Raw genomic sequence first — 107224 nt, 5'->3', positions numbered from 1 at the left:
GAGCATATCATTCATCTAGGCAAGTAGTAAATAAAAAAAAGTTAGAAAAAAGTGCCAAATATATGTAGCAGAGAGGAGGTGGGGTGGATAGGAGTAAACTTTTTGATTTTGGAGTAAAGATCTACTTTACGTAAAAGATGAGCAAATTCAAGCCCAACTCCAGCTAACACTCTTCCTTGTCCGATGCCTGATATTGCGGTGCATTTCAGGCCTGTGTGCTGCGTTGCAGTGTGAATGGGACACATAGGGGGAAAAAATCCTGTGTGTCCCTGTGGTGACCATGTGTTAAAACATCTGTCGCCGCACATTGTGTATATTGGCCCTTAGAGAGTGTAAACTAGTCCTAAGAGACATCATTGATGTCTAGTTCAATTAGACTGCCTCCATTGCAGGGGATAACTGATGTCACAAATCTGATTGATATTAAGTAGTCATCATTCTGTGTCTCTGGCGTGGAGGATGATGCAACAACAACTGAAGGTCTTTCATATAGGATGTGCTTGAAAATGCATGCGTTTTGGATCCATGTATCCATGTGTGTTCAAACGCATTACATTCAAATAACATGAATAACTAAATGCTGGCCAACACACCAAAAGTTCAGCCTGTAGGGATTTTTCACACTGTACCTGAACATGTGCTAATATTGATGGCCTGCACAGAAAACAGTGGATTTTGTCATGTCAGTGCTATTTGCCTAAGCTTGAAAGTGCAATAGAATTCATGACCATTTATCTGATGTCAATGAGCCCAAATGTAAAATATTGAGGACCACTACTATTAAGAAAAAAAATTAATGAGCTGGGTTGTACATTTTCTATCACAGCATGGTTTTCCAGTCCAGAGATAAGCCACCACCTTGATTTATTACTAGGGCTGTTACCGATCAAAATTTTTGTGTTCGATTAATCGATTTTTTTTTTTTAATCGATTAATCGACTAATTTCGATTAATTATAACGCACATACAGATCCAACTACTTTTAGCTGATCTCCTTGCAGGCTGATTCCCAGTGCAGCTACCAACCCATGGAAAAATGGTTAGCAGGATACAAAAAACACACAAAGGCAGCGCTCGATGGGAATAGCATTAAAACTTTTATAGTCTTCAAGTAGGTAACAAAATAAATATTGCACTGGAGATAAAAATTGATGTAGCTACATAAACTGTAAAAATGGTGCGAGTAATACCAAACAGTAGCAAAAGCAGTCATAAAAACATGTAGCCAAGTATGATACTGGTATAAAAATGTGTACAACGATGCCACTGCTGAATCCAGATGAGGAGAGGTTAACATCAGTCCGTCAGCATGTAGATGTCCCGTGAAGGGAACTATCACAACTCCCAGTGGATGGCTGTAGAATCCCAGGTTGATAGAGGGAAGTGATAGAGGGAAGTGTAACAGCCCTTTTGTGTGGCAGATAGTAAGGTCCCACCGGCATGCAGATATGAGGGCACAGCAAAGGAGCCCTTCAGATGGACACGGCAAGCCCCGCCGGATGTCACCGGATCTCCGACGGAACTTCGTGAAGGCCTGGAAGTTGGCAGAGAGGTGAGTACCAATCAAAAGAATTTTGATCGATCAAAAAAATTAAAGATTAATCGATGAATTAATAGTTAATTTCCACAGCCCTATTTATTACTAAACACACTTATAAGACATAGATTGCATTCATGTGTATCTGGTGTAAAAATATATCCTCTGCTAGATTGTTCTGCATAAACACCTGCTGTCTGTTATCTACGAGTATCTTAGACAGGGCTTCAAAATCCTACAGGCTGAAGGAATCCTCAAGGAAGGACCTCTAGTGGCATACAGAATTAAGTAAAAAAAAAAAAATGCCAGTTAAAATTGGTAGCTATCATTATGTTAAATATTTGAAAAATAGAGCCCTGTTTATGTATAAAGCAGCACAGAGCCTTTCTTTTTCCATTTCTAATTCCTTCACAAATTAAAAAAAAAAATAGACCATTCCTCATTTCAGGATGATGGGTGATCTGATGTACAGAACGGTGCTAGAGTACAACATTTAGAAATGGAGTTTTTTGTGTATAAGCTGCTAAAGTGGAAGTCTAGAAGGAAACAAATCTGTGCCTAAGATGCCATCATGCAAACTTCAGAATAGCAAAGCATATAATGGAAGAATGGCACAAATACAATAAAAAAAGCAAAAATGTGTTTTTACTGAAAATACACTATAGTTCCTACTTAATCCCTGACAGGCATTGCATCACTGCCAAAGAGCTTCAGAAATAAGTTATGCAGTGGGTATGTTGAGCTATGATTTGAGCTTGTAGAGCAAATGGTAGTTCTCTGTTCCAGTAACATTTTCATCCTTTTTCTATATTCAGTGTTTTCAGCCAAGAGAATTTGGGCAATGACAGCCTGCTGCAATCAGTGGCCAAAACATTAGCTGCTATTGATAAAATTGCAAATGGACAGGTATGTTTCAAATACATTGTGCTCTTTTTATTACACTTTTATTAAGTTGTGCATGTTTAAATGATTTAATGTAGAACTACAGCCTTCAAATAGTTTGTGCTGCAGCAGGTAACTGCCTATATGTGCATCTGTAGAGCTTTATATTAGTCTTCGTGCAAAATCCCACAGATACCTGACTGTGAAGTCCATCTAATGCAGCTTCCTATGATAGTGGGACAATGATGCCACTAAATTCAGAGCAGAATTGTTAATGGCTATCCCTGCTGATTCAGCAACTACATCATATGGCCCCACTTAGTCCCAAACTGTCCGAACTGCATTTGTTGCTAAAAACCCCCCACTGTAAGCTGCAGTGTCTGGTAGGGGTGCATGTGGGTCACATGAGAGAGAATTTGGCTCAGTCAGGGCAGGTAAAGCGTTTTTGTTTACTTTACTTTGAAGTTTCTACATCACCTAGGAACTGAATTTAGGACTTGTGAAGTCGTATTTTCAATCTGGAGTGTTATGTACATATAATCCCATAGTTACCAACTGTCCTGTTACCTGTGTCCCAGGATCAGGCCCCTGTCATTGTAGTGTTCAGACTCCTCTGCGCTCTTTACAAAATGATTCCTTCCATCTTTCCATTCCAACCATCTATGGCCAGCTTAAGAAATATAAAAAAAAAATGTTTTGGGTATGTTGTGTGAATGGGAACCTATAACAAATATAGTGGTGATTTCCCAAATTTGACTCCAAAAATGGAAGTACACTTTAATGCTACAGAGATGATGGGTTGTTCTCTGCTTCCCTCTTGCTGTACATACAGCTGCACAATGGCACATGGCTCATATCATTCTAGACAAGTGTAACTCTTAATACTCTAAACCAGGACTTTTGTTCTGCCGCAACGTGACGGAACAGTGTTCTGCCAACTTCAGCAGACCTGTCCGCTCCATCATGTTGCTGAACGCAGAAGGTGAAGAGGACGTTTTTGCACTGCTTCCTTGCTTCACCTGCTTTTGTGTCCTATTGCCGGGCACTCAAGGTGGTACAGTGGTAAGAGCTAGGTAGGGGGGGATCAGCAGGTTGTTTAAAGGTGGAAGGGGGTGAAGAGGTGAAAGTTGGAGGGTTGAAGAGATGAGAGCTGTGGATTGGGGATAATCCTGTAGATGGGGGTGCAGAAGTGAATGTGGAAGGGGGGTAGAGACAAGCTGTAGTTGTGGACTGGGGGTGTAAGCTGTGGATTGGGGGGGGGGGTGCAGAGTTGAGTTGCTGACAGGAGGTACACAGGTGAGTTGTTGGGGGTGCTAAGGTGAACTGTGGACAGGGGTTTAGAATTGAGCTCGGGGCAGTGGTACAGGGGTAAGCTGCGGACTGGTGGGGGATAAAGGAGAGGTGAGCTTGTGTGGAGGGGGGCGCTTGAGGTCAGAAGTGGTGAGCTGTAGATGGAGGGCGTAGGTGAACTGTGGACAAGGGTTGCAGAGGTGAGGTGTGAATGGGGAGCACAGAGGTAAGCAAAAGGTGGTTACATTGGGGGGGAGATATGCAAGTACTGTCCCTTGTACTTTTTTTTTTCTGTGCCATTTATGATACACACACCTCAACGCTGCAAAGTACTCTTTCCTGAGTCCTGTGTGTTATACGCTCCTAACTAAACCCTTCTTTCATTATTATCCTTATAAACTTTTTCAAAAATCATAATTATTATGTATGCATAAACCCATATCTTTCCTACCACTACCTTTTTCCCCCCATTTCTGCCATTCCCACTCTTTGGCTTCTTCTGTACTACCTTTCTCCTTTCATTACACTGTAGTTACAAAGCTCAGTCAATTTGTGATAAAAATTGGACTGCACATTAGACTGTTGCTATCAAGAACTGCAGTGACTTTTAAATATACTTTCTCTTCCGTTCATGGACGGACATTGACCTTGGGGTTATATACCTTTCCTTTCAGGAGAGACTAGGCAGAAAAAACAGCACTTTAAGTGTTAAAAACACTACTCTCAGTACAGCACCTCCCAGAGGGCGTGTCCCCCGGGTACATCCTATTCTCTGGAACATCCAGCCTCAGTTTTTTTCTGCCTAGCTATAGGAGAAGACATGGCCCTTCTGGAGCCCATGTGCTCTGAAGATTTTTTGCGATTTTTCGCCTTTATTTGATTTTTTTTCCTGCATTTTTGGATCCTGGGATCTACTATCAACTGCCGACTGGGTGACAGGCTGGATCTTGATCTTGATCTTTGTAGTCCCCCCATGTTTGGCCATCGAGCGTGTGCCGGCCTTTAGCTAGGCCGTCCACGACATGCCCCGTTGCTCCAGGGGCGGCCGGTGAGCTACATGGTACAGGGCACACATATGACCGGTCTCTATGGCCGTGTCACAGTGTGCCGGGCCGACAGCCATGCCGTATCTACCTGCGGACGTTGGGTCTGTCTGGAATGCCTCCAGCCGGTGGTCGCAGGATGGGTAAGTAGTATCCCCTTGCCTCGGCAGGGTGATTCGGCTGGTGCATTCCTGGGGAGGTCGACTGAGGGTCCGCCCTGCTTTCCTCTCTCCCTTCCTCTCCCTTGGTCCCCGTTCTGGGTGGCAGCTGTGAGGTGGGGGGTCCACCTGGGGAATCTGTTTGTAGTCCCCAAGAAGGATGGGGTCCATCCAATCCTGGACCTCAAGGCCCTCAATTGCTTTGTCAAAGTGCAAAAATTCAGGATGGAGTCAATTCGCTCAGTAATAGCAGCGCTCCATCAGGGGGATTTCCTAGCATCCTTGGATATCAAGGACGCGTACCTGCATATCCCAATATGCGCAAAACACCAGTGGTTTCTGCGCTTTGCGGTCGGGGAGGACCACTTTCAATTTGTGGCCCTCCCGTTCGGCCTGGCCCCAGCACCGCGGGTTTTCACCAAGGTGCTCGCCCCGATTCTGGCCCTGCTGCGGCAGTGCGGGATCGCTATCGTGGGATACCTGGACGACCTTCTTCTGAGAGCTTCCTCAAGCTCAGAGTTAGAAGAGGACATGTCTATCATCTGTCAGACCCTCCGAGAATTCGGTTGGCTGCTGAATATCCAGAAGTCAGTGCTGGTACCGTCTCAGAGGCTGGAATATCTGGGGTTGGTTCTGGATTCCTCAGAGGCGAGAGTTTTTCTCCCAACGGAAAATTTAGCATGAGAGTGCTGGGTCTGATGGTGGCCTCTTTCGAGGCAGTTCCGTATGCCCAATTTCACACCCGAGTGTTGCAGAAAGAGATTCTGTCATATTGGAACAAGCTTCCTTTGTCTCTGGATTACCAGATTCGGGTGAGTCGACTGGTCAAGTCCTCCCTAGTGTGGTGGCTGACATCTCCGGTACTTTGGACCAGAAAATCGTTTCTACCGTGTCATTGGACAGTGATCAAAACGAATGCCAGCCTCTCCGGCTGGGGGTTGTCTGGGGTGTCCAGTCAGCCCAGGGCCGACTGGTCAGAATCCACTCCGACAACGCCACGGCCATGGCGTACGTCAATCATCGGGGGGCACACGAAGCTCGGCTGCAGCGACGGAAGTCGCGCACATCCTCCGGTGGGCCGAAAGTTACGTTCCGGCTCTGTCAGCGGTGTACATTCCGGGTGTGCTTAAAGCGGTAGTTCACCCTGACCCACATGATGTTACCATCGAGACAGGCATTGTAGCGCGAGCTACAGTATGCCTGTCCCGATTTTTTTAACCCCGTACTCACCTCGTAGTCGTCCATCGTAGATTTCGGCTCCCGCGGGGAATGGGCGTGCCTATGGAGAGGGAAGATGATTGACGGCCGGCCCTGGCACGTCACTCTCCCCGAAGACAGCCGGAGTAGGTCTCGGCTCTTCACGGCGCGTGCGCACAGGCTATGCGCACGCGTCGTGAAGACCAAGCCTATTTCGGCTATTTCCGGAGAAGCGTGACGCGCCAGAGCCGGCCGTCAATCATCCTCCGTCTCCAGAGGCACGCCCATTCCCCGGTATCTTCGATGGACGACTACAAGGTGAGTATGGGGGGAAAAAATTCGGGACAGGCATACTGTAGCTCGCGCTACAGTGCCTGATTTAAAGGTAAAAGAAAAAAAAATTTTTTTTTTCCTGTCGATAGGGTGAACCCCCGCTTTAACTGGCAAGCCGACTACCTAAGTCGCCAAAAGCTAGACCAAGGAGAATGGTCACTACACCCGGAGGTGTTTCAGAGTCTGTGCCAAAAATGAGGCACTCCAGACTTGGACCTTCTAGCGTCCCGTCTCAATCGGAAGGTGTCACGGTTCGTGACCAGGTCGAGGGACCCGTGGGCGGACGCATTGGTGGCGCCATGGGGTCACTATCGCCTAATATACGCCTTCCCTCCTCTGAAGCTTCTTCCTTGCCTGCTGCGCAGAGTGGAAGCCGAGGGGATACCAACAATTCCGATCGCTCCAGATTGGCCGCGCTGTCCCTGGTACGCGGACCTGGTGCGTCTGGTGGCAGACGTCCCTTGGCGTCTACCCCTGAGAGAAGATCTTCTGTCGCAGGGTCCTATCTTTCACCCTGCTTTACAGTCCCTGGCTTTAACGGTGTGGCTGTTGAGAGCCAGGTGTTGAAGGATCGAGGTCTTTCGGGCTTGGTGATCTCTACCATGCTACGAGCACGGAAGTCCACTTCACAAAAGATTTACCATCGTACGTGGAAGGCCTACATCTCTATGTGTGAGGAGATGAAATGGCACCCCCATACATACAGTTGTATTCAAAATTATTCAACCCCCACTGAAATTGATTGTTTTGCCCAGTTTGACATTGATTTTGATCATCCTGTCATCCTGCTTACAATTAAATCAAAGAGGCACGTGTAGGTCAGACAAATATAACATAACATTTATAATGAAATAACCACAAATGTCTTTTCTGTGCTCACATCATTATCAGTTTTATTCAACCCCCAAGTGACATTCAATCTTGGTACTTAGTACAACATCCTTTTACAGTTATAACAGCTTTTAAAAGTGAAGCATAGCTTGACACAAGTGTCTTGCAGCGATCTACGGGTATCTTCGCCCATTCGTCATGGGCAAAAGCCTCCAGTTCAGTCACATTCTTAGGCTTGCTCACTGCAACTGCTTTCTTTAAGTCCCACCAGAGGTTCTCAATCGGATTTAAGTCTGGTGACTGCGATGGCCACTCCAAAATGTTCCAGCCTTTAATCTGCAACCATGCTCTAGTGGACTTGGAGGTATGCTTGGGATCATTGTCCTGTTGAAAGGTCCAACGTCTCCCAAGCCTCAGGTTTGTGACGGACTGCATCACATTGTTATCCACTATCTCCTGGTACTGAAGAGAATTCATGGTACCCTGCACACGCTGAAGCTTCCCTGTACCTGCAGAAGCAAAACAGCCCCAAAGCATGATTGACCCCCCGCCATGCTTCACAGTAGGCAAGGTGTTCTTTTCATCATAGGCCTTGTTCTTCCTCCTCCAAACATAGCGTTGATCCATGGGCCCAAACACTTCTAATTTTGTTTCATCAGTCCACAGAACACAATCCCAAAACTTCTGTGGTTTGTCCACATGATTTTTGCATACTGCGTCGACTCTTCTTATTCTTTGGAGACAGCAAGGGGGTGCACCTGGGAGTTCTGGGATGGAGGCCTTCATTACGCAGTGTGCGCCGTATTGTCTGAGCAGAAACTTCAGTACCCACATCTGACAAATCTTTTGTCAGTTCCTCAGCAGTCACAAGGGGACTTTTCTCCACTCTACGCTTCAGGTAGCGCTCAGCAGTCGAAGTCAGCATCTTCTTTCTGCCACGACAAGGTAGCGTTTCAACAGTGCCCTTTGGCTTGAATTTGCGAATGATGCTTCCTATGGTATGTTTAACATCTTTGCAATCTTCTTATAGCCATTGCCCTTCCTGTGAAGAGTAATCACCTCTTCTCTTGTCTTCCCGGACCATTCTCTTTACTTCACCATGTTTGTAACCACACCAGTAAATGTCTAGAAGGAGCTGAGTATCACAGTCATTTTAAAGCTGCCTGATTGGTGCTTATTAGGCTTTATTGCTGCTCCCTGACATCCACAGGTGTTTTCAATACCTGATTGAAAACACTTCAATGAACATCTGTTCTTCAGAGTGGCAGTCTTTAAGGGGTTGAATAATTGTGTAAATGAAGAATTCACAAAATAAACATTTACTACTGTATTACAAAACCAATTGATGTCATTTTAGTTGCATATGGTTCTTTAAGAAGTCCTTGTAGGATTTCATTCTGAATACAATTACAAATGTACACTAAATTCCCTAAAACCCTTTACAGCATTGGGGGGTTGAATAATTTTGAACACAACTGTACAAGATGTCCCGGATTCTGCTGTTCTTACAGCGTGGAGTGGATCAGGCTCTCGCCTTGAGTACGGTTAAGAGTCAGATTTCGGCTCTAGCTGTCTACTTTCAGCGACCCTTGGCGGCGCACTCCTTGGTGCGTACCTTGGTGCAGGGGGTCCAGCATGTGGCCCCTCCTGTGCGTCCTCCACTGCCTCCATGGGACTTGAATTTAGTTCTTTCTGTGCTTCAAGAAGCTCCGTTTGAAGACATTCGGAAGATTCCCTTGTTGACTCTGTCCCAGAAGGTGGTTTTTCTGGTAGAAATGACCTCGGTCAGACGAGTATCTGAACTGGCGGCCTTGTCCTGCAAGGCCCCTTACCTGGTCATCCACAAGGATAAGGTGGTGCTGCGGCCGCAGCCATCATTCCTTCCAAAGGTTGTTTCGGCTTTTCACATTAATGAGGACATCGTTTTGCCATCCTTATGTCCTTGGCCGAAAAACCCGAAGGAGGCCACTTTGCATTCCTTGGACGTGGTTCGGGCCCTACGGGTGTACTTGTCTGCTACGGCTTCGTTTCGGAGGTCGGACTCACTGTTCGTGTCGGTGACTGGTCCTAAGAAAGGTCTGGCGATCTCATCGGCCACCATTTCTAGGTGGATCAGACAGGTCGTACTCCAGGCCTATGCCCTAAAGGGGCGGGCGCCTCCCTTTTAGGTTACGGCGCATTCGACCAGGGCGATTGGTGCCTCTTGGGCTTTCCGCCATCAAGCGTCTGTCTTACAGGTATGTAAGGCGGCGAACTGGTCGTCAATCCACACCTTCTCAAAATTTTACAAGGTGGATGTGAGTGCATCTTCGGGTTGCCTCCTTTGGCCGCAAGGTTTTACAGGCGGCAGTTTAAGGTTGAAGTTCCTCCGTTGAGGAACTCTGGTTTGTTTGGGGCGAAACCTGAATTTTTACACTGCTTGGGGACGTCCCTAAGGTCAATGCTGCTGTGTCCGTCCATGAACGGAAGAGAAAATAGGATTTTTGTACTCACCGTAAAATCATTTCTCTGAGTTCATGGACGGACACAGTGGTGCAGTGAGTAGCACTTTCACCTAGCAGCAAAAGGTTCGCTGGTTCGAATCCCAACCACGACACCATCTGCCTGGAGTTTGCATGTTCTCCCTGTGTCTGCGTGGGTTTCCTCCGGGTACTCCGGTTTCCTCCCACACTCCAAAGACATGCTGGTAGGTAAATTGGATCTCATCCAAATTGGCCCAGTATATATGTATATATGTGTGTATGACTGTGTGTCCCTAGCGTGTCATGATCCTACGGGGTAAAAATGACCGCACCAACCAAGCAGATTCTGGCTGGAAAAAGCGCCCAGAGGCGATTCAGTTTGCATGCGTTGCGCTATACAAGTCATTCATTCATTCATTCATTCATTCACACAGCACCCACCCCTCCTTTGTTTGTACTGCTTGTCTACGAACTGAGGCTGGATGTTCCAGAGAGTGGGATGTACTGGGGGGACACGCCCCCTGGGAGGTGCTGTACTGAGAGAAGTGTTTTTAACACTTAAAGTGCTGTTTTTTCTGCCTAGTCTCTCCTGAAAGGAAAGGTATATAACCCTAAGGTCAATGCTGCTGTGTTTGTTCATGAACTCAGAGAAATGGATTTTACCGTGAGTACAAAAATCCTTTTTTCTCACACATGATAGTAAAATCATCTTCTGAATCTGAAGAACTAAGAGAGATTTAAAGTCCACCAGTTTATATAAAATGTATGCCAATGTGCTTATTTGTTCGCTTTTTTTTTTTTTTTTTGCTAGACAAAGAACTGTATTGCATTATCCTCAAACTCATCTCTCTCAACTCAAGTTGCATTGCAGCATGTTTCAAATTTGAGCTTCGAACGGTAGGTTATTTTGAATGTCTTCAAAAAAAGTTGCAATTACTTACCAGATTGGTGTGTGTGTGTGTATACATGTGCTGCCTTGCCATGCTTCATGTTGCTTGAAGAAGTATGGTTTAAGCAAGTTGCTTTTCTGTTACCAGAGAATTTCTGGTAAGTTTTTTAGAAGCAGATTATAATGGTGAGCTTCTTGCTATTGCTATGCCATTATCTTGAAATGTGCAGAATCTTTATGAATTTGGTGAGTAGTTTACATTGACGTCAAAAAGCATATAAAGATTCTCATAAATGCAGAGTTTTTTTGAACCACCAAACTTGACTCAAGTTTAGTCCTGTTTTAAAAAAGACAGCATGGGCTCCAAAAGGAAAACGACTAGGTAATCTGTACCATACCAAATGTATATCAATATAGCAAAAAATATGGCTAATAAAAGCAAGCAGCGCTCTCCAGAGTGTAATGCCGACTCTCTGCCCCCCCCCTTTTTTTTCCTGACAGCTCAAACATGCTTTATACATTCTACACTTTAAATGGCTGTAGAGGATAAAAGGTTGCAGATAAACGGGTAAAACGTATGTAAGAAGATTTTTTTTTTCATCTGTGTGTGTGTAAGGGTTTACAACCACTTTAACCTAAAACGCTACAAAGTCTCCGAGGCTGAGGTAAAAAAAAAAGATGTTAGACCTTGGGTTTATAAAAAAAAATCCCATAGTGCCTGGTACAGTTATATTGTCCTCATCCCAAAGCCATTGATTCTGTAATAAATTTAGGAAAATTAAGTCTTCAGATTTGATGCCCTTGGTAAATAAGTCAGAGGTATTAAACCTAAAACCAAAAATGTAACATATTGCAGCTTATCATTGGATGTGGTGGCTGCACTTGTTTTTTGTTTTTTTAGGCTTTTTTCCCCTCTTCACCTGGTGATCTGGCCAGTAACACACTTGCTGTATTAGTGTCTACACTCTGGATGAAGGGGGAAGGGCTACAACGTTGGACAGCAGCATTGTTAATCTTGGGGGAGGGGAGTGTTAAATGCACTTGCAGAATTAGATGCACTAACAAATTGATGCAAGCTCCAGTGAACACTTCATTGCCATTCATCTGTTCAACTACCCTAGTGGCCACTTTCAAGGCTGCCTGAAGCTACCCATGCACCTGGTTGCGGTAACAATTTACATGCTTGTGTTGAGGTTCGGCACCCAGCCTTCTTTGTAGTTATTGTCTGCAGTTTGCTAGGAGAGGAGTGCATGGTGAACTTCAGCAATAAACACGATGCTGAACTCCATGGGCTGCAAACAAGAAAATGTACCTTTTTATATGAATATGAGGTAATGAGGGATAGGTTCATATGCCTCCATCCCTAATTTATTGAGAGAAAGGGGTGAATTGTGGGACTTTAAGAGCCCTTTCACACCGAGCCGTCCCTAGCGTCGGCGGTAAAACGCCGCCATTTTTAGCAGCATTTTATCTTTTGGATTTGCAGCGCTTTTAACCCCCGCTAGCGGCCAAAAAAGGGTTAAAACCGCCGCAAAGCGATGCTACAGCGGCGCTGCTCATTGATTTCAATGGGCAGGAGTGCATTAGGAGCGGTGAGTTCACCGCTCCTAATGTGCTCCAAATAAGCTGCTGGCAGGACTTTTTCTGACGCCCTGCCAGCGCACGGCTCCAGTGTGAAAGGGGTCTAATTGAAACACGCTACTTAAGCCTAAAATGCAATCATGTTTATTGATTCCTGGTGAACAATCATATAAGAATACATTTTATATAATCAATGACAGTAAATGACAGCTTGATATATATATATATATATATATATATATTCCAGCATAAATTAGAAATTTGTAAAATGATAATAAAGATAGTCATAAGTTGCCCATTGACATAATAGACAAACGCATCTTCAAACATTTATTTGCAGTGATGTAGCATGTAACAGTATCTATACGCGTTTCATGGGTATTCCCAATCATCAGGAGCAATTAAAAGTATATGTATTTATAATAAAAAATGGGAGTAAATGCAAAGTACTCTAATGGTTGGGACAGAGGGGGATAGACGGAAGAGGGGGAACAAACGATTCCCAAACACTCTTATCTATAGGTAGATTTAATATACAAATGGTGGTGTAGACAGCTGAAGTTCCCATGGGAATACCATCCCCGGAGCTGAGGCAGCATAATCCACGGCCGCATTGCGGCCCAAACAACAGTGTAGAGAAAGTCTACATGAGTGTGAAACCCAATGAGCAGTGGTAATATTGGTGAATATTGTATAAAATTCCCAGATGGTTTCTGTGGAAAAACTGTGTATAAATGAATAAGACTGCAAAATTGGCAGAGAGAGACACAATAGCCCAGGGGGCATAGAATGATGTGAGAGCCTAATGCAGGGTGAAAACACTTGCATGGTAGAAACCCTCTACTTCACCAGAGCTAGTATTAAAGAGAGAAACCACGGAAACTCCCAAAAACAAAGTAGTATCAGAATGGTCATGACTATGGCACAAGACTGATCAGACTGTTGTGTGAAGATGGCAACCTCTGTGTAGCTCCAGCTCATGTAATGTTTATTTAGGAACCCATCCATAGGAAGAGTTATTGCTGTGTGTATACACAGTGGTTTACAGAGAGTGTTTTCACTATTGGCAGGCAACTTTGCAGCCTTTGAATCATACTTCATTAATGCAATTGCACAGGCAAAACTTTACCAGTCATAATACAAAGGAGAAAACTATAAATTAAATAGAGGGAAAAATGCACACCTATTTTCAGCAAGGTCTAACAAATGGACCTGTGCAGGGTATGGGTTTCAGAAGCATTGTATAAGCTGGCTACTTGCCTGTCTTCAGACAGATATGATAATCATTTCATGTGCACATACTGATAGATTAAAGACCAGGGAATATTTTTTCTCAAGTCTTACAAAGTTCTTAACTAGTTTATATTTATTTCTTATAAACAGGGTGCTATGTGTTTGTATTGGAGACATGGATCCTAAACTCGATGCAACAAATGATGGGTAAGTTGGCAAGTTTTAAATGCATATTGAGCTGCCCTTCGTTTTGTTCTTGTCAGAGCATTCTGCACACTACTTTTCATTTTTGTACAAGTCTCTTTGAGAAAATATAAAGTAGTCTTAAAAATACTTTGCAGGAAAACCCTTATGCTCATAATATCTGAAGACAAACCAACTGAAAGGGCCCATTCAGACTATAAGTGCTTTCTAAAATGGAATGAGGTAAGTAAACTCTAAGCTGACGATGCACACCCCCGTAACACAGGCTGTACCCAGACACACCGTGATGTTTATCTCTGAAGCACCTTTATTATACCCAATTGTCAAAGAACCTGAAGATACTTTTTTTTGTTTTACAAACATTTTGAATTTTGGTAGAATACACAGAAGATGGTAGCATGGATCACAGGCACACAATTGCATCGAACACGTTAAGCAGCATGAAGAGATGCAAAGCGTAAAATACATAACCGAAACAAGATGAAGTTCTAGCTCCAAAAGTGGAGGATAGAATGCAATAAGATAAAAAAAAATCTGCCTCTACAACTCCTTTATTTCGGTCCTTCTTCTTTTATATAGATAAAGATTAGTGTTTAGTGGATGGATTGGCTTTGTGGGCCCCAGTGGCCTGCTCCCATTCTGATTCTGGCTGCTGTTTGCTCTGGTTCCTCTGTAGTCTCTGCAGATATTTGTATTAAGCGGCCTCGTTCAACAGACGTATAAGCTTCCTATACCAGGGTTGGCGAGTCAACCAACATTCTGCTGGAAATAGTCTATGGTAATAGGACACAATTTTTCTAATAGGTCCTGATGGGACAATAAGGAATCATTTAAAGTCCAAGTGGATGACATGTGCTTTTGTGCTAAAAAACAGAAAAAGATTATAACGGGGTCATGATCCGACCATAATACAGAAAGGATAGATGTCTTGAGAAGTTCTGGTAGGATGGCATGTTGGAACCACATGTGATAATTCAGGTATAGAGATTCTGAGAGGATGAATCGTACATATAGGGGGTTATTTACAAAAAGGAAAATCCACTTTGCACTACAAGTGCAAAGCGAACTTTAAAATTGCACTGAAAGTGCACTTGGAGGTGCAGTCGCTACAAATCTGAGGGGAAGATCTGAAATTAGGGAGGCTCTGCTGATTTTATCATCCAATCATTTGTAAGCTAAAATGCATTTTTTTTTTTTTGCATGTCCCCCTCGGATCTACAGCGACTGCACTTCCAGTGCAATTTCAAGTAAATAAGCCACATGGTGTCTTGAGAGTGGATTTTTCCATGCATTGAGGCCAGTTTGCTGTAGCTACTTTTTAGTAATTTTGCCAGTCTTAATCACATTTGTCATTATTAATAGTGATAAATCGGATAACTCCTTCTTTTTTTTTTTTTTTTTTTTTTTTATAAGAAGTTTTTAATGAATATGTTCCCAATTAAATTATGCCATAACAGTGGGCTCTCAGCATCCAATTCCCAAAATTAGGAAAATATTTTTTCTTCTCATTTGAACTCTTAGGCTGTGTTTACATAGATGTGAATTGGATGCGTTTCAAAACCGTATCCAATTTGCCTGACGTGAATGTAAGCTGGTTCACACATCTGGGGTACATGCTGTGCGGTTTCAAAAGGGGTCCTGTGTGTTTTTTGGGTCTGGTTCAGGTGTGAATTCAGGTAAAAATTTGCACCTGAATGGGTGAACAAACGCACGAGACCCTGGACTGCAAAACTAGCTTTAGGCTGGATTCACACCTATGCATTTGGTGGCTGGATTCACACCTATAACTCCTTTTTAAACAATAAATACACATATATCACTGTGACGGTAAAACATTACAGCTAATAATAAGCACAGTGGCCTAAGAGGTAAAGCCTGGGTCCAACCCAAACTTTATCCTATTTGGATAGAGTGGAGTTTAGAAGATGTCTGTTTTTTATGGCAGTCTGTGTCCTCTGGAAGATTCTCTTCACTTTCTGTCTCGCCGACAGGGTGTCGCAAGAACAGAAGGCGATGATAAACTTCTTCACTGAGGACAGATCCATTAACAATTTTTTTAAGAAGCTTATAAATACTGGCTTGGCATCAACTACATAACCTTCCCTACTCTGTCCAGAACTAAACAAAAGGAGAACTGCCTTGGAGGTAAAGCCTCTGAAGTATTCTGTAAGGTACTTCTGGCTGATATTTGTAAAACTAGCACAGCTGGAAATAAAGCAGTGCATGCTTTTAGAACCTACAACTCCCATATCTTTTGTATAGTTTGCTAAGTAGATAATTGAATTGGGTTATTTTTAATTGCAGAAATTTCATGTGCTAGTGTTAAGGTGGAGTTCCACCCATAAATATAACATTACATCAGTAGTTTTAAAAAAAATGTCATTAGTCCTTTAAGAATAAAACATTTTTTTTTAGATGCCTTCAAAGTGTTGTTGCTAGGCAGAATAGTTAATCTTCCCACTTCCTGCACCTAGGTGCTTAAGCTTCCTAACCTACACCACACAGACTCCTGGGAATGTAGTGGGTGTAACTTTGCAGGAGTCTGTGCACTCCCCAGTCTCGAAGAATCATGTGACTTGGACAGTACAGGTGCTGAAACCTATTACACTGCTTGTGCAGCACTGAGCATGTGCGAGATCTGCAAGGCTGAAATCCAGGAAGTCATACAGTCTGGCTTCATGATGCCCACACTTAAGATGGCCCCAGTCAATTTCTATTTTATAAAGTGTCTAAATGCTGTAACAACCTAACAAAACGGACCTTAGTTTACAGACTAACTTTACTAGAATACATTAAGCTTGTGTATTACAGGGGTATTTATATTTAAAAAGTGAAATTGTGGCAGAAACTCTGCTTTAAGGTCCCCTAAATCTGTGACATTGTGCCATTTCTTCACAGAGCCTTGGCGAAGGCAGCAGCTTCTTCTATGCAGTTTTCCGATTCATCCTTCCAGTGGCTTACAGCTATCAGCCGGATCTTATTATCATATCTGTAGAGAATAACAGAAGCATTGGTACAAAGGATATCCTTCTGCTCACTAGTCTGCTACAGGGTTTATCTGAAGGAGCCGTTCTTTCTATTGTTCCGGTAAGCCTATAGGGCCCATGACCAGTTGAATAGAAGTTTTGGAAAAACTGTGGTAACTGGTCACATATTTAACCTGAAAAACGGAACACCCTATTATTGATGAAAAATTAGTGTTCTATACTGTGTTTTTAATTAAAAATGTTGTTATTTTTAGGAATCTGAACTGGAGCTGACGGTGGCCTTGTGTAATGTTCTGTCAGGCTGCCACTCTGGAATGGACTTTGGTCCCTACAAACCTCCTACTGAAGAATGTGTGCAGGACCTTAAAGATGAGGCAGTTGTCATGGAGAAAAAATGGAAATTACTACAGTGTTTTGGTGGGTTACTGTCCCTTATAGAAGAGTCACTGTACAATGTGTCATGAAACTTTTGAAAACAACATTGTAGTTAAGCCGTTTCTTATATTTCTTGATTTAAATGGCATTTCAGGTATCTCAATCTTTTTAAAAATTGTACATATATATGTAAGAACTATATTTACAAGATATTCTAAATAGCTTCAAAATTAAGAATTGTTTAAAACCCAACTATGCCATAGTAGGATGGCAAAATGTTTTTAATATTTAAAGTAAACTTTTTTTTTTTTTTTATAATATTGTTTCAAAATTTGCAGCTCTCTGTTTTTCTAAGCTCTAACAGATTTGGTGTTTTTTTTTTTTTTTTTTTTACTAACCCATTCATTTGTCAAAAAAAACAATGAGAATTGGAAGCCTAAGTGGTAAAAAATCAGTGATAGTATTTTGGTCTCTTACCGCTGTGAAATAGGTAGCCAGTGCATTGGATATAAATGGGTTCACATCATATATTCCTTAAAAGACAAAATACATGGATCAAAATTTGTCCGGGACCAGCCAAATTTTGATCCATGTATGGGGATAGTGGTTGGACAGAAGTTGATTTACTGATCGTATTCTGTACAACTGGCATGTTGGATAAATTCCACTTGACCAGTGCCGTAGGCTATGGCTGGCAGTGCTGATCATTGTATTCTAACAGCAGGATAGTCACTCCGTTGTCAGAACACAATAGCTCAGTGAAAGGGATTCCCCCATTCACCTCAAATATGTGGATGGGGGAATTGGGGTTCATTTTTTTTTTTTTTTCTAAATAGGTTCCTTTAAGCTAGTGCATTGTTGGTTCACTTACATTGTCCTTCGATTTCCCTTCTAAATGTTTTTTTTCTTTTATCTGAATTTCTCACTTCCTGTTTCTCCTCAGTAAGCTTGCCCCCATAATCCGAGCCGTTCTGGCTGGGGGTTAGTCAGCCAGAACAGCTTACTGAGGAGGAACATGAAGTGAGAAATTCAGACAAAGAAAAAAACATTTAGAATGGAAATCGAAGGAAAAGGTAAGTAAACCAACAATGCATTAGCTTAAAAGAACCCATTTAGACAATAAAAAACAAACCTTTACAACCCCTTTAAGTGGTCGAAGATGGACGGCAATACGGCCAGTTTAGCAGGGACCCGCTGAATTTTGATCAAACTATGGCCAGTCCTGTTTGAGAGCAGTGGATCTACCAATTAATTGCTGGAAAACTTTAGTTTGCCTGCAGCGCTGATAGCAGAGGTGTCAGCTGGACTCCAATGACACAGCGGCAAGGACTCCCACATCCACCTAAAATGTGTGGATGGGGAAATCGGCTCAGTAGGCTGAACAAAAAAAACTGAGCCATTTACAGGTGCATCTCAAAAAATTAAAATATCATCAACAACTTAATTTTATTTCAGTAATTCAATTCAAAAAGTGAAACTCTTATATTATATAGATTCATTACACACAAGGTGATATATGTTAAGCATTTCTTGCTTAATTCGGTATCTACGAAAATTAGAATGTGGTGAAAAAGTACAATATTGTAGACTTATTTGGCTAATTAACTCAAAACACCTGTAAAGGTTTCCTGAGCCTTTAAATTTTCTCTCAGTCTGGTTCAAAAGCTGACTTGACAGTTGTCCAGAAGACAGTCATTGATGCCCTCCTTAAGAGGATTGTGAAGCAAAGGCCATTCAAGAATGTGGGGGAGATTCACAAGGATTGAACCACGGCTTGTATCAGTGCTTCAAGAGCCACCACACACACGTATCCAGGACATGGGCTACAACTGTCACATTCCTTGTTTCAAGCCACTCCTAAACCAGACACAACATCCGAAGCCTCTTACCTGGGCTAAGGAGAAAAAGGACTGGGCTGTTGCTCAGTGGTCCAGAGTCCTCTTTTCGAATTAACGTACATTTTGCATTTAATTTGGAAATCGAGGTCCCAGATTCTAGAGCAATAATGTAGAGGCACAGAATCCGAGTTGCATTAGGGCCAGTGTGAAATTTCCAGTCAGTGATGATTTGGGGAGCCATGTCATCTGCTGGTGTTGGTCTCCTGTGGTTTATCAATTTCAAAGTCAGCACAGCCCTCTACCAGAAAATTCTAGAGCACTTCATGCTTCCATCTTCTGGCCAGCTTTTTGGAGATGGTGATTTCATTTTAAAGCCGGACTTGGCATTTGCCCACGCTGCCAAAAGTACCAATACCTGGTTTAATGATCATGGTATCACTGTGCTTGATTGGTCAGCAAACTCACCTGACCTAAACTTCATAGAGGATGTGTGAGGTATTGTCAAGAGGAAGATGAGAGACACCAGACCCAACAATGCAGATGAGCTGAAGGACGCTATCAAAGCAACCTGGGCTTCCATATAATGTCAGTAGTGCCAAAGGCTAATCACCTCCATGCCAAGCCGCATTGATGCACTAATTCATGCAAAAGGAGCCCCAAGTATTGAGTGCATACTATACTGTACATCAGTGGTTCTCAACCTTTTACTGCCTTGACCCCTTGATAAAATTTCCCAAGTTGTGGGGACCCCTAACAGTAAAATTATTTTTGCGTGGGTTGTCGGCACCCAAGGCAAGACACGTCATTTGTGCTCCTAACCCATGGAAATTTAGCACTCCCTGAGTCCCCTCCACTCATACAGTATTAAAACCTCATATGGTACATTTTAGGATGTACCACTGTTTCTCTTTGTTCTCCTCTTTTTCCCTTTTATCTCTCTCTATCCTAATTTCTTTCTTTTTTTTTTTTTTTCCCATCCCTCTCTCTAGCTGTCTTCTTTTGTTTTTTCTCTTATTCTTTCTCTCCCTTTTTCTTTCTTCCTCCCCCGCTTTTCCTCTCCCTTCCATGTATTTTTTATTTTAATTCCTTCTCTTATTTCTTGGTGGAGGGGGAATGGGATGAGTGGCAGTGCTGGGGGGAGTTCTGATCAGCCAACTTAGGTGCTCTTGATCAAGGTCATCTGCTGATCTGAGAACTGTAGTGGGGACTTTTAATGGCAACTATAATCATAGGTAGTGTTACCCAGTGTGTCTCCGACTTTGTGGTGTTTTGTAGCAGTGACACCTATGCTGAAATCAGGAGATAGGGTCTCCTCCAGCCCCTCACAATCCTCACCAGTCAGCAGACCTCTAGTCTCTGCCCCCCAACCCATTTCATGAACTGAATGGGCAGCTGCGAAGAGGCTGAGTGCTCCAGGAACAGCCCAGCTGGGTGGCCACCGGCTCCAGAGACAGCCCTGCTAAGCAGCCGCAAGAAGGCTGGAAGAGTGGTGCGGGCTTCAGGAACAGCCTAGGATTTGGTGACCCCTGGCAAATCATCATTTGACCCCCAAGGGGGTCCCGACCCCCAGGTTGAGAACCACTGCTGTACATGGACATACTTTTCAGTAATCCAACATTTCTGTATTAAAAATCCTTCCGTTTTTTGTTTTTATTGATCTGATGTAATATTCAAATTTTCTGAGATACTGAATTTGGGGTTTTTACTAGCTGTAAGCCATAATCATTAAAATAAAAACATGCTTGAAATGTATCACTTTGTGTGTAATGAATCTATATAATATAGGAGTTTCACTTTTTGAATTGAATTACTGAAATTAACTTTTTGATGATATTAAAACATTTTGAGATGCACCTGTATATGTATGGCCAGCTGTATTTTTATTTTTTAAGACTATTGCTCATCGGTAGTGGTGTTGTGGGGATGCTGTGCTTCATGCATAATACCGGCCTTGTAAACACATACATTTAGCAGCAGGTGCTGATGGATGTATACTGATTTCTTTGTTATTTCTGATACAGAAAGCCTAAAATTGAGTTACAGGCAAATCTTATCAAATCTGCTATAAAGGTGATCTGGTAGAGTAAACCTATGATGTGCCGTGAGCATATCTTGTGATACACCCAGTATACCAGTATGTAGTGACTTTTTATAAGGGTGTCCTTCAGTAGAACATTGAGCACCTCATGCATTAAACTTTGTTGGATGAGTTCAGTAAATGAAGAGAAGGGAGAGTATTTTAGTGCAGCATTTTACTTGGCATTTTGTGCGACTAACATTTTCTTGACTGGAATAAGCCTAAACTCATATGAATAATTTAGGGATAATCAGATCATCTCAGCGATGGTAAGCTGGTTTACAGCTAATGTTCATGCCAACAAACCTTTATTTTATATATTTTCTTTAGATGCTTGTTAGCTGGGCATAAAATAAGTGATCTGCTTTCAAAAATCGAATAGCTTGTGTATCTGAAAATTTAGAAGCGTAAAACAAATCCGACTTTTTATGTCTTAATTCTTGTGACTTGTATAAGTTTTTTTTTTACAGTTTTGAATTATTGCTGTTCCTTTACAGGTATACCCAGGGTAAGGATAGGTGGTAATAATTAAAAATATTTTTTTTGGAACGTTATTTGTTTGTTTCTGCTTCATCCATACAACTCCAACTATTCTTATTGCTATCTTTCTTATTTCGTTTAGCAAAATAGAAGATTCGTATTGAACATCGAAGCATGAAAAGGACATATGATGGTTATCAACAATGTTTCACAAGAAGCAGTTCTAGAGAATCTTTTCATTGCTTTGGACAGGGCAGGTTATTGTAAAAACTTTTTTTTTTCCGTTGCAGAATGCCTTTTTTATATAGAAAAAACTTTGTAACAACAGCTATAAAAAAAATAAACCGGTGTGTTACTATGCCTATTATGTTGTTGTTTTGTTTTTTAAAGGTAGACATTTTTCACAGAACCAATGTTTTCTATTCATTTTTTTTCCTGTTCAAACGTTTTTTTTATTCAAGTTTTTTTAAAGTTTACATACAATAATCAGGAAGAATGGGACACACATTTAGGAGTATTGACTGTAATCAAGAATCCGAGGCTTCAATTTCTACGCCAAATGACCATACAAGGTGTCCAATGCACAATGATAGGAAAGCGTCAGAAAGAGAGAAGCAAGTAGGTGGGGAAGGTAGGAGAAGAAGGGAAGCAGGGGGCAATGTTGTAATGGGAAGACCATTAGTGGCAACAAATATTAGGAGCATGACTTTATGGTTCTAGCAGGCAGAAACGTATTTATCCATGATTGCCAATTTTTTGTAAAAATTATCATGCAGGGTTGCAAGAGTCTTGCCAAGGATCTTGGCACATGTAACTGAAGCTTCAGTAAGGCTAAAGTCTAGTACACACTAGTAGTTTTTGTTTCGTTCAACCCAGCAGGGCTGAATGAAAAAACTGACTGCCCAGGAGGAGCCGCTGTACGAACTATGTTTTTTCCGACAGGGGGGGGTAGGCCTGTGCCGTCTGACAAACTTTTTTGGTTTCCGGCTTCTGTGGGACCGACTGCAGTACACATGGGCCGAATGTCAGCCGGTTTCTATTGAACTGCCCAGTGCCGCCCCACATTTGTCCCATGTGTACTAGGCTTAAGGGTGGAGGTTTTCCAGGCTGCGGCCACTGTCTGTTTGGCTGGGCTTCCATTGTCATTTGGAAAACATGAAGTGAGCAGAAGTTCTGTCTGGGGGATCTGTATTTAATACAGCAATACTGGAATCTGGAACAACGGATTTGCCCAGCACTTTAGATTAGGAGATTAAAGACTTCAGGCCAAAACTCACGAACTATGGAGCAAGTCCATTAGACATGTAGGTGCTCTCCCAAATACTTGCAGGCCCAAAAGCACTTGGCTCGATAGTGCAGTACATATTTATAAATGTGAGCTGGTACCGGAAGGAGAGGACTTTGTATGAGGCTTAAAGTGCGGCCACATTCACCAAGCAGGACTTGGTGACCAGCCATATCTTGGTCCAATCTTTCGGTTTGACAGCGATACCAAGTTCAGACTCCCATTTACTAACAAAAGATGAGGGGCCTTGGGAATAGCTTAGAAAGAATTGTGAGATACAGGGTGGAAATCTGTCCTGGAGTGTGGAGGTCTTTTTCACAAAGAAGCTCAAATAAGGTAAGAACGGGAGGGGGAGCTAGAGAGAAAGACGTGTTTAATTTGAAAGTAGCGAAAAAGTTCTGATGGTAGTAATTGAAAGCTCTGGCATAGCATTGTAAAAGGGAGAATCCCATCAGGGCCTGCTAAGCATAGGGCAGTGAGGTGTTGAAATGCCCAGGGTAGACATACACTGAAACTGAGCTTGTGCACTAGCTGCTAACACAGTAAAATCCCTAACTGCAGTGGGGACATGGACAGGAGGGGGAGACAGAGAACAGAATAATCAACCAGGTTTTTTGCAGAATACAGAAAATGAATCTCATAGTGACCAAATGAGTTTAAGCAGCATATAATACAGCATTTATTGATAGTTTTAATGATATTTTAACTAGATGACCTGAACCTTACAGAAATGTTTAGGCACAACAAGTGACCGAACCCAATTTAAGTCAGGGTGGGAAATCCTGTTTTTACAAAGTGAGTTTTTAGAGTCCTTCATCTGCACTTCCACAAACCAAGGGATCTGTTTATGCATCTTCTTGACTGCATTTAGTCCATGCAATTACTGACTGTCCTTGTATTGTACTTGTAGATTGTAAATCAGATTTTTGCAATGATATCCAATGTTCTATTACTTGCACTTAGCTTATCATTGTTCTATGTGCTGGTATTTTAAAACTTACATAGGGATTTTTCTCTGCAAGTTCAAAATTGATTCCGGTGTTTCCTTGTGTACTAGGGCTTTATTGAAAGCATCTGAAAATCCTATTCCCTTCCGAAAGCAAATGCACAATATATGAACTGTTAATGTAAACCACTAGGGATCTCCTGTTCTTTTTTTTCTATTTGCTGCCTGCACTGCTTTGACTGCTTCTACCTCTGCTCTCTGAGCTGAATAATGGCTTGGCAATTGTGTTTTATGGCATGCTATTGCTCAGGATAGCAGCAAAGGAAGTACTTAATTGCAAAAAAAAAAAAAACACATCAACAAACACTGATTTTTCAAGTCTCTGTCTCGTTACACTCTTTAAAGGGTCACTAAAGGAAACTTTTCTTTTTAGCTAAATAGCTTCCTTTACCTTACTGCAGTCCTGGTTTCATGTCCTCATTGTTCGTTTTTGCTTTGATGTTGCTGTAATTCCTCTCTGTTCTGGATACTTCCTGGTTGTCTGTTTCCTGATCACCACAGTACTGGGAGATTTCTCACTGTGGTGACTAATGAAGGAGGTGTGTCTAAAACTTCTCAGCACCAATCCAGTTTCGTTTTGCAAAACCTTCACTGCCCTCTATTGGCTCTTTGTCTCTGTACATCAGAGAACCAGGAAACAACAGCAAAAACGAAACTAAACTGTAGGTACATTATATGATTGTTTTTTATCTATTTGTAATCATTTTTAAAAGGAATCAGTTAACTATTATGTCTCTATACCCTGTAAACAGTCATTTCAGCAAAAAAAATATTTTCCTTTAGTGACCCTTTAAGGCTTCATGCACATGGCCATACAGCATGCAGAGCCCCTGCTGCAGCATACACCCACCATTTAAGAGGCAGCTGTACGCAGTTGTGTGCCATGGGTTGCATAAACCACTGACATGCATTTGTGTTCTGTATACAGATAATGTGCATTCGGAGCATACATCAGTGCGCATGTTGGTACCTCGCAAACCTTGGCGCATGACTGCATACAGCCACCTCTTCTTTTTTTTTTTTCTTTGAATGCAGCGGGTCCTGCGAATGTCGGCACGCAAGCTCTGTACACTGTACAGCCACGTACATGAAGCCATTAACAGAGGAAATACATATTTACCACTGGTACCCAACTAAATCTGTTGACAATGCCAACCATTTGAAATTTTTCTCAAAGAGAAATTTTTAAATGGCGTGGGAAGTTTGAAAAGTTATGTTGGTAAATCCCAAAATATGTACAATTGCCCTCAATGCATAGTGAACATCCACTAAGTGTCAGCCTGGAGAAATAGCCCAGTATTGTCTAGCTTCCGCCTTGCAAATGAAACAACACTGTAGGACTGTGGTTTATAAATGCATGTTCTTATGAAGAAAAATGGTTTTAGATTCTCCTCTTTTGCCGGAGCAGGCGTTGTTTGAAATACTTTTTTTTCAGTTTTAAAAGCCTTTTGCTGAGCATTCCCCATGGACAAAATCCATTTTCTTCATTGATTTTCAAAAGATCGTACAAGAGGTTGGCGTTTTCAGGAAGAGATTTAACCTCTCTGGAATTACTTACCAACCCCAGGAATTGTCATTGTCTGATTTTTTTACTTTTTTACTCTAAATCCTCAATGTATTCATTAAGAATCTCAGTTTCGGGCAATTAGTAAAGTCAGCAATTCCTTGTGCAGTCTTTCACTAATTACTCTCTCAGGCATAGCCTGAGTAATAACTCTCAGTATAGGCGGTTTGACATTTATGATCAAAGCTTTTAAAAAATAAATCACTTTACATTTGAAAACTGTTTTGTTCAATTTGTTCATAGTAAATATTGATTTGTATATCTCAAGATTATACTATGTATGAATGTGTGTTAGGGACCTTAGCTTGTAAGCTCTTTGAGGGCAGGGACTGATGGAACTGTACAATATACTGTATATGAAGCGCTGCATAAATTGACAGCATTACGGTATCTAAGAAGCTGTAATAAATAACAAAATACATTTGCTATATTTTTTTTATACATACTAGGGTTGTCCTGATACCACTTTTTTAGGACCGAGTACAAGTACCGATACTATTTTTAAGTACTCGCCGATACCAATTACTAATACTTTTTTTTAATGTCATGTGACAGTGGCACATGTGTCAGTATTTTTTTTTTTTTTACAATCTTTTGTTTTTTTCTGATGCTTTCTTTTTTTTAGGGGGGGGGGTGTGTTTTTTATTTTTACAATTAATTTTTTTATTTATATTTATTGCATTTTTTTTTAAGCACTGTGGGGGGCTTGGGTGAGATGTCAGGGGTCTTAACAGAGAAAGGGATACAGATTCCCCAGTCCCTTTCTCTGCAGCCTCAGCTAAAATGAATGGACAGGAGAGGCTCCTCTCCATTCATAAACTGAAGCATCGTAAACACAGGTTACGATGCTCAGTTATGTGAATGGACAGAGTCAGTGATCACTGATTCTGTTCATTCACAACAGGTAGGAGGCGGGTTTAGTGGCTCCTACCTCCGCTCTCCATCCTGACGAGGACAGAGGGAGTGGAGGAGGACATGGAGGGGAAACGGAGCAGAGGGGGACACGCAGCATGGAGGGGGAGAGAGCAGCATCACAGCAGGAAAACAGAGGGGGACACGAAGCGCTGACAGCAGAATCACTCGGGGGGGGGGGGGAGCGAGCATCACAGAAGGGCACACGGGACACAGAGCATGGAGGACAGCAGGAGCACGGAGGGGGACACGGTCGGAGCGCAGACAGCAGCATCACTTGGGGGCATTATGGAAGGAGACACAGGAAACGGCATGGCGGACGACTCGGAGGGGGGGAGCAGCATACACCCGCCCTCGTAGCTCACAAACTCCGCCCGCTGACCAAGTATCGGGTCAGGCATCGGGAGCATTTGTGCGAGTACAAGTATTCGCGCAAATGCTCTGTATCGATGCCTATACTAGTATCGGTATCGGGACAACCCTAATATATACTATACCCCAAAGAAGCATCAAAAAACATGGTAAGACAAAGATTTGCTCTTACTAACTATGGAAGTAATACATTCCTTTAGGCAGGGCCGATCCTCCCTATAGGCTCACTATGCAAGCCGCTTAGGGCCCTGAAAAGCTGCGAAGGGCCCCCCAAATTACTAGAGGCCCTGCCTGGTGAGAAGTCATTTTCGCCCCCCTCACCCCGCTTCTCAACTTGCTGGCTGCATGGGAGAAGAGGTAAGAAGTCAGCACCCCTTGCTTCTCAATTTAATGTAAGATGTAATTTCCGACAGTCCGACAGCAGAACGGCCCCTCCCCCCGCTTCTCAACTTTCTTCAATGTGACATGTCACTGTCGTCAGCGCCCCCCCGCTTCTCATTTTTAATGTGCCATGTCATTTTGCTTAGGGCCCCAGGGAGGTCAGGATCGGCACTGGCTTTAGGACTGTTTCACACCAGATGTAGTACAGTGTGTTTTTTTTATCAATTTTTTTATTAATCAAAAATGCATGATGAGTAGGTTATGAGTTTCAATGGCATAGTTCACCCCAGTGTACTCAGTTCCAGTGCAGAAATAGAAAGTAGAATATGCAGAATTTTTTTCTGTACAGAAATGTACTAGAACGCAGCAAAATGCATAACAAACACACCAGAACCCACATAAACGCATCGTAACCACATGTCTCTATTTAAGATGAAGAAGAAAAAGGGGGAAAATGCATCGGAACTCAATAAAACGTGTAAAAAATGCACATGAAGAAATGCTTCTGCACTGCTTATCTGGTGGGAACCAGCCCTTACATAACACAGATATATTCCTTTACAGCCAGTTCGGTCACTCTATCTACTGTCCTCTCCTTGTCATTAGTCGGGTCTGGGGTGCTTGGGATCGGAGTGGCAGCTAGCGGTAATATATAGCGCTATACAACACACGAGCTCCGCCCATCCTGCTTCCCTCAGTCTTAAGCCCCACCCCACCGAGTTCGATCACATGACCGTGGTCAGCTGGTTCGGGGCGTCCTATGCGGCTTTGTTGTGAGGATGCCGGAAGTGTATGGCGGTTGTAGATGAAGGGACACCGGGGATAGGATGGTGTTGGAGGATGGAGAGCGGGAACCGTCCTAGGCGTGTGTCGTGCAGCCGTCACCCTCTCCCCATACAGAGGTATCTACACACTGACGGCTCATTACTGCAGCGTGTTATATTAGATCTCTATACAACATGCCAACAGCGGGATGTCCTCCTTCCAGCCTGGATCTTGAGGGAAGGTCTCCCTACAATCGAGAAATAAACATGTGATTTAGCTCTTGCAAAACATATCTGCTCATATTTACATAAAAATGTATATTTATTATTATTTTGTATTGCTGTGATTGCCTTGGGATGCAGTGCACAGGTTCTGTGTCTGAGACACTATTGGTTCCTGAGCTGGAGGGAGTGTCATCGCCACACTTGTGTCCCACTGAGGACTGTGACAGATGGGACTTGTAGTTCTTTCATTCACACATGTATACACAGAGCTGTGCAGGATGTGTCGGGGAGAAGAACCCTGCCATCCCTCATGGGTGGGGCAAGTTTTGTCGGTGATGGGATAAGGGGACACTGGTTCGGTGTCTGTGCTCCAGCAATCGGCATTGGAAACTGATGGCTAAGGATGAGCTCTGGCATGTTCGCATAGAACACGTGCAGAGCCCGCCAGGAAGTGTGCACGGCGCTGTGCTAATCACAGCCAGGGAGACATTTCACGATCCCTGCAGCCGAGCATCGGGACAATGTCTCCCTGCCTGTGATTAGCACAGCGCCGTGCACACTTCCTGCCGGGCTCTGCACGTGTTCTATGCGAACACGCCAGAGCTCATCCTTACTGACGGCTATTACTAGCAACTAAGGATGAGCTCCAGCGTGTTTGCATAGTACACGTGCAGAGCCCGCCAGGAAGTCTGCACTACACTGCGCTAATCACAGGTAGGGAGACATTTCCCGATCTCTGCTGCTGAGCATCTGGACAATGTCTCCCTGGCTGTGATTAGCGCAGCGCCATGCAGACTTCCTGGCGGGCTCTGCACGTGTACTATGCGAACATGCTGGAGCTCATCCTTACTAGCAACACCATACACCCCCCCCAATCTACATTATTATACAGGATTTATATAGCAGTTTGCACAGAACTTTGCAATGTAGAGGGGGACAGTACAACTTCAATACAGGAGGGCTGTGCTTGTGGAGCTTACAATCTAAAGAAAGTGGGAGGTGATAGAAAAGGTAATAGCTGAGGGGGGGGGGGGGGTCTGATGGAGGTGTTCAGGTAGAGTTTCTAGGTGGAGGTAGGGTAGGCTTCCCTGAATAAGTGAGTTTTCAGGGATCGCCTAAAGGCAGGCCGGGTAGGGACTGGGCAGGGAGTTCAGAGGATGGGAGAGGCTCTGGAGAAGTCCTGGAGGCGAGCATGGAAGGCAATAATAAAGGAGCTAGAGAGCAGATCTAAATCTTGTGATAACAAAGCCTGACTGGGAAACACTTCCACTGTCACCTGATGCTGTCAATGATGTAGATCTCATGAAGGGGGCTGAGTGACACCTAGATTTCACCCAAAAAAAAAGTATAAGGGGGAAAAAAAAACATATGGCCGGTTTGAGACAGGAAGGGTAAAGGTCCACTAACCAGTTTTACATTTAGGTTGTTATAACTTGCTGCATACTATTGTTATGACTTCTTGCCAACCTGGAAGACCCTGTCAGATATGGGAGATGACTTTTGTTTAATTTTTTTCAAGTGCTTGGGTGTTCATTTCATTGGCCAGAATAATAATAATAATTTATTCTGGCCATTGAAAAATATGCTTAAGGGTCGGTTCACACCACAAGCAGTCCAGTGCTCCTTTTTTTTTCCATCAGAAACGTATGGTTTCCAATGGCATAGTTCACACCAGTACAGTCAGATCCATTGCGTTCCAGTTTCAGAAAAAAAGTTGCACTGGAAATGCACTGGAATGCACAGAAATGCACATATCCCTATTAAAGGTGGAGAAAAAATGCACCAGAAACATAAGCGCACATGCAGAAATGCACCTGGGCTGCTTTTCTATGGTGTGAACAGGCCCTTAAATGCCTAGTGTTAATGCACATTTAGACATGTTTAGATACTTGTAAAAGTGTGTCATGCGTTTAGGCGTGTTTACAGGCATCAAGTGCATGTAGAACCTGGGTTCCAAGGGTGATGATGGTACATTAGAAAAAATAAATAAAAATCCTATGCTTTTACATTTGTTAGAACTTTGGCATCCTGTGGGTACCAGTATGTGCAGCCTCCCTGTTCAGCTAACCCAGGGTATGTCCTCTGTATACTGTATAATAATTTATGGAGTAATTCAAGGCTAAAGAAATGCCTAATTTGTAAGGCTGCAGATCTTGCTTAAAGCAGAGTTCCACCCAAAAGTGGAACTTCCGTTTTAAGTACCCCTTACGTATTGTAATTTTTTTTTTGGGGGGGGGGAGTGGGGGCTTCGGTAGGAGTGGGACTTCCTGTCCCACTTCCACCCAGGGGCCGCCTAGGTGGTGAATACTCTCGCCTTAGGCGGCTCCTCCCTTTAGGCGATGACAGGTCCCAGGAGATCGCCTGTCCACTCATAGAGCACAGCGCGACTCGCGCATACGCAGTGAGTGCCCGGCCGTGACGGCTTTCGGCTTACACTATAAATGTAGCCGCTGGCCGAAGAGGGGGGGGGGGATAGAGGAGCAGCGCTCCGGGCGGCTGCGTCGCTGGACCGTGGAGCAGCAGGTAAGTGTCTATTTATTACACTATTAGTAGCTGCTGACTTTTAATAAACAGTACAAGGCTGGAACTCTGCTTTAAAGTGTTTGTAAAGGAATTTTTTTTTTTAACTTAATAGCTTCCTTTACCTTAATGCAGTGCTGTTTTCATGTCCTCATTGTTCGTTTTTGCTCCCGAGTTGCTGTAATTCTTCTCTGATCTCCACACTTCCTGGCTGTCTGTTTCTTGATAACCACAGTGCTGGGAGCTTTCTCTCTGTGGTCACTAACTTCAAGGAGGTGTGATTACTGTGGCCCAGATTCAGAAACAAGATACGACGGCGTATCTCTGAGTGCGGGCCGTCGTATCTATGTGCCTGATTCAGAGAATCAGTTACGCATAGATATCCCTAAGATCCGACTGGTGTAAGTGTCTTACACCGTCGTATCTTAAGCTGCATAATCACGCTGGCCGCTAGGTGGCGCTTCCGTATAGTTACACGAGGATTATGCAAATTAGGTATTTACGCCGATTCAGAAACGTACGTCGTTTACGTTGGGCTTTTTTCGGCGTATAGTTACCCCTTGCTATATGAGGCGTAGCTAATGTTAAGTATGGCCATCGTTCCCACGCCGAGTTTTGAAAATTTTACGTTGTTTGCGTAAGTTGTTCGCGAATAGGGCTGGACGTCATTTAGGTTCACGTCGAATCCAATACGTCCTTGCGGCGTACTTTGGAGCAATGCACACTGGGATATTTTACGGACGGCGCATGCGCCGTTCAAAAAAAAACGTCAAAAACGCGTGGTCAAGTAAAATTTTAATAAAACACGCCCCCAACATCCCCATTTGAATTAGGCGGACTTACGCCGCCACACATACGTTACTCCACTGTAACTAAGGGGCGCAAGTTCTTTCTGAATACAGAACTTGCGCCCAAAGTTACAGCGGCGTAACGTATTGGAGATACGTTACGCCGGAAGAAAGATGTGCTCATCTTTCTGAATCCGGGCCTGTGTGTCTAAAACCCCACAGCACCAATCAGTTTCGTTTTCCAAACCATCACTGCCCTGTATTGGCTCTGTGGCTCTGTACAGCATAGGCAGGAAACAACATGCAAAAACGAAACTGGAAACTACAGGTACATTATATGATTGATTTTTATCTATTTTAAATCAGTTTTAAAAGGAATCAGTTAACTATTATGTCTCTGTACCCTGTAAATAGTCATTTCAGCAAAAACATTTTTTTTATTTACAACTCCTTTAAGAAAGGTTGTAATACAAAACCTGTGATCTTGAGATTGATACTAATCTTACAGAAAACTTTTCTTATGTATTTTTGCATGTAGGTTGGCATAACCTCAAACGCCACTTGAGAATCCCGGATAATAGTCCCACAGTGACCCGTCAGGATGAGCAGCATCACTCAGCTCTTTGGTGATTTGTGTGAGGTCCACATGGCCGGATTCCCATGGAATATTGGACTAGGTGGCAAAAAGAGAAGCAAGAAAGAGACCAAACAATATCTCAAGAGGCTGGCATATGACACACTATTCATCCACTTGTTTCAAGAAGAAGCTCGGAAGTTGCAGCAAAGTTCCAAAAAGCTCCCAGTAAAAAATAAAATGCTGATGCTGTCCTTTAATTTGCGTGTTGGTGACATGAGCGCTGAAGCGGACCGACTAGAGGAGCTCCTGGAAACAATAGAAAGGTCCAGTGGGGAACAGTTGACAAGTTTGTGTTCTGTCCTTGAACTCTTGGTGGATCTTTCAGGCACTGGGCCACCACAAATCCTTCCACCAAAAAGAGACATCTTTAGAAACAACAAATATGTTGGCAGGAAGCCGCAATACAAGGGATATGACTATTATGACGTTAGTGTATTTGAAGAGGACATCGGAAACTTTCTGGCATACCAAGAATTTGATCTAAGCAGCACTGTGTACAGTACACTTCAGCTCATGGAAGCGGCTCCAGGCACTGGCCTTCCAGCCACAGGCCTCTTCTCTCAGAATACCTCCACAAGCGATAAGTTTGAAAAAGAGACTCGTGTGTCACTCTTTGGTGCCCTCGTCCATACCCGAACCAATGATATGGATATTAAACTAGATCTGCCACCTGTGCCAGATAGTGCTGACCTGTCTGGGCTTGCCATAAAGGTAAGTGCGCAGTTTGCTGTGTACCAATGTTCCCTTGAATCATTCATACTGTCATCTTCAGAAATTAGAAGGCAAAACCCTACAAAGTAAGGGTGGAATAAATTCTATCTCTTAAAAGTACAATTATAGGCAAAGCTTTTTTTTTTTTCCCCCCATTTTTGGAAAAAACCCAGTCAGATTTTTTTCCGCCATCTATGTCCCATTGCGGAGATTTCCCTTCACTTCCTGTCCCCTAGCCAAACAAGAAGTGAGAGGAAATTCCTTGGGGACCCCCAGGTCCCCAGAACTAGTGTCCCCATGGGAAGATTTCTCCTCTGTTACTTTTCTGGGGACAACACAAAATGTTACATTCACTTTCAATGATAATAGTAAACGGGACAATAGAATCTCCCTAAAAGCGACATAGCAATAAAAACTGACAAGGGTTCTATTCCTTTCCAACGCTAAGGCTTCATTTCCATGGACGTTTTTACAGCCACTTTTTTTAGCCTTTTTTACAGCTTAAAAACTTTTGTCCATGTTTTTATTTTAAATTGTTTTTTTTTGAGCTGAAGCATTTTTGCGCGTTTTTTAACGTCTGGCGTTTTTACAGCTCTACTCTGGAGCTTCAGAACGCACTGGTCCTGTTTTTTTTTTTTGCAGCTTAAAACGGCTCAGCCATCTACAGCTCAAAAACGTCATGGTGGGCATGAGGCCATAGACTAACATGGAGAGCTGTTTTTAAAGCGGAGGTTCACCGGTAAAATGCTGTTTTTACCCTTAGATGGATGCTCATTTAGTCTAGGGGAATCGGCTAGTTGTTTTAAAATCCGAGCATTACTTACCTTTTTAGAGAGCGATCTTCTCCGCCACTTCCGGGTATGGGCTGCGGGACTGGGCGTTCCTTCTTGATTGACAGTCTTCCGAAAGGCTTCCGACGGTCGCATCCATCGCGTCACGATTTTCCGAAAGTAGCCGAACGTCAGTGCGCAGGCGCCGTATAGAGCCGCACCGACGTTCGGCTACTCGTGACGCGATGGATGCGACCGTCGGAAGCCTTTCGGAAGACTGTCAATCAAGAAGGAATGCCCAGTCCCGAAGACCCATACCCGGAAGTGGCGGAGAAGATCGCCCTCTACAACGGTAAGTAATGCTCGGATTTTAAAACAACTAGCCGATTCCCCTAGACAAAATGAGCATCCATCTAAGGGTAAAAATACATTTATGGGTGAACTCCCGCTTTAAGCTGCAAAAAAAGCTCAGAAAAGTGGCTGTAAAAACGTCCATGGAAATGAAGCCAAAAACTAAAATAAAAGTTTTGCTTTTAGTTATACTTTAAAGGCCCATACACACAATCAGACTTTTTGACAACAACGGTCCGACGGATGTGTTTTATCCAACAATTCGACCCGTGTGTACGCTCCATCGGACAATTGTTTTTCCATTTTTCAACGGACAAATGTTCACTGTGCATGCTCTCAAACTTTCCGGCAACAAATGTCCGATGGAGGATAATCAGATGGTGTGTACACAAGTCCATCGGACTAAAGGCCAAAGTACAAACACACATTGCTCAGAACCAATGCTAAAGATCAGACAACAATAGCAGAAGTTGCCCAAAGGGTGGCGGTAAAGAGCTGAAAAAAACAGGTGATTTGGTGAACGTTGGCTGAAAAAGTTCTGCCGTGTGTATACTAAGTTCACGGCCAACGCTCCTTCGGACTAAAATCCAAGGAAAAGTCAGATGGAAGTCCGATCGTGTGTTATGAGGCTTTAGAGAACTTCACCTCACAGTGAACTTTTCGTGCGCAGCACGTGTAGATTGAATGAAGCCCTCTGCAGTTGTTTTGTTTTAACTAAACCTGATATTTAGATTATAGATGCCTTTACCCACATGTGTTCCTCAGGGATTTCAGCATTGACATATACACTATACTGCCAAAAGTATTGGGACACCTGCCTTTACACACACACAAACTTTAATGGCATCCCAGTCTTAGTCCGCAGGGTTCAATATTGAATTGGTCCATCGTTTGCAGCTATAACAGTTTCAACTCTTCTGGGAAGGCTGTTCACAAGGTTTAGGAATGTTTGTCCATTCTTCCAGAAGCGAATTTGTGAGGTCAGGCTCTGATTTTGACGAGAAGGCCTGGCTTGCAGTCTCTGACCTAATTCATCACAAAGGTGTTCTAACAGGTTGAGTTCAGGACTCTGTGCAGGCCAGTTAAGTTCCTTCACCCCAAACTTGCCCCTCCATGTCTTTATGGACCTTGCTTTGTGCACTGACCCAAATCATTTGGTGGAGGGATTATGGTGTTGGGTTGTTTTTCAGGGGTTGGGCTTGGCCCCTTAGTTCCAGTGAAGGGAACCTTTAAGGCATCAGTATACCAAGACATTTTGGACAACTTCATGGTCCCAACTTTGTGGGGACACTTTTTGGGATGGCCCCTTCTTGTACTAATATGACTTCACACCAGTGCACAAAGCAAGGTCCATAAAGACATGGATGAGCGAGTTTGGGGTGGAGGAACCTGGCCTGCTCAGACCCCTGACCTCAACCCAATAAAACACCCTTGGGATGAATTAGAGGGGAGACTTCGAGCCAGGCATTCTCGTCCACAACAGTGCCTGACCTCACAAATGCGCTTGGCTTATCTTGATGCTTTTTCTGGATGAGCGACCACCATATGGGTGCATGAAGGTCAACATAACCAGGCAAGAAGCACTTTGAGAAGCATAGGTTAACAGTACCAGCTGCTTTATTTATTTTTTATTTTCCCTCATGACAAGGCTTCCTTTTAAGTCATTTGTTAAGTGTTGCTAAACCCACAACGGTACAATCAGTCTGTATATGCTTGGTGGCACTCTGCACATGCTCAGTTTGGTGTGTATTGCTAGAGAGTTTATTTCTTCTTGGGAGAGTGCATGTGATCAGCACATGGCCAATCAGCACTGTCCAGAGATTCATGGGTCCTGTAGCTTCATAGAACAGTCAGGGGACCCCCCCCCCCCCCAACATGTGTAACTCTATAGTCACATGGGCTGCTCATATGTGATGGGAAGGAATTTCATTTAGTGTCTTTTGAGTGTCCTATAAACTTGCTTGAGTTTACTGTTTTCTGCTTTTCAGGTTCCACAAAGCATTGATCAGTCAGAAGATGAGGGTTTCCAGTCTGCATCAAACATGACTCCCGATTCTCAGTCAGAGCCCAGTGTAACGCCTGACATTGATTTGTGGGAGGCCGTCCTCACATACAATCCCAGTAAACGTCGTTGTTGGGAAAGAATAGGCTTGTAAGTTTTAATCCAGAGCAACATTTGTATTGTATTAAACATGACTGAAGGGTATAATTTGGTGTAGTAACTTCCCAAACAAAGGGCTTAGCTTTTCACTTCATTTTTCTGCGTAATTCGCATACGTAAGTTACTTGCTGGGTCCATAGATGGGCTGGATTAGGCAATTTTAGACTTGGGCCCATGCCACACTTGTGATCATTTTGCTGGTGACAAGCCACAAGCAAAATGATCTCTAAAAAGTTGTTGACTGAAGTGCAAGCAATGGCACTCGCCAGAGAATTAGCAATGGCTTGCTTACCTAGCCAGTGAAGAAGCAAGAACCTGAAAGCAGGTGAATATTTCTCTGCTTTATGCTGCTTTAAGATCTTGTTGCTGGCAAATTGTTGACAGCAGCAGGATACGCTAGTGTGATGGGCTCTGTTCTTTTGACAGTGCATATTTGGTGGAGCTGCCTTGTACAGCTGTTTATTGTCCACTCAAGAAATTTAAGACGTGAAATGGAAAATCAGGTGTATAATTGTATTTGTAGAGGTATGTGGTTATTGCACCACTAAATATATCTTAACCTAAAGATTTGGCTTGGATTTTAGATATCTAGATTTGTAATACATTGGGTGATTCTTGATCATGGCCATAACTTTATACAGTTGTGTTACAAATAATAGCGGTGTGTTTAAAAAATTGAGTAAAGTTCAAAATCCTTCTAATGGCTTTTATTTCCATGCACGCAAATGCATTGGGAACGCTGCAAAGTCTAGTCCAAATCAAATCGTAGAAAAATGTTTAAAAAAAATTATAAACTGAAAAATGCTTGAAGATTCGGCTTTAGTGCCGGCTCACACAGGGGCGTCTTGACCGCCTGACAAGTCGCGCTCCGTTCTGTACTATGGAACCGTTCTAATATGAGCGAGTCAAGTCGCTTCGACTTAGAAAAAGGTTCCTGGACGACTTCAGGGCGGCTTGCATTGACTTCAATACAGAAGTCATTTTTCAAGTCACCTCTGAAGTCGTGTGCAGATCGCCTTGCCAAGTCGCGCGGCAAGTCATGCTGCCTCGGTGTGAATCACTGAACTAATATTTAGTGGTATACGTACTATTTCTGAGAACTGCTTCACATCTGTGTTGCATGGAGTTGACCAACTTCTGGCACCTGTGAACAGTGATTTAAGGTCTGGGGACTGGCCACTTCATAATGTTAATCTTGTTGGTCTGGAACCAAGATGCTGCTCGCTTACTGGTGTGTTTGAGGTTGTTGTCTGGTTGAAACACCTATTTCCAGGGCATTTCTTCTTCAGCATAAGGCCACATGACCTATTTAAGTATTTTGATGTATTCAAACTGATTCCTGGTAATGGATAAATTGGCTCAAGGCCATAGTATGAGAAAACATCCCCATATCGTGATGATTGGGCCACCATGCTTCACTGTCTTCACAGTGTACTGTGGCTTGAATTCAGTGTTTGTGGCGGACCCTAGACCCAAAAAGAACAATCTTGCTTTCATCAGTCCACAAAATGTTGCGCCATTTCTCTTTAGGCCAGTCGGTGTGTTCTTTGACAAATTGTAACCTCTTCAGCACATCGTTTTTTTTCTTTCAACAATGTGACTTTGTGGGGACTTCTTGCTCATAGCTTGGCTTCAGATAGGCATCTTCTAATTGTTACAGCACTGACAAGTAACTTTACACCTTCTTTCGCCCTGGAGCAGTTCAATGGCTGATCCATTGCCATTTTGGCTTCGATCCATTCGAATGGTTGTTATTCTTCCACATCTTTCTGGTTTTGGCTGACATTTTAAAGCATTTGAGATCACTTCAGCTGAGCAGCCTATCAGTTTCTGCACTTCGTATATGTTTTCCCCTCTTCAATCCATTTTATTTATTTTTTTAATCAAAGTACGCTGTTCTTCTGAACAATGTCTGGAACAACCCATTTTAGGCCAGGTTCACACTGCTCCGACGTGGGAGTCGGGTGACTTCTGCTCCGACGTGGGAGTCGGGTGACTTCTGCTCCGACGTGGGGGTCGGGTGACTTCTGCTCCGACGTGGGGGTCGGGTGACTTCTGCTCCGACGTGGGGGTCGGGTGACTTCTGCTCCGACGTGGGGGTCGGGTGACTTCTGCTCCGACGTGGGGGTCGGGTGACTTCTGCTCCGACGTGGGGGTCGGGTGACTTCTGCTCCGACGTGGGGGTCGGGTGACTTCTGCTCCGACGTGGGGGTCGGGTGACTTCTGCTCCGACGTGGGGGTCGGGTGACTTCTGCTCCGACGTGGGGGTCGGGTGACTTCTGCTCCGACGTGGGGGTCGGGTGACTTCTGCTCCGACGTGGGGGTCGGGTGACTTCTGCTCCGACGTGGGGGTCGGGTGACTTCTGCTCCGACGTGGGGGTCGGGTGACTTCTGCTCCGACGTGGGGGTCGGGTGACTTCTGCTCCGACGTGGGGGTCGGGTGACTTCTGCTCCGACGTGGGGGTCGGGTGACTTCTGCTCCGACGTGGGGGTCGGGTGACTTCTGCTCCGACGTGGGGGTCGGGTGACTTCTGCTCCGACGTGGGGGTCGGGTGACTTCTGCTCCGACGTGGGGGTCGGGTGACTTCTGCTCCGACGTGGGGGTCGGGTGACTTCTGCTCCGACGTGGGGGTCGGGTGACTTCTGCTCCGACGTGGGGGTCGGGTGACTTCTGCTCCGACGTGGGGGTCGGGTGACTTCTGCTCCGACGTGGGGGTCGGGTGACTTCTGCTCCGACGTGGGGGTCGGGTGACTTCTGCTCCGACGTGGGGAATCGGGTGACTTCTGCTCCGACGTGGGGGTCGGGTGACTTCTGCTCCGACGTGGGGAATCGGGTGACTTCTGCTCCGACGTGGGAGTCGGGTGACTTCTGCTCCGACGTGGGAGTCGGGTGACTTCTGCTCCGACGTGGGGGTCGGGTGACTTCTGCTCCGACGTGGGGGTCGGGTGACTTCTGCTCCGACGTGGGGAATCGGGTGACTTCTGCTCCGACGTGGGAGTCGGGTGACTTCTGCTCCGACGTGGGAGTCGGGTGACTTCTGCTCCGACTTTTCCCTCCGACTTCATGTCCAACTTCCATACAACTTTAATGAATGCGATCTGGCTTTGATCCGACAATAGCATGCCCTTTGAGTCTGGTATGGATCTTGAGGGGAAGCCCCACCCCAAAATTAAATAATTAAATCTATACCTGACCCTTATCCGAGCACGCAGATTGACATGTCAGGAAAGTGGGGTGAGACGAGCACCCCACCCCAAAGCACCTTGCTCCCAGGGGTATTGGTTGTGGGGGTCTGTAGGCAGGGGGCTTATCAGAATCTGGAAGCCCCTTTTAACAAGGGGGGCCCCCATGTGAATGATTAGGGGTTTATTGTAGGACAGGCAGGTCCGAGTGGGCCTATTGTGTGAAAGGGGCCTTATGAGAATCATAGGCAAGTTTATTTTCAAACTTTTCTTTATTTTTATGTTAATGAATATTTCCAATAACACAGAAGATAAACATGAAAAAGACCGGGTCATAATGGCACAGACAAATATCAGAACAGTGGTCAGCTTAACACCACAGTAAGCCATCCAATAGGACACGTATATGGAAGCGCTTGCCAGTTCAGATGGAACCAATCATGTTGTCCAATAAGGGCTCAAACTACCAAGTTTTTCATAGAATGCAATATCCTCTTTATCCTGAAAAAGGCAAAACGGAACAAAAAGGGGCCCCAAGTACGATGGTGAAAAATAGGGCTAGGCAAGTTTTTTTTTTTTGGTGTGTTTACTGAAGTAGTGGTAATATGACCTTTTAACCACTTGCTTACTGGTCACTTTTCAAATTCAAAAATAAAAATAAAAACCAGGCCAATTTTTCAGCTTTCAGTGCTGTCTGTTGCATTTTGAATGACAATTGCGTGGTCATGCAACATTGTACCCATATGAAGTTTTTATTTATTTTTTTGAGATAGAGCTCTCGTTTGGTAGTATTTAGTCACGACTGTTTTTTTATTTTTATTTTTTGCTAAACAGATGAAAGAAAACTTTGGAAAAAAACTAACAAAAACTTTTGCTGAGTTTCTGTTCTAAAATGTTGCATATAGTAATTTTTCTCCTGCACTGATAATCAATGTCCTGATTAATTGTATGGATGTCAGTGAAAGGGAATTTGAAAAGACATGCAGCCATTAACTAAAATTAGAAGAGAAGCGGTTAAACCTTAAACTGCTTATAGGGTTCTTTACTGTTAGGCCCCTTTCACATTGAGGAGTTTTTCAGGCGGTACAGCGCTAAAAATAGCGCTGCTATCGCGCCTGAAAAACTCCTTCACTGCAGACTCAATGTGAAAGCCTGAGGGCTTTCACACTGAGGCGATGCGCTGGCGGGAGACAAAAAAATCTCCTGTCAGCAGCATCTTTGGAGCGGTGAGAGGAGCGGCATGTATACCGCTCCTTCACCGCTCCTTCCCATTGAAAACAATGGGAAACCGCGGCAATACCGCCCGCAATGCGCCTCTATAGAGGCGCATTGCGGGCGGTATTAACTCTTTATCGGCCGCTAGCGGGGGTTAATACCGCACCGCTAGCGGCTGATACCCGCGGCAATTCCGGCGGTATAGCGCCGCTATTTTTTTTTTTTTTGTAAATCTGTTTATTGAATTTTAAAACATTCAACAGAACAAAGAAAACAACAGACATTGGTCATGACAAAAATTGGCTAAGGTACATACCGAAATATGATTTGAGGCAATCTGGTTACATAAAATAAGGTGGGGAGCTCAAGTCATCACAATGGTATCAGCGGGCCACTGTTCACGGGTAGAAGGACAACTCCGGGCAAAAAAAAAAAGGGGGGGGACAAAAAGCCCCTGCAGCTCAGAGACACGCGATACATTACAGTCGTAGGATCCTATACAACATCAGGGAACAAGGAATTAAGTGGAGTTTGGGTCTGCGGCTGTGGAAGGATCCGCCAGCCATTTGGACCAAACCTTATCATATTTTTGAGGGCAACCCCTATTAGCATAGCAATCTTTGTAAAGAGGCAGGCTGTTGTTGACCAATTGCTTCCACAGGGAGAGAGGAGGAGGGGTAGGTTTACGCCAGCTAAGGGCTATGGCCTTGCGGGCATAAAAGAGGAGCAACCCGACCAGAGTGCGACCTGCCACAGTGGGAATCAGTTGTTCTATGAGACCTAGTATACACACTGCCATGGAGGGTTGAAGCGATATAGTGGTGATCTCCGTAATGACCTGTAATATCTCCTTCCAGTAATCAACAATGGCTGGGCAGGTCCAAAAAATGTGGGTAAAGTCACCTGGTACTGTACCACAACGCCAACACCCCGGGGGGGAGGCGGGGTTCATTTTGTGCAACCTGTGCGGGGTAAAGTATGCGCGGTGAGCCATCTTGAACTGTATTAGTCGGTCTCTCAGGGAGACCAGGGATCTGAAAGGGAAGTCCCATATGTCGTCCCAATCGTCATTGTCAAATTCAGGAATGTCGTGTAGCCATTTGTTTCTGAGTTTTTCCAGAGTAGGGAGGGAGGTCATTATTAAGTGAGAGTATAGTCGCGAGGTCGGTTTGTCTGCACACCCTGACCTGAGGAGGGTCTCTAATGAGGACTGGACGATCTGAGGAGGAGAACTGGAGAATTGACGACCGAAGGCATGGGAGAGCTGTAAATATCTAAAAAAATAACTCCGCGGGATGTTGAAGTCCGAAATCAGTTTGGGGAGTGGGGCCAGAGACTGACTGGAGACCACCTGGGCCACTGTTTTTACACCAAATTTGGTCCAAGCATGGGGTTCAGGCAATTTGTAAATGTGCTCAATGGTGGGGTTCAACCATAAGGGGGGCAGCTGGAGAGAGTGCATGTTTAGGGTATCCTTCAATCCTAAGTCCCGCCCCCCAAGCACGAATCGTGGTGCGCATGGAGGGGGTCAATGAGTATGGGGCCTTGGGACCGCGAAAAAGCAATAGCGCCGCTATTTTTAGCGGCGTTATACCGCCACCGCAGCTCCCGCCCCAGTCTGAAAGGGGCCTAAGAGCGGTAAGCAGTGGTATCAGCAGGGAGCATCGATAATTAAAAAAAACCTCTTAGATAAGTACCTCAACGACCATAACATACAGGGGATAAAATGTACTATTAACATAAAAGCTCACACACAGGTTGGACTGGATGGACTTGTGTCTTTTTTTTTTTTTTGTCTCTGGGACCCATGAATGCCAATGGTATTTCATATGATTATTTGTAGATTTTTGGGGTGTATGTTACAGGTTAGCTTTGATGTAAACACATTACCAACACATTTCTTTTTTACCTTTTAGTCCTCCAGGTAAGAGAGAAGATCCCTATCTCACTGAGGCAGGCCGAGAAGCATTTGATAAGATGTATAAAATATATGAGGGAGGTTTGCAGATGCTCAGCAACACAGCTATACAGTCAGTACCTTATGTGATGCTTAAAGAGCCTGAGCTGGTCAAGGATGTTCTCAATGTTCTTATTGGTGTTGTGTCCTCTACATTCTCCTTCAACCAGGTAAATCGTACGCGTGAATGTTTCCTCGAGTAGCTGTAATGCAAATGTTGTCAATCTTCACTGAACAAGTGTCATAAAGTGCAGATTTCCAGGTTGCTTTCTTACAACCCAAAATGAACCGATGACATTTTTTTTACATGTATTATTTATATATACTTAATGGTTTGTTACTTTTATGTAAATGTTAAGCATTTTAAGGTCTGCTGATTATATTAGGTGATTTATGAAGATCTTAGTGCCCAACACGCAGCCCACCAACCCTCTTGTGTGCCGCCTGCTGATTGTTGGGCACCAGGTAAATACAACTGGCACAGCTCCTGATGCGTTGACGCACTTAAATTGTAAACAAAGGATCTAGTATGCAGACAGCCACTCTTTACCTGTATACCGTCACCTGAAATTTCAGCCACATCCAAGTGATAGGAGGGTACATGTGTGATGAGCAGCAGTGGCTGCAGCTCAGTTCACATCTGTGGAGGGAAGGGGGAGTTGGCCTCCTCTACAGCCCTTGTCTCATGGGCTGTCAGTAGGTGATCTGCCTGTGTAGAGTGTCAGTCCTGCGCCACTGGAAATTGAGTGCTGATGAACATGTTAAAAGAAGTTGGGATTACAGGGGTTGTGCGTTTATTTACAATTTTTATTTTATTTTTCCAAACAAGCTTTATTTAGATAAAATGAAGCGATAGAAAGGTCTGTTTAGTTACAATAACAGTAATCTACCCATGTAAAAAAAAAATCAAAGGGGAAGTTTATTTACAATTTTAATGTAAGTTAAATTTGATGGTTTTAACTGAAGCTCTGTGCCCCTTCACAGCTCTGAAGGCAGCCAATTCATCTTGAATGGGTTGGCAGAGTACTTAAAGGGGTTGTAAAGGTACAATTCCTCCCCCCCCCCCTAATTAGCTTCCTTTCCCTTAGTGCAGTCCTCCTTCACTTACCTCATCCTTCCATTTTGCTTTTAAATGTCCTTATTTCTTCTGAGAAATCCTCACTTCCTGTTCTTCTGTCTGTAACTCCACACAGTAATGCAAGGCTTTCTCTCTGGTGTGGAGTGTCGTGTTCGCCCCCTCCCTTGGACTACAAGAGAGTCAGGATGCCCACTAACACACAGCTCCTTTCTCTATCTGCAATGTAGAGAGCGTCCTGACTCTCCTGTAGTCCAAGGGAGGGGGCGAGCACGACACTCCACACCAGGGAGAAAGCCTTGCATTACTGTGTGGAGTTACAGACGGAAGAACAGGAAGTGAGGATTTCTCAGAAGAAATAAGGACATTTAAAAGCAAAATGGAAGGATGAGGTAAGTGAAGGAGGACTGCACTATCGTAAAGAAAACTATTTAAGATTTTTTTTTTTTTTACCTTTTATAACCCCTTTAACAAAGTAAACATGCCTTTTTTATTTATTATAGGGACTTGTATAGCGCCATCAATTTACGCAGCACTTGTATGTTTTGTACATTCACATCAGTCCTTGCCCTCAAGGAGCTTACAATCTAAGGCCATACATTCTCATACTGGGGCCAATTAACCTACCAGCACATTTTTGGAGTGTGGGAGGAACCGGAGTTCCCGGAGGAAACCCGAGTTCCCGGAGTAAACCCATATAGGCACAGGTAGAACATGCAAACTCTTTGCAGGTAGTGCCGTAGTTCAGATTCAAACCAACAAACCTAGTTATCCTAGGTGGAAGTGCTAACCACTTAGCCACTTTACTTATGCAACACACCACAATGCATGAGCAGCATGCGTCAGTGTCCAGTAGAGGATCCAACTGATCAGCGAGGGATCTGACTGCTGAGCAGGTGGAAGACGGGTCTGTGTCCGCTCTGCTATGTAGTGCGGACAGGGACACAGCCCTCTGTTCTCTATTGGGCAGACAGATGGATACGGATTACATGTCTATTTCCATTTGATTGTCATCCTATCCAATCCACCCAACGGATGGTGAACGTATCCCCATAAGTCTGTTTTTATCGGACAGGAAGGGATGACAGTGGGTGACGGCGGAAACATGTCTGCTGACATCCGCCACCCCTTAGAGAAAAATGGGTGGTCCGATCGTGTCTGCCTTAAAAAGGGATAGGTGGACCCGATCGGTTTGCAGGTGTGAAAGAGGCCGAACATATGAAGTTGGATAACCGCGCACTTCACTGAAAACACCAATGCTTTATTGAAGATTCAGGATAAAAACATCACAGCACAGGAGCACAAAGCATTTTTCACACACAGCGGCACTTGGTCATAACAAAGAACAGCTTACAAGATTAAGGCTTAAAGCGGATGTCCGCTGAAAAAAAAAAATATTAAAAGTCAGCAGCTACAAATACTGCAGCTGCTGACTTTGCATATCGACACACTTACTTGTCCTGGAGTCCAGCGCCGTCCACAGCAGAGGACGAGCGATCGCTCGTCACTATGCTGCCCCCCGCCATCCTCGGTGAGGGAACCAGGAAGTGAAGCGCTCCGGCTTCACTGCCCGGTTCCCTACGGCGCAAGTTGCGCTGCGCCTGCTGATTGGCTCCCGTTGTGCTCTGGGAGCCGAGTGTTCCCAGAGCACAACGGGGGGGGGGGAGAGGTCGGGAGGTGACGTCCTGCCCGCAGTCTTCCCACAGACTGTGGCCGGAAGTCGGTGCAAATACCTGTCTTTAGACAGGTATCTGCACCCCCCCCTCCCCCCTGAAAGGTGTCAAATGTGACACCGGAGGGGGGAGGGTTCCTATCAGCGGGAGTTTCACTTTAGGGTGGAGCTCCGCTTTTAAATATGTATGTATACACCAGGATACCAAGGATACCAATGCATTGTCCGGTACTGTAACAGTGTGTTGGGATGCCCTTCAGTACTGATGCCACTTCAGTGCATGCATGGATTACTATGTATTTGTTAAGGTGCTGTGCCGCATGTTAATGCAATTTTTTTTTTTTAACTAATCTATTGTGTGGCTGTCTAGACATGTCTAAACATTTTGTTACTTGCAGGAACAAGAAAATGATCAAGAAAAATGTATATTTTTATGTTTAATTCTGATTCCGTTTAATATTTCCCATTTTTTTGCAGCCCACTCAAACCTTTGTAGTTAAGCAGGGTATCTATGTATCTGGAACGTCCCCTGAAAACATAGCTAATCTGTTGGCACAAGTGGCTGAATATGGGACTTACTATACCAGGCTAAGTCAGTTCTCATTGCAGTCTGCCCTGGACACCTCACAAAGCAAAGGCCTTGTATTTCAGGTACTGTGAATGTTCTAATATTTTATGTCAAGTAGCAAATGAGATGTTTTGCCCATTAGGGGGACACAAGAGACACTGGAAGCTTAGGCTCCACCCCCTATGTGTGAAGAACCTTTTATATAGTAGTAGTATTTACTTTAATAAAGAGCATATGTTCTGTATGTTGGATGCTATTATCCTTTATAGCAAGATACCATCCGGAAGAAAAAAATCTAATTGATTTTTCCCATTGTTGGCAATTTTTTGTCTGCCAAACAATGTGTAACGGTAGGAAGAAATCTGGTCACGCCATCTCTTTCTTCATGTTTGCAAAAAAATACCCTGGTGCCCAAACTGTGGCCTCAGGCCCCCCTCAGACAGCAATATGTGTTTTTACCTTATGAAAAAAGGTGATGGTGTCTGTGCTGTGTAACAGAGACGGGGGGGGGGGGGGGGGCAAAGGAGATAGATAATGTGACTATAATACACTCTATATGCATAAAAAAGTGTCTACCAAATATTTCAGATCTCTGCCTGGATCGATAAGTGAAAAAAATATCTCAGAAAAACATAAATTACAATAAAGTGAGTGCCACACTATACACAAATAAATAATGCATAAATATATAGACTTAATATAATAAATATAAGAGTCAAGCAAAGTCAGCATAGAATACGTGCAAAAAAATATATATTATATATAATAATATAATAAATATATATAGGAAAGTCTCTGAGTGGTGGACCCAAAAAAACAAGTGTTGAGAAATGCTTCAGTGTGCAAAGGACAACTCTTGTGACTTCTTAGCAGTTTTATCTCACAGCAGTAGCTTTAAGGACCTGATAATTCTCAAGGGATACACATCCGATAATATAATCAGCCAGGTGCTAGGAAACCCAAACCATCTAATTTAACTCTTACACCAGCTAGACTAAATGCCCAGCAGATATAGAGAGATTCTCTGAATGGTGAATCCAGGAAACCAGCACACGTGTTGGGGGGTAAAAAACTCCAAAAGTGCACACACCTCCAGTGATGCCAAGCAGCTTACCTCAAAGCTGCTTTAATGACCGCTTATAGCACCTCATGTAACACCGCAGATACTGCGATGAGCTCATATGCGGTCAGGGGAATCACTCTCAGATGATACCATGTGGAAAGAAAAGGGATGTATATAGTTTTCAACCTGACTAACTATGTATAGTGTAACTCTGTTACCCCAAAGTGGACTCAGATGGTAGACACACTACTGCACTCACATGGAACAATGAAAAGCGGGCTTGTCCCCACGAGCGCCTTATGTTCCTCTTGGATCTCTTCTACTCCCAGTGTACAGCAAAGCGTACTCGAAGGGTGGCAGTATGGTCAAGGAAAAAAGGAAAGGATGCACATTGCATAATCCCATAAAAAATGGTGCACATTTATTGGTAAAGAAGAGAGGAGTTTGTGGGACTTTAAATAAGTGAGCACCATGTCAAAAGGAATAATACCATAAAAATTAAGTTACAGTACATTATTTATTTTTTACAATCTTAAATACATGTCAAATATTTTGTATCAAATAGGTAGGTAGTCACAAGGCTTACTCTAGATATGCTGCTACATAGCATGCAATACAGAAATAAAAAACACAGACATGGCAGATATACATAATAAAATAGATAAATTAGAGAATATATGAAATGTGAACAGGTGATTGTTGGCATCTAGGGGCACTCTACGCGTTTCCTGGCATTGCAGCCATTCATCAGGAGTGTTTTTTAAGGTGGTCTACTGAAAATAAAAATAAAGAATAAATGATAATACCTTCTAAATGGAAAAGGACAGGATGGAAACAGTTGGGAAACTTACTATACCACCGCAAGACCTGGTCTGGTATCTGCCAAGGAAAAAAGGGGGGTCCGGGCACAATGTCTCCCCCGTGGTTGAGATGGGGAACCCCCCGAGGACGAGGAACAGCGCCTGGAGTATAACACGGTGGCCACAGCTTGATCCAAATTAATATGTGTGCACAATAATTATTGGTAAAGAACTTGCAAGCTGCCTGCCGTCAGAGTGCTGGGTCTAGTGCTACAATCCTGACGCGTATCGTCTCGTCACGATCCCCTGATGAAGTCATGTGACGTCGCCTAACTAGCTTGAGTCTGAATCCTCAAGTTGTATAACCTTATAGCCATCAAAGATGGAGTCGCTGTTGTTTAGTCATATTACTACACTCTGCAAGTTTCTTTGTTCCTCTGCCTATGTGGAGGGGGGTTTGTGCCTTTCCTCTAGTCAGCTCACACACTGTGTATTCCCTGACTCTCCTCCCACTGCTGAAACGGGATGAAAAATTTCTAACACGATGTGCACGTTCTAAAGAGTCTAGAAAGCCGAGGACTACAGATAAACACGTACAACTTATGTAGGGAGATTTTTTTCATCTTTTTGTATCATCTGAGGATGTTCACTTCACTGGCTATATGTGAGAGTTTATTTCCACTTTAATATATGGACCCAGATCTAAACTATACATTTATTCTCTTACTGGATGGTACTACAATCTGAGGAACGTTTATGAATTTCAAGCCGGTATTCTAAGCTAAATCGTATTATTTGTGTTTTAGGCTTTTAAAAGTGGCCTCAGGAAATACTTGCAATACTATCGTGCATGTGTTCTGTCGACTCCAAATACACTATCTCTCCTCACTATCAGCTTCCTCTTCAGAAAACTTGGGCGTCAATTAAGGTATTTACATAGGCTTTTTGCTTGCGAATGTGCCATAATCTTTTTGTGAATGCATTGTATGTTAACAAATGTATATTTTCCACATTTAGATATTTAGCAGAACTTTGCTGTGTTGGGACACTGGGAATGGGTGGCAACAGGGGGAACAACTGTTCATTTCCTACAGTAAGTATAACAGTCATTTCACTATTGTTCACGCTGTTGAGAAAAAAACTTTCTGCTTAAATTTATTCTTTTCCATCCTTTAAAAAATAAAATAAAAAATTATACATATTTTTAGCTGCTTTAACAGCTAAATACTTTATGAACAAGCTATCGCCAACAGCATTTAACACCGTTTTATTAAGCCCATTATTGTTGTCTGCTTTTCCTTCCTACTTTTGCTACCTTTTTGCTTCTTTGTGTCGTGTTCTTTATTGATTGCTCAATTTGTGTCGATCGGAAATGAACTAAGTGGGGAGTACAAATCCACCTCCACCACTTAAAATTTGGGTGCTGAAACCACTGTCGCTGACAGCTGTAAGTTCAGAAATAATTTGTGGGGCATAGCAACATGAGCTTGAGTACAAAGTAAGAATTCCAGCAGCCATGTTGAAACAGACTAAAGATGATATAGATTTGAAAGAAGGGAGGGAAAAAAGACCACTTTGTAGATTAACAACTGGAGGTAACATTTCAACCTTCCTACTTCATTGTTGGGAGAAGTATGCGGAAAGTACATCTTTTTTTTATTTTTATGTCACATCCTAGGACAAAGGGTATTTTCAAATTCATTTAAGATAGGTTGTGATGCCACCTTCAGGAGATTGAACATTGGCAAAAAAAAATCCCCTCCCATATAGACAAGGTTTTAGTTTTTTGCTAGTGTCTTAGGTGATGGTCATTCGTGTGTAGTGTCTGCATGAAAACAGCTAGTTTCTCAATGGTGCTATGTGGGATTAGGAATCTAGCTCTTCCAGATCCATTGATTTGGGATTTACTATGCCCAGAGAAATGGTACCCAGACCCCTACTTAAACATGTGGGGATGTTTTTTATATCATTGACTGTTGGCACTAGATTCTGCATGATGGGACCCTGTACAATGACATATTGCCTTAAGGATCAGCAGGGTGCTCCACAGGTCCAGGGCAATGATCCTCGGCCGGGGAGTGGAGTCCATGAAAGCCCTTGTTGCATGGCCCGCCATAATGGGTGAAGATTGGACACCCTTTGGGGGGATCCCTGCGGCAGGAAAGGGTGAGTGCCTTGGCAAAAGCCCTGCTTGGCACCTTCTTCTGAGATCTGTACTTTTGCCTCCTGCTCTCCTTTTACCCCCTTCTCTGTGTGGGACAGGCACGTTGTTGGGCTTTTTATTCATTTTCATATGTTGTCAGTGTGCTTTGTACCATAACAGGGCTTCCCAGGCAGCCTGAGCAGTCTGGGTGGACAGAGCATTTTAGTTCCAGGTGGTGGGTGAGTGGATGCTTGCTCACAGACGCTGCCATGATGGATCTGAAATGACTGGTGCTCTTTAAATGTAAGGACTCATTCGTGCTGGTAGTCAGAATCTTTAATATTTGCAAACAAAATAAGTTTTACTATTTTAGAATAATAACCTGTCAGGTTAGTAAAACAGCGATATCGGAAACCGTGACAATCATACAGTTTGTAGTGTACATAGATTTGCAAAACAATGGAATAAAGGAATATTCCTGAACTTTGTTTTATCTCATGGTTACTGTGACATTGTGTGAATGTATCAATGCAGTGCATGTTATCTCGGCTTTCAGAGATTGGATTTATTAAATGAGTTTACCAAAAATCTAAATATTGCCGAATATACAGTCTCATGCTACATAACTAAGCTCCATCTCATGCTGAATAGACTAAACTATTAATGTATCTTAAATATATCTTTATATAGATTTTTACTCCAAAAGCATTTTATTATTATTAAATTTGATTTAACTCAAAATAATCTGATTTTTATTTATAAATCATTGATTATTTTTTTTTATCCACCCTGGTAACAAGGGATAAATTCCCACCTGCCACTGTTAGTTTACAATGCTAGCTTTCCGGAAATCTGTTTTGGCTTAGACCACCTTGGTAGCAAATGAAGGCGTTCCTCTTCACCTCCCCTCTTATTAATTAATGGAGGAAGAACCAGTGGAGGATGAGAATTTTCCAGTAGATTGGGATGTAGAAGATTCCTCACCGGTGCTTTGGGACATCCCTGTCATGATGGATATGTAGATTACCTGTGTCCTGGGATGTACATATGTAGAGAAAATACATTTTTAATTTACCTGTAAATTTATTTTCTTGGAGTACATCACAGGACACAGGGATCTCACTCTTCCTTTGTTAATGGCTTGCTACAAAACGGAGGCCTTGTCTAGGTGGGAGTGGTTATGTCTAGGAGGGGATTTCTGGTTTGTTTTGTGTGCCAGTGTCTGACCAAGTTGCAGCATAACCTATTGAAGATACCCTGTGTCCTGAGATGTACTCAGATAATGTTTTTTTTTTTTTTATGAATCGGTCATAGACTTGCATTGTGCGCAAGTACAGTAAAACCCTACCATGTGCTTTGCAAAGCAATATTGGCTGCCCCCATGCTGTATATACCGTATTTATCGCGGTATAACGCGCTCCCTCATATACCGCGCACCCCTAAAGTTGCCCCGAATCCTGTGGAAAAAACGTTTTTTTGTACTTACAGTTTTGGTGTCTTGCGCGGAGGCCTCGTCGGGTCCGGCGTCCGTCTGCGGCTTCGGGTGTCCTCTTCGTCGGGTCCGGCGTCCTTCTGCGGCTTCGGGTGTCCTCTTCGTCGGGTCTGGCGTGCGGCTTCGGGTGTCCTCTTTGTCGGGTCCGGCGTCCTTCTGCGGCGTCCTCCCCGCTCGTTTCCCGCGCCGAGTTTGAATACTGCGCCGACATATACCGAGCGCAGTACACTCGTGTATCGTCGGGCAGGCTCGGCAACTCTCGCGCTGACGTCCTGTACGCTCAGGACGTCAGCGTGAGAGGCGCCGAGACTGCCCGAAGATACACGAGTGTACTGCGCTCGGTATATGCCGGCGCAGTATTCAAACTCGTTGCGGGAAAGCGGGTATCGGCGTATACCGCGCACCCACGATTTTGCCATGATTTTCAGGGCAAAATAGTGCGCGGTATACGCCGATAAATACGGTAGTTACAAATTATTCATACAAACATTTTGGGAATCTCAAAATACAGATTAACCTGATTTAAATCAAAATGATCCTTCTTGCATTTAGAACTTTACATTGCCCTTAAATCATTTTTTTTCACCTTTTTGAAATGTCGTTTTTTTTTTTTACCTATTTATTTTTCCAAGAATAAAATGAAATGCTGCTAATCAACTAAATGATGCTGGTTATTCTCATTCAAACTTTTTTTTTATTTCCGAAACCTTTAAATCGTATATGCTTCCCACATTGTGTTTTTGTTTTGTTTTAGGGCGTAAAGTTGCTATCATATTTGTACAAAGAATCTCTTGACAACAGCAGTAATGAAAACTATCCAATCTTGTTATCCCTGCTAAAGTCCAGTTGTGAGCCCTACACTAGGTAATGTTCCATGAAAATGACTGAGCATAAAGAAGAAGAGTCCAGCTAAATCATTATGTATAGTACTTTTTTCTTTTCTTTTTTTTTTGTAAAATAGATTTGATTATTTTTTATAGGTTTATTTATGACTGGGTCTACAGTGGTGAATTAAAGGATATTTGTAAAGAATTCATGATCCAGGTCAATGAAGACTTCCAGGGATTTCGAGGTACTTTATTAAGCCTAAGAATTTGCTTGTAATATTCACTCCTGTCATCCTCATTTAAACATATTTGCTTTGTTTGTGTTAGATCAGCGTTACTGGATCCATGGATATATTTTGATATCCAAAGATGTAGAAGATTGTGTGCCAGTCTTTTTAAAGCACCTAGCTAATGAAATATACATGTGTGGAAAAACCATAAACTTATTGAAGTTATGCTGCCCTAAGGTATGCGAAAAATGTATTAAATCTAATGTACAATTTATTATTCTGTGGTTATGTCATTTAGGACCTGTGTGTTTGTGTCAGATTTTTTTTCTTGATATAGGCTTATATTAGCAAACTGGTGGGTGTGTGTGTATGTGTGTATACACCGCATGATCCTTGATTTTTATAATGCACATAGTTGCACCAACTGCATGGCATGACATTTTAAGTAATTTTTGTTCTGAGGTCCTAGAATGTGCTTATTCCAAACTATAATGGCTTGGCTACAAAATTGTACTGTTAACTGAAACAGAACTTTGTATCATAAACATCTTTTTTCCCTAAGGATGCATTCACACCTGAGCATTTCGTTTTCAGGCAGAAAGTTGCACGTTTTTACTGCGACTTTTATTGTTTTTTTTGGCACGATTTTGTACAGGTCAAAAGGTCACCAATTTTAAAAGCGCCTGTGATCTGCCCAAAAAAAAGCTTATTTAATTTTTTTGAGCTTCAGGCGTTTTTCGGGCGTTTTACGAACGTCTTTCAGAACAGCACCTGAGAGAGTGTGACTCCCCCCACCAGACAACAGGAAGGAGCTCTGATTTAACAGTTAAAAAGAAATGCCCCTCGTGCAAAGCAAAATTACCAGAAGGTTGGAAGAAGCCACTAGAACATGGCGGTTAGCACTCTTAAAGTGCAGGCAGCCTTAGGAGTATTTCTGGAAAGGCCCATTTCCTTGGAACCCTTGGTCGCAAGATTTTTTAGGGCTCTAGCTCGATTCAGACCAACCCTTACAAAACATTTTCCAAAGTTGGATCCATCAGTGGTTCAACAAGCTTTCACAAAAAAAATGCCATAAATCTATTTCCTTTGGACTCTTTATTCCTTTTTTGTGGGCAACAAGAAAGGTCGGCAAGCATCTAAGGCAGGGATAAGCAATTAGCGGACCTCCAGCTGTTGCAGAACTACAAATCCCATGAGGCATAGCAAGACTCTGACAGCAACAAGCATGACACCCAAAGGCAGAGGCATGATGGGACTTGTAGTTTTGGAACAGCTGGAGGTCCGCTATTTGCAAATCCCTGATCTAAGGGATCGACCAATTTGCAATAGTGTGAACCCGGCCTTAGGAGAGAGAGAGAGCGCTATGCATGTTGTCATAAGCCTAGGCTTTTTACCAGAAAAGAAACCGTGCGCTGTATAAGGTACTTATTTAGAATCCAAAGTTAAAACAAGGGTAGAAGATTTAATAGATGGAAAGTTGAAAAAATTACTGATGGTCCGCTTTAAGAACACATACATTAACTTCTGCTGTCATAATATGCGGCATACGCGGATGACATCCTGTTCTACTTAACATGCCCAAGAACAACGTTACCAAATTTACTAAAACTAATGAAACAATATGGAGAGTTGTCCAATTATAAAATGAACCCAACCAAATCTGAAACTCTCTCTATTAATATAACTAAGAAAGATCAAAATACTTATCAAAAGGAGTTTCCATTTGTATGGGGGGAAAAAGGAAATAAAATATCTAGGGGTAAAAATAGCTATCTCAAAAGATGGGATATATAAAGAAAATTTTGCACCTTTACTGGAGGAAATTAAAACAGAAGTGAGCAGACTTTCCACTGGACAGGTATCCTGGGGGGGAGAATGAATATTTTTAAGATGGTAATTCTACCAAAAATCATGTATAAGATACAGATGTTACCGATTGCTTTACCGCAGAGGTATTTTAAGACCCTACAAACGATCTTATTAAAATTTGTTTGGCAGGGTAAAAAAGCGCGTATCAGCTGGGCAACTTTAAAAAAAAATAAGTCACAAGGGGGATGGGGAGCACCGGATATTAGAAGCTATTATGAAGCAGTAATACTCACTAGAGTGATAGATTGGATTAGGGACACCAAGCAAAAAAGATGGGTAAGCATGGAATACGAGTTGAGCAAGGCCAGTTTAGGGAGTATTATTTGGATTCCTGAAAAATATAGGGAGTTAGATAAACAATCACATAACATTACACGGCACGCTATCAAAGTCTGAGTCCATAAGAGGGAAAAATGGGACTTTAACTCACCACTTATACCACTAAAGGATTCAAGATACTTTGCACCTGGGTTAGAGAAACATTTTGGGAAATGGATCAAGAAAAAAAATGCTCAGTTGAGGGATGTCATGACGCAGGAAAAATTAGGTACCTACGAAGAATTAAAGGAGAGAGGGGAGATAATAGACATAAACCAATGGCGGTATGGCCAGTTAAAACACTTTTTTGAATCTCTCCCACAGCCACACAGATCGATGGAAAATCTTCGCCCCCTAGAGAGAATTAGTCAGGAGGATCGCGGGAAAGGAGAAATTTCTAAAATATACAAATGCTTAATAGAAGTGGGACACATGGACATCCCACCATATATCAAAAAATGGGAGGAAGAACTGGGATATTCCCTGAGTCTTCCTGAAATAAAACAAATATGGAGAAGAGTGTTCACCTCGTCAGTTAACAGTAAGATAATCGAATTAAATTACAAATGTCTGACGCGATGGTATATTACTCCAGACAAGGCCCACAAAATCAAGAAGGAGGCCTCAGAATTGTGCTGGCGAGGATGTAGACAGACCGGAGACATGTCGCATATTTGGTGGCAATGTCCTAAAATTAAGTGGTTCTGGAAAAGGATTAGACAGCTTATTACTAAAGTAACAGATATAGAGATACCAGATGACCCATGGGGCTGTTTACACCAAATGATTAGAATTTCAACGAAACAATATAAAAAAAGTCTTTTACCCCATCTACTGACAGCTGCCAAAAGCTTAATAGCCAGTCATTGGCAAGACAAGGAAAGTCCCACCATTAAAGAATGGTTTAACAAAATAAACTACATTCAAAACCTAGAGCTCCTAAGGTTTAGCGATACAGATGGTTTGGAGGAATACGCTAAGACATGGTCGAAATGGTCGGAGTTCAAACACTCTATGGTATTTGCAGAGTTGATGGGTGCATAGGGCACGGGATAGGACGATGTAAGAAGTTCTATCTGTTCATGGCGGGATACAACTTATGTATGCAACAAGAAGATTGATTATAAGATATAGAAAAGTAAAAGGAGGTACTGGGGGTGGGGAGGGGGGCGAGGAGGGAATGGGGGGGGGAAATAATTTGTTTATAAAAAAAAAAAAAAAAAATGTAACAGATAAACAACGAATAATATTGCTCCTTAAAAATCTGGGGAAAAAAAAAAAAAAAAAGAGTAAGATTCCACACATGATGCGAAACCAGAAGGAGACTTGTTGGGCAAATGAAAGGCGGGAAAGGCTCGCTACCTTCCTCCAGAAAATGGTTAAGTCTGAAGTGTAAAAAAATAAATAAATAATAATATGGGGATTTGTGGCCCTGTCATCTTTAGACTGCCAGTAATAGAAGCCAGAACCAACGTGTATTTAAAGATCTTGTGACTGTATAACTTCTTGTATATAGTGTCTAACGTGAAGTATTTATTTTGCAGCATTACATTTGCTGGTCTGACATTCCTGTACCTCGAATATCTGTTACCTTTTCTTTGGAAGAACTAAAGGAAATGAAAAAAGATTGTGCCATCTATGTGGCCCGAATGGAGAGAATTGCTCGACACAGCAGCATCAGAAAAGGGGAAGAGGTAACACTAAATTCTCCAAGTTTATATATTTGCAGGAAGTGCACTCTGGTGTGTAAAGGTTTCTAGATGGAAGTTGGGCAAATCAGCTTTAAAAGTATGGAATATATGGATTAATTAGGGTAGGAAATGAAATAATTGGGGAAAAAATGGTTTCATGTTAAAGAAGGAATAGTACCGTATTTATCGGCGTATATCGCGCACTATTTCCCCTTAAAATAAGGGGAAAATCGTGGGTGCGCGATATACGCCGATAGACGCTTCCCACGCTCAGTTTGAAATCCTGCGCCGACATATACCGAGTGCAGTACACTCGGGTAGGCTCGGCTTCGCTCGTGCTCACGCATAAACGTCACAGAGCGTGAGCCAAGCCGAGCCTAGCCGAATGTACCCGAGTGTACTGCACTCGGTATATGTCGGTGGAGGCGTTCGAACTGAGCGCGGGAAGCGGGGACTCGACTTGAGGCGCACGCTGGAGAAGCCAGGAGGACACCATCGAGGCCGCAGACGGACGCCGGACCGGACAATGGACGCTGGGAAGACACCAAAACTGTAAGTAATAAAATCATATAACATTTTTTTTTACAGGAATTTTGGGGCCAACTTTAGGGGTGCGCGGTATACGCGGGAGCGTGTTTTACCGCGATAAATACGGTATTTTGTTTTGGTCTTTTTTCCCCGTCATATTGGATTTTAAGTTGCAGTGGATATATTATTATTTTCCTCTGATGTAATTTATGAAATGTAATATAGTTGAAGAGGAAGATGTAAAGTTCATATATGATGTTTGTATTGTTATTGGATTTTGTCTGATCCCTCTACCTTTGTCTCTGTATGTCTTTCTTATTTAAAAATAAAAACGGAGAATTTAAAAAAAAAAAAGTTGGGCAAATTTGGTTATGTACATTACACTTGACTCTATTTCCTAGATCCCGCATATGTAAACTTTGGGAGCTGGCTCAGTTCTGCTGCAGAGAACCAGTTGTTTCCAAAATCCCTGTAGATTTTCTTTGTCAACAGCTGATTCTGGCAGGCTGCAGTGGAGTAGACTAGTAGTGGAAGTTGTGGCAGATACAAAGATCTTTTCTATAAAACTTGGTATTAGGGAACAGAGATAATGATAAGTAACATACATGCACTTCACTTTCATCTGGAGGCCTATATTGCCCAAAGTTATTATTTAAAGACGTAAAAAAAATCCCTAAATCCCTACTTTTGTCACTCTAGGGAGCCAGGAAAAAGCAGTAGTAGGCGACCACCATATTCTATCAATATTAGAGTTGGTAAATTTATTTATGTGTTATATTGTAGATGGGGGGGATATCAGATAAACCTTTTCTAAAGCATGTGCAGTTTTGTGGACTTGTTGACACTTACCTTGCCTAATATTTATTGGTATTCTCCTGCGTTTAGTGGCCAAGGAGGGTAGTAGGGCTTTGCTAGAATGTTGGTGGCTAAATGTAAAGCCCACTTCTGTTCTACAGGTGTGTATGTTACTGTAGCACAGACAATACATGATCATTTTCCCCGAAACCGAACATGTTCTAAACAGTCCTGGTCGTTAAAATAAGTCTATAGCCCTAAGTACTGTAATTTGAATGATATGATACAAAGTAGTTTACTAAACACATGTTTTACAGGGATTGCTCCTTACAGAACTCTACAAAGGGCAATGGACATGTCGCCAGTATTTCTAGGGTTTCCTGCAGCTGATCATTTCCCTATTACTGACTAGAATGTCTTGTACTGCACTCTGTGTCGACGGCCGTCTTCTTAGAGGAGCAGGGCTTTACTTCATCATTTTAGGGTGCTGCCCTCTAGTAATATGATGACTTGTGAGGTAATAATCATGAAGCGACAGCTGTAGAGGTGAAGAAACGCTGATCAACAGAATATATCAAGGCAAAAATCGGGGAGATACTGCAGGTCTTCAGGTGTAGCTATCTGTCCTCCAGCAAGGAGAGTAGACATCGGCAGTTGTCACCCCAAATGTTGTAAGAGTAGCAGACAGAGATAGCAACATCTTAGAACTGATGATGTGTGTGTATATGTGTGTGTAATTATATTACACATATATATATACACACACACACAGTGAGTACACCCCTCCACATTTTTGTAAGTATTTTATTATATCTGTTCATGTGACAACACTGAAGAAATGACACTTTGCTACAATGTAAAGTAGTGAGTGTACAGCTTGTATAACAGTGTACATTTGCTGTCCCCTCAAAATAAATCTACACACAGCCATTAATGTCTAAACCGCTGACAACAAAATTGAGTACACCCCTAACTGAAAATCTCCAAATTTGGGCCCAAAGTGTCAATATTTTGTGTGGCCACCATTATTTTCCAGCACTGCCTTAACCCCTTTGGGCGTGGAGTTCCCCAGAACTTCACAGGTTGCCACTCGAGTCCTCTTCCACTCCTCCATGACGACATCACGGAACTGGTGGATGTTAGAGACCTTGCGCTCCTCCACCTTCTGTTTGAGGATGCTCCACAGATGCTCAATAGGGTTTAGGTCTGGAGACCTGCTTGGCCAGTCCATCACCTTTTACCCTCAGCTTCTTTAGCAGTGGTTGTCTTGGAAGTGTGTTTGGGGTCGTTATATTGGAATACTGCTGTGGCCCAGTCTCTGAAGGTAGGGGATCATGCTCTGCTTCAGTATGTCACAGTACTTAGCATTCATGGCTCACTCAATGAACTGTAGCTCCCCAGTGCCGGCAGCACTCATCCAGCCCCAGACCATGACACTCCCACCATCATGCTTGACTGTAGGATAGACACAATTGTCTGTACTCGTCACCTGGTTGCCGGCACACACGATTGGCACCATCTGAACCAAATAAGTTTATTTTGGTCTCATCAGACCACAGGACATGGTTCCAGTAATCCATGTCCTTAGTCTGATTGTCTTCAGCAAGCTGTTTGCAGGCTTTCTTGTGCATCATTTTTAGAAGAGGCTTCCTTCTGGGATGACAGCCATGCAGACCAATTTGATAAGGTGTGTGGCGTATGGTCTGAGTACTGGCAGGCTGATCCCTAACCCCTTTAACCTCTGCAGCAATGCAGGCAGCACTCATACATCCCAAAGACAACCGGTGGATATGACGCTGAGCACGTGCACTTAACTTCTTTGGTCGACCATGGCGAGGCCTGTTCTGAATGGAATCTGTCTTGGTAAACCGCTGTATGGTTTTGGCCACAGTGCTGCAGCTCAGTTTCAGGGTCTTGGCAATCTTCATATAACCTAGGCCAGGGGTGTCCAAACTTTTTTCAAAGAGGGCCAGATTTGATGAAGAAAAAATGCGTGAGGGCCGACCATTTTGCCTGACATATTCTGAACCATTAAAATTCGGTCTAAGTATGTTCGTCCGAGCACTAATACATTGCCCAACAAGAATTATCTTCCCTTTGTGCTGTGTGTGAGTAAAAAGGTGAGCTCTGTGTGTTATTTGGATACACCGTATTTATTGGCGTATAACACGCACCTTCACTTTAAGAGAGAAGTTTTAGGATTTTTTTTTTTAAATAAAGGTCTGTGAAGCAGATGCCCACTCCATCACAGTTACCCACTCCATCACAGTTACCCACTCCATCACAGTTACCCACTCCATCACAGTTACCCACTCCATCACAGTTACCCACTCCATCAGTTACCCACTCCATCACAGTTACCCACTCCATCACAGTTACCCACTCCATCACAGTTACCCACTCCATCACAGTTACCCACTCCATCACAGTTACCCACTCCATCACAGTTACCCACTCCATCACAGTTACCCACTCCATCACAGTTACCCACTCCATCACAGTTACCCACTCCATCACAGTTACCCACTCCATCACAGTTACCCACTCCATCACAGATTTCCCCCCCCCCCCCATCACAGATTTCCCCCCCCCCCCGTCACAGATTTCCCCCCCCCCCGTCACAGATTTCCCCCCCCCCCCGTCACAGATTCCCCCCCCCCCCATCACAGATTTCCCCCCCCCCCCCATCACAGATTTCCCCCCCCCCCCCATCACAGATTACCCCCCCCCCCATCACAGATTTCCCCCCCCCCATCAAAGATTCCCCCCCCCCCCCCCCATTACAGACTCCCTACATCACAGTCCTCCCTTGATATTCAAGTCAGACTATCCCTTTCATCAACGCAGCATTCCACCCGGTCACTGCGCTGAAGGTGCGGCAGGGCTATTTTGGAGACTCAGGATCTGATGTTAACCTTTCCATCACAGACTCCTCAGTGGCATTGTTGTGGGTTCCTTATTGGATTGTTAATTATACCACAACTATTGTGCTTTTACAATTATTTTTTACAATTATTATAATCATTGTGTGCACTTTATAATATATTATATTTTATTATATGTAATACCAATGTTATTTTATCAAACTATAAAGTTTTTAATGCCTTTTTCCATTGAGTGCTGCTTTTTTGTTATTGCACCATTTAGTGATGCCTGATATATATCTTTTGTGGCGTGGCCCCGGTGCTGGGAGATCGTTGGGGGCCACAAAAGATATATATGTCCATGTTGAACTTGTAGTAACCAGTATGAGAGGGTGAGAGTGAGAACACCAAATTGAATACACATGCTCCCCATTCACACCTGAGACCTTGTAACACTAATGAGTCACATGACACAGAGGAGGGAAAATGGCTAAATGGGCCCAAAAGGGGTGTACTCCCTTTTGTTGCCAGCGGTTTAGACATTGATGGCTGTGTGTTGAGTTATTTTGAGGGGACAGCAAATTAACACTGTTATACAAGCTGTACACTCACTACTTTACATTGTAGCAGTGTCATTTATTCAGTGCTGTCACATGAAAAGATATTATAAAATATTTACAAAAATGTGAGATATATATATATTATTCAAAGCAGGTGCGGTAAACAACACAATGTTTCAAGATGTGAAAAGCAATCAGACCATCCCACCAGTCACATATAGAAAATCAAAACGGGGATTGCTGCACCTAAAATGTATTAAGAGTCCAAAAAGACAATAGTTGTGTTATTTTCCAAATAGCAACAGTTTCAGGCAAAGTGCCCTTCATCATTCGGATGATGTTCTAGCCTGAAGAAGGGCATTTTGTACTTTGCCTGAAACTGTTGCTATTTGCAACATAACATATAACTATTGTCTTTTTTGGACTCTTAATAAATTTTTGGTGCAGCAATCCCTGTTTGGATTTTTCTATATGTGACCGGTGGGATGGTCTGATTGCTTTGCACTTCATCTTGAACCATTGTGGTGTTTATCGCACCTGATTTGAACTTGCATTCGATGTTATACCTATCTGCACAGAGCAGTCCCTTACCTTTGATCACCCCCCACCAGTCTATCCGCTGCTGCAAGTCCTAAACTAGGGGGGGGGCACTCATGCGGGCTCTTTCCTGAGCTGGGCTGTGTGCGACCATAGCCATACAGTATGGCTCGATCACGCTGACATCACTGCTGAGATTCCTCTTCTGGATCCTGAGAGAACTCTGCTGCTGGACAGCCATGCAGGCAGGACCAAAGAACAGCTTTAAAGTGGATGTAAACTATGACATATATCCATTGAAGTGAACAGCCTCAGATGATTCACAGAGAACAAATCTCCCAACATAAGTTTTACTTGTATATCTGCTGTCTTCAGCTTTATATACTGTTTAGAAAGTGCACGTACTGTTAGAATTCTCTCTTCATGATTCACCTCTGGGCGTGGATTCTTGCCAAACACTGTGAGACAGCTGATTCGAGGAAAGGTACACACCCCCTCTCCACATAGGCAGAGACTTGCAGAGCTGTGCTATGAATAGACCAGCTCTCTGCTAATCTATTTATAGCACCCACCCTGACACAAAATTCAGGTTGGTTTTATCACAAGTTGACAGAGAACTTGTCAGAAGTTATGCTGATAACAGAGGAACGGCGCAGGAAAAAGCCACAGGACTTAGGGCTTTGAAGAGAGATAAGAAAACACTGCAGGTATATGTGCCCAGCTCAAATTTCTTAAATCGTGTTTACATCCACAAGTAAAATATAGGATTATAGTTGAATTCTGAACCATTATTTATCCTTGTTGGTCTTTATTTTAGGAACTACAAGCGGTAATTGCAAAGCAGGACCTTTTGATTCAGGCGCGAGAAACAACAGAGAAACTCCTGGAAGGTTTTAAAGGTTAGATAATGTCGTTGTCACGTTTGTTAATCCAGCTTTTCTAGGGTGTTTTTTTAATACATTTCTTTTCTTGGTATAGATAGGCTATCGACTGCGAAAATATCTTTAGACACACGAAAGAGAGAACTATTTTTGAAGCTGAAAGAACAGTTTGAGAAAGATCAAGAGGTACTTGTGTTATGACTTTTCACCGTATTATATGTCCCTAAACTATGTTGAAATCAAAACTGCTGTCAAGTGGTTTCCTAAAGAGCTTTAGCGTGGAATTTCTCTATGAAGGGCTTTAAAAATGTGTTTTGTCATAAAGGTTAGATCACATTTTATCTGGACATCTGGTTTAATAATCAAGGTAGAAGTCATTTGTAACAGTAATGTCTGTGGAAATGACATTCTGAAAAGAGGATTACTAAATTTGAGTATTCTAGTCATTTCATGCGTTGCTTCAGTCAATTTAGGTGTCAGCTTCCAGCTCCTGCTGTCGGAAAAAACCCAAAATGTGTAACATTTTTGTAAAAAGACATTTCAAAATGGGCTGGTGAAAGGAAAACTGTGATTCCAAATCGCACTGCAATAGTGGCAAAATGCACCATGTGTGTTTGAGTGCCATTGATTTTTAATGGCACCCAAACATGGTGCGGTTTTGTTGCGTGGCAGTCCGCATTGTTGCCGAAAAGAAGCCCCAACTCCTTTTTTGGGAGACAAGCTAGAAGTACCAAGGTTTTGCTATACTAGTTATAATAGGAAATTATGAAGGCGATATTGGGGGGGCATCTTTATGCAATATGACTAATCTAAAAAAAAATAAAGACCACTTTATTTACAGGAATGAGATAAATGCCTTCTAACATCTGCGCAGGTCTGATCATTCTCAGCATCAGGAAGTGGTTTAGGTTGCTGCCAGTAAAGGTTTTTTTTTTTTACTTCGATGACCTTTATAGTTTTTACTTTTTTGTTCCATAAAGCTATGACAATCCCATGTTATAGGAGCAATTTAAGCAAAAAAATATATCATTTCAATAGTTTAGTATTCAAATGAATTAACCAGTTTTCTATATGTGTGCTTTCAAGTGACAGTGAATGCACAGTGGCTCTACTTCCAAAAGTTAAAGGGGTTGTAAAGGTTTGTTTTTTATTTTCTAAATAGGTTCCTTTAAGCTAGTGCATTGTTGGTTCACTTACCTTTTCCTTCCATTTCCCGTCGAAATTTTTTTTTCTTCTTTGTTTTCTTTGTCTGAATTTCTCACTTCCTGTCCCTCCTCAGTAAGGTGTTCAGTAAGCTGTTCTAAATGACTTTCCACTGCTCGGATGATAGGGGCAAGTTTACTGAGGAGAAACAGGAAGTGAGAAATTCAAACAAAGAAAAAAAACATTTAGAAGGGAAATCGAAGGAAAAAGTAAGTGAACCAACAATGCACTAGCTTAAAGGAACCAATTTAGAAAATAAAAGACAAACCTTTACAACCCCTTTTAATAATTTACTAGAGACAACTCCTGGTTACTTGAATGCAAATTAAGCAGGGGTGTGCAAAATGCATAATCTAAAGGTGGCATTAAAAAGAGAAGGGTTGGGACTTTACTGTAAATGTGGTGCGCAGCCACCAGTGGGTATTGCATGTATTTCTCTGGTAAATTTTCAGTGTTAATAATATTTGTATATTCATGGATGGAAATCTGTGATGGGGGGGGGGGGGGGGATAATAAGGTATAGAAAATAATAATGTCGGAAGCAAATTAATAGAAAAAAAGCATCAACACAATAAATTTACATAATAAAACGTTATCCCAAATAAATTTGTAAACCTGGAGTAGGACTAGACCATAATGTCATAATGTACTGAGCATATATGTCAATAGGCAAAGAATACAAAGTTACATAAATAAAATAAATTGTAGAAACGCATGATGATGTAAAGGTTTGCATCAACAAGCGCAATGAGTTTCGTGGTTTAGTCTCCACTACCTCAGGATCAGGTGAATGCGTCTCTATAAGAAATATATAATAAAACAACAATATAGTCTGGTCATAAATAACAATAAAAGAAAAAAAAAAATTGAAAAAAGGAAAGAAATGGGGAAAACCACCATATAAATGGAATGTCCTACCGTACTGCTGCTCAGTCGGCACAATGATCCACATGTAATACTATCGGCTGGGGGCAGAATGGGGTTGTCTGTACTGGGAGCTGAGGAAGTACAACCCATGGATTAAAGCAACACAAGCGAGAGCCTTGAAGTAAAGGTAAGTATCCACTGTGCACCATGTCTCTAGCGATCCCATATGGGTTCTGTAAAGAGTGTGTTGTGCTCTGATTTGACATATTGCATGTGGTCTGTAAACTTATATCATATATTACAATAGCTAGTAGCGTCTAAAAATAGAGTCCAATACAAAGAGTAAAACAAATACTGTGCAAAGCGTGAGCGTAATTGTGTCCCTCTATAAGTGAAACAGAAAATGACAGATATGGCGGAGGATAAGACAAATTAACCCTGGAGATGAAGGGTGAGTAGGCCTATCCCAGAAGGCGGGGGGGCAAGCTACCTGGAAGTGATGTCTTTGCATAATCAGAACAACCATGCTTTGGGGCAATGGGGGGCTACTGAATGATGCCCACACTTCAAAACCATTTAAACAGGAACATTAAAACATTGCATAAAGCATTCGGATTTGCACTCTTTATTGATTTGCAGCAATATAACAGCTTCTTAAATCCTTTTTGCACACAGCGTCGGCTGGCTGTCAAAAAAGAGGAGGCTGATGATGATTTCAGCTACATGAGGGAGTGGCGTGATCGTGAGCAGAGGCTAAAAGCATTAGAACAGGAACTAGAGAACAAAGCTAGGTAAATTTTAGTTTTATTAATTTTACTGTTTTTGTACATAAGATATATTGTATTTTTTTTTTCTTCAAAGTTTTTGTTGAAATCATGCTTAGAATGCTGATTTTGCCCTTTTAACATGATCACTACACATATGGTTTACATTCAGACATGCATTTAGAACAACATTTACTGTACAGCTGGTCACATGAACTGCATTTCTTCTTATCTGTATCCCTCATGAAGTAATGGGCTGTTTTGAAGCTTATCCTAGGGTTGGTAGGATTGGTAAATGAGGACTTGAAGCTAACGGGTTGGCAAGAGAACCTATTGTTTCATAGCCTTAAAATATTAAACTTTTAGTAACCATTAAAGTATGAGATCACCTTTGTAAAAAAAAAAAAAAAAACAATTATAAATGCACATATTTTTTTTTTATCTGCAAAAAGCTGTGCATTTTTATTTTTTATAAGGAGCCTGCAGGTCTCGGGTGCAATCTCAGGCTCCTGCAGACTGTTAGTGTAGCTGTCTGCATGTAGCTCATATGGGCAGGCAGTTACTGAATGGCAGGAAGCAAATGGAAGTGGAATGGAAGTGCTCATCAGTGCCCTGATTGTTCAATGAGAACTATAAGCTGACAGCTGCAATGGCTGATGATAGTTGTAGTTCCCCCATTCACAGAACTCTGTGAATGAATGAATGACGCATCTGGGTGGGCAGAATCCTGCACCACCGCATTTTTTTTTTTAATTGTGACAGTGGGTGCGGGAAAAAGATCCCTGGTCTGCTGTCACAACAGAACTCGGGGAGGGATGGCCATTGTGCGCTGATGGATGTGGGGGGTGCTGCATCAGTAACTTGTTACATGTTACACCCTGAATACGGCTGAAACCTGTAATATGTTATAGAAAGGTGGACTTATCATTTAATACAAGTAGAAAAGGAGGTATACAAGTATTTGTTGGCTTACTCAGTAGGTTTTATATGTTGGCCCCCTCTTTTAAACAAACCTAATAAAAAAAACTAAGACCCCTTTCAGATGTGCGGACCGTATGTCCGCATTTTCATCCATCCGTTGCGGATAAAAACGGGACATACATTGGTCCCTATGTGATTGCGGGTGTCAGCGGATGACCATCCGCTGATACCGTAATCAACCGCCTCCGCAAAATCGGAACGGAAGAAAATCCTATTTTTCTTCCGTCTGGCGGATCAGATCGGGTGAACACGGACATACGGTCCGTGTTCATCCGATCCCCCCCATAGGGGAGAGCGGAGAAAAGACAGGGCGGTCCCTGCACAGTGTGCGGGGACCGCCCTGTCAGCCGACGGCTCAGCTGGGATTTTACGGAGGATTCCCGCTGAGCTTGACGGACACACGGAGGCGGATCATTACTGATCTGCCCCCGTGTGAAAGGGCCCTAAGGGGGTTTGAAAAGTAAAATTTGGCTCTCTTTTTGACAGTTAATTTTAAGATTGTAGTGTAAAACATATAGTGGTCCCTTTTGCCATTGTGATATTTGTCACTGGATAAAAACCATTAAGATTATACATGGCTGGAAAATATGTAAAGAAAAGTAGTAGGAAAATGTTTTTTTCATTTCATGTTTCCAGCTCACTTGAATGATTTATTGTTGCTTGTGTTTGTCCTTCCCTCCCCTTCCCTAGAGAGGAACTTATAGAACATTATAGCAAACTTTCTGAGGAAGCCACTCGAAAAGAGCAGAAAGCGCTGTGGAAGATCCAGCGTCATAAGCTGGAAACGGCTCGCCTGAAGTTCTTCTGGGATGATGAAAAGCACATACAGGTTCATAATTAATTGTCCTGTCATCTGCAGGAAGGTATGTTACTTCTAGCTTGCGTTTTAATGGTTGTGTTTGTTTGTTTTTCTCCCCCAAGGAGTTGCTAAAGCAGAATCCAGTAAACGAGTCTACAGAAAACATAGGTACTTCACCACTTCCACAGGTACGGTATAATGGTGTTTCTCTAGTATGTGTACCAGTATTCAACCAAATGTGTGAGGTTTGTAGTTTTTTTGTATTTTGTTCTTTTTGTTTTTTAAGCCTTAATTTCAATTGTGCAATCATGTTTTTATATAACGCATGCAGGATTTACTTGGGATTGACATTGTTAGTTGCAGCATCTTGAGGTAGACCAATTACAGTTGATCACGAGATGTACGTGAAGTGACCATGAAGCACAATGCTAAAACTGATATTTTATCTGTTACTGCAAAATGGTAAATTGTCTTTAAATACAACAGAAAGGAGCAATTTGTACACAGATGTCAGATCACATCCAACTTTATTAAAGCTGGACACAGCAAACTACAGCCCTGCCTAGGACTGCCCCTCTGTAATGTCCCATCCAATATGGGCTTTGATCGCAGAGATCAAGCCTGTACTGAGCGAAACGTTGAGTGCTGTAGCACTTAAAGTTCAACTCCAGGCACAAAAAAAACTCCTGCACTGCAGTGATTAAATGCTTGCTAATGTTGCAGAAGAGACTGTATTGATTCCCTAATCCAGCGATCTCTTCCTCACCAAAACTCAGGTTTGTGGGTGGGACCTTGACATCGTCGCTTTCAGTGTGGGGTGAATAATCATTTATTTGATGTGATGGAGACCGGAACTGCAATGGCATTTTTTAGTTGTGCCTGGAGTTGGGCTTTAATTGTAAGTGCATCTACACTTATGGCTATCCGCATTGCCACTGCTGAATCTCACTCAGTGCTTGGCCATATCCAGCCCTGCTTATGTCTCTGTTGCTAAAACCCTCTCACTCGCGAGCTGCAGTGTCTGGGAGCAATAACATGTGAGGGAAAATAAAGGAGAGTTTGTATCAGCCAGGGACAGTAAAAAATGTTTTTGGAAAAACCAACAATAAAAATTGTTTATTAAGTTTTTGTTTTACCTATTTTCTCAGAGAATAGGTGCAGGAACTACTCCCTTCTGAGTCACCCCTTGACTCCACCCCTACTCACCTCAGAGCACTGTTCCTTGGTTCCACCCCTTACCCACCTCACCCCTTTTAGAGAATACAGACCCAAGTACGGTATCACTTTGTGGTGCTAAGTATTTTTTATGGAATTTGTTAGTAATAACAAGAAAGGCATCAGAATAGATCTAAGAACAGTGGACACCCCAGCGACAATAGACTCCTAACAGCCAGCATCAATAAACCCTCCTGCAGCCAGCAACATTAGACCCTTCCCATAACAGTAGATCCCTCCCAGGAATGATTGACTCCCTGAAACATAAGACCCACCCCAGCAACAATAGATCCCTCCCCAGAAACAATAGACCCCCCTGCAAATATATATCCCCTCCAGCAACAATAGATTCCCCAGTAGCCAGCATCAATAGACCCTCCAGCAGCCAGCAAAAAAGACCCCTCCCTTAACAGTACATCACTACCAGCAATAACTAAAACCCCCAGCAACATAAGACCTTATTGGCAACAATAGATTCCCCACGAGCAACAGAAGAACTCCCTAGCAACAACAGACCCCCTTCCTTCACAAAAATAGACCCTCTTCAGCAATAATAGATTCCCCAACAGCCAGCATCAATAGTTCCTCTAGCACACCCCGGCACCTCTTGCCAATGCATACATTCAGATCTAGAGGTGCCGGAACTGCGTTCCCCTGCGTTCTTGCTGAAAAAAAACCCTGGTTTTACATTATGGGGTTTGTGCATCACATAGTAACTGGATTTGGTACTTGCTTAGACTGTCATACATGAGCCCTTGGTTATACTTGAATAAACACTCATATATATGGTACCATTTTTGTGGCCATAGGTTTGCATTCAAGTATTTTTGAACCATAGATTTTTTTTGTTCAAGAATATTACATTACTGCTTTTGTAAACCTTTATGTAAAAGTATGTCATTTATATCACTCCTAGATTTAATCCCCACACCTATCACATTGCGAAAGGAAAGGAATAACCATCCCGTAACAAATAATTGGTAGCAATCCTTTGGATATAATATAATTTTTTTTTAAATTACATTTTTTTTTTTTTTTTAGATTTCACCTACATCTTTAAATGACAATAGCAATGAGGAAGAAACAAGAGAAGAAGTCATTCATGTACGTGCTCCATCACCTCTTGAAGAAAAGAAAGAGTTGCCTTTAATTGTGGCTGAGAAAGAAGACACAGATTCTTGTCATCCAAGCTTGTGTACTCCTAGTGTGGACTTTGCTGATTTTCTTCCTGGGATAGCTGCTGAGAAACAAGACACTGAACTGACTAGTGATCTCTTCCAAGTGGATGGTGCATTAATAGACATAGGCTCAGAGCTTGCAAAGGCTAAAGAAACACAAATTGTCCCTCCTGTAAGTGATTATGACTTCAACACAGTGCTGAAACCAATCCCGTTTTCACAAGTTTCTCAAGGACATATACAAATTGGAGAATATGTATCTGATGAACAGCCCAGAACGCCACATTGCAACATTTATGGTCATGCATCAGATGCCAACATTAAAGTTGGAGAATATGTTCCTGATACATTGGTGTCCCTTCCACAGCCCAGTCAGCATGGTCATTCTTCTGATTCTCACATTAATATTGGGGACTTCATGTCTGATGTCCAACCTTTAAAACCTCACTGGAACCTCTATGGCCATGTCTCTGAGGGGCACATAAAAGTAGGAGAGTATGCTTCTGACGTAGACCCTTCTAGACCCAGACAGAATATTCATGGGCATTCCTCGGAGGCGAATATCAAGGTCGGTGAAAATGTATCAGACGTGAAACCTTCAAGACCCCGTTGGAATGTCCATGGACATGCTTCTGATGCCAATATCAAAATTGGAGAGCATATTTCTGAAGTTGTTCCCTCACGACCTAGGTGGAACATTCATGGACATGCTTCACAATCCCATATACAGATCGGAAGTCATGTCTCCGACGTAGAGCCATTAAAACCACGCTGGAGTTCTTTTGGACATGCCACACAGTCCAGCATTAAAATTGGAGAATGGTCTCCCTCAGGAGAGGACACTGTGACTCCTGAACCTAAATCAGAATTTGGCCATGTATCTGACTCAACAGTCCAGAATTTTATTTACGGTGAAAGAAAAGACTTTGAAAGGCCTTCTGAAACTCCAGAAACGGAGGACTTGCCTTCAGAACAAACCTGTTCATCAGAGCCTTTAACTGTATTATCACCCTCAGGTATAAAAGAGGATGAAAGTGAAGGAGGTCTTCAACCAGGTATTAATTTCTTTGTACACAAACCGGGGGTGGTATTTGGTGGATTTTTCCACCCTTGCTCTTATGATTAATACTTTTGGCTTTAAGTGGAAAGTGGTAAACATAACCCAATCTGCCAATGCCAGTTGTTTCATTTTTAAGCAGAGATTCATGAAAGAAATTCAACAGAGGACCCTCCACCTCCCAGTGTTAGTAGTAATAAGGGGGCCCCCTTATTAAAGGGGGCTCCCATATTCCGATAAGCCCCCCTGCTCCAAAGCACTCCCCCCCCCCATGTTGAGGGCATGCGACCTGGTACGGCTCAGGAGAGGGGGGGTGCTCGCTCGTCCCCATCCCCTTTCCTGACCGGCCAGGCTGGTGCTCGGATAAGGGTCTGGTATGGATTTTGGGGGGGACCCCACGCCGTTTTTTTTTTCAGCATGGGGGGGTTCCCCTTAAAATCTATACCAGATTAAAGGGCCCGGTATGCTCATGAAGGGGGAACCCATGCCATTTTTTTTTCTCAAAAAATTGGCGTGGAGTACAACCTAATTATTGGGGGATCAAAGTCGCTTCCCTGCTCATTGAAGTCGTACTTCAAGTTGTAGGGGAAAGTCGGATCCACAGTCGTATGACTGTCGTGTCAAAATTGTGGCAAATTTGCCGTAAAATCGCGTGACTTTGAAGTCGCACAAGTGTGAAAGGGGCCTTAGTGTTAAAAGTGGACATCTGATTATAATCATGTGTGTTTTTTGTTTTGTTTCAGTAACTGAAGAAAGCAGACCAGGGTCAGCAGGATCATCTGCAAATATCGAGGTACATTCCTCAAGTTGCTTTATGTAAAAAAGCAATCTAGCATTTTAAATGATAAAATGTGCTTAAGCTAATAAAAAGGAAAATGGAGGTAAATGTGATCGATGTTAAAGGTACTGATTGATGGTAATCTCCAGAAAGAACACCTTAAATTGGCAAAAGCAGGGCTTGACAAATTTGCTTTGAGACTAGGAGCCAGCTAAAAAAAAGTTAAGGGCCATTTTTTTTTTTTTCAACTAACAAAGCTTTATGTTTAGTGACAAAACCCCTTCTCTTATGTAGCCCCGATGTGTATCTTTACCGATGCACAACACAGGTTTACACACATGTATGCCTCTCAGCTTTTCCTATTAACCTTCTTTGGATTCCTAAGAACTTAGTACATTTAAAATAATAAGTGAGGTACAGCACATGCTGGGACTTGTATTCCCCCAGTGTACACACACCCTTGAGGTATCCCTGTACCAATGGCAGCACACAGGTGTGTATTGCCCTGTCATAGATGATACGACACCCCTCCATGCCAGTATCCAGACCCATGCCCAACCGTCTGCCACCCACTTCAGCCCTGTCACCAGGGCCCCTCAGGCCTGCTCTATTCCCCTGCTTCGCTTTACCACTGACACCCAGATGGAAGCGAGCGCCGGGCCCAGTCACCTCAGCCAATTACCGCCTGGCTACTCCAATCATGAGGGCTGCTCAACCAATGGTTAACAAAGTGGGTGGGAGCTGGCAGCAGGCTCAGTGCCAGGCTTGGAGCATGTGAGGTAGTGTCGGTCCAGGCTGTGCAATCCCAGTGAATGGGCTGACAAAAGCCCAAGCACCAGGACACACTTTCTAGTCACAATGGCGCCTGGGATTTGACGAGCCCTGATGTAAAGTATGTAGCTATTTTCTCATATGCTTTTTGGATATACTGTTTGGAAAATGTGGGCCTGTAACATGAAATGAAGCATGCCTTGGACAATAACTGCCTTTTTCTGGGTTTAGGACAACATAGCCTAATGTTTTCATTAGACATGACATACAAATCCATCCAATATATATGAGGTGTGACAATTGAATTCCCAGAATGGACTGTTTAAAAAAAAAAAAGGTTTGCTTACCTATACACTAGCAGCTGTTGCCACCTTTTTAAAGTAGTGCTCTTGTGAAGCAATGCATTTTTCTAGACGACTTTTTCACTGCCGGAAGCATTCCTGGCATTTGTTTTCCAGAACACTGCGCAATATCTTTTCTGTGGCGTGCTCGATGCCCGGAATGTCAGAAAACCTTTTTAAAGCGGAGCTCCACCCAAAAGGGGAAGCTCCGCTTCTTTGGCCCCCCCCCCTCCGGTGCCAAATTTGGCACCTTTTTTGGGGGGGTGGGAACCTTGTTTTGACAGGTACCCGTCTCCGCTTCTGGGAGACCTGAAAGTTTGCCCCTTCTCCTCCTTGCCTTGCTGTCGGGCCATTCACAAAGCGCAGTGCAGTAGGGAATCGGTTTCCCTTACAGGTAATGGTGGCGGCGGCAGCACCCGAGAGCTGATGGAAACATTTTCTGGGGTGCCGTCATCGCTTGATTCCAAGACGGGTAAGTGTCCTAATATCAAAAGTCAGCAGCTACGGTATTTGTAGTTGCTGACTTTTCATTTTTTCGTGGGGGGGGGGGGGGGGCTGGACCTTACTTTTAAGTCATTTTTACAATTTTGGAAACGGGGGAATAAGGTGGTTGGTCAAGTTTTTGGAATGGATTTTCTGGGCCTGGAACTTGCGGATACTTAATGCATCACGTGCAGGAGTTTTGACTTGGTGGAGAATCCACTTTTCAGGTCCGAGTTCCACTCTTTTCCTCCAAGCAGAGTCCCATAACCTTTTCAGAGTTTCCAAGTAACAATGTTGGTTGACCGTTGTACCATGTTCTATGAACTGTTAGTGAACTATCCCCTTGTGATCAAAAAAAGAACACCAGCATGGTTTTGAACTGGTAATACATTTTTTGTTTTCTACAACATGCTCTGCTGTTTTTGTTTCTGGATCATACTGGAAACACTGTTTCATCGCCAGTAATAACCCTAACAAACATCTCTGCATTCTTCAAAAGATCGGATTGAAATTTGAAGACTTTTTTTTCCGATCTTCTGTCAAAATTCGAGGCACCATCTTTGCAAAAATATTTCTCATTCCCAAACCCTCGGTTAGGATCTGGGGATGTACGAGCATACAAGGGTTTGCATTCCTTCTTTGCGTTTTTGGCTGCCCACCACTTGCAGCACCATGGACATCTTCTCACCCTTCCTTTAACCACCAATGCTATGCCAAAACACTTCTTCAATTCTTCTTGGAATGTTCACCATGAGCCTTTTGTAACAGAGCTAAAGTTTCGCTCAGACTTTTACCAATTTTCACGCAAAATTGGATGTTAATCCACTGTTACAGATTGCTGTCACTCATTTTCCACCAATAACGCAAAGCACACGCATGTTATTTCTTTTACTACTCTCTAAAGATGGAGTCAACTGGTCTGCGAGCCAGACTAGTGCAAGTTAGAACATATCAGAAGAGTGCGAATGGCTGGGTGACCATAGTGCGATGCTGCGGAAATTCAGTTGTTACACCTTGTAGTTCTCTCTCATCTACTTCTTTTGATTAAAAGTTAGCATCAAATGCTGTAAAAAGATCTGTACCGTTTATGCTAGTTATACTACTGGTATGCTGATTACCTGTTTGGAGTTCTCATTTAAGAAGTATTCCTGAAAGTAAGGTGATTGAAATGGATATAGTGTAATTTTGAAAAAACAGGAAAGAAAACTGTTCATAATAACCATTTGTAATGTAGGTCTTTTTTGTAATCTTTGGTGGAAGAAAAGCGGCTGCAATCCTATTTAAATTGCAATGGGAAATGTGTTTTTCTTTTTTCTGTTCTATTACTATCGGCTACTTTATACAGAAATGTTTGTGTGTCTGACAGAATGAAGAATCTGGCAACAACAAAGTAAGTGCAGATGTGCAAGTTCCTGAGGCCGAAGAAGTGAATGTCGAGGATGAAACCTGGCAAAAAGAACAAGATTATATCCAGTCACTGACACATAAATATTGCCTCGAGCAATATCAGGACAGCTATGCAATGATGTGTAAGTATTACTATTGGAGACAAAAAAATCGAAGCGGTAGTAAACTCATAGCAAAAAATAAATCCAGTCCCTGCAAGATAATGTCATAATGTGCTAGTGTGCATCACACACAAGCACGTTATAAAAGACTTGCCTTAAAAACTAAGCCTTCCACACTGTCGCCGCTTACAGGGCTTCCATCTTTACCTGGTCTTCCTGCCAGGCTCCGGCCATTTGAATGGGCACGTTGCGAAGGCATCGCTCACATGTGTGCAAGAGTCACAACTGCAGCACAGTTTTCTTAATGGACAGCATCCCATTCATTGAGAGCTCGGTGCACATGTGCCAGTGACATCACCAACTGCAGAAATAGTGATGATCTTCTAAATGGTGCATGTTTAGGAGAGATTCCATGTACCCACATGTGTGTAAGGTGTAGGCAAGACTCATTATGAGCTTACCCGTAGGTGCAAGTCAACAAGCAGTGTTTACTACCGCGTTAATGTATGTAATATTGCATATTAATCTTTGTAAAGTTGTAAGATGTATATATCAGTCTTCTATCCTGTTTGTTTGTGCAGCAGAGCCTCCAGTTCTCCAAATGCTTAGTCATGTGATCACCGGAGAGTTCTCCCTCCCTTTGGACTCCGACGTGCATTCAGCCACCGATGAGACTGCTGTAACGCTTATTGAGCTCCTCTCCCTACCAGTGCTGATGAAGTATTCTGTTACTGCACCCATTGTAGCCCAGTAAGTTTGGTAAACAAAATCACTTCCAAGATTTCTTGCTATTGAAAAGGGAGAGGTTTAGGGCTTGGCTGAGTTTCTGAAATGTAGCTTTGTAAGCATATATATATATTGAGTGTTGGAGACGGCCTCTATTGTCCTGCTGAAAAATCCTTGCTAACAGATAGGAATGAAAAGCTGCTTTTTTTTTTTTTTTGTTTTTTTGGTACTGTAATTGCAAAAAGAGTGCATGTAGCCCCTCAATCAGCAGATATCACCAGGTATAATTTGTATATCTCAACAAGCACAGCATTGGTCCTAATAGTTTTCATACTCTGTGATAGCACATATTTTATTTACATTTTTTTATTATTTAAGTCATAAACTACCAAAGGAAACATTTTTAATTACATGGGGTTAGATTCCCTGGAGTTTGTAGCCCTAACTCTGTCTCTAACACTAGATAGGCTGATAAGCGTGAAAAGTTTCACATGAACGCAGGGAAGCGGTCAGCGTCCTCACAGCGGGAGAATTCGATTTTTGGCGATAGTCCAACCATAAAGGACCTGTTTACACTTTTGCTCTGCGGTAATGCGCAGTAGCACACATTAGATTCATTGTGGTGCTATTCGTTTTGAATGGCACTCTAAGGCAACAATGACAGCCCAATAATTTCAGTGCAGTGCATGTTAATGCACAGCATAACCACTGATAACCCAACACACGAATGTAAATGGGGCCTAACCGTGTCCTAGAAAAAAAAAATTAGTGCTACTTCACAACAGTTCTGGCCATCTCTATGATCCTGGGAGGCCGAAAGCGACATCATGACATCACTTCTGGCTTCCCCCTAGAAAGCAGAGATCAATGTGTTTTTTTTTTTTGTTTTTTTTTTTATCTCCTGCTTTCCAGGGTAGAGGAGATACATGGAGTCTAATTTACCCCAGATGTCTCCATAAAAAGGACCTGTCATGCCTTATTCCTATCGCAAGGGATGTTTACATTTCTTGTAATGAGAATAAAAGAGATAAAAAAAAATTAGAGACAGTGTAAAACTAAAAAAAAATACTAAAATTATTAATAAAACTTTTTTTATTAAGCGCCCCATCCCCTCATGCTTGCATGCAGAAACAAATGCATACATAGGTTGCACCCGCATATGTAAACAACATTCGTACCACATGTGGGAGATATCGCCACAGACTTTATAGCGAGAGCGATGATTCTAGCACTAAGGCCCCTTTCACATTGAGGAGTTTTTCAGGTTGTTTAGCGCTAAAAATAGCGCCTAAATACCGCCTGAAAAACTCCTTCCCTGCAGTCTCAATGTGAAAGCTTGAGGGGACCGCTCCAGAGGTCCTGCCAGCTGCATCTTTGGAGCGGTGAGAGGAGCGGTGTGTTTACTGCTCCCTTCACCGCTCCTTCCCATTGAAAGCAATGGGTACCGCCCGCGATGCACCTCTGCAAAATGTTTACAGGTTACCCGTTTAGAGTTAAACGTTGCCTATGGAGATTTGTGCGAGTGTGCGCAATTCAAAAGAATGGCATGTTGGATATCTATTTACTCAGCGTAACATCATCTTTGATATTTTACCAAACAATGGGTTATATGTTGTGTTTTTGCATTAAAATTCACTAAAGTGTGTTTTTTCCCAAAAAATTGCATTTGAAAAATTGCTGTGCCAATACGGTCTAAAAAAAAAAAAAAAAAAATGTAAACGACTGCCATTGTATTCTATAGGGTCTCTACTTAAAGAAATATATATAATATATATATTTCTTTAAGTAGAGACCCTATAGAATACAATGGCAGTCGTTTACATTTTTTTTTTTTTTTTTTTTTTTTTTTTAGACGGTATTGGCACAGCAATTTGGGTTTTCTGAGTATTTTGTAGCAAAAAAAAATTATGATTTTTACATGTAGGAGAGAAGCGACCATTAATGTTCCAGCTTTGACGTATTGTGTGCAGGTTAAACGTTTTGGTTATTGGGGGCGGATTTTCCCTTTTTTCTTTCTTTTTTGTGTGTGTGTTTTATAATGAACTTGAGATATCCGTGCTGCCGTTATTGGCCTGACAATCTAAACCATGAACATTTGCAATAGCCGTTTATAAGGGGGAGAAAATCAATGCAATGCAACCTTGCGTGTTGTTACAAATATATTCATTTTTATCATCTTTTTTTTTTGTAGTGTTTCCCTTGTGAACAAAGCTGTGGTGGATTATTACTTTGTGGAGCTAAAAATGGAAAAACATGTTGTAGCAATCAGACACTTTCTGCTTATGGAAGATGGGGAATTTGCCCAGTCACTTAGTGACCAGCTTTTTGAAAGGGTGAAGTATTTTTAAGCGCTCAGCTTTTTGTAGCATCTGGACACACATAATGGAATGCATGTCATGATCAACAATGCCAATTATACTTGCTATTATATTAATCATATAATGTGTTCTACTTGTTTACAGCTTATCTCAGGACAGACATCCAGTGAGCTGTTCACCCCACTAGTCCTGAATTCTATACTGAACAAAGCACTGCAGTACAGTCTACATGGAGACTCTCAGCTCGCCTCCAACCTTTCCTTTGCACTCAAATATATCCCTGAAATGTTCACTACCGCAGCCCCAGATATTTTAAGCTGTCTGGAGTTGAGATACAAGGTGCGTTTTGCTAATCTTAGGAAGTTTCTTCCAATTTTCTTTTTTGCATCATTATGGCACAAATTGTATAAATGGGAAGTTCACTTTTGGTAAATTTTGTTCAGTTTCTATTTTTTGACTTGATTTTTAATGGAAAAATCATTCTACCAATTAGGTTAACATTTACAACCCTATGACAGCTTATGGTAGAGATTCATGTCAAAGGCTGGGTTCACACCTAATACCGATGTGGCTCACAGCAGGGGTCCGGTGCCTCCCTGGTCTCAGTTTCAGGGGTGAATCAGGGCTGAATTTTTGCCTGAATTCTGAAATAAAACAAAGCCAAAGACACACAGGACTCCTGTGAAATTTGCTTTGCAGCCGCCCAAGAGATGTGTTAACCGGCTCCATTGACAGCCGGTCATTGGAATTGGATGTGGGGAAACCCGATAAAAGGGTAGAACCTCTTTTTGGCTTTTATTGCTCTGTGGTCCAGCTGAAGAGATATCCCCTCCAATCCTGTTGACATGACTGGTAAAGCAGGAACAAAGATTGTCTCTGGACAGCCGCACTCTGAACAAATTGTAGCCTTTTATTAAAAGGAGGACAGCACTACAAGTCACAGCAAAATAAAATAAAACCTGACTGTTGACGCGTTTTGCACTGAAACTAGTGCTATGTCAGCTATGACTAGGCACTAGTTTCAGTGCGAAACGCATCAGCTTTCAGGTTTTATTTTATTTTGCTGTGACTTGTAGTGCTGTCCTTCTGTTAATAAAAGGCTACAATTTGTTCAGAGTGCGGCTGTCCAGAGACAATCTTTGTTCCTGATTTGCTAAGTGCATTGCCTGCACCTAAGTCGTCTGCAACGGAGGATATTCATCTGGGTTCCCACCTGGAGCGGCTATTCCCTTTCCCCTTGACATGACTGGTAACCTGTGCGAATGACCACTTGAAAAATGAGGGAACATTTCTTCAAATAGACAAAAACATACTTGGGGCACACCCTAAAATGCGTTTTAAATTCAAGATGGTGCTTCTATAAGACCAACAAACAGTACAAAACAGATTATAGCGCACACATTCAAGAATGACATTTATCCTTCAAGGCTAGTTTAAAACACCTGAACATATTCCAAAAAATACGGGGGTTTGGTCACACTATATGGTCATATAGTGCGAAGCCCACTTACTGCCACAAAGTACCCCATTATCAGTGGGTACTACCCTAGTGATAGAATGAAGGACCCTGCATCTCAACCATGGGAGCCAAACTCCTCTATGTGGGAGAACTGAAGGGATTCCTCCTATGCACTGGCAGCCACTAATAAGAGGTAATGAGGAGGGGGAAGGGTGCTCCAGCCCAAAAAAACCTGGTCAGGGTCTACAACCATATACGAAAAAGAAAAAGCAGGGATCCGATGCCTCCCTGTTCTCAGTTTCAGTTTCAAGGATGAATCGGGCCTGAATTCAGACCTAAAACAAAGCTGAAGACGCACAGGACTCCTGTGAAATTTGCTTTGCAGCCGCCCCAGAGATGTGTGAACCGGCTCCATTGAGAGCCAATTACAATCCCTGGTCATGCAAATTGGATGCGGGGAAACCGGATAAAAAGGGTAGAACCTCTATTTGGCTTTTATTGCTCTGTGGTCCAGCTGAGGAGATATCCTGTTGACATGACTGGTATGTAAAGCAATGGTGGTAACATGACTGGTAACCTGTGCAAATTACCACTTGGAAAATAAGGGGAAATTTCCCCAAATGGGACACAGAGTAGTAAAAGCCTGACAGAGGCTCTAAACAGAGTAGCTGGAGTTCAACTTTATCTTTGTCCCCAAAGTTGAGAAAAATAAAAAGTGAATAGGTAAGAGCCGTAACCAGGTTACGGCTCTTATGTGGAACTCGGATGTGGTATAACTAACTTAAAATGTTGTATGTTACGCTCACAGTAGTAAAATATTGATATAATGGATAAAGGATACATACCCAACAACTATTAATGGCCCACGGGATTGTAACAAGAAACATCTCAAGAAAACATATATGAGCAAATGTACTATTTACAAAAGTGTTTTGCATTTTAAACATGTTGTCATTTATATATACCAACAATAGAAGTGCATTTTCAAATACATAGCATTGGAACAATTAATTGGTAACCTTGCATTGAATATGGATAGTCTATACTAGTATCCACCGCCAGCTTGAAGAAGCTGTGCTGACATCTCAACGCGTTTCGTGAGGTAGGAAACTCTCTTCCTCAGGAAAAGCACAGATGTATATGGAGATAAAAAACGTACATAAATATTACAAAAAAGGGGGGGGGGAGGAAAAGAGGAAGAGAAAAACGCGTGTCTGACCTCACATTCCTGACTTGGTTATTGGAAAGATTGTAGTAAAATTCCAAGTAGCAAACAGGGGGGTGCTCAGGCTACGATGTCCTCACGACAGCAAGTAATCCGCAAATTCCAATAGAAGAAGCCGGAACTCCAAATCCTTAGTAAATAGTTTATTAGGTACAAATAAAAGGGAACAAAAGGGTACAAGGGGCCAACGTTTTGGCACAACCGCCTTGTTATATTTATGTATGGTGTTTTATCTCCAGATATTTCTACGCTTCTCCTGAGGAAGCGAGTTTTCTATCTCGCAAAACGCATTGAGAATGTTCGCACAGATTCTTTAAGCTGACGGTGGATACTAGTATAGACCATCTATATTCAATGCAAGGTTTCCAATTTATATGTTCCAATTCTATGTATTTGAAAATGCACTTCTATTAGTATATATGTATGACAACCTGTATGTAAAACACGTCTGTAAACAATACATTTTCTTTTATTTATTTATTTTTTCTTGAGGTGTTTCTCCTTAAAGTCCCGTGGGCTATTAAAGAGGAACTGCAGTCTGCTCACTTAATTTGTAATAAAAACATCTTTGCCATTCTGGAACCTTCCCTACAACCACTTTGCATATTATTTTATATATACTGTGATTCTGTACTTGCCAAATATGCTGCAGAAATCTCCCTCCACTGAGTCTGGCTGCATCCATTTCAACTGTGGGCAGCTGAAGCTGCTGCCTGTTCACTTTCTGGATTTACACAGAGGCACACCTCCAGCTCTTCAGCTTTCATTGGCCCTCTTATGACTCATCCCCTCTCCCTTCCTGGCAAACTCTCACAAGAGTGAAAGAGAGCGCCGTGCATGATGTCATAAGCCTAGGCTAATGACCAGACAAGAAACAGGAAGTGGGCTGTATAAGGTGTTTACTGGCAGCAAAAACATTTTTGCTATCCAAAGTTAACACAACAAGGGCAGAAGATTTAATAGGTGGAAAGATGAAAAAATGACTGAAGGTCCACTTGAATAGTTGTGGTGTGTGTGTGTACTAATTGGAACTGAGACACTCCTTTTTCTTACCCATCTCATAAGAGCTTCTCTCTTGCATACTCACTTGTGAAAGAGGGACAAAGGGTTATGAAAGATGTACTGCAATTTATGGAATCTGGTTATTGTCAAGTGGGTTCATGAAGGGAATGCATTTTATTTAGCAGCATCATCCTATCGTTTGATTTCCCCCTTCACCAAAGGGCTATATTAAAGTGGTTCTAAATGCACCAGTTTTTTTTTTTTTTTTACCCCAATGTATTCTCTACTTTAAAGTAAAAAAGCTCTCTAATATCGGCTCCTCCCCCCTCAAACACATACCTGACTCCTCTTTTCGATCCAGTACCGTGCTAGTCTGCAGCACGGTCTTTTCTGCCTCTTCCTGCTGCTGTCATCCTGTAATGAGTAGGCGTGGCCGAGCCAAACTGTGCTTGTCTATGGACGTACATAGCCCCCCTTGAAAATGCCTGCACACGTGCCCCCATAGCAAACAGCATGCTATGGGGGCACTCGGAGAAGGAGTGGACAGCGCTGGCGGAGACCCCAGAAAATTGAGCAGGTAAGTATAAAATGTTTATTATTTTACGGAAAAAAATATGCCTTTACAACCAATTTAAAAAAAGAAAACAATTCTGCATCATATCTCCTTGGCTTGGTTTCCTCCAGGGAATGCTTTGATGACTGAAATAGAAAAGTGTGCTCATTGAAATATTTGTTCAGCTATTAGTGATCTATAAATGCATGTCACAAGCTCATGGGATTAATACTTCCAAAGAGCACAGTAAAAACAACCTCCCGGACTGTTTTATAGCTGACACTGTGGATAAGGTACTCCCAGCCCTTGTCCTCTACTGTTGGTGCTGGATGTGGCACAGATAGCTGATGTTTCACACTGAACTGGTTAATTAAAATTTTCCTTAATTTTCCTAAACACTGATGTATTGTATGCGACTCTCCCTGTAAGATCTTCTTTTTTTTGTCATGCATTGTTTGTTTATATCCGTGTTTTTTATGTGCACCAGTCTCTTGTGGTCATGTGTATATACAGTACATCTCTATTAGTATGATGGTATTGGTAATTTGATGCTTTTATGAGTGTCTGTGCATGTTTTCCTATTTATTTGCATGAAGATCAATCAATTCTATACAAACCACTGCTCTTTATTATAAGATCAGTATATTAGCCAGATTCAGAGAGAGTTAGGCCGGCGTATCAGTAGATACCCAGACCTAACTCGGAATCTGCGCCGTCCTAAGTTTAAGTGTATGCTCAAACTGAGATACACTTAAACCTAGCTAAGATACGACGTTTGCGTAAGTCGTCCGTGAATAGGGCTGGACGTAATTTACGTTCACGTCGAAACCAATACGTCCTTGCGGCGTACTTTGGAGCAATGTACACGGACGGCGCATGCGCCGTTCGTAAAAAACGTCAATCACGTCAGGTCACCCCCCATTAACATAAAACACGCCCCCTCATCCTCATTTGAATTAGGCGCCGGCCACATTTACGCTACGCCGCCGTAAGTTAGGAGGCAAGTACTTTGTGAATACAGTACTTGCCTCTCTGACTTAAGGCGGTGTAGCGTAAGTACGCTATGCCGCCTTAAAGATGCGCGCCCCTACATGAATCTAGCTATATATGTAGAAATCATACTGATTGTTACTTTTTTGTCTTTCTTTAAGGCTTCTTGGCCTCTGAACATTGTCATTACAGATGGCTGTATAAATAAATACAATCAAATTTTCTCCTTTCTGCTACAACTGAAGCATATGGTTTGGACACTAAGGGATGTTTGGTTTCATTTAAAACGTACAGGTAAATCTTTCATGGAAATGCAGTTTGTGTGTATGATGATGATCTATATTTCTATTATTATATATATATATATATATATATATATATATATATATATATATATTTTTTTTTTTTTTTTTGGGCTTTTGTTTTGGACATATTCTATGTCCGCATTTAGCTCCAATTTAAAGGGTCACTAAAGGAAAAAAAAAATGTAAGCTAAATAGCTTCCTTTACCTTACTGCAGTCCTGGTTTCATGTCCTCATTGTTCGTTTTTGCTTTCATGTTGCTGTAAATCCTCTCTGTTCTGGACACTTCCTGGTTGTCTGTTTCCTGATCACCACAGTACTGGGAGATTTCTCACGGTGGTCACTAATCAAGGAGGTGTGATTACTGTGTGTAAAACGAAACTGGATTGGTGCTGAGGAGTTTTAGACAAAGTATCACTGCCCTCTATTGGCTCTCTGTACATCAGAGAACCAGGAAACAACAGCAAAAACGAAACTAAACTGCAGGCACATTATATGATTGGTTTTTATCTATTTTTAATCATTTTTTAAAGAAATTGGTTAACTATTATGTCTCTATACCCTGTAAACAGTCATTTCCGCTAAAACATTTTTTTCCTTTAGTGACCCTTTAAGGAACTGTGATAATTAAATTTTATCTTTAGGTTGGTGTCCATAGCTCCAGTGTTAAATGCACAATATCCATATTTCTCTGTTATTACCCACAAAGAGAATAGCAGGCTTATTAACTGCAGCACCTATAGAATAAAACAACTGTAATCCAGAAAATGTGTGTGCCAAAGAGTCCCACATTGTATGACTTTAACAATAAAGTTATTGTATACCAACAATGTGCTCTAGACAATGCAGTGATTCTCCTTCAGTGAAAACCTGTTCCCATTAAGGCTTACCAGAATAAACACCTCGCACATAATGTATAACACACTCAGTGTAATCAACTGTGGCTATGTCTGGGCAAACTTTCCTCACTGCTGACCTGTACTGAGTGGAGAAACAGCGTTTGCATAAGACCAGCTGACAGGTGGCTTCTTCACACATATACATTGGAAGATCTCGGCTCCAATATCTCCCGACATCAATGGAAAGTGCTCCCAATATGACGCATGTTATTGCAAGGTGCCCAACCTGTCAACAGACAATCCCCTTCCAACAATTGGATTGTGTGTGTAGAATGCTGCCTTCTGAATTGTTCTATTACCTTGTAGCGGTGACAGTGACATCATCACTCATAATACATAGCCTGGATTACTGTACAAGTCTGGAAGAAATACACAAAGCACACCAAGATTCAAGCAACATTTGTTCAAATTTTTTTTTCGTTTTTGGAAACTGCATTCGATTTTCTAATCAGTGATCGCTTTTGACTCTGGTGACAAGAAAATTCAAAGAAATATAGAGGACTATGGGCCAGATTCACGTAGAATCGCGGCGGCGTAACGTATCGTAGATACGTTACACCGCCGCAAGTTTTCATCGCAAGTGCCTGATTCACAAAGCACTTGCGATGAAAACTACGCCGGCGGCCCAATTCAAATGGGCGTGTGCCATTTAAATTAGGCGCGCTCCCGCGCCGGACCTACTGCGCATGCTCCGTTTCGCAATTCCCGACGTGCTTTGCGCGCCGTGACGTCATTTTTTCGAGCGGCGCGCGTAGCGTACTTCCGTATTCCCGGACGTGTTACGCAAACGACGTTAAATTTTACATTTCGACGCGGGAACGATGGCCATACTTTAGACAGCAATACGATTGCTGTGTAAAGTTAGGGCACCCAAAACGACGACTAAATTTGCGACGGGAAACTAGACTAGCGGCGACGTAGCGAACGCGAAAATACGTCATGGATCGCCGTAACTCCTAATTTGCATACCCGACGCTGGTTTACGACGCGAACTCCCCCCAGCGGTGGCCGTGGTACTGCATCCTAAGATCCGACAGTGTAAAACAATTACACCTGTCGGATCTTATGGATATCTATGCGTAACTGATTCTATGAATCAGTCGCATAGATAGAAACAGAGATACGACGGTGTATCAGGAGAAACGCCGTCGTATCCCCTTTGTGAATCTGGCCCTTTGTTTTTGCCCCCCACCGTGTTGATGTCCTCTCAGACATTTTAGTGACCCGTTTTAATGGATTGGTGTGTAATATTTTTTTAATATTTTCCTTACAGCTTTAGTGAATCAAGCATCCAATTCAAGCCAGTACCGACAGCTCCAGCTCTATCGCCATGAAATGCAGCATTTTGTGAAAGTTATACAGGGGTATATTGCTAACCAAATTCTGCACGTTACATGGGCTGAGTTTAGAAACAAACTTCGTGCGGTCAGCAACCTGGAGGAAATTCGCAAGGCGCATACGGAATACCTCAACAAGGCCCTTTTTAGGTACATACCGTTGTGCGGCTAACATGTATTTCTTTAAAGGATTTAATAAATGAATAATGCTGGTAGTATATGTATTGTGATCTGGAACAAACTATGAAATTTGGTAATTATAATAAGAAAAGCAGTAAAATGGATCCCATGCAGCCAGCAACGATAACCCCTTCCCCAAAGCAAAAATAGCCCCCCCCCCCCTGCAAAAATAGTAGCCCTCAACAATAACAGACCCCCCCCCCCCCCCAAGCAACAATAGACCGCTTGCAACAAAATACTGCCTCATAGCAACAGATCCACCCCATGAACAATAGACCCCTGCATCAACTATAGATCCCCTAAGCACCAGTAGATCCCCCCCCCCCCCAGCAGCCAGCATTAATAGACCATCCAGCAGCCAGCAACAATAGTCCCCTCCCAGCAACAATTGACCCACTAGCAACACAAGAAACCCCCAAGCAACAATATATCCCTCAGAAGCTGGCATCATTGGGCCCTTCAGCACACCCACTAGCCCTTGCCACTGCACACATTTAGTGCTGGAGGTGCCGGAACTGCCTTCCTCCACGTTCCTGCTGGGAAAAAAAAGCCCTGGATACCTACTGTAAGTGTACATTTTCAGTGAAAAAATAGATTTGCATCTCCAAGCCTCGCTTAACAGGAAATCTCGCTAACATCATACATTAAATGACAATGTTGCTTTGGGTTGAGTATATGTTGTTTGCATGGAATTTAAGACAACCGTAAAATTAATCGTAGCGCTTTTGTTTTAATGCCACCTTTGTGGATTTGTTAGTGTGAGATATATTATTGTGCTTTGCAGGTTTTGGCTCTTTTCAGGCTTTGCTGAAATATTGAATCTTTCTTTTTTTCTAGGGGTCTTCTAACGGAGAAGGCAGCCCCATTAATGAAGATTATACACAGTATTTTCAATCTAATCCTGAAGTTCCGTATACAGCTTATCTCTCAGCCATGGGTTTGTGACCAGGAAAAGCAGATAGCTAGCCACCCCAACTACACACTAATGCAGCAGTCTTACAATACTTTCAAGTGTTACTCTGACTTTTTGTTTGAAGGTAAGTCCATTTCACACATGTTCTGTTTTATTATAAACAGTTTGAACAGCTCTCCCAGGACACTCGCTCCTCATTGGCTGGGACACAGCAGCAGGAGCCATTGGCTGTCAATCACAGCCAGTGAGATGGGGGTGGCGTCGAGTCACGCGCAGTGTGTTATATGGACATACAGGCAGCACGCACAATCGCCCCCAGAGCAAGCGGCTTGTACTCTGCGGGGGGGGGGGGGGGACAGGATCAGAAAAGGATCGGGGGAAGCTTTGTGCAAAACCATTGCATAGTTCAGGTATTGGTATATGTTATTTATAAAAATAAAATTATGTACCTTTTGATATCACTTTAAAACGCTCCCCCCTTCCTAACACCCATACTATCTATCCTGTGTAAAAATAAACCTGTCTATACTTATTTTTAGGCTGCTCTGGTCTAGTCACATGATTGGCTTCCTTGTGTCAGGCAATGGCTGCTGCAGGGGAGAGGAGGAAGCACTGATAACAGATGGACCATAGTAAGCCTATGGGTGAGGACATTGCCAGCCGTTGTCGAGCGCAATCTCCTGTAGCTAGCCTTTGCTGAAACGGCAAATCAAGTGGTCAGACCAGGACACCCTGAGAATAGGTTAAGTGTGTGTAATATATATATATATATATATATATATATATATATATATATATATATATATATATATATATATATATATATATATATATATATATATATATATATATATATATATATATATATATATATATATATATATATATATATATATTCTCTCTATAGTGTATATAATATATATATATATTATAGAGAGTATATATATATATTTATCTATATACTCTATAAAATATATATATATATTATAGAGAGTATATATATATATTTATCTATATACTCTATAAAATATATAAATATTATAAATGTTTTTTTTGTTTGTTTTACACGTGTTAGTAAGTATAGGTGTTAGTATGGGTTAAAGGAGCATTTTTAAGCATAGTTGGTAAAAGCACAAAATTCTACTTTAAACAGCTTGAGCATCATGTTGGGCATCAGATAAGTGGGTAGTTTATGTCCACCTGAGACTAAACATAAATATTTTTATTTTGTGAGAAAAAGTATGGTATTGATCATCCACTAAAAGGCCGGTATGATTGGCTGTAGTTATTAAAGTGGAACTAAAGTCAAAAACTGGGAACTTTGCAGCCAGATTGCGGTTTTATTTGGGATGTATAATGTGCAAGCACAGCTCAGTGTACATTCCAGAATAGCCCCTGTGTGTTGGGATGTGGGTACTCCTGCACAGACAGGGTGATGTGTTCCTGTGCCGGCCAATGAAGATGGCTGCAGCCTGGCACCCGAAAGAAGCCGAGTTTAGCTCCGCTTTACGCAAAGGCCATTGTAATAGGTGGCAAGCTTAGTTTTTGGGATCGTTCCTCTGCACACCTTGCAGGGTTATATGTAACACATATAGGCGCTCAGGAGTTTAAACAAATCGGTTTTTAAATAAACTCAGTTTGGCTTTTTTTTTTTTATGTTCTAGTGGTAACCAAACTTGTAAATCGGGGATACCAACCACATCTGGAAGATTTCTTACTGCGTATTAACTTCAATAATTACTACAAAGAGAACTGAATGAACAGAGCCACATTATTTATATATGTGCAGTATAAATGTATAATAAAGAAATTTATGTTTTGGTAAATACCCAAGTCTGTATATTTTATTCCATAGTGTGTTTTCTGTGAATGACTGCATCTCTAGTGACGGCAACAAAGGGCTGTGTGCTGTTGGCCTACAAATGGCAGCTTTCATTTGTGTCAGTCATGGATCTGCAGAGAACATCTCTGGCATTTGTCATACGATTTCAGACAAGCAGCCTGTACCAGCGGTAATGTTTAGAGGGGACATATCTGTGTTTTTTTTTAAAGCTGAACTTCAGGCAGATAAGACACAATGATGCAACTTTGTATTAATTCTTTATTACATTTATAATTTAATGCCATTAGTAATAAGTATCTGGCTTTGTGTCAACCTCTTGCAATCCCCTGTACAGATGCACTCAGACAGGGAAAGGGAAGGCCAGGACGGCAGCCTTTTAGGTGTGCTGCATACAAATGTGTTGACAAGAACCTGATGATAGGAAGAAGCAGAGAGAGGACTAAAGCCGGCCATAGGCTGTTCCGGCTGAGATTCAAACCATGTGTGGGCAGGCTGAATGTACCAAATTTGATCAATCAACTTGTGTACAATCCAGCCGCCGGATTTGACATTTAATTATCGCTGGCAGCGGTTATAGCCGCTAAAAAAAAAAAAATCACTGTGCTCTCCCAGCGGGGATGGCTTTACCTGCTGGGAGAACACAATGGCTCCATCGGAGGGATTACTGTCAACACTAACTTTGTTGATGGGGGAATCAAGCACATTTGTATCCTGCAAGCCCTGCAGACTTAACAAAACTAAGGAGCTGTACCAATAGGGATAAGCTCCGGCGTGTTCGCACACTCTATTTGCAGAGCATGCCAGGAAGTCGGCGCTGCGCTAATCACAGGCAGGGAGACATTGTCCCAATGCTCGGCTGCAGAGATCGCAAAAAGTCTCACTACCTGTGATTAGCGCAGCACAGTGCCGACTTCCTGGCGGGCTCTGCACATGGAGTGTACGAACACGCCGGAGCTTATCCCTATGTACTAACAAAAAATAAGACTGAAAGCTCAGCTTCGCCTTACAGAAAATAGGAATGAGGAAGCAAAAAAAAAAAAAATATGCAATGTGGTATTCAAGAGTCTCCTATAAGGTAATGTTTAAAATTTCCTGCACTTTTATGTGCTTCCCACATACACAAATTAAACCTATAGAAAATAAGTGCTGCACTACCATACATGAATCACACTCCTGTATATAAAATCTTTACCAAGTCTTAATGATATTGTGCATCAAACGTCATGAGCCCCTGATGAAGTCACATGTAATGTAATGCTTAGGGCAGACCTGAGTGACATCATCATGCTGCACCGAAAATTAGCTGAAGTATATCCACAGAGAGCAGTGCCATTCATTTTAATGTTTTCCTGGTGGCGTTGCATTTGCAAGTGTTTCACCAAGTGCACAGCTTAAAGCTGAATAACTGCTTATTTTGGTCTATATCAGGGATATGCAATTGGTGGACCTCCAGCTGTTGCAGAACTACTAGTCCCATGAGGCATAGCAAGAGTCTGACAGCCACAAGCATGACATGCAGAGGCATGATGGGACTTGTAGTTTTGCAACGTCTGGAGGTCCGCTAATTGCATATCCCTGGTCTATATGGTCTGGAGAGCCGAGATATACTCACCACAATCCTCTGATTCTCCCAGTCCAACCCTGGTCCCTTCATCTCCTGCACCCCTCACAGTCCAGCAGTCTTGTGCAGTGGGCTGTTCCTGACATCATAGACCAGCTCTGGATGTGAAGACATCGGGACCAGTTCAGCTTTTTTTGAAGGATCAGGTGAGTATAGGCTGTGTTCACCCCTAGACAAAATGAGCAGTTAAAGGGGGTTGTAAAGCTTCCTTTTTTTTCCCCTTAAAAATAACAACAGTTCGGTTTGCACAGAGTGGCCCAGATCGTCCTCTTCTGGGGTCCTCCCTGCAATAGCTGACCCCCTCGGGAAGCTCTCTTCCGAGGGGGTTGCCTTGTGGCCTTGCTCCCCCGTCTCATACATCTGCTTCTATAGACACAGTATACGTCTCGGCCTTTCCCCCCCCCGGTCATTGGATTTGATTGACACCAGCACAAGCCAATGGCTGTGCTGCTATCAATCTATCCAATTAATGCTGAGAGGCAGTGGAGAAGAGGACACGGGGATGAGCCGAGCAGCTGAATGGGCTCAGGTAAGTAAAACAGGGGGGCTGTCATTGTCAGGTGTTTTTTTTTCACCTTTTCACCTAAAAAAAAACAAAAAACACACAAACCTTTACAACCCCTTTAACTCATTCAATATGGGCACAGCCCCACTGCATGGGGAACACAAATTGCCCGGAGTTGGGCTTTAATCTATGTTGCTGATATTTTAACCAAAGCCAATGACAGATTGTGCTGCAGCACGGCCCCGGGAGGGCTCCCAGAATGACAAATTCCCTGCCGTCATTTTACAATGACGTTCCGGGGGGGGGGGGGGGGTACATCCTCTCAGGCTGACGCTGCCGTGTGATCGTCCACCAGACATAGCCAATGACTGATCACGGTACCAACCTGCAGCCAGTACCATGTAATTTCTATGACCAGGGTGACAAATTTGACAGTATGAAGCAGGGTGGCAGCAGAGCAACTCTAGTTTGTAGCCCCTGGTCCTGATGTTCTCAATGTAAACATCTGAGATTTCCTGGAACCAGATGCACTATAATATGAGGTAGTAGGAGGCACCTCCCCATAGCAAAAAGGGGGGGGGGGGTGATCCTTCAAATTAGATCCGGGGGGTCCCTAACCATTTATTTGATCAGACAAGTTTATCGGACAGACATGGTTGCATAACAGGACCTGTCAGGGAGAATATAAAGCTTAAAAGCTTTTAGGAGGGCTAACTTTTTTTTTTTTTACTCTCCCAATTAAGCCACTGCCATCACAATGTGGCTGGACTCACCATGCACGGTTTCCCCATTTTTCTAATCTGTGTATCGAGTCACAATCTTAAAACATCCACGTTCAGCATACACATAGTTACTCCATCCAGTGTCTTCTGTAAGAATTTCTGTATCGTATTTTAGTATTACAATGGGTGAAATTTTGAAAAATGCAGCGCAATTTAGGCATTCGTTTTAGGAAAAATTCTGATAAGCAATGTTTTTAGACACAGAAGTGTAGGCTTTTAGGCCCATAAAAATGGATAAACTCAAATTGCACACATTACATGTTTTTAGAACATATACATCAAGATCCTCAATTTTTCTAATGAATATTGGAGCAACAGTGGCCAGTGACTGCAGCAGCCACTCACTGACTGTACTGCAGCAATGGGATGTACTAATGAGTGCATTTGTGAGGACTGTAACAGTGCCATGAAACCCTCTTCCCATTGCTCCCAAGGGACTTATTACAATGTAAAAATAAAGACAGATTCCCTTTCAGTGTGGGTGCTCACATATAAAGTAAAACAATCCCATACACATAACACATTAAGAGTGGCAAGAAGAGCAGAGTGGACTTCCAACAGAGCTTACCAAATAAATAAGGTGCCAGAGCCCTCCATCACATGCACACAAAAAAACACAGTACTGAAAATCATTTTGAAATTGCATTTAATATGTAAATGAACACAAAGGGTATTAATTATGTTCTAATGCTTAAGAACATTTCTATATCGTTGAACATTTTTTTTTGGCATAAAAGACCATTGAAAAAAAAAAAATGTAGAAAGAATGGAAAGACTCGGGCAAATAACCTTTTTACCTGTAACCACCTGATGTGTTTAAAGCACAGCCGCTATTTAAAATTATTTCTTAAAAGGGAGCCTGTCCTAAAACATATGCAAACTGTCATTGCTGACTTCATTTTTGGTCATCATTCTCTGAAATAATCCCAGCTATATTGTCAGGACATGACAAAGCCAGCTGCACCCGCCTCCTCCTCTGCCCAGCACTCTAGTGACCGACAGTCACAGCTCTCTGCTAACAGGAGGGGTCATGCGATTGACCAGTTCATCTTGCAACCCACGTGGGTTACAGCATTGAGGAGAGTATAAAGGTTTTTCTTTTGTTTATGAATGATGCCTAAATTTAGCATCCCAAAAAAAAAAAAAATTTTCTATGGAAATCTCAAACTGTACATTCTACATCTCTCTCCCCCCCCCCCCCCCAAAAAAAAAAAAACATTTGTTTTTGTCCTATGGTAATCTCACACTGTACATTCTACCACACACACACTTCACTTGCCTGTTAAAACAAGTCAATAAAATCAATACAATATCTGTCATTTTATGGAAGTCAATATAAAAAAAAACACTTTCTATATCCTCCACCTATCTTTGTAACAAGGTACAGTCTGTACAAAAGGCACAGCGTAAGCAGCAAACAAAAATTACCTGAATATCCATTAAGTGCAATGGTTTCATTTTCCAATTGCAACATTTTTGTGCGTATAAAAAGCATCAAGTCCATCATAATTTATGTTTTAAATTAATGTGATGATATACACAATGCTAAAACATGCAACAAGCACTACAGTGGTAAACATCAGGCAAAAATACGTCACATTCCTGAATTGATATTTTTGCCGTCATGTGCAAATTACATTTGGATTCTATAGGTTTTAATGGCAAATAAATATTTTGTAGTAATTTTTCTCCCCCCCAATAGGCCCCTTGCACACACACAGGGCCATCTAACGGCTGTGTGCTCCTCCCAGCATTTTAAAACATTAATTCCTGAATACATAGGGCCCTAAACAGGGAGTACCACTCACTATAACATTTAGTCCATATGCAGCCTTCCACAGACTGGCATGCTGCGGGGATAGATGCTGTAACTGTGCCACCAGTACACGCCAACATGCCAGGAGGGACACACAGCAGCTAAATGTCCCCATGTGCAAGCAACCTTAAGTGGTTATAACCTTACCAAAAAATCCAAATGTAGTTTTAAAAAACCTATCTATATATGTGCTTGTTAGAATTGGCCTTGTTGAGGTTTTTTTTCCTGCATGAAAACAGAAAACGCCAACAAGGCTATTATGAGGATCAGGTGACACATAGTTCTGTAGCCCAAAGTGGAGGTTTCTTGCTATATGGAAGTCTGGAGAGATTTGTGGGCCTAAAGACGGCAGAAGAAGCACAAGCTTCCAGACGTTCTTCTTCAGCAAGCTCAGGGATTTCTTCACTTTCCTCCACTTCATAAGGATTTTCCAAAATCTTCAGGACGCGCCTCACCTGGTGATCAATTTAAATACCAGAAATTTAGAAACAGAAGGTCTGCCGGGCAAAACTCACTTCTAAGCTCAAATTAATTGTGAACACTGAAGGTCTGGTACAAAAGAAAACATGACCGATAAATTTGTGGGCTGGCACTTGTGGCCAACAGTAATACTTTAATGCAAACATGTTCTTTGCCCATACAGGGTGTAACAACAACAGGTTTGTTTTAAAGTGATTGTAAGGAGTACTTAAAAAAAAAAAAAACAACACATTATACTTACCTGCTCTGTGCAGTTGTTTTGCACAGAGCACCCCCTGATCCTTCTCTTCTGAGGTCTCCCGCCAGGTCCTGCTCTTCTCAGTATGCCACCATAGGAAGCCGCTTTCTATTGTGGCACATCTGCAGGCTTGATCGAGCCGTGGTGCCTTAAAGGGTCACTAAAGGAAATTTTTTATTTTTTTGCTGAAATGACTGTTATATAAATGTGCCTGTAGGTTAGTTTCACTTTTAAACTGGTTTCATGTTCCTGTGAACTAGAGAGACACACAGAACAAAAACAAACAAATCCAGGGCAGTGTTTTGTTTTTAAAATGAATCTGATTGGTTCTGTTAAGTTTTAGACACACAGTAATGACAGCTTAGACCACCGTGAGAAAGCTCCCAGTACGATAGTTGTAAGGAAATAGACAACCAGGAAGTGTGGAGATCACAGCAGAATTACAGCCACTTCAAAGCAAAAACGAACAATAAGGACATGAGCTATTTAGCTAAAAAAAAAAAAATTCCTTTAGTGATCCTTTAATCAGCCTAAAGGGGAAGTTCTGCTGTATGCCCCCTCCTTTTTTTAACGAGCTGGTTGGTACCTGGTTTTCACAGTTACCCACCTTCCAGTCAGATGACCCCTAGGCGATTCCACCAAAAGGCTCCTTCCCTGCTCACAACATTCTGGGACAAGTCATAGGTCTCAGAAGCTGCAGGACCAATCACAGCACAGTGCAGCTCATGCAGTGGGAACCATCAAGGAGTCACAGCCGGCTTCCCACAGTTAACATGGCAGTGTCAGGGACCCAAAGACTGGCAAAGAACTGCCCCGGGTGAGGACAGAGCTGGATCCCTGGACAGGTAAGTGTCCTTTTATTAAAAAGAGACAATTCTTTTTTAACTGACTGAAGTACCTCTTTAATGTGGGTCAGAAAGTCTGACCTCTAAACAGTGCCCTCTATTTCTGCTACATAGATTAAGATAAACGTAATCACAACTGATTGGTAAGCATTAGTGGAGAATAAGGATAACGCTAAATCATTACCTCTGTAAAGTCTCCATTCTCAGCTGCCTCTATGGCATTGTGAGCTATATAATTTCTCAGGATGTGTGCTGGGTTATTGGAATTCATGATTTTTTCCCGTTCTGTGTGCAAAGTCTTAATGTCTTCAGAATGTTCTTGTTCTTTTTCCAAGCGTGCACTGAAAAAGAAATGCTAGTTAGCAGTCTTACCATATAGGAGTGACTATATTACTATAAACTTTAATGTCATTAAAGCTATAATCTTTCACATTTCCTTTTATGTCTACATCCATTTAGGGTACCTGAGGCCCACGCTATGGACATTAACACAGGCCTTAAAAAGGAGAAGTATGGCCAAAGCACTTTGGCTATACTTCTGCACTCCTTTGACATTAGCTGACAACGGGTTTTAGCCTGCTGTCAGCTGAATCTGGGTTAGAGAGCTGCCCCAGGCTCTGCAGGGATCCCGACAATGTCGGGATCCACTCAGATGGCTGACCGGTAGCAGATCTAAGATACTCGGCATGCCACCGGGAGACTGAGCCAGCAGCTCCAGTGCCCTCCACAGCCAGCACTCCAGTGAGCAGAGCACAAAATTGGTGGCTAAGGCCGCGTACACACGGGCAAACATGTACGATAACTTGTCCGCCAGGCCGTTTTCACCGTTCAAGTCTGCCCGGGGATTTCTGTACGATGGCTGTACTAACCATCGTACAGAAATCCGCGCGTAAACAATACGCGGGGCGTGTCCGCGGCGTGGGTGGGCCTGCCAGTTAAATGCTTCCACGCATGCGTCGAAGTCATTCGACCCATGCGGGGGATGGCGGGCGCTCGGACATGTACAGTAGGTTTGTACAGACGACCGAACATGTCCGAGCGGGCAGGATTCCAGTGGACTGTTTTAAAACAAGTCCAGAAATATTTGCCCGCTGGGAAAAGGCCCGGCGGGCAAATGTTTGCTGGAATCCTGCACGCTTGGGCCTACACACGACCGAACATGTCTGCTGAAACTGGTCCGCGGACCAGTTTCAGCAGACATGTTCGGTCGTCTGTACGGCCCCATTACAGTTACCATTCTGTGCTCAGGGCAGAGGCGACACTCATTGCTCAGTTCTCGGTGTAGAGGTGGCTGGGGTCTTCGATCGCTCAGTTTTCAGTGTAGGAGGTGGTGGAAGACAACTGCAACATCGGATCAATGCTGCCGCCACATAGATGAGGGCGCGAGTATGTAAAAAAAAAATGTTCTTCTTTTGCCGCACTGTATACCCCTGTCAGTATACAATGTCTCAGCCAGAGAGATCCCTGCATCAACATAGCTTATGCTGATGCACAGATCGTTTTTTGTTTTTTTTTTCTATTCAACCTGCTGGTTGAATGAAAAAAATAAATAAAAAACTGTACTCACTTAAAGCAGAGTTCCACCCATTTAAAAGTCAGCAGCTACAAAAGTGTAGCTGCTGACTTTTAATATTCAGTCACTCACCTGTCCCATGGTCCAACAATGTGGGCGCACATAGCCTCATTCCTCGCCCCCTCTTTTCTGCGGCGCCGGCATTCTATCTGTGGGCAACCGGGTGTGCACTGCGCATGCGTGAGCAACACTGAATTGCCGGGCAATCTTCTGGGACCTGTGACGTGTGCCAGAAGATTGCAGGGAGAGAGAACTTCCTTTCCGGCAACATGGAGCCAGGGGAGGAAGTGGCAGCTGGGTGCTTCTAAAAACAGGGTACCCACTCCCCCCTAAAAAAAAAAAAAAGAAGAAGACAAATGTGGCATATCAGGGGGTCACCAGCACTTAAAGCAATTTAGGATGCAATACCTCCAGGGACAAGAAGCAAACACAGAGCTTCCACCTATACAGGGGAAAATCTACAGGAATAACAAGGTGTGTTTTTTGCCTAGTGTCCATTCCTGGGAGTAGGACTTATACTGATGCACCTGCTGTGTGCCCCCCAGTGTAGGTTTGCACTACAATATACCTATATTTCTGAAGCCACTCTTTCCAGTGCTCTCGGTTATTATTCAGTAGATCCTCATCGCTGGATTCCTGAAGTTTTTCAGATTTTTCCATATTCTCCAACTCTTTGCTTATGTTCGCTTTTGACCCAATCAGTGCAAATAATTGGGGATTGCTCTGTGCCAACATCAACAACACTGAAAGTTGCCTGAAACCAGAAAAAAACAAAAAAATGTCAATAAGGCATTTTTACTTTGCTTTTTAGCTTTCAAGTCAAAGAGCATTACGCCACAGTAAATATACAAACATATTGTTTCTTTTACAATGTACCTTTGAGTGTAAAATTTGTAGTATATGCAATTAAATTACACTGAAATAACGTTCCAAAAATGATTTAAACATTTTTGCACTTTTGTTTACTCTAAACCTCGATTCACAAAGATTATCACACAGGTTATCTTACAATACAACCTTTGGAGAACAGGTAAAGATGCTACTTGAGGTGGTTTTAAAATAATAATTTTTCAGAAACAGATTTCTAAAAGATAAATGCCGGGGGGGGGGGGGGGCAATGATTCAGACACTACTCAATTTTTAGAATTGTGGATTTAATTTTATTATTCCAAAGAAAATTAGGACTATAAAATAACAAATGGAACTAAAATAACTACACCCCCCCCCCCCCCCCCATTCATCTCCAACTTACAATCTTAACCTGGCCATACAATGGCTAAATAAAGAGAGAAAGAAAAATAAAAAACACTAAACCTGTTCCCCCTATCCAAACATTTGAGGTGAGGTTGGAATCTTCCCCGCTGTGTCATGGTATTATGACAGCAGAGTGAGTTGGACAGTGAATACAGTGATCAGCAGTGCCCCTTATTGGCTGTAGGCCCATTCGTGAGTAGATCGACTGCTCCTGAACAGAACTGGTCATAAATTAAATCAGAAATTCTGGACAAAGGGCACAAAGGTATAATTACAATCTTCATTTATTGGATAAAAACAAATGCGTGCATACTCACAATAGCCAAGGTATAAAAGTGTTATACAAAACCCAGGAGCCAGAAGTGGCAACACAGGATTCTCATGTATGACAAACTACCACTGATATGTTTAGAGGAGCAAGAGGGCATGTCCCTCAAAACACGATCCTCCATCTCAGGAGGGCAGCATTGGCAGAACGATCCTGTCTTGAAAGAGACCTGGTGATATCATCCTACATTATATATTCGCCCTAAGTGCCACAGAGCGATATGTTGTCAAAGTGAGATTTTTCTTGTGTGATGGATCACAATTTGGCCTGTTTAGCAGGGACAGACCGAATTTCGATCTATGGCCAGCTTTAGTGGGTTAAGTCTTTAGTTTTAGTCTGCAAGGCTGGGATACTAATAATCAAGTTACTTTCCATTCTAAACCAGACAACCACAACAATTCCTACATGATCACTGGCAGCCAGTGGGAGGGGTATGTTGTGACTATGACATGCTAAGCAGGCGTGGCAACACATATACTGCAGTCAGACACCAGCATTAACCACTTAAGCCCCGGACCATTTTGTTGCTAAATGCCCAGGCCAGGTTTTGCGATTCGGCACTGCGTCGCTTTAACAGACAATTGCGCGGTCGTGCGACGTGGCTCCCAAACAAAATTGGCGTCCTTTTTTCCCACAAATAGAGCTTTCTTTTTGTGGTATTTGATCACCAAAATAGAGCGACAATTTTGAAAAAAATGCAATATTTTTAACTTTTTGCTATAATAAATATCCCCCAAAAACATAATGTTTTTTTTTTCCTCAGTTTAGGCCGATACGTATTCTTCTACCTATTTTTGGTAAAAAAAAAAAAAAAAAAAATCGCAATAAGCGTTTATCGATTGGTTTGCGCAAAATTTATAGCGTTTACAAAATAGGGGATAGTTTTATTGCATTTTTATTATTTTTTTTTTACTACTAATGGCAGCAATCAGCGTTTTTTTTCGTGACTGCGACATTATGGCGGACACTTCGGACAATTTTGACATTTTTGGGACCATTGTCATTTTCACAGAAAAAAATGCATTTAAAATGCATTGTTTATTGTGAAAATAACAGTTGCAGTTTGGGAGTTAACCACAGGGGGCACTGTAGGAGTTAGGGTTCACCTAGTGTGTGTTTACAACTGTAGGGGAGTGTGGCTGTAGGACTGACATCATCGATCGAGTCTCCCTATAAAAAGGGATCACTCGATCGATGCAGCCGCCACAGTGAAGCCGTGTTTACATACGGCTCTCCCCGTTCTTCAGCTCCGGGGCGGCTATAAACGAATAGCCGCGCCGTCGTCCCGGGTCGCTCCCCGTGGGTATCCGACCGCCGCATGTAGCGAGGGGGGTCCCGATCGGACCCCCGACCTGCGGAAAGGCAGAGACGTACATGTACGCCTATATGCCTGTACGTGCCATTCTGTGGACGTACATATACATGCGGCGGTCGGCAAGTGGTTAAAACAGCTGTAGTTCCCTTATACACAGTTAGATTTATGCCTCGTACACACGTACGGGTTTCCTGGCTGACTTTTTACCACCGGGAAAACCAAGGGGAAACCAGAGAACCTGCTCTACACACAGCCGGTTTTCCTACCAGGAAAACCGCCATGACAGCTTTGGCCGGGAATCCTGGCCGTGTGTATGCTCCACCGCAGGGTTTCCCATAGGCTTTTTTCTCTACATCACTGCAGCACCAAAATGGTTCAAACCATATAAATAAAAGCTGATCATTGAAAGCAACACTGTCGGCATAAGTTTGTCCCAACCCCTATCAATTTTGCTAATACAGGTTGATCTGTAGGTAAAAAAGTAGAGAAAAATTACAGCACGTGAAATAAAATAAAACATTCATATATCCAAATCTCTCATTACAGGTATTAACCCCCTCATCTAGTCACAGGAATAAAATATTTGCCATAGTGAGTTATCAAACTGAAAATGCCACTCAGGAGTTGTTTAACCATTTCAATACCTGCCACTTTCGTCCCTTCCTGCCCAGGACAATTTTCTGCTTTCAGTGCTGACACTTTGAATGACAATTGCACGGTCTTGCAACACTGTATCCAAACTAAATTTTTGTTTTTTCCTTTCCACAAATAGAGTTTTCTTCTGGTGGTATTTGATCACCACTGGGGTTTTTAATTTTTTGATAAACGAAAAAAGACTGACATTTTTGAAAAAAATAAGAATGTTTTTCTGCGTTTTGGTTATAAAATGTTGCTTTCTTCTTCACCGACGGGCACTGATGAGTTGCACCGGTATGTAGAATTGATGGGCACCAATTGGCGGCACTGATAAGGTACTGACAGGCGTTACTGCTGGGCACTTAGCAGCTGTGGTGGCACATTTGATGGGGCTGTGCCGATTATCAGCACCGCCCCCCCCCCCTTTGACAGGGAGCGCCGCCAAGCAGCTCTCCCTGTCAGCGCGAATCATAGAATGCCGTTTACCGGCATTTCATGGTTCACGCGATGACCGGTTGTTATTGGTTACAGCCGATCACGTGGTAAGGAGCCTCCGTCAGAGGCTCAATACCACGATCGGAGATGCAGTGTGTCAGACTGACATACAGCATCTCCAATCGCCATGCTGCGCCCCCCCCCCCCCAGGTGCTCGTCGGCATGTTATATATGATGCCCAGTCAGGAGAACAGAACCACCGCCACTGCTATAGGCCGGGCGGGAGGTGGTTGTTCACATAACGACTGCCCTATAGTAAATTTACTGCTACAGGGCGGCAGAACCACGTACGTACACACACACTTACGTACTTCTGCCTAAGGGGCACATGCAGATGCCGAGCAGAGTGTGCTGGCCAATAGATGTTCGCCAGCACCCGTTGATTGGCGAGGAGAGACACAGGACGGAGCTCTGCCTATGTAAGCAAAGCAGAGCTCCGTCGCGTCTGCAGGGATGTGGTGGATTTTGTTTGAATACTGAAAGAGAAGACGCTGCCATCTAAATGTAACAAAATGTATAAAAGCACAATGAATAAAAAGAAAGGCACTCACAAGGGTTAATGTGATGCAGGCAGATCATCTTTTTCTTCTTACAACAGATGATCTTCCCTGCCACACGTTAACCCTTTTCAGTGCCTTTCTTTTTAATCATTGTGCATTTATACATTTTATTGTTACACTTGGATATCAGTGCCTTCTCCTTCAGTTTTCAACTGCATTTCATCTGACAGCCCCATAGAAAACAACGGACCTTGTCGATATGCAGAGTCATGCTCCTACTCATTAGTACAGTGACAGTGCATATTTTTAGCACCGATCACTGTATTGGTGTCAGTGGTTCCCAAAGTGTCAGTTACTCTTAGCTTGTCTGTCACAATATCGCAGTACCGTAATAAGTAACTGATCGCTGTCGTTACTAGTATATAAAAAATAAAATAAATTCCAGTATATATATATATACACACACACATATATATATATATATATATATATACATATACACACACACACACACACACACACATATATACACACACACAAAAAATATTATATATATATATATATATATATATATATATATATATATATATATATATATATATATATATATATATATATATATATATATATATATATATATATATAAATAAACAAACAAACACACACACACACACACACACACACACCATCATTTGTAGATGCTACAACTTTTGCGCAAACCAATCAATATACGCTTTTTGTGATTTTTCTTTTTTTTTACCAAAAATATGTAGCAGAATACATATTGGCTTAAAACGTATGAAGTTTTTTTTTTTTTATTATTGGATATAATTTTATATCGGAAAGTAAAAAATAGTTTTGCAAAATTGTCAATATTTTTTTGTTCATAGCGCAAAAAATTAACCCAGGGGTGGGTGATCAAATACTACCAGAAGAAAGATCGTTATTTTTGTACAGCATTGCATGACCGTGCAATGGTCAGTTAAAGTGAGGCAGTGTCATAGCAAAAAATGGCCTGGTCATGAAGGGGAGTACATGTTCCTGAGGACAAGTGGTTAAAGTTCATAATGCAGTCAGTGAAATCATTGAGCATTTCATTTATTGTACAATGCCAGATCATTTTTTATTTTACCTTGGATCCATTTTAGGCTTGTAAACAACCTTTAATTCCTCCAAGGTAGCACACTGTTCAGTGACTGTGCTCAAGAAGTCATCAATATCAGAGGAGCATCCTGAGAATTTACTGAGAACCCGGAAAGTGTTGGTAAAATCTGAGCCTAGAGCAAGACATTATTGGGGCTGATGTCATCAAGTGCATGGTGTGTGATACGCACAGCATAAATCAAATAATTATCACTTGTGGATTAAAGTCCACCACTATATTGCCCATTAAGAATACCAAGAAATGAACACAGAAAAATCAATAAAATAGTCAATAAAATAAGCGCCAATCGTTTACAGAAGCCAATCAGCATTTGCTAAAATTATGAATGGTTCAAAAGGCAAAATGCATAACTAGAGAGTGTAGAAGAATACAAATGTGTATATAATATATATATATATATATATATATATATATATATATATATATATACACATACATACACACACACACACACACACACACACACACACACACACACACATATACATACATACACACAACATTTTAACATTATCCAGCTTGTGTGGCGAGATGTCAAATTACTCAAAGTTGCTACCAAATGGACTTCTGTTCAGAAATGCGAAATTTCTGTCTAAAGTCATTTGCACTTATCTATATTTTTTGCCTAACCCAAATCATGACTAGTCACATTTGCATTGTTAGAAAAGGAATGGTCTGTTTGCTTTTTGAAACCCCCCTTTACTTTAAGTTAACTATCCAATATTAGTAGAGCAATCTCTTCTGCTGTTTTATTGTGTTCTGACATGGGGACCGCCCAACAACCCTGCCCACCACCAGAACACTTCAGTCATTGCTTTGAGTCATTGGCTGAGTGTGCCGATCGAGAGCTGATCGGCAGACCTTTTTCGGTCATGCCCCTTTGACAGAATCCGGCTGAATATCCAGCTTCTGTTGGACCAACTACATTACATACGGGCAGAGTGTGGGCTGCTTCGACCCGTGTTTACTAGGCCTTAGTGTGACACTGGAAGGAGCCCTTGCATTACTAAGAGCTTGTTCACACTTGACTAAATTTCTAAACGTTTAACAAATGCTCCTATAGCGTTAGAATGGGCATTAGACATGCGTTAATGCGCTTTAGTATGGGTGTTGGACTGGTGTTACAAGAGTTAAAAATGCTCCCCAAACACCCTATGCGCACTTTTGAAGCGTTAAGGCATGCTCCATGAGCGCTTATTTCATTACAGTAAATAAACTATAATGATGCTGTCCATCATTTTATTTGCATAGGTGTTTGAGGGGTGCTTTTAACGCCCCTCAAACACCTGCCTTTAATGCCAGTGTGAACTTAGCCTAACAGAGGTGATACAATTGAGGAGCTCCCTTGGGATGAAGAATCTCACCTGTAAGATTCATGGTGTCCAATAAATCAGAGATTAATTTGCTGTCCTCTTCCAGTTGTAGTTTAAGAAGTCCCAGCTTCTTCCTCATCTTCTGCATATAGTGTCTTTGAAATTCTGCATCATATTCTTCTTCAAGGATATTTTTACCTATGTCCAAAGACAGCTCTGGGACTAGAGCCTCAGCCAACTTTCCCAAATTCCACTTACAGATCTCTGGCTGCTTGTTGTAGGCATAACGTCCCATATTATCGGAACCATTACAGATATGATCTGGGTTATACCTAGGGGAAAAAAAATAAAAAATGTATGAGAGATATATATATTACTGTATTTATTGGCGTATAACACTCACTTTTTTACCCTGAAAATAGAGGGTAAACTGTACCTGCGTGTTATACACAGGGGGCTGTGGAAAGGTATTTTCCTGAACCTTCCCTCTTAAAGTTAGGGTGCGTGTTAAACGCCGATAAATACGGTGTATATAATAATATTATTAATAATAATATTATTATTAATAATAATAATAATAATACACATTACATGATATTCTTGTTCAAGTATCTGTTGTACATGTGCAATCAGCCTAGGTAATCACTGTCTAGAATTAGACCTAGATTTAATAGGCCCAGATCAGCTGCAGAAAAAAATATATTGTATATATTAATATATAAATTGTATATATTAAATTACTAGATGACATTTGCCTCAGCTGAAATCCACATATTTCAAATATAGTAATAACTGTATTACAAAAGGGTTACATCTCTTAACAATGGGGGATTAAAAAGTAAACCCTCTTGTCAAAAAATAAAAAGACAACCTGCAAGACAAAGGCATAATGAGCTAGTATGCATAGCATACTAGCTCATTATGAATTACTTACTTGAGATCGAAGCCCCCGCAGCCGCCCTTGTTCGCCTCCTCCGACGCCGCCATGATACCGGGAGTGACTTCCGGGTATCGCTGCTCCGGCGATGTGACTGACCGGAGCAGCAATGACGTCACTCCTGCGCATGCGCGCGGGAGCTGCCACTAACGGCATGCTGCCGTTAGTATCGGCACGCTTAGTGCACCTGTGCCCAATGTCTACAGGGCATGCGCCGTCGACATCGGTGCCACTATTTTTTGGAAATATCTCCTAAACCTTTTAGATTTGGGAGATATTTCTTGCACCTACAGGTAAGCTTTAATCTATGCTTACCTGTAAGATAAAGTGGTTGTAAAGGGTTTACAACCACTTTAAGGAGGTTGATATGACTTAGGGGCATAACACACAAAATGCCAAATCTAGAAAAACAAGTTTAATTAATTTCATGCGCATTTCCCCTGATGATACTACAAGCTTTTAGACTGGAAATGTAAAGCAGGTCTAACATACCCCCAGTTTCCTTCTCTCTCCATATTGATGTGTAATTTCCCCTATACATGAAATAATGTTATCTGTAAGGATCACTATATGCCGCTCTACACCTTGAAATTGCATTGATATGCCTGGTAAAAGGTTCTTGATGAAATATTGTTTTACCAAAATCATGCACAAATCACTCAATACAACAATCTTTTTTTTTTTTTGGTAATTATAGAATGTCTCTTTGAAATGACAAATTTAAGGATTTTTATTTCAATGGCCAACAGTACAAATACTTAGCTGCTATGTTAACAAAGCAAGCAAAACAAATGTGTGTAAAGACTGTTGGCCACTAGGATTCTATGCACTAATAATAGATGGTTTGCACATGTTGCAGACATACAAACCTGTCCAAAAAGCCAAAGGGTCCATAATCGATAGTAAGCCCAACAATGCTCATGTTATCGGTATTTAAAACTCCATGGCAAAATCCAACACACTGCCATTCAGCAACCATCTGTGCCGTCCTCCTTGTTATCTGGAAGGAAAGTTGTATTATTATTATTATTATTAGGTAGCACAGCAACGACATGCAGAGCACACTATTCAGGGTATTCAGTGAGGGATTTATTGTTCTATCCACACATCGCCTTTGTTTAATCAGTCAGCCCCACCACAAATCCCCCCAATTATTGCACTCACTAAATACATAAAGTGATGGCTAGAGAGGTATGCACAGGTTTAGATAAGGCTGCATATGTTTGTACAGCCACAAGAAAGAAAGTTTTGCAGACATGCACCACTTTCCCCTACAGTGAGGGAAAAAGTGTTCGATCCCCTGCTGATTTTGTACATTTGCCCACTGACAAAGAAATGATCAGTCTATTATTTTAATGGTTGGTTTATTTTAACAGTGAGAGACAACAACAAAAATAGCCAGAAAAACGCAATAAAAAAAAGTTATAAATTGATTTGCATTTTAATGAGTGAAAAGTGTTTAACCCCTTATCAATCAGCAAGATTTCTGGCTCACAGGTGTCTTCTATACAGGTAAGGCGTTGAGATTAGGAACACTCTTAACTACTTGCCGTCGCCGCACCGTCATAATACGTCCACAAGGTGGCTCTCCTAGGCGAGATCACGTATTATGACGTCCTACCTTTTAGCCGCCACTAGGGGCGCACGCGCGCCGCCGGAGGCGCGCGCACGCGCCCCCCGCTCGCCCCCGACTCCCGTGCGTGTGCCCGGCGGGCGCGATCGCCGCCGGGCACACGCGATCGCTCGGTACAGAGCGGGGAACGGGAGCTGTGTGTGTAAACACACAGCTCTCGTTCCTGTCAGCAGGGGAAATGCTTTTCTTCGGTTCATACAATGTATGAACCGAGGATCAGTGTTTCCCCTAGTGAGGCCACCCCCCCCCCCACAGTAAGAACACACCCAGGCATACTTAACCCCTTCCCCGCCCCCTAGTGTTAACCCCTTCACTGCCAGTGGCATTTTTATAGTAATCTAATGCATTTTTATAGCACTGATCGCTATAAAAATGCCAATGGTCCCAAAAATGTGTCAAAAATGTCCGAAGTGTCCGCCATATTGTCGCAATACCAAAAAAAAAATCGCTGATCGCCGCCATTACTAGTAAAAAAAATATTAATAAAAATGCCATAAAAATACCCCCTATTTTGTAAACGCTATAACTTTTGCGCAAACCAATCAATAAACGCTTATTGCGATTTTTTTTTACGAAAAATATGTAGAAGAATACGTATCGGCCTAAACTGAGGAAAAAAAATGTTTTTTTATATATTTTTGGGGGATATTTATTACAGCAAAAAGTAAAAAATATTCATTTTTTTCAAAATTGTCGTTCTATTTTTGTTTATAGCGCAAAAAATAAAAACCGCAGAGGTGATCAAATACCACCAAAAGAAAGCTCTATTTGTGGGAAAAAAAGGACGCCAATTTTGTTTGGGAGCCACGTCGCACGACCGCGCAATTGTCTGTTAAAGCGACGCAGTCCCGAATCGCAAAAAGTACTCTGGTCTTTGGGCAGCAATATGGTCCGGGGGGTAAGTGGTTAAAGGAAGTGCTCCTAATCTCAGCTTGTTATGTATAAAAAAAAAAAAAAAAAAAAAAAAAAGACACCTGTCCACAGAAGCAATCAGATTCCAGTCTCTCCACCATGGCCAAGACCAAAGAGCTGTCCAAGGGTGTCAGGGACAAGATTGTAGACCTACACAAGGCTGGAATGGGCTACAAGACCATCGCCAAGCAGCTTCATGAGAGGGTGACAACAGTTGGTGCGATTATTCGCGAATGGAAAAAACGCTAAATAACCGTCAATCCCCAATCTGGGGCTCCATGCAAGATCTCACCTTGTGGCGTTTCAATGATCATGTGAATGGTGAGGAATCAGCCCAGAACTACACGGAAGAATCTGGTCAATAAACTCAAGGCAGCTGGGACCATAGTCGCCAAGAAAACAATTGGTAACACACCACTCTGTAAAGGACTGAATTCCTGCAAGGTCCTTTTTCCGGGTTTAAATCGCTTTCCATGTCAACACTAATTTCCCCTTACTTCCGGGCCTAAACATATCTGTGCCAGTGGCACAACAGGAAGCGGGGAAATCCCACTGTTGGCTGTTTTTATAGGGGGCCTATGCCCAAGAGATTTCCCCACTATTTCTGTTCTAGTGGCAGAGAGATACCTACCCCAGTGAGTTGTCACCAGAGGGATGTCACCTAGTTTACAGAGAAAAGGTTTTGGTTGTATTTCTACTTCAGCAAAAATGTAATAACTACATTTTTATCATCCTGTCATCAAGTGAACATATACAGGTGCTGTATATTAACATGAAGCAATAAAGTCCCACTACCTCTCTGAAAAAGGCAGCATTTCTTTTGGCGTTGTCTCCTTCATACTTCTCCTGTATTTCTGGGTAGAACGTGCCAATGACATAATCCAGCATCTGAATTCGGATATCATTTCTGTTGACACTGGGACCTTGTCGGCCAGTAAATTCATCAACTGGCTTAAAAATTTCAAACGATCCAAACCTGCTCCAAAAAACAAAGAAATTTAGTAACACGTTAGGCCCCATTCACACGTGGCGGTAATGCAGTTTTCTTTGTGTTTTTCATGCGATGCCCAT

General features: G+C 42.4%; 3 protein-coding genes across 3 annotated transcripts in view; 2 read left to right on the top strand and 1 right to left on the bottom strand.

Annotated features, from left to right (window-relative positions):
- Positions 1 to 21761, top strand: part of HDAC10 (histone deacetylase 10) — a 73185-nt gene extending 51424 nt beyond the window's left edge. Inside the window, exons 15-21 of the mRNA XM_040343680.1 lie at positions 2353 to 2443; positions 10545 to 10630; positions 13587 to 13643; positions 13778 to 13862; positions 16539 to 16727; positions 16882 to 17044; positions 21540 to 21761. Coding sequence (XP_040199614.1) covers positions 2353 to 2443; positions 10545 to 10630; positions 13587 to 13643; positions 13778 to 13862; positions 16539 to 16727; positions 16882 to 17044; positions 21540 to 21547 — 679 coding nt within the window. The 3' untranslated portion in view covers positions 21548 to 21761. The remainder of the gene's footprint in view (positions 1 to 2352; positions 2444 to 10544; positions 10631 to 13586; positions 13644 to 13777; positions 13863 to 16538; positions 16728 to 16881; positions 17045 to 21539) is intronic.
- A 5908-nt stretch (positions 21762 to 27669) lies between these two features.
- Positions 27670 to 87790, top strand: TUBGCP6 (tubulin gamma complex associated protein 6). The gene is made up of 26 exons (XM_040343679.1): positions 27670 to 27819; positions 31753 to 32562; positions 35672 to 35835; positions 42159 to 42369; positions 45424 to 45597; positions 48184 to 48305; positions 48395 to 48470; positions 51767 to 51876; positions 51993 to 52084; positions 52167 to 52306; positions 55801 to 55950; positions 62049 to 62130; positions 62210 to 62298; positions 64858 to 64973; positions 66618 to 66756; positions 66849 to 66914; positions 68983 to 70174; positions 70920 to 70969; positions 73916 to 74078; positions 74639 to 74807; positions 76975 to 77116; positions 77246 to 77440; positions 82492 to 82624; positions 84806 to 85019; positions 85887 to 86086; positions 87627 to 87790. The coding sequence occupies exons 2-26, from the start codon at positions 31816 to 31818 to the stop codon at positions 87716 to 87718; spliced, it is 5028 nt and encodes a 1675-aa protein (XP_040199613.1). The 5' UTR covers positions 27670 to 27819; positions 31753 to 31815; the 3' UTR covers positions 87719 to 87790.
- A 3552-nt stretch (positions 87791 to 91342) lies between these two features.
- The window catches only part of SELENOO (selenoprotein O), a 23473-nt gene continuing 7591 nt past the window's right edge, over positions 91343 to 107224 (bottom strand). The window contains exons 3-9 of the mRNA XM_040343678.1: positions 106949 to 107129; positions 104478 to 104608; positions 102723 to 103003; positions 101326 to 101470; positions 96234 to 96419; positions 94277 to 94433; positions 91343 to 92984 (exon numbers count right to left, since the gene is read on the bottom strand). Of these exons, the coding sequence (XP_040199612.1) occupies positions 92787 to 92984; positions 94277 to 94433; positions 96234 to 96419; positions 101326 to 101470; positions 102723 to 103003; positions 104478 to 104608; positions 106949 to 107129 (1279 nt within the window). The 3' untranslated portion in view covers positions 91343 to 92786. The remainder of the gene's footprint in view (positions 92985 to 94276; positions 94434 to 96233; positions 96420 to 101325; positions 101471 to 102722; positions 103004 to 104477; positions 104609 to 106948; positions 107130 to 107224) is intronic.

Source organism: Rana temporaria, chromosome 3 (assembly GCF_905171775.1).
Source record: "Rana temporaria chromosome 3, aRanTem1.1, whole genome shotgun sequence".
Lineage (NCBI taxonomy): Eukaryota > Metazoa > Chordata > Amphibia > Anura > Ranidae > Rana > Rana temporaria.
The sequence above is the reverse complement of the archived record's forward strand: the minus strand, read 5'-3'. Positions and strand labels throughout refer to the sequence as shown.

Bases quoted from the DNA above. Each gene is read 5' to 3' on its own strand.
- TUBGCP6 (XM_040343679.1), top strand. From the start codon at position 31,816: ATGAGCAGCATCACTCAGCTCTTTGGTGATTTGTGTGAGGTCCACATG. The intron at 55,951-62,048 runs GTAACACTAAAT...TCTTTATTTTAG, and splicing joins GCATCAGAAAAGGGGAAGAG to GAACTACAAGCGGTAATTGC. The intron at 86,087-87,626 runs GTAAGTCCATTT...TTTATGTTCTAG, and splicing joins CTCTGACTTTTTGTTTGAAG to TGGTAACCAAACTTGTAAAT.